Source organism: Trachurus trachurus, assembly GCF_905171665.1.
Source record: "Trachurus trachurus genome assembly, chromosome: 17".
Taxonomy (NCBI): Eukaryota; Metazoa; Chordata; class Actinopteri; order Carangiformes; family Carangidae; genus Trachurus; species Trachurus trachurus.
The window spans coordinates 13,317,210-13,438,897 of record NC_139900.1 but is presented as its reverse complement, the minus strand read 5'-3'; the positions used below and the strand labels follow the sequence as shown (position 1 = coordinate 13,438,897).

The 121,688-nt window shown below is 40.7% G+C and overlaps 5 protein-coding genes across 8 annotated transcripts; 3 read left to right on the top strand and 2 right to left on the bottom strand.

The window, feature by feature from the left end:
- Positions 1 to 5,274: 5,274 nt before the first annotated feature.
- On the top strand, positions 5,275 to 9,477 carry LOC311000333 (retinal homeobox protein Rx2-like; the record flags this gene model as incomplete). Its single annotated transcript, XM_083991015.1, has 3 exons — positions 5,275 to 5,554; positions 8,513 to 8,769; positions 9,040 to 9,477. 3 exons carry the CDS (start codon positions 5,275 to 5,277, stop codon positions 9,475 to 9,477), a joined length of 975 nt encoding a protein of 324 aa, XP_083847141.1.
- Positions 9,478 to 16,015: 6,538 nt separating this feature from the next.
- Positions 16,016 to 45,076, bottom strand: LOC311000546 (dynein axonemal heavy chain 8-like; the record flags this gene model as incomplete). The annotated part of the gene is made up of 88 exons (XM_083991285.1): positions 16,016 to 16,306; positions 16,487 to 16,608; positions 16,830 to 17,019; positions 17,218 to 17,370; positions 17,448 to 17,604; positions 17,699 to 17,859; positions 17,954 to 18,055; positions 18,226 to 18,342; positions 18,450 to 18,605; positions 18,761 to 18,913; positions 19,015 to 19,088; positions 19,192 to 19,394; positions 19,482 to 19,597; positions 19,680 to 19,801; positions 19,895 to 20,085; positions 20,334 to 20,586; positions 21,161 to 21,266; positions 21,481 to 21,663; positions 21,744 to 21,899; positions 21,994 to 22,149; positions 22,226 to 22,397; positions 22,501 to 22,628; positions 22,714 to 22,851; positions 23,419 to 23,634; positions 23,867 to 24,034; positions 24,126 to 24,302; positions 24,709 to 24,812; positions 24,901 to 25,019; positions 25,122 to 25,348; positions 25,544 to 25,708; positions 26,134 to 26,287; positions 26,397 to 26,527; positions 26,616 to 26,738; positions 26,886 to 27,078; positions 27,164 to 27,327; positions 27,473 to 27,582; positions 27,667 to 27,880; positions 28,042 to 28,164; positions 28,278 to 28,412; positions 28,523 to 28,665; positions 28,748 to 28,979; positions 29,052 to 29,192; positions 29,288 to 29,529; positions 29,821 to 30,067; positions 30,165 to 30,326; positions 30,453 to 30,587; positions 30,669 to 30,776; positions 30,869 to 30,955; positions 31,054 to 31,241; positions 31,320 to 31,498; positions 31,590 to 31,762; positions 31,845 to 32,069; positions 32,420 to 32,581; positions 32,805 to 32,909; positions 33,058 to 33,160; positions 33,625 to 33,788; positions 33,886 to 34,039; positions 34,232 to 34,431; positions 34,545 to 34,785; positions 34,917 to 35,054; positions 35,190 to 35,290; positions 35,802 to 35,864; positions 35,976 to 36,089; positions 36,182 to 36,286; positions 36,361 to 36,596; positions 37,019 to 37,145; positions 37,647 to 37,819; positions 37,980 to 38,103; positions 38,592 to 38,698; positions 38,807 to 38,936; positions 39,036 to 39,155; positions 39,240 to 39,356; positions 39,488 to 39,568; positions 39,669 to 39,856; positions 39,979 to 40,114; positions 40,205 to 40,324; positions 40,836 to 41,033; positions 41,112 to 41,258; positions 41,401 to 41,502; positions 41,590 to 41,697; positions 41,847 to 41,960; positions 42,410 to 42,586; positions 42,914 to 43,077; positions 43,188 to 43,374; positions 43,742 to 43,893; positions 44,118 to 44,202; positions 44,805 to 44,936; positions 45,035 to 45,076. The coding sequence occupies 88 exons, from the start codon at positions 45,074 to 45,076 to the stop codon at positions 16,016 to 16,018; spliced, it is 13,302 nt and encodes a 4,433-aa protein (XP_083847411.1).
- A 1,485-nt stretch (positions 45,077 to 46,561) lies between these two features.
- Positions 46,562 to 50,195, top strand: calr3b (calreticulin 3b). The gene is made up of 9 exons (XM_083991842.1): positions 46,562 to 46,784; positions 47,202 to 47,303; positions 47,658 to 47,861; positions 47,951 to 48,045; positions 48,137 to 48,346; positions 48,513 to 48,626; positions 48,726 to 48,869; positions 48,960 to 49,052; positions 49,175 to 50,195. Exons 1-9 carry the CDS (start codon positions 46,697 to 46,699, stop codon positions 49,394 to 49,396), a joined length of 1,272 nt encoding a protein of 423 aa, XP_083847968.1. The 5' UTR covers positions 46,562 to 46,696; the 3' UTR covers positions 49,397 to 50,195.
- An 841-nt stretch (positions 50,196 to 51,036) lies between these two features.
- On the top strand, positions 51,037 to 69,950 carry LOC311000925 (epidermal growth factor receptor substrate 15-like 1). Of its 4 annotated transcripts, XM_083991831.1 has the most exons (24): positions 51,038 to 51,081; positions 51,547 to 51,588; positions 51,699 to 51,788; positions 51,877 to 51,924; positions 52,020 to 52,115; positions 52,236 to 52,298; positions 52,391 to 52,516; positions 52,611 to 52,670; positions 52,802 to 53,068; positions 54,773 to 54,930; positions 56,316 to 56,469; positions 56,650 to 56,712; positions 58,002 to 58,087; positions 58,561 to 58,633; positions 58,845 to 59,006; positions 59,502 to 59,699; positions 61,711 to 61,875; positions 62,327 to 62,429; positions 62,617 to 62,753; positions 63,037 to 63,103; positions 64,557 to 64,642; positions 64,919 to 64,982; positions 66,508 to 66,644; positions 68,013 to 69,950. In XM_083991831.1, exons 1-24 carry the CDS (start codon positions 51,055 to 51,057, stop codon positions 68,157 to 68,159), a joined length of 2,619 nt encoding a protein of 872 aa, XP_083847957.1. In that variant the 5' UTR covers positions 51,038 to 51,054; the 3' UTR covers positions 68,160 to 69,950. The 4 variants fall into 4 exon arrangements, with proteins under 4 accessions (XP_083847960.1, XP_083847957.1, XP_083847959.1 ...); XM_083991834.1 differs by having other exon boundaries at positions 51,037 to 51,081; positions 66,508 to 68,154; XM_083991833.1 differs by lacking the exon at positions 66,508 to 66,644.
- An 861-nt stretch (positions 69,951 to 70,811) lies between these two features.
- Positions 70,812 to 73,339, bottom strand: klf2b (Kruppel like factor 2b). Its single transcript, XM_083991845.1, has 3 exons — positions 72,977 to 73,339; positions 71,766 to 72,681; positions 70,812 to 71,638 (listed from the first exon to the last, which is right to left on the bottom strand). The coding sequence occupies exons 1-3, from the start codon at positions 73,046 to 73,048 to the stop codon at positions 71,463 to 71,465; spliced, it is 1,164 nt and encodes a 387-aa protein (XP_083847971.1). The 5' UTR covers positions 73,049 to 73,339; the 3' UTR covers positions 70,812 to 71,462.
- Between the last annotated feature and the right edge of the window lie 48,349 nt (positions 73,340 to 121,688).

Here is a 121,688-nt window from a genome sequence, read left to right as displayed (position 1 = left end):
TAGACAGATATTTGAGAGTCTCTGAAATGTTTATTAATAGCCTTGTAAATATTTTTCAGTACATTAATGTTGCAGTTATTATTTGAATAATTTTGTGCGACTATGCTGCGTAGTTGTCTTTACAGTTTCAGCTACTGACTACACAAACTGTGTGTGTATTTTTCTGCAGGATTGAATGTGACAAGGATGTAAGATAAATTCAAACTTCAGATATACAGAGCCAGTCTGTGCATCACCTCTCATTTGTTGACGACAGCTAATTATTTCAATCCAGCCATTTAATCCATGCTTTCTAGGGTATTACAGCTGTAAAGTGATGCTATTTAAATCTTAAATTGCTTCTCTAAATTAACTGGTCTAGTGTTTTACCTAGTATTGTTTTAGAATGTATTTTTCTTAATTCATAGTGGAATTATTTGGATATATTAATTTTAAATCTGTTAGATTAATTCTTTTTTGACATTAGCTATGTGTCTAACGTTAAATTGTATTTTAAGTGGAAAGCATTAACCATAGTACGAGGAGGGCCCTAATCTGGATGAATGGAGGGAGGGTTAACTCCTTGCACTACTGTGTCAAACAAAAGATTAAAAGATAAACTACCTGAATGCTCCAAATGTTTTTTTTTTTCTCTGACCCAATGACTGATTACCAAGTTAAATTATGCAATAGTAGGTAACAGTAACTCTATAGTCCACAAAGATGTACTTCACCTACATCATGTTATCTCTGGATACGGTTTACCACAATATCGCACATTTTGAAATGATAGTACCTATAGAGCACATTATAGGACATACTGTTTATTATTTATTTATTCAACATTATGTTGAGTTTTTATACCTGCTGACCCCTGTGTTAAATAAACACCTCTCTTTCCTCTTTCCACCTCTACTGGTCGATTTAAAAATAAACTGTAAAGCATGTTGTTAATAAATGTTCAGCTTGACGTTGACAATATCCATATTCAGCTAACACACCTGGGACGATATACAGTAGGAGTGACAGGACAAGCTTTTCTTTCACGTTTCGGCTTGAGTTGATCACATGACCAGTCTCTCAGCGTTTTACCCTCCCTTTCCATCATCTCTGTGTCATCCCCCTGCTGCTCACCATCCCCCTTTCCCCCTGTAAGCTGACGCAGCGCCTTTAAACATTAGCCGCTTTCTTCCTAATAGGATCTCAGGGGCTTAAATTGTCATCTGATAAAACTAAGGAGCTTGATAGCTACGCTGTACCCTCTTAACCAATTTGTACTCAATTAGGATAATGGGGAAACAAGCAAAGAGGGACAGCTTTAATATATTAATGTGATAAAATGATTATCAATTTCCCTTGTCTACGACCTGAGTGGTATTACTGTAGAAGCAGGTAGCAAAGTCTCATATTAATATTTGCCACTGACGAAGCGCACCAAACAATAAACTGATCTCACAAATATTTGAGTAGATCTAAGAATTTGTTCAATTTGTTCTTTTGTTTGTAACACAGCATTCCCAAATACACGAATCCAACATTTGACCTGTCAAATACACTCATCTGTCACTTCATCAGACACACATTGCTAGAACCGGGTCACACCCATTTGCCTTCAGAACTGCTTTAATTCTAAGTGGTGTAGAGATTCAACAAATTGCTGAAAACAGAGTTGCTGCAGATTTGTTGGCTGCACATCAACGATGCAAATCTTCTGTTCCACCACATCCCAAAGGTCAAAGCTCTACTGGACTGAGATCTGGTGACTGTGGAGGCCGTTTGAGTCCTCGGAACTTATTGTCATGCTCAATCACTCAGGTTGAGATCATTTGGGCTTTGCGACATGGCATGTTATTCTGCTGGAAGGAGCCATGAGAGGATGGTACAGTTCCTAATACCTAATAAAGTGGCTGGTGAGTGTAGATATAGCTAATAACAAATCTTTACAGGGTGAATTTAAAATTAAGTGCCGTATCCAGGCCCCTGCAAACATTGTACAAGCTTGTGCACGATAATTTAAATTCCCAGCTGGAGTCTGAAATGAGTGTGATACATCAAACCTTTCTATTATAAAGTGCATGCTGTCTCTGCACAACTCAATACACTACTGAACCACTCACAATGAATCTTCTCACGTCCACGACTAATTAATGAGACTAATCACCATCCACTAAGTCCATTGGATGTCTAATAGTATCAGCTCACTAAGGCAATTACTGCTCTTTTCAATGTTTTGCCTTTCTGGAAGTGATATTTTGAAATCATGGTGCAACATACTGTATTGGACATGAGAGATAACAAATGAGAACCGGAAACCGTCATTCTAAAAAGTCATTAACATGGCATAAAAAATAAATAAATAAACCTATAAGAAAAAAGGCAACTTTTTTGTACAATATCTTTGCAGAACAGCCTCTAGAAGTAACCTCTCCCTCAGTAACCTCTCCCCCCGCCACCGAAGTCTTCATTTCATGTCTCTAGTGGCAAAGCTTGTTGCTTGCAGGTAAAAGTAATAGGCTTTGCAGTCTCGCTTTTCCTGGAAAACAACCTTGACAACTAAGAAAAGGTGCACAGCCAAAGAGACTTAAACCTGAGCCATTCTACTCAGAGAAAGCATTGGCAACACAATTGTGTGTTGCCATATGGCTTTAAACTTGTTGGTTTAAAATTCCTCAGCTGCTTAGACATGTGCCAGTGAGACAACTTTCAACCAGCCTCAGTTGAAGACGGTGCACTCATGGACAGAAGTCGTAAGCTTTTACCACCCACTACACTGGTGACTGCTTGCACTGTGCAAAACTCTCACTGACCGCTGGTGAAAAGTGAAATAAATAAAATAACAATGTGACAGGAACACGCTACATATCAATACTGGTAGTTTAGACCAGAATTTTCCATCTTGTAAAAAAAAAAATCCTGGTGAAATAGATGATGGCAGAAGATATAAAAAGAAATGCAACACTGTAATAAATCCACGTATGTGTCTAACAATCAGAAATATTTGTCCGAATATAGATGGACATATTTTTAAGTTAAATGATAACATTCAAAATAATATAAAAAGCAGTATGTTGTTATTGTGCCTCAGCTAATGCTTGAGCCTTAACTAAATTGGAAAATATTTCTTCTGAAGACAATTTCCTATCTCGGGTCAGAAAAAATCACTTTCTGTGCCACTTTTCAATGTTGCATTGTGTGTTTGGCACGTAAAGAGCTCCTAAATATATCTTCAGATCGGAGCAGTGAGGTCAGAGGAAATCTCTAGTGAAGTCTTTAGGCTCATTAAGGATGGGATTGATCTCTGCAACACTTACTGTAGCTGCCACAGCTTTGGTTCTGCCAACTGGCCTGGGTGAAACCTGCAGGCTGCAGGATGCCCCCACCCCCAACCCAGATTCCACTCTGAACTATCAGGGGCAGGATTAAAGTTTACAGGTCTAAGAGGCAATATGAATTATCTGTTTATTCATTTGATACCTATAAACAACATCATTTTGAGTCACAGATGCAACTGACACATTTTAAAGGGAGGATAAGGATCAGGATCAGTTTTAGTTGTGTCCACTAATTGCTCATGTTTGAATTAATTAGGTTAAGTAAAAGGTTGTCACTTACTACTTTGCTTGTCTAGACCTCAACTCATTTCTTGTTTATGTTGTTTTTGTTGTTCTTCTGGGTATAAATATGAAAAATGCAGCATGAAATGTGTATTATTACTGTACAGTGGATCTTATAAGCTCTGTACAGCGCATAGAAACCCATTATAATGAGACAAAATTCCCTAAACAGGAACCTATAATAACGTTTCTTATTCTTTTTTCCCCTCTGAACAATGTAATGTAATCAAATAGGCTTTAAACCATAAGTGATTAACTTCTTTGTTTTTATTTTATTATCAAAGTCTGCCATTCCAAAAGCAGCAGTGCTCATAAAGAATTAGGTGCCTACTTGAATTAAACTACTTTATGAATACAAGTCTTTACAGTGTGTAGCCATTCAAATTAAAAGTCCATCTCTGTGTCTTTTCTCCCTTACATTGTCTATAATGAAGGGATTAGCGAAAAGTACAAGCCATTATCTTTCAGACAATAGATTTTTTGAAAGAAAGTTTTGTCAAGGCTTCATTAGCAATGGCCTCCCTCTGTGGTCTGAATTCAGGACACATTTGGAGCAATTACTTGACCAGAAAACAACTGTCAGTCATTCTTAAAGGGGAAGGATTCCAATTAATAAACCTCTTAAACCCTTTGGTTTTACTACCATTCCCCTAAAAGCTTTGGTGTCTTGTGTGGTTAAGGAGAGTTTTGTCAGGAGAGAACAACATTACATGTGCTTGCTGCGCAGGACAGTCGGTCCTTTGCTCACTTGTGTGCAGGGGATTTCAAGGACTTAACGGCGAGTAACAAGTGCCTTCAGTAGATGTTGTTAGTGTCATTCGTCTACTTATGGACTACAGAGACAACATGTGCGCAGCATAATCTGTGGTAGGAGCCTGAGGGAAGGTAAGATTCATTTATGTACTTGTACTACTTGTGCATTCTGTTAAATACATTTTTTACATTTTTGTTGATAAGCAAGTTTCCATAATGAACTTAATACCTAAGTAAATCTTCACATAGAATATACTAAAGTTCAAAATCTATAAGTAACAACTGATAGGAAATGGTTTTGAAAGATTATTTGATTATTTTTTCATAGCACTATTAACGACACATACAGTACTCATGGACCCTACGGATTTCCTTTAGAATTCCTCTTTCTTACTTATATATTTTTTCTTAAATGTATCTGATAGCTGCTTCTGACCTGTTACTCCTGTATGTTGCCAACAAAACGTTTGACTGTGATTATCAATCGTAATAGAAATAATGCTAACTTAGCATTTCCTTCTGAAAGATATTCACATGGACTATTTAAAGTAATTTATCTTGACACAGGTCAACTTGGTTACAAATTATTAGTTTTAACTTCCGCAACTCTCACATGCAAAACAAATAAGATTACTGATGTACTACTTTTGAATGTAATTGCATCTCTGCAGAATTTATGTTGATTTGTCTATTTTCCTCTTTCAGATGAAAATGTGAGCTTGCTCTGCTATTGAGGAAACAATACATCAACCCTCACTGAAGTTATACTTGAAGGATACAGTCTTCACACTTCACATAAATCTGCTCCATTGCATGTGAAGCAGAACAGCTCTGTGCAACAGCTGCTTCACCTTCTTTTTCACTTGGTAGCAAATTGCTTTTTTTGTTTTTCTGACAAGGAAGAGAGAACGTATCCCTAAAAGATCGGATGCATTTGCCAATGGATACCCTGGGAATTGTGGACGATAGTTGCCTGGACAACTATGACATGGCAAAAGGCGCCGGTTCAAGCAGTGGAGGCAGGGTCCACAGTATTGATGTCATACTGGGGTTCACTAAAGACCAGGACCCTTTACTCCATTCAGTAGGAGATGACGACAGCCAGAAAGCCAATGAAGAAAACCCACAGCACTCTGAAAAGCAGGTCCCTTCAGACCCCTATGGACACTTGCCAGAACTGGGCGACGGCTCCCAACACTCCTACCAAGGTGAGTCTTTTTAAAACAGAACTTCTCAAAACTCTCAGAAACTTTTGCTCTGGATGATAATGAGTTCAGGGCTTTGTGTCTCTAACAATGCAACAAGTGGAACTGGAGATGTCCTCAGTTTGTCAAAGTGCCGTACACAATACTCCCACACTGTTTACACAACGTACTGGACCATTGCTCTTTCATAAAAATTCAGTGTTTTAGCAGTCATAATGACTTATTTGGTTGTTTGAAATTAATATTAAGTATGTAAATGTAACTTGTACTTAATCCGAACAAGTCAAGTAGAAAACGAGAAACCTACTGTAGCACTACATTCAAGTGCAATTCAAAAGTTTTACGTGCAAACTTTTGACTGACACTGTATATTTTTGTGCCGACCTCTAGAGATTAAAACATGACATTCACAATACAAGACAGCAGAAATAAACAGCAGCAAAAAGAAGATTGATTAAGTTAGATTCTTTGTCTGCCTGTTCTGATATTGTTTTTATCTACATGAACACAAATAGTACGACATAATTTAGTGGTACCATGTCAAATGGGAGTATGCTATGTGTCCATCATTTTATGCCTTTTCTCTTTTTGTTTGACACATGTGTAGCTACTAATATGAAAATCAGTTAGACCCTATTCATGTGCTTTAGTGCCAGGGCCCAGATATTGTTACTTAATGAGACGCCTGGATGTGAGTCAAGTTTAATGTAATTAGTTACACCTGTGCTCGTGGTGTCCTCTTGATTTGTTTATTGTGAGAAAGGTCCATTCAGCCGAGCTCATGTGTTGTATCTGGTAACTCTGGGAAGTTGACATTTATAAAATACCCTATAATGTATAATAACTCAGATGAGAGTTTTGCTTAACCACAAAACTGGTTGACGCAATTATGGACTTTGGGGAGTCTGTTGGAAAAAAATAAGTTCAAAAGTTGGTGAAATTAGCCTTTTGCCAGCCAATACTTCATACTGTAAATGTGTTATATTTGGGCATTATAAGGGATATTGGAAGGTATATCGAAGTTTCAATGGCTTTTGTTTTACAACTACTTATAACCTAAATATCCTATTAAATCTGTCAGATATTAGGAACTTATTCAGCTGATGTTGGTTTAAGTTATCCAAAACAACAAAGGTATATTCTCTGAAATAACTTATGTACCGATGAAGCACTTTTGGTAAAATTACAATTAAACAGACCTTGCAAAGAGCAACAAGCAGAACAGTGCCGTAGAACAATGGACACTTACAATCCACAACTTCAAACTACAGAAACAACAGTTATTCACCGAACAATAGATGCATCAATTATTTTTATTTATAGGGTACAATTGAGTGAATATAGCCACAGCTATGAGAAACACCTGTCCTGACATGCTTAATAACTGAAAATATCAAAACTTAATAATCAAAGCTGCAACATACACCATGTTAACAGTACAATAACTGCCAATGTACAGTGTTCACAACAGACAGACCCCAGGAAAGATTTCTTTCTTTCTCTTACTACACTTTTGGCAAATAAAATGACAATTTCTCCATTTTCATAGACATGACTGATAACTGCAGATTGAGGGTGTTTACTCCCTGGACATACTAAAGAAAACTAACTCTCACTATATGCCATACATGCCAAGACCATGAAGTGACTTGAAAAGTGATTTCTGACAAATCTCAAAACTTTCACTGTCACAACAATCAAGATTATGTGCAATCTGAAATTCATCATGCTGCATGCTGTTTTTGCTACAAGGTTCACGGTTTGAGCAGGTACGCAGAAATATGGAAAACTTAAAAAGAAAACACGATTCCACTCATTCTGCAGCATATTCATGGTGTAAACTGGACTCTGGAACAATCATATTTTTAAGATCAAAACAAATAACACAAAAGCCTTTGCTGCTTGGCATCCTCATTCAAAACCAATGATCTGCTAACCATACCGCCTTAAGTGATTTGGTACGATTAACGAGCTTTGAGGCATCACACACCTGGCTCACTTGCTCTGCATCAATTTCTTGGAAAATGCTCTCGGCCTGTGCAGAAGCCAACTAAGTCCCTTGTTAGATTAGAGGAGGCGGGCGCTTGGAGCTTTAACTGGTAGCATCTGTTACTATGGGATTATTGCAAGGGAAGAATTCAGTGAAAGATGTGATGTCATTTGTCTCCCCCAAACCCCTGTGGTTCACAGACCCTCAGCAGTAATAGAGGGTCAGCAGTCATTAAGCTGTTTTCTCATGAGGAGAGGATTTCACTTTTTGACTATCAGGGTATATGTTAAGATGAAATGATCAATAACACGAGTAAAAATGTTTTCGCCTTGAAACTGGATAAAATAATGTACATTAGATCAGGAATAATTCAGCTGCAATTCATTTGATAACAAAGAAACAAATAAAAGGTATTCAGTGAAGTATTATCGCTCATAATCAAAATATTGAGGACTTTTTAATGGTTTTAGTGTCATGAGAGTTTACTAAGCTTCTAGCTAAAAAAAGAAACGGTGACAGGACGGAAAGTATTGTGGGCAGATAAGTTGTTTGCTGATAAACTCGAGTCATCAAAACTTTTAATTATATAGTATGAATAAATCAAACCAAGTTGTTATGGGGGAGCCAAAACGGCTTTGTGCCCCTACAGTAAATTGATGTAATCTTTGGCTGAGTGGTTTGTCTGTGGTGTAAAGACTTCTCTAAGATGCTGAACTGCTGCCTCAGCTGTTCCCTTCGTCCTCCAATTCTTGGCTTTAGTCAGTCAACCAAATAAGATTTAGTCAAGATGGCGAATTCAAGGGCTCCTTACTGGTTTGACACCAGTTCCACACCAGATGTTTCTTAGAAATGCTACATTAATTTTGAAATTGTGAAATTACAGATGGTAATGATGCAAGTTTTAGTCATTTAATGAAAGACCTCTTAATTAACATTAAAACTTACAATATGTAATTTCTCCTTCATTTAAGAATCAGACCTTTTCTCTGGTGACAAGTGCGATGGAGAAATGAGTGACCTGCAGAAGGACATGGATGATGCTGAAGGGTCTCCAGATCCCATGAAAGAGGAAGAGCACACTAAAAAGAAACACAGAAGGAATCGCACCACCTTCACCACGTATCAGCTGCATGAGCTAGAGCGAGCTTTTGAGAAGTCCCACTATCCAGATGTCTACAGCCGTGAGGAGTTGGCAATGAAGGTCAACCTACCTGAGGTTCGAGTTCAGGTAAAGACATGTTGACATCTTAATGTCCAACAAAGAAAAAAAATACTTTCTTTATCTATTTCATTGTATCCTTTTCTGCAAAGACAAATCATAAATTAAATGCTTCAAATCTATTATCACTACACATCAGCAGATACGAGAGTTATTTGTGGGACGCATAAAGGCTAAACATTCTTCCAATTCTTTCCAACGTCTGCAACAGTGGCGGACAGCCCAACACTTGTGTGAGTCTTGCCATTGTTTCTCATCGCCTCATTTCTCTCTTTCCAGGTGTGGTTCCAGAACCGAAGGGCCAAGTGGAGACGTCAAGAAAAATTGGACACCAGCACCATGAAGCTCCATGATTCCCCAATGCTCTCCTTCAGTCGTCCCCCAATGCCTCTCAACGCCAGTCCAGTGGGTAACCCGATGCCCCTAGATCCCTGGCTGACCTCGCCCATCTCCAGTGCAACGTCTATGCATACAATCCCCGGGTTCATGGGCTCACCGCAGGGCCTGCAACCTGCGTATCCAAGCCACAGCTTCCTCAACACCCCGCCTGCCATGGTCCAAGGTATGCAGCCCATGGGCCCACCTCCCTACCAGTGCCCTCCCAGCTTCAACGATAAATACCCAATGGAGGACGACAGGAGTTCCAGCATTGCAGCACTCAGGATGAAGGCCAAAGAGCACATTCAGTCGATGGATAAAACCTGGCAGCACATGTGATCTGGTGAGGTGCTGTGAACGGATTTTTGAGCCGCTCCCGTGAATGTTTACAAACTGCTTTTCCACTGTTTGTTTCATGTACCAATGCAAAGGATACATGACACCAAAGGAGGTCTAAGTCTGTTGTTTTTTCACTGATGCTGACAAGCAATTTTCACAACGAACTACTTGTGATTTTTTTTCCCATCTTAAATTCAATTAATTTTGAATCAAGTATGTTTAAGGCCCAAGGATAAATGATCCAATCTCTGGGGTCATTTAGTTTGGATCAGTTCAAATTGTCTGTCTGGGAATATACTCTTTTTGAGTGAGAGGAAATCTTCAACATGAATGTTTTGACAGTAAAAATACATGTCAATGTTACAATTTTGTATATTTCTGGCGAATGTCAGGCAAACTGAAATGTGGTCTAGTCTATGAGAGGCTTTGTAGAGCCATGTGGTTGGTCAGTAGTAGCATTGTTTTTACTTTTTGAGTGATTACCTGGTTGCAAATGTCAACAAATTTATGCAAGTTTTCTGTCTTAATCGAGTGGTGGGCTGACCAAAATATATTTTATTAAAAAAAAAAAAAAAACCTTTCCCAAACTGTGTACCTGGATAAGCCCTCTCTGTTCCCTTAAAGACATAATGAGGTTTACTGTAATGACCACTGCACTGCGCTTTAAGGGTCATTGTGGGTACCTTGTCCTGTAGAATTAGACATTTTTAGTATATTTGGTCTCTTACCCTGGGTGGCATGTACATTTTTGTACTGTATTTTCAGTTGCTATAAAATGTGCAAATATATATATATATTTTTAAAACAAATTTTCCCACCTAAATCTAACTTTGATTTGAGTTCAAAGGCAATATGAGCATTTTTTGTTTTTATTTTATTTAAATCATTAAAATGGCCTTTTGGAGTACATGGAGTCCTGGTGGGGGAGGTTATCAGAAGTCACAGAGTGTAATCTGGCTTGGAAGCTAATTTAAACAGACAAACTCACCTCTTAACACCTAATTACTGCTTTTAAAGCGATTAACCTCGGATTGTCAGCCATAGACAGAATGCCCTCAGATGCCCCTGAAAACCCCTTTTCAAGACCTGATTAACTCCTCTCAAACTTGTCCAGTTGTATTTTTCCTAATTTACAGCTACAGCACTACCTATCAGTGTTATTTTTTATCACCATGATGCACCGTCCTTATCTTCAGTCTTAATGGCAAAGGATGTTTCCCATTGCATTGTTGAGAAATTGTTCACTCAAGCCAAGTGGATTTAGACTGAAAAAGTTAATGAGTGCTGGCAGCCTCTCATACCTCTTGAAATAGCACAGTTTGATGCAATTGTAGGACGATAAATCAAAGGAAATGACGTTTCGCTGACGTTACTCAGACATTAAGTCGTGGTGAACCTGGGAGTGTCTTTTTACACTGCATGTGCATTTGGTGTGTGTGCTATTCAATGGATATATAAGGGTGTTTTGCTAACAAAGTGAGACTTCCAAATCAAGCTTTCTTCTGTGTTACTTCTTCTGCTCTTGAAAGGAATTAAACTTATTGTTTCATGGACTCAAGGAGACAGGAAACTTGCAAAGCACCTTACCTTTGTTTTCCTCTACTCTACAAAATGTTACATTAAATTAGATTTATGAATACCTAAATCACTCAATTTACAGTACTAATCAGTACCAATCAAAAAGTACTGAGGAAATGCTTTGAGAAATCCACTCAAAGTCCACCGTGAATCCCATAATGAAGTGTAACGAGGACTGATCAACGCAATCACTTAAAATGATCACCACTTATCTCTATATCTTGGCCTTTGGAGACAGCAGCATCCACACTCTCAAATGTACAGGTTTTGTTGTTATTTTGTTATAAATCCCTGTTAACAGTGGACTAAAAGGCCAAAGAAATGAAAAGGAACATGTCTTTTTACTAGAAGAAACATTTCTAAATATATGTGGATGTTTATAATTTTTTTTCATCAGTTTTCAATATAATTATACACTAATTTTTAGTTCTTTCAAGTTTTTAAATTGTGACATTCATTTTCCATGTGCAAAACACAGAATAAAGTTACAGTAGCACTACTGTAGAGGCACTTTGACTGTGGATTTTGTTTTTCTTTCCACACATCCATTAGTGAGACACCAACATGACTTAGTGCCGTTAATGAGCACCGGCGTACAATAGGCCATGTAAGCTGTGACAGAGCAAGCTGGTCTGATGGAGGCCTGTTGTGTTCGTCCAGGCCTGTGGAGCTTTGCCAGGCCGTTAGGCAGATGAAGCTCCACTCCATCAGGCCCAACCAGGGGTGTCAGGAGGCCCCGCCTGCTAGGCTGCAGAGGCCACAAGGGCTCAAGCTCTAATTGCCCTCCAGTAGCCTGTGTGGCTTAACTGCTCCAGTTTTTTGGGGGGGGTTGGAGGATTGAATAGTGACATACTAAGACAACCTAAATTTAGGAACTTAATATGCACAAATATCTGAAACATGGGGCAGTTATTTTAAAAGACGTGTCCATCAAATGCCTTTATGCTAGTCTATTGTACGATCGACAGTTTAAAAATAAATAAATAAATACATAAATAAAAAGTTTTGGATGTTGGTGTAGAAAATTAAAACACCAAAACATCAGTTTTATTAGAGTAGTTTCAGAGCCCAGTGGTATGCTCAGATTATCTAAAGGGGAAAAACTTGAAATCATTTAACTACATTTAACTACCTACAAGGGTTGCTTTTTTTTTTTTTTTCGTCGTAGTAAGATAATGCTTCAGTTTACAGCTTCCAGAATACCAAAGCCAACTGCTTGAAGAGACATCACTGCATTAATTGTAAACTGATATTGAGTTGCGTCTTTTTAGAATATATTATTTAAAAGGACAAAACTAAAAACTGCTCCAGTTTTGGCATGTTAGATGGACTGTTGCTGCTCAAATCCTGACAGGCATGTTTGTAATTAATAGTGTAAATGCATTTCAGTTACTGTCTATCTTGTACACATTAAATGTTTCAGACCTGTCTGTGAGAATAATGCTGATGTTTCTGTGAGAGTTTGAGTCTTACAGAATAGTATAGTAGGAAACTTAGTAACTCTGCACTATGAAGTTGCCTTGACAGGACGTAATCATCTTAATATAGTAAAGTTTAAAATTGTTTTTTTTCTGTCTGCCCTGCTACTAATTGCTATGCTTTAGTTTTGCAGGGAACAGTTGATAAATATTCACTACAGTTACATGCTTGAGCAGTTAGTCATAATAGATCAGCAGAAAAGGATGTAGATGAAAAGAGTCTTGACCATGCTATATTTAGTGAATACCCTCTCTCACCACACCTTTGTCAGAAAGACTCAATGTAGCAGCATCCAGAAATTGCAAGAGACGCACCCAGAACTAGTAATTAATTACACACATTATTATGTTATTTTGCTTGGTCAAGCATGACCTTCGCTGGGGCCGAGGCTCTAGTTAACAGGCTGACTAGTGGGATGTGGTCCACGGTGGAAATAATAAGGGAAAAGAGCGGAATTAATTGGGTTTGATTAAGAACACTTTTCAAAGGGACACCATTTTCCCCTTTTGACATAATTGCAGATCACTCAGGGGGTTGGGGGGGCGGGGTGTGATGGCTGGCGCCAGTAGCTTGTCTTTGGCCTGGTGTTTACTTTGTGAAAATGCACATCACTCAGACACCACCCCTACACATGATGTGCATAGTAGCACACATGTTAGTGCCTTAATGCTTTAATTGCATTGACTAAATCTCTCTGTAACATACAGTATAATATTAGAAACTTTACTCACTAATATTGGTCTAATGCTGCTTTTCAGAAACCATGCAGTCCTGGATGCAACTAAAGGGAAGCTACACACAACATTAGGTTTGTTTTTACAAAAGATTATCATCTGGCATGTGTCTTCCTCCTCCCCATTGTATATTTGGAAAAACAGCTTTCCAAAAATGAATGCTGTATGCTTTTAAATTTGGCCATGTTGTTTGCTAAAAAACGTATTTTATTGATAATTAATATGCTATCAGTGCTTTCACCAACGCACATCCAATTTTTCTCCCAGCTTTTAAAATTCCCCTGTCATCAGTTGATAGTTTACACTATGTTTACACTAAGTTACAGACTTCTTCCGCCTTTTTCTGTGGCTATATCGTGTAGTGACTTCCACTATACAGGACCTCCAACTAGAGTTGAGCCGGATACTCGGCTGAAACGAGTATCCGGTACGGATAATGCACTTTTGCCGAGTACGAGTATTAAACGAGTAATACGAGTCAATATCTGTGCTCGGAAAAAAAAAAAAAAAAAGATTGAATGAATATCCTCATTGGATAGTTGACTGTGTCTGCGTTCTGTGATAGGCTACAGCCCCTCCCCTACACACATGCAGGTGAGTTGCTGTGTCCCGCTCTGATCACTCACACAGAACAGCTGACAGCTGTCTGTCTCTCCCTCAGTCACTCAGGTCTTCTCCCTTAACGTTTAGGGTTTCTTCAGCTTCAGGTTTGTTATTACTTCAGTTACTTACTTATGAACCAGTAGAGTTCTGGTAAACGTGGGTTCGTTCAGACGTGGTGCCGACTCGCGTTGCGTCTCTGCCTGTCGGAGATTTTTTTTTTTCACACACACGCTCTCTCTCTCTGTTTCTCCCTCTCTCTACCGGTCGTCATAGTTTTTTTTTTTTTTTTTTTTTTTACCGTCAGCTGGCTCTAACCAGTTTTTTAAACTTCACGCACTGAGTGTCTGACACTTGCTGTATTTCATAAAAAATAGTAGTGGTATAATTACAAATTAAGCTACACTCTCTCCCCCCTCCCCTCTCTCTCTTATGATCAGTGATACAGAATAATGAGTGATACACAGAGAGTAGCTGACACTCAGCTGTCTCTGTCTCTCTCTTACTCACTCACTCACACACACACACACACACACACACACACACACACACACACCTGGTTTGGAAATAAATAAATAAAAAAGAAAAATCACACTGAACATTAAAAAAAATTAAAAGTTAAAAAAAAAAGTTGAGTATGAAAACTCTTACATTTTCCTTCATAATTGCAACCCCATGTGTTGTATTCATTGTTGCAAAACTTGTTCTGTAAATAGTTTGTTTGCTATCGTGATTAAAACCATTGATCTGAAGCTCAATGCTGATGCTGTCCTGTAAATAGTTTTCTAATTAGCAATAACTATAACAATTTCTGATCAACCCATGTCAATTGCATGCTTAAAATAACATACCGGTTAAAGCCTCGCCCATTTCAAGACAACCCGACCCACTTCTGGGTTAAACCCCGCCCACTTCCGGTTTAGGCCCCGCCCACTCCGAGTACAGATACAGATACAGATAATTCATATGGTTAACAGATACAGATACAGATACAGATAATGCTGTACTCGCTCATCCCTACCTCCAACAGCCCTTAAACTCTTATGTTGGCCTTTCTTTCCCCAGTAAAAGTTACCTGTTGCTCTTGATGCTGGGGTGAGAGTGGTGGGCCCAAGTGGCGCGATGGTTGGCTTTACTGGTTTCATCTCTACTGTGATCCTGTACACAAAAAAAAGGTCTGGGCATCATCATCATTTCATAAAGAGCAACAAATTCAAATAGAAGAGTCTTACCTTCTTCCACTCACAGGGAAGTTGAACATGTCACAGTAGATGTCCCTGACAGCCCAGTACTACAGTCGCTGAGTCAGTGCCACCGTTTTCAGTGCAGACATAGAGATGAATGGGTTGCTGTACAACAACAGTTGGAGAAATACGTTATGTTAAATTATATTTCAACGCTCTTGAATATCAAGTGGCGAAATATTTGAGGGGGAGGATTTAGCCACTTACCGCCCACGGTACATCTGACAGCTTGAGTATTTACCCGAGAGGCGCCACATTTGAACCGGAAATTGCAAAGAAGGCACCAACATCGCCAGTCTCGAGCATGGATCTAATACATCCACGGTCTCGAGGCTGGTAGCCGCCAAACCGCTATCAGCTCCTTTGGCATAGCTGGATAACCAGCACCGCATCTCTTGTTTTTACATGACAAACAGAGCAGTGGACTTTGGTAAAACACAACATGCAGGGCAGGCCTTAGGTCATGGGTTCTGGCCCCTTTTCGATCAAAGAAAAAAAAAAAGATCTGATAAATAAGCATATCATCCTCAGGTGATTTTAACAGAATCACTTTCAGTTAAGTATTTGCTAATCACGTTTTATGTAAACTTAGTTTTGTAAAGTTTGTCCGAATGGGTTTATCATGGCTATATAATCCTTGCTAGATAGATAGATAGATAGATAGATAGATAGATACCTTACGCATCCAAGGCTGAGAAATGATTGTGCTACAGCAGCGTTCACATTAATGCAATAGAGAATAAGAAGAATGAAAATGAAACAATATATCCACAAATCTATAGTTCATGATGATAATCAATACTTAGAATAAGTATACCTGCTCTTGACAGCCTTTAAAAACAAAAATTTATTTATTTCTTTTTGATCAATATTATACATCAATTGGAGACATGCAGTCATCTTCTATGCAATGTCACAGAGCAGAGCGACCCCACGCAGGATCCAGTGGTCTGGTGATTCACTGCCACTGGGCAACACCACTGCTGTGATGTAATTCAGGTCTGTGCGCCTTGGTTTCTTGTAGACGGGACATACATACAGTTTAGGATCCACTGGTGCAGTGGAGTTGACGGCAAACATGTGGATGACGGGCAAAGGTATGAAGAGCACTTTAGGTGAAGACTCAGTAAGGCAGGTGTTCTTCCTGTCCCAGCCAGCGCCATCCAGGAACAGACCATAAACATAAACTCCCTCCTGTTGAGATAAACACAATCAGTGACATGTTCATTTGTTTCACATCAGTCACTTTGTCCACACACAGTACTGTTGTAAAAGTAAATGTCCAGCCAGTTTCCTAAATGTTAGTGAAGGCTGAGCATGAGTTTATGCTTTGCTGTTGGCGTGTTGTTAGTGTTCTCGTGCTCTTTGACTCACTGAAGGCGAAGCTGTGATCTCTTCCCTCCCCTGCTTCAGTACTTTATTGTGCAGGGTGACTGTGTCCAGGGCCCAGCCTTTGTTTGCCCTTGTTACTTCTTGTCTCATAGCTGTGAGGAAACCTGTAAACGGCCCCAGGTCAGGACATTACAAGCATAAATTCATCTGAATACAAATCCGCTTCAGCTGATAGTAGCATTTGTTGGACTTAATTTGAGTTCACCTTACAACCAATAACCGGTTGGCATGTTTCACTAAATCAGGGAGAATATGTATTTACATCTCGTATAAATGTTGTATTTATTGGAAAAAGGCAGCTCAGGGTCAGTTATCTGTTTCTCACCTTGTGGGTTGAAGAAGCCGGTCATCCAAAAGGTTTTGGGTCTTCCACCAAACACCCAGCCGTAGAACTGTTTGTTTCTCTCTACCAGCTCAGTGAACCAGAAGCCCAGTGTCGATGACTCCCAAGAGATTTTTCGCCACAGATTTGGCACACGGGCATCGAAAATATTGTCCAGGGCATCGCGCAGGTTCTATAAGTCATGTATAGATAAAACAGTTTCTCTTTAGCACTTCAAAAAATCATATTTGACGCAGTTTAAAAATTAAATCATCATACTTCAGGAATACGATTACTTCACAATAGAAACGTATACATTTAAAGTAAATATGAACTGAAGTTTGAATTTCAGAAAGCAAAGTCCGACAGTGAGATGAGTCTGTAATCTGACCTCGCTCATTATGATGGTGCCATCAATGGCCAGCTTCAAGTCAGTCAGGCTGGTGCGCACCACGCCGATGATCCTTTGCATCCTGTCAACCTCCTGACGTAGGAAGATGTTCATTGGCTTCAGGGCGCCCATCTTCAACAGCCTTTCTCTGACCTATACCCATAAAAATGTTTAGAATTCACTCAGTGCAAGAATCAGTAACAAAAAGACCAATGGTTGCACAAGCTGACCTCATGTGGCACATAATTAGGAGGCAGTTTGTCCAACATGTCTTCTGCCATGCTGTAAACAATGGACTCTCTGGTCTCTCCTGATCCCCCAGCACTTTCCTTGGGTTGAATATTTGTGATTGTGTCGAGCACTTCAGCAGATGTGTTTGTCTGATACCTGGTCAACATTTAACAGAAAGTAAAAATGCAGTGTCAACATGAAACATTATAAGCTCAATATGATCATTAATAGTTTCAGGATGTCTCATTACGTGATATCAGCATTCGGATGCAGCCCCAAAGCTTGAGGTGAATCTACAGTTGGCAAGCTTTCAATGTATTCCATGTACTCGACTACTGTCTTGCACACTGGAATTTTGTAATCCGTGTAGAAGCAAAATGCTGGGTCGAACATCTTTTTACTGAACCACACCTGCAATTAAAAACACAAATGCATTGTAATACATTACCTAAATGATTGATCAGGGAGATATAATAACCGAATAAACACAGAAGTGAGTTATTACACGAGCAAAGCACTTGAGCAGGCGTTTGTCGTAGTCATCTGTAACCCTTCCTCCGTATTGAACCTCAGCTAGCATGTACCGCACAGTTACCCAGGAAACATCCTGTGAGGGAGAAAAGATATTGTGTCTTGTAAGCCCTTATAGGCTGGGCGCCTTAATTGGTGCACGACACGTTAATAAATATAAATTCATTCATTCATTCATTCATACAGTAAGACGAGATAAGCTAAGATCATAAAAAAAGCCTTAAAGCTAGTCAGTTGAATTTTCACCTTCTTGGGACCGCAATCATCCAAGTGTCTCTCAACAAATTCCACACTGGCAGTGAAATCAGCAGAGTTGAACTCATAAGGTATGTTCCAACCCAGGGGGCCAAATTTGCGTCGCTCCTAAAAGAAGTGTCGAAGCAAATTATTATGTGTGCAACCAATACAAGTTATAATCAATTGAAACATAGGCCCTTCTACGTCATCAGTGATTTGCAAATGACCAGTACCTGCACAGCAGTGTGGAGAAAAGCTACACTGTACAGCAAAGGCTTCCACATGGGCAGGTTGCTGACTTCCAGCTGGTTCTGTGAAATTCCTGCAAATGTTCGTTTCAGGCCGGCGCGCACTCCTTGGGGTGGATCATTGGTAAACTTGATAGAGGACTAGAGGAAAAGAGGTGAGGAACATTTGCTTTAAGCTTGTTCATGTACTTGTTTATAAAAGTAACACAGTATTTGTAGAGGTTTGATACATTACAAAAAATAAAGCAATAACTTCTTGACACCTTCCTGTACATAAAGGTTTTGTAAAGTGTCACCTGTAGGAGAGTGATGGAGAATCGGTCGTGTGGCTCCGTGGTGACCCACACTCTGAAAGAATCATGCATGCTTTCTGTGACTGTGATAGTTTCCAGCAGCTCATCCATAAACTCCAAGCCCAAGTGACAATTTTGCAGCAGGACCCAGCCGCCCTACATGCATCCAAGTGCAGAGAACACAGATCAGGTGAAAACTCAGACATCACTTTGTAAACACAAACATACAATGTACGTCATAAATTAAAAATAAGAACCTGTGTCATCGATGTCTGAACAAGCTTCCTTGCATGAACCTCTTGCCCCTGCCCCATGGATATAGCTCTGCACTCTATAGGACACAGCAATGTGTTAAACTCATGACATACGACACAATAATTCCTCAGGTTTAAAATGAGAAGCTAATTCAAGGTTAAGAGGACTGTAAAGCTCACCCAGTTGGAGTCTCTTAGCGAGTGCTTCGATTTGTTCTGTAGGATCTGAGCCCATGGACAGGAAGCAGATTAAAGGGGTGCGAGGGTCACTCTCCTCCCATGTGCTGTGAAGGTTCAGGATGACTGGCTCAGCAAACCTGTCACCCATGGAATCTGCCACGTACTTTCTTGCCTGAGACAAGGTACGGTCCGGGCACCAAGACCTGTCGAATTAAAAGCTTGTAAGATAAATGTAATATCATATTGTGTATTTGAGCAAACATGGAACATGAGCAGCACCAGGATCCAACCTTATTAACAAAAGTTTACTGAAGACATCAAGGGCGTTGTATCCATCTGGAATGACACCTTCCTCTGGGGCATCGAGATTGACCCATGCTTTCCATTGTTTCCCGTTGTGAGACACCTTCCAAATGTGTCAACAGCAACACTTTGTAAAGACACTTTCTGGGAGGATCCAATGTGTAATTCATAGAGCTTATACTCACCTGATTTATGACGTTAGTGAACTGTCCCAATTTGCTTAGTTCCACTAAGTTCAGCCACACCATATCCAAGATCCAACTGAATGGCTTGGTCGGACAGGTCTTCAAGTCAAGAGCTGCGCCACCTGTTTGTTTATTCAATGAAATGATCATGTTTAGGGAGACCAAATAAAAAAACAAGACGATTAAACCTTTCTAAGAAAAGATGGCTATCTTACCTTTTATAAGAATCTGAAATTTATTGTGCTCTATTTTGTTACCCTGCAAGTCAATCTTGAGGGCCAGCAAGAGTGTGAAGATGAACTTGTGGTTTTCATAAAGGCCTCTTACTGTGTATCTGAACACCTCAAAGGTCAGATATTCAATAATGTTTGCTATTCGCTTTTGAGTTTTAGAGGACTTCTCAGACCTGCAAAAAAATATATGAAAGTGACAATTATAAACGGACAACTAACAGAAACAATAAAATAATAAATTATATAAAAATAAATTATATCAGTACATATTAGCTAGTTGCTAAGCAAAGGGAAACTAAGCCATGGTTTGGTGAGATTCAAAATTCGAAGTATAGTGTGGAGTATGTACCGGTAAGTCCATAGTACAAAAGCTGTGAAAACCCAAAAGCTATTAAAACCCCATGTTTAAATAAAACCAGACCTTGTCAGTGACAGGTCGAAGATTTTGAGGAACTGAGCCAGGGAAGTCTGGTACATAATGTTGACCATGCTCATCTCTGTGATGAGGAAGTAGAGGATGCTGCCTCGAGATGCAACAGGACGATATTCTGCTTGAGCCATGTTGATCTTCAGCTCTGCGTCTGCTGCAATGCTGAGCTTTGCACTAACTTCAGCAGCAGTTTGCTTAGTTACACTCAAGATGCCAATCATGGAGTCATCATCAACCAAGGAACCTCAGATCATACAAACAGAAACGTGTTATTATTTTTGACAAATGTGTAAATACATTACTATATGTAACAGCCTGGTTTGGTTCACTGTCCAACATACATCGCAACCCACTTAACAAAATCATAAACATGAGCAGTAAAATAATCGGACTGGCACAGGAACCACTTCACAGCATCTACAGCAGACGGACTAAACAAAAAGGTTTTCAGATAGCTTCAGACACTGCACACACACTACATAATCACTACAGTCTTCTACCCTCAGGCCAGAGATACAGATCCCTTACTTTTAAAACCAAGAGAGCCATGACAAGTTTCATTCCATCATCGATCAGACTATTGAATAGCTGACCTGGCTTGGCTTGGGTGTGTGTGTGTGTGTTTGTGCCTCCTCTCTTTTTAACATTGACTTTGTATTTCTAACTTTTTCTTAACATGTATGTACTTATCTGTTTATTTATCTTGTTTTAAACCTGCACTGACGCTTTTACACAAATGAAGTTCCTAACGGAAAAATAAAGTTCTTTGAATTGAATTGAATTGATATGGCACTGATGTTTACCAGTAACTGTTTTACCTTTTGTGCTGCTGAGTTTGTACAGCAAGTTGTCTTCCAACTCTTGCATCTTCCTCTTATTGGCAGTTACATCTTCAATCAGCTTCAATCTTTCTGCTTCTAGTTCCTGTTAAAATCAGGTAATAAACATAGCATAAATTCATGTGATGCCTACTGAAGCCTGGAGATGCAAACAACAAAAAATGACGATCCATTTAAGAATGGGTGGTAAAATTTCACTTTTAGACAATTTATCCTGGCAAAACATTTTTCACAAATACTGAAAGGAAAAAATAAAAACAAATACATGTGTGTCCAACATGAAAAAAACAGTCACTGACATATTTTTCTTTTAGGATGACACGACCAAGAAGCTGGTTCTCGAGGCCCTTCATGTTCACAGTGAAATCAATGATGGATGTCTTGGCACTGATTTCTGGTGTGTATGCTGGATTAGGCAGTTTGGTCGTTATGTAGAGCTGGAAGCCATCCATCACATTTGCCTCTTTGTCTCCCACTTTTACCTACACAAGTCAAATCCAACAATTAAAGAGAGGACACAGGTGTATCGTACTGTTATATTGTTGATATTACAGCTGCTTACCTTAAAACTGGTCCCTGACTTTATGAAGTTTTTCTCAAGGACATTGTCAAGAGCAGGGTCAAGCTCCTCACTCACATCTTCAATAAGCAAAGGACGTCCCAAGGAAAGACAGTCTTCCAGATGGGTGCGAAAGAACTTGTGGTTAATTGATGTTACCTGGAGAAAGAGATTAGATTATTTCCATACACGTGCTACCAAAACACCCCATTTAAGTGAAAGTGGTACAACTCTGCTGAATTCCACTGTGTACTTGGAGTTGGTTGGCCTTTTCTTTTTCCTTAATCCATGTCTTTCCCTGAGTCTGGGGATCGATGAGGAGAGGATATCTTGTTGCTTTTGTGACAATGATGCCGTTCTGTACGGACAAGTCATCTCCTGGGAGTCCCTGAAGGTTCCACTCACTTATCTACAACAAAAAGAGGAGTGCACTGTCTGCATCACATGAATAACTTCAATAAAAAGTAAGTTTATATTGCACTTACAGTGGGAGGGTCCACCAGGGCAGAAATTAGGTTTTGGTTTTCTGTAAAAGGGATTTGATGGGCCCTGAGCTCTGCCTCCCAGATCTCCTTCAACAACAGGTCACGATAACTCTGGTTGAATGGTCCACAGTAAGACAAGAAGCCAGTCAGCTGGAGCACATCACCCACAAGTCTGCCAAAAAGAAACAAAAAATATATAGATTTCAGAATACATTGAAAATATTAGAACAAAACTCAGAACTGGAAATAATGGTGGTTAATTACAATAAAAACACCTGTTGATCTGTGATTTGAATTCTTTGCTTTGCTCTATCCAACGAATTTTCTCTCCACTGAGTCCATCAATAAGCGCAGACGCAGCCTGCATTTTATTCCTGCACATCTCAGCATCATCTAACAAGTCCTGAAATCATTACATTTTAAGTGAGCCACAATATTAATTTACATTTAAAAAAGGAAATGCAAAACATTTTTGAGCTTCACCACACCTGTTTCTCTTTCATAGCTGCATCACATTTGGCTTTTACTTTGTCAAACTCTGCTTGCTTCTCTGCCAGCGTAGCCTCAGCTTTGCTTAGCTCATTATTAGCCACTCTCAGTCGTCCTTCTTGAATGATTAGGTTAGCCTAGAATCACAAGTTCATAATAAACCACAGCAGAGGGTAAACAAGAAGAATTCTTCGATCATTATTATTTTAATAAAGTTAATACAAGGGACTATAAACTATAAAGGTCATAGCTGATGATAAGAACACAGGCAAAGAGGACACAAGACAGACACGAGCAGGCTGGTGCAGTTAAGTTATTTTAACAGAATAAATGTGGAAGGCCAGACAGGCTTAGGGGCAGGAAGGCAGTTTAACAGACCTCAGGTTGGTAACAAGAATGAATATCCAGAACAAGAAGACACAAAGAGAGACACACTGCAGCTAAGAGGTGAAAAAATGATAAGTGGAAATGAGCGAGGAAGAGGAGGAGAAGTCTGAGGACCTCTGGTGGGTGACAGGGGTATGACAGGAGACAGAGTGGCCAACAAAAACAGGACAAAGACAAGAATCATGACAGAATATATACCATGTGAAAAAGGCTTAAAGCAGAAATGTTTGAACTACTCATAACTAAATTACTATAGTCAACTATGTCTGATCTACTTTGCCAAAACTTTAAGCTGTTATGAATAAGATTGATTTTACCTTGAGTGGCAATACTTCCTTGTTAATGCTAAAGAATATGGCCATAGCGCGGGTCCACTCTAGCAGACCAGCAACGTTACCACAAACTTTCTTGGCATTTTCCATTGTGTAATCAGGCATGTCAAAGTAGGGCTGCAGCAGTTCTACTGTTTCCTCGTTAATTTTGTCCTTTGGGAACTGCTGGAGCAAAGTCATAAAACCTGGGGCACTCATGAGCTAAAGTGTAGAGAGAGAAAATTGTAGAAAAGAGTCAAAGAGTAACTATAGAGTACTTAGACAATGTTGATTATGTTATAATTATTGCTCTTCAGAATATGCATACTAAATAGATATAGATGTGTATCTCTTTTTGTGAGTTTACAAAAGCTCCTTGTACAGTATTTGCAGGTTTAAAACAAGTGGAGCAGAAATGTAAAACCTGAAACGTCATAAAAAAAGGATTTGTTACCTTCAGTGCTTCTCCCCATGATGGAATAAGACAGCGCAGCTCTTGATCCATAGAGATAGAGTCTAACTTCCTTTGGAATAAAAGCAGGCAGCAGTCCATAATCCTCATGATCAGATGTGGAGGTTTGGACAATTTTCTCAGAGTGGCAATGTCAGCAGGCTTGATGGTCTGTATGAATGTTAAGAATGTACCATGAAATATAATCTACATGGTTAAATAACCAAATATTAAAAACAAACAAACAAAAAACAATTCTCACGTTAAGAGCAGCTAAAGCTGCCTCTAAAGCTGGCTTGGCAGCTTCCAGTTTCTCCTCCGCAATAGCTTTTTCTTTTCCAATTCCTTCCACAAGTTTTTGGGCTTTATCCTTCACAACCTGGACTTCATTCTTTACAATAGTAGCAGCTTCCGCACTGACCGTCACCTCTGCCACCACCTGTGTGAATGCAAAAAGAAATGTATTACCAGATGAATAGTATCACATAAATGTACAACCGCGGTTGAGCTTTTATCTAGTCTTTTTGAAATTCATGACCAACATCTGTCATGACTGCCACTACCTTTTACAGTCTTCATGTCCCAATTCTGAGGTAACAGTCTGAGGCAAGTTACACCTAACTATCCACTCATTACCAGAACTGGGAGCTGATGTGATACAAAGTGTCCATAATAGATGGCTTTGACTTCAATGAAATACAATATTCAAATTTTTTCACAGATTTTTGACATGGTTCTACTCACCTGTACTTTAATGTGTAAAAACCTGTTTAAATTTTGTTCTGTGCTGCACTGTACAGTATGGAAAAACTGGATGGAGGATTGGGGTCTGCATTATTATTTACCTTGTCAGCTTTAATTGATGCTACAGCCAGTTCTTTTTCCTTGACCTCAAGATATTTGGATAGTTCAGCCACAGACTCAGCCGCCTCCATCAGTTTGGCCAACCCTGGGGATCAGTGACAACTTTAAAATCTTCTCTCAGAGTACACCTTACAAAGTACCGCATCATAGCCTTGCAGTTAAATTTGTCTTACCAACACTCATGCGTTCTGCAAGTGTGTTGATATAGTCGTGCTTCTCAGCATACAGTGTTTTGTAACCATTTATAAAAGAGAGGTAAGATTTAGGGGTGACATGGATTCTCCTTCGAAACCTGAAAGATAACACAGCAAACAACTTTAAGCTTGTCAAATATTTTGAAATTAAATAACTAAATGTGTAGTCATGTGAACTACAGGGTACATGTGTGTTGTACCGCTCAAAGTAGCTGTCACAGGCTTCAGATACTTTGTCGTGGTATGTTCCCATGGTCATGACCACAGCAGACTTCACAGCAGCAGAGCAAACCATGGGAAACTCTGACAAGAAGTTGTTGGATACAGCCACGAGAGCCTCATTGGGCCAAGGGGTGAACCAGTCCATTGTACAGCCAGAGGTCAACCCTGGGAACTTCAGGGATCTGGAGCGGAACTTTGGTCCAACCTGTTAAGAAGAGCAGAGAAGTGTAGATGAAATTAGAATATAAACAGAGGTAGCTTAGTAAGTGCAATGCAGCAGTTTAAATAACTTTAAATGAATATGGAAATGCAGAGAAATACACAAGGAAACAAAGAATCTGAGTACCCTGTCTTTGGGTTATTGCTTTTGGGTGATGAATATGCAAAAGTTATGACCTACTGGTGAGAAGCAAAGAACTACATGCAGGTTCTTTTTGGATCGGGAGATGAAGTAGTCATAGAGGTTGTCAAAAGTTGGTGGGATACGAGGAAACTCCTTCTTCATCACAGGGATGAGGTTCTGAGTGATCTCTGTGATCTCATCCTTGGCAAACAGATTGGAGACCTGGACACAGTTAAAACACAATCAAGTCGGGGCGGCGTTTAGCTCACTGGGTAGAGCTGCCGCCCCATGTTGAGGCTCAGTCCTCGGTGCAGGCGGCCCCGGTTCCCGCGTCGGACGGCCCTTTCCTGCGTGTCATTCCCCCACTCTCTGCCTCCCCGTTTCCTGTCACTCTCGACTGCACTATCAATTAAAGGCAATAAAAGCCCAAAAAATATACTTAAAAAAAACAAAAAACATAATCAAGTCATCAGAATCAGTAAAAGCCATTTCCATCTTCATTCTGTCTCTAATCTTTGTTTCTGTAAAATAGCAACAATATATTGTTGAAATGAGAATTAATGAGACTAAACTAAAATTTCTAAAGGCAGGGGCAGTTGGTTGTTTTATGTGACCATGGATTTAAGAGTCAAATACATCAAAGGTACCTCTCCAGAAGAAAGAACATTGTTGAGGTACTCCAGAAAGGCTTCATCTTTGATTTCATTGTCAGTAAAGAGAAAGGTGATGCCTTTGCCGTCAGCCCCAGCCGTTTTATACAACAGTTTCATGTCTTCCAGGAAATTACTTATGTTGTAAGTTCTGAGAAAACAAAATGTAAATGTAAGAAACAAGACTCCAGTACATCATTAAGTTTGCATGCAGTGACAGTGTGAGTTTTTATGTCAGTGGCTTTTTTATCTAAGCTCACTTTGTCAGTGTGATCTGGAAGATGCCGTATCCAGCGATGTATGCAGCAAGGCGAGTCAGACTCTGTTTGCCTGATCCTCCCACTCCCACAAGCAGGGCATTTCCATTGTCAGTTCGAATGATGCGTGAGATCTAAAGGAAGGAACATCTCAAATAAATCTGAATTATCTACAGCCTGCACAACAGGATATGTATTAGTCAGGTTAGCTTCTAGACTGACCTTAACAAGATGAGTCATGGCATCGGTGAAGAAAACCAGATCTAGGTTAGCGCCTCTCACAACCTCATTGTGCTGGGTCTGGTACATCAACAGCTTTTCTTGTAAGAAATTAAGACTTGGCACCTGGAGGAACAATAGTTAACTCATATTAGCAGGTAACATCACTCTTGATTTCAATTGTCTGAACACAAGAAAAATATAACTAAAATAGTTAACTCAGATGATGCTGACAGCTTCCTACATCTATCAATAGTATTAATACCAAGTTACCAGTTCATAAATTTTGGGGGCATCAAAACAGGCATCATCATCTTCTTCTCCTGTGGGCTCAGGAGCCTCTCGTAGGAAGTCCACAAAATATGGCTCAGAATGAAGGTCTGCGACAAGACTGGAGTCAATGTGCTCGTCGACCACACGGGTTAAAGCCTTCTCAAACCACTCTCTGTCCTCATAGCAAATAAACCTACAACAAAAGAAATGTCTTATTTAGCTTTTGTGCCACCCTTGGTTCATTCAAAATGGGGATTCACTGTATGAAAGGACTGTACCTGTCAGCTATAACCCTTGTACATTCACTCTTGAAAAGAGCCATGAGAGTGAGGATATCATCACACTCCTCAGCTTTTACATTCAACATCCCTTGCCAGATCCTGGACAAGTCTCTCAAATTGAAGATGTAGTGGAACTTGGATGGTGTTGGCAGCATTTTTGCCTTTAATGTGAAATCATTAAATCATGTTATGACATCATCATTATCAATACACAGTAAGGTGCATGTTTGATGACTATATATTATCCTATTATCCTATATTATACTATCCTTACAATAAAATTCACAATCTCCTCCAAGTGATTACCTTTGTCCACTGCCATACGATCCTCCCTGCAGACACAAGGCACTTCACCATATCTGATATCTCAGGCTTGAAGTCCCTGCAAGCATCAAAATACCCAGATCCAATTACACCTGTAGACAGAGAAGAAGAAAGAGAATTTAGGATTTCATACAACATAAACTATGCTGATAAAAGTATAGTTGGAGGATAACTACCAAAGATTTTATCAATGGAGCTGTTGGATGGCAGGGTGCAGTTGAAGACAGTAAACTGTCTCTTCAGTCTCTGTGGAATGTCATTTCTGCCGCCCCCAGGATGAATCATGGCCGCCAGCATCTGTACATCCACAATAGTGGTGAAGTCTCCTGGTTTGTCCAGATTGTACATGCCAGTCATTTCCATCATCTGACGGACTATCTCATTGGTGATCTATTGTAGAGTCACAGTAGTTACTCAGACAAGTTCATAACTGACTGACACACACACACACACACACACACACACACACACACACACACACACACACACACACACACACACACACACACACACACACACACACACACACACACACACACACACACACACACCTGATCTCCCCATTCATTGACAACTGGCATGTTTATATCATCAACAAAGATGGTCATCCTGCGTCCTCCTGGGGGTCCGTAGGTACTGCCAATTCGTTTTTCAATGTAACTCTCCACTGTTCGCTGTAATTGGCGAAAACAAACAATAAAACAATGCTTTGCCAAACCAAAAGCTATTCTGAACGGCACCAGTCATGTAAAGCACAGGGAACACTACCATACAGTAAATGGTCTACCTGAAACATCATAGGTTCTGTTGCAGATGAGAAGTTCACAGACTTGGACAGGTCTGTCTCAGGATCATAATTTTTCATGTAGCCTTTTATCATCACTGTTTTGGCTGTCCCTTGTTCTCCAATAAGAAGTACGGCCTATACAAAATAAAATATGGATTTTTCTGTTTCTTTCACAAACGTACATCAAAGCAAAAAAAAGTGTTGATGTTTGTAATATAAACATAAAAAAAAAGAAAAAAGATCACCTTGCGTTGTTTGGCAATAACCTCCAGAAGGAAAGAGGTTCTTGTATTATCCACATTTGGCACAAGGATTGAAGAGTAGCTCGGCACATGGTCAGATGGATAAACATACTCCCCCACATGGTCATTCCAATGACACCACTCACCTGAAGTTACCACACATACATTGTTGTGACCATGATAAAATAGTCTTTAACCACTCAGTTAAAAACATAAAAATAACTGTACCATTTGTGTTGACCATGTATTCAAACATAGTTTCTCCTGGCTGTGTTTGAGGCACATCGATAGTGCTTTCATGTGCTCTTATGAAAGCCTCTAGTTTGTCCCTGTCCTCCAACTCTAAAAGGGCTCCTATGCTCCACATCAGACAGAAGACAAAGAGGCGCTCCATGTGTTTGTCACCAGCCAAGCCACCTGTCTCCTTGGTTGGGATGAGGCCTTCCAGCAGATTCACAGACTGACAGGAGATAAGTATTTCATCAGACACGTTTAGAGCCATAATCTAATACATGTTTGTCTCAATACAAACCTGCATGATGTAGTTGCACTCCAAAAGTTCCATTTTTGGTTTAAGGTTTTGCTTCATATACAAATAGGCATCCTCAAATAACTTGTCATATAAAGTCAAAAGGCTTTCTGCCTCCTGTGCATTGCGCTTGTAAGTCCATCCCTACAAAATAAAGCACAAGTTCCACATAGGCTCTTGTTCGTAAAACACTGCAATGCAAAGTACTCTCCTTTGACAATTTAGCAAAGCAGTTGTACCTGAAGTATGGGTCTCCAGCTGAGAGCTGAGGAGCTCATGAAGACCATACCCACACGGGATACAGTAGCGGGGGAAGCATTATCCATGTTGTGTACCTCAAACACCAGCTTGCAGGATGGAGACATGGTGATGCGGTCCCCATTAGCTAAGGTTAGTGTTTTGTTGTCATCCAGCACAGAGTTCAGGTTCTCAATCCATATGGCATCCACAGGGCCATCTAACACAATCCATAGGAACTCCCCTGAAACATACAATATTATTGTAAGATTCAAGATTCGTAGTGATCAAACATAACAAAAACTGCTTTTAACCAGGCAAAACAGACACCCTAATTATATTTTCTTCATGACCAGCCTTAGCTCCCTTTTTAATCTATGTATATTTAAAAAGAAAACAAGGTCTATGTTGATCTTACAATCTATTGTTCAAATAATGTTGAATTCAAATGTGTTTGTGTATGTGTACAAAGGCAATCTGTGCCATATATTGAAAAATATTCGTTTGAATGTGCATTAAACCTTGTGTTACAAACCTTTCTTGGCTTTGAGAGACCTCCTCCACAGAGTCGAAAAAATGCCGTCAGTCCAGTCATTGGTGGCTGCATCAAGACGGCCAAACATCTGTGGTGCGGTGATTGCTTTGGGATTCATGCGCATCTCCCTGTGTGGGGTTCCACATTCAGTCAACGCTCGCATTAAAATGTTGATAACTACGGTCTTTCCAGCTCCACTTGGTCCCAGGGTCATCAGGCCATGGCGCACTCGTGAAGATTCATAAAGCTGGCAGCGACAAATCAGTAAGAGGGATACTTTACTTACATCACTCAAAAATACACAAAATACAACAGGTAGTGAGCATACAAAGCCTTTGAGATACCTGAACCAACTTGAGGTTCCAAGGGGGGTGGTTAACAATACCAGCAAGCTCTACTTGGTGGCCTACAGCGGCTTGAAGTTCTGTGTATGTACTTCCATCAAGCTGGATACCAGGAAACAGGTCATTGATCAAACTAAGAAAGAGGGGCTCATCCTCATCGACCTGAAACAGAAATTCACATGAACAGTGTTTACCACATAGCATAATAAAGTCAGAATTTTTTATATGTTCCCTGATGGTCAACAGTATAAAACAGTAACATGATGGCAACCATACTATGTTACTTACCAGTTTAGAAAGATTCATGTCACGCAACACTCTCATGACAGTACTGGACTCTGTGTCATCGGGGCGTGCTCTTTTACAGGCACCCAGTGTTCTCAATACAGACAGGATGTTCCTCAGGCCGAAGTCATAATGGACCTAACAAATAGCAGTGGTCGTGTGAAGGTACCTCAATTATCATTCAAGGGGAGAATTTAGCACTGGCAAACAGATTCTCACCTGTTTTGTAAGTTGTTCTTCACACAGTTTATAAAGAACAAAAAATTTCTGGGCTAAGATGACATTGTCATTGAATCCACAACTGGCTAATTTGACTCTCATGATGATCTGCAAAAGACAAAAGAGGAGATGCGACAGTATGTTAAGTCAAGAACAAAAGAAAAAAAATCTAATTTCCAGAAAATGTAGACTGGACCCACCTGCCGGTCTGGCACCATCATAGACACTGTCCGGAATTGCACTTTTAAGTTTTCAGGAAGTTCCTGACGACCTGCATATCCAGGGTTCTAGACATGGGAACATGACACCATTCAGAATATATTTAATGTCTTCTTCTGGATTTGAGATATTTCTTATAAAATTGCTGGGCACTTGTATATCCTACCATAGTAATGAAGAGGCCGAACTCTGGATTTAGATCCACACAATCTCCATCGGTAAAGATGAAAGTGGTTTTGTGTTTCTTTCGTGACTGCAGAACAATGTAGATCTGCTGAGCAGCCACAGAAAGCACTGGCAGGTCGATCCTGTTAAACTCATCAAAGCAGCCCCAGGACCCTGACTGCGCAAGGCCTGAAAAATTAACATGTCATGAGATAACTGAGATTGCACACCACACCACTTGATGAATTGTTTCACTGTCGAAGATACCTTTGTATATCCTGCCAAGTCCTCTGAAGTCCATCTGGTCTGAGCAGTTGAACACCACCACATACTTGCCAAGACAACGTCCCATGTCTTTTGTGGTTTCAGTTTTCCCAGTGCCGGCTGGCCCTGCAGGTGCTCCTCCCATGCTCATGCCAAGAGCTTGGGAGAGTGTGATGTAACATCTGCAGGCAGATGGCAGTGAACTCATCTTTAAAATATGTGAAAAGTGAATTCAGTTACTAATTACTGTAACAAAATGAAACATTTTCCTGCCTGTCAGTCAGAGGGGTGATGACCAGACGGTCGGTACAGCCTAGGAATTCATTTTGATAAATGAAGTCCACATTAGTGATTGACACAAGGACCTTATCCAGATCCTCCTTGAAGTAAAATCTGCTCTGTTTCAGCCATTCAAAGTCATTGATAGATCTTATACGCTTTTTGACCTGGGGACAAAGCAGGATATCAATCTGAGTGTGTGACAATCCCAGTCAATGAAGATGCAGAAAGATTTTTCAAAGAACCTACTAGGTCATTAAAGATATCGCTCTGGTGCACATGGATTGTGACAAGCGTCTCATATTTCACTCTGTCAAACTTGCTCAGGTCGTGGGTGGTTTGTTTAATGAGAATGCTGAGTAATTGTAGAAATTTCTTCTTGGTATAGGGCATGACCTCTCTATCGTCTTCAGCATTGTTCAATGCCTCCTCTGAATCTCTTGTCCAAAGCATCTGGATTCCCAGCAAGCCCACCTAAAAAAGGAGCAAAAGGACAAATGTAAAGGTGCATCTAAATAAATTTCCGAAATATAACCTGAAACTTGTGACGGCCCCTCCCTGGATTTAACATAACTAACCACTAACTCTTTAATTCTACATGGTCTGAGAAGTGGTCACATTAAATCATTTTAACAAAAAAATAGATATAGTGTCACAGTTCTGACTTTTTAAACATCATGGTATCAGGCTTAAGCAACAGAAATGATCTAACACAGTAATACTGTGTACAAGTATGGTGCTGACCTGATATCTAGTAGGACATTAGTAACATTTAGTTAGTAATCGAAACCTATTAAATCATTTTTCTAACACTGTCTTCTGACCTGTGCTTGGAACTTGTTGAGGAAAGCCAGAAGATCAAAGTCCTCATCGTTGATCTCTAGATCTGAAGCTTTGATAACAGAGTGTAATGATGCTTGCTGTTGTAACAACAATTTCCCAAGCCAGAGCTCTACTGGTCCCTGTGCCATCACAGGATTGTCCAGCTGAAACCACAAACACACATTCAGTCTCCTTGTGATCAGGTCTGGGAGGGTACAATGTATTCACTCAAGGTCGGTTTTAATGTTAATATACTTTTTTCCCTTCTGCACAATTGTAAAATTCAACACTTTCGTTCAACACATGCACTTTCACATTCTATTAACATTTGGCAAATGTAGAATTACAGTGTATTTACAAACTGCAAATGCAATTAGGATTACATACCGGTAATTTCTCTCCCTCTTGTGAAATTACAGCCATGATCTTGTCATACTCGGTTGCATGAAACTCTACTTCGTTGACATTGTCAAACACTCCAAGGAGATGTGACTGAAAAATATTGTAACTAATATTATTCTTGTTCATTTTTATTGACCATACTGAAGAAATAATAGTTCTTGTGACAGATTAAAAAGTACTTTCAGACAAATTTCAGACATGCTGCTACTTTACATGTAGCGACAATCAATATTCTAACCTGAATCGTGTGAGAATCACTGGCTTGTCCAAGAATTTCCAAAAGGGACGGATCAGACACAAAGAAGAATCGTGGAAACAGAAGCCTCTTTTTCTCAAGATACCTGTTGAATTAGACAGTATCATCTACAGTGCACAGTATCATCTGCAGGAAAATATTTTCTTTTTGGTCCAAAGCATTCAAGATATTTATTAATCTTTAATCTGAATGAAAAAACTAATTAAATACATCTCAACAAAGCACTGGCACAATTTGTGAGAAACCTGAGGGACGTTACATATACTATATACTAAAAAGGGTGGAACTACTTTAAATTTGCTTGAGAAAAAAATGTTGTTTTGCCCTTCATTCATCCAGGTCATCGTTATCTCTGGGCAACAAATTGAATCGATCACCAATCAGACTAGTGAGGACTAGTCAGACCGATGTGTTGCAAACTGATGAAGCCCCTTGGAAAAGAGGAAATCGTCTTCCTAGACAAATCCAGTTGCCTTCGATTCAATTTGTTGCCCAGAGTGATCCTTTATGTTTCTGACATAAAGTAAAAAAACTAAACAAAACTGTTACCCTGCAAGGGATTTTTGACAGAACTCGAGCTGTTTCTGAAGATCTGGTAAAAGCTCTGCTAGAGTTGGATCCCCCACACAACACTCGACCACATTTGGGACTTTTTGGGCTCGTTGCATGATCTTAATCCATGACTTGTCAATATTCTGAAAACGCTTTGCCTCCTAGATAGGGAAATATTTTAGTATCACAATTGTAGTTACGGTACTTATTGATAACTATAAATGGCAAAACATTAAGATGAAAAGCATAATACTGCACCTGTGGCAAATCTTTGGCAATGTCACCCCCAACAAACACAGCCTCCAAATAGATCCACAGGTTTTGTACAATAACCCACTGTTCAATTACATCAGATGATGTTGACAGCTTGGACACCCAATCCTGGATCTCTGCTTTGTAGAAAGCACTGTACCTGAAAAGCCAAAATTATTTCCATAGTATGCCTTATGAATTGTCAGTTATAGTCAAACAAGTCCAGTAGGAACATTTCTGCTGAACATACCCCATCTTTTCTTTTTCTGTGTATTAAATGTTTGTTGATTTCTCCAGTCACTGCTGTATAAAATGGTGAACTTTCTGAAAGTTTAAAATTGAGTTTCTCTACCTGTTGCTCAGCAGAGACCCCAGCACCATAAGACTGTCCTCCAGAGTGGTGAAAATCTCTGCTGTCTCCGCCCCTTTCAGCATCAGTTCTCCTCTGTCCTTGAATGTATTCAAGCTCAAGGTTTGGCCAACCCACACTTCTTTCACTTGTGACAATTTTGCCTCAATATCTTTCTCCTTAACAGCTGATATGGAGATATCCTAAAAATGTAGAATTTCAAGGGTTTATAAATAATGACATATTGCAGCTTGAATTAGCTTGTCTTATGGAATTACGACAGGCTGTAACCAAAGCATCCAAACTGGCAGCAAACCTCAATTTCGTCCTTATACTTCAACAGGGGTGCTTCCATGATGTTTCGAAGCATAAAAGTCTTGGACTCCACCTCAAAATGGTGCCCAGTGAGCTCTGTGATCCGGTCCCAGTGTCTTCTCATCATAGATTTGTTTGCCATCATCTCAAGCAGGGGGCATGACTCACTGAAATCATCAATTGTCTTCTTGAGGTCTAGGAAGGCTTGCCATTCCTTCAGTCCTTTGGGCAGCTTCCGGCATCTAAAATTAGTTTGTTTTGTTTTTTTAAAACAAAAACCCTGGTGTTACAGCAACAGCGAATAAGAAATTGCATTGCAAATTCAATTAGCTGTATCAGTAAAGGGGGATATTGACAGACATATATGGATTACCTGTTCTGAAATTCCAAAAGTTCTGCATTGATCTTCTCAATATCTACATCTGTCCACAGGATGTCATAGTACCTGCTGATCTTAGTCATGACTGAATCATACAGGCTGTAGAGTTTCTGTAGCAGATCAAGCTCTTTTCTGGAGTAACCAGAAGAAATCAAAGGTTTGTTAGTTTGAATACACTACACAGAACACGATAACACTGTAACAGTATAGAAATCATTTTCAAGGCTATGGAAAGATTGGATAAGTCTTTATAAAACATGGCCATACTTTTTCTTCTGTAGACAGTTATATGGTGTAACTGGCAAGCCCAGAAGCTGCTCCCCAGAGTTGTATGTGCTGAAATTTTTCCACAGATGTTCAAATTTACCCTGGGTAAAATAATGGGAAAAAAGCATTTATTTTATTATTTATTTATAGAAGAACCAGTACAAACATACATTTGACCATTTCAATACAAGTAAGGACAAACTAAAGAAAAAAAAGTCAGCGGATATAGATAAATGTTTAGGTAAAAAAACAACAACAACTAATCTACAATAATTTTGATCCTTTTCACAGATATTATTTTTGATATTTGAACTGAGCTACTTGGATAGCACATTCATAATAAACAAGGACAACACGTAGTCCACTTCATAAGAAGAGCATGCTTTTATATGTATTATGTAAAACCTTTTATGATTTTTTTGGTTCGTTTTATGTCAAAAGTGATTTCATTGAAAAACTGAATGTTTGTGAATTTTAATGCATCTTAACCTCAAACTGAAACATCTTTGGTGTACTGTATTGTATGTATGCTGTGTGTATGTTTGAATGCTTTTCATGCATGTAACACTGACCCGTGTACCTTAGGATGATTTTAAACTAACTGACAGCTACCTGAAAAATCTGAAGCCTGCTGCTGGCCTCTTGTGGAGCTATTCCATCAGCCATGGGGCCTCCCTAAAAACAGGAGCATACATAGTATTTAACAGATTTCACTTGACTAATTTGCTTGAAAACTTACACATTCACTATTAAGAAAAAAACAAAACAAAACAACAGATTACTTACTGAATCATATTGCTCCATAAAAGTGGAAACATCATTTTGAAAAGTAGCAACGCACTCCAGAAGGTTTTGTTTGAATTTGGGTTGCCTTCGAACAAGCTCATCTTGCACTGCCCTCTGGGGAAGTCAGAAATTTAAAACGAACATCACAGATGAGTTACAGAATAAACACACTGTAAAAACATTAGACACAATAAGAGACTACTAACAGCTTTAGACTGAAGTTTTGTGAAGAGATGCCTCAGATTGTGCACCCCCTCTTCTTCTCTTTTGGTCACATCTGCTTCGTATTTAATCAGAATGTCAAAGGCTTCCTGCAGAGTGTAACATCATCATTAGATTGTTATTCACATCTATATCTCTGAAAACAAATTGTGCTTTTTAATACCTCGATGGAAATCAATGTCATATCAGTTTGAATTTCAGTATCCCGAAGCTCAGACAGGGCTGCCATGGCACAGCGCACATCTTCCAGATTAGTCACAGTATGGGACAGTTGTGTGAGATACTTGTTAGCATGTATGCTGGTGTCAATCATTTTTTTCTTGTACTCCTCCTTCAGGTATTTGCACAACAGTTTCTTCCAGGCTTTGGTCTCAACTTTCAGGGCCTTCTTTAATGGATCTGTGTACAAGAGACACAAATTTTATTCCTCCGTTCTAACACATGCACACAGTTCTCCAGCCAGACGTTACTTAAAAGTGACTGTCTTTTGAGGTCGAATAGAGGGACAATAAATGTGTTTTGATTCAGTAAAAAAATGTGGCAATGTTAAACAACAGAAAAAGTTCCCACCTCATATCTTGATTTTTAGGCTTAGTGTTAGGTTACATTTATTTATAATTTTTCATATTCTGTCAGATAACTGATTCTATTCCAATGAATCCTAACATCAGCATGTTATCTGACATTGAGTTAGCATTTAGCTCAGAGCACATGCATAAGAGTAACCTCTCACAGCAGTTTCCAATAGTAACAGAACTAACTAGGCTTTTTGTCACATCATTTATTTGGTTGCTGTCTTGAACACAGGATAAATACCTTACCTGTTGATAGCTCGGTAGACATTAAAAAGATGACGGTTTTAATATCATCAGCGTCTTTTTCGATCGAGTTGTAGTGCTCGATTTTAGATTTAATCTGGATCAAGGATGGATGGCTGGCCATGAATTCCTTAAAAAGTTAAAATAATGACGATGCTGTTATTTCAGAAAATCTTACATTTTGAATTCAAAGTACAGGTAATACTCAGAAAATTAGAATATCGTGAAAACGTTCATTCATTTAAGTAATTCAACTTAAAAGGTGAAATTAATATATTATTTAGACTCATAACAGGCATTGCAAGATATTTCAAGCTTTTATTTGTTAGAATTTTGATTATTATGGCTTACAGCTTATGAAAACCCCAAAATCAGAATCTCAAAAAATTTGAATATCGTGAAAAAGTTCAATGTTGTAGCTCAAATTGTCAGCCAATTAATCCAAAACACCTGCAAAGGGTTCCTGAGCCTTTAAAAGCTCTCTGTCTGGTTCAGTACAGTTCGCAATCATGGGGAAGTGAATTAACTTTTTCACGATATTCTAATTTTCTGAGTATTACCTGTATATGCAGTGCAGTAGAGATGTGTCTAAAGTCAAAACAAATGTTGTTGTGTTGACAGGAAAACAAACCTTAACTTTGAGGTTCTTGTCCTCATTCCAGATCACACTGTAGGGACTGAACTGTTTCAGGACATCAGTCACTTGTCCTTTCATAGAGGTGACTGCTGTTTTCAGAATGACCATGACCTTCTTTATGTCCTTGTGCTCCGCTACTCTGTGATAGAAATTCTCTTTCTCTTCACCTACGAGATGGTTGTACACAGGCAAATATTTAAAAAAAATACCCCAAACATTGCTCTTGATGATTTCAACCCCAAATTAATTAACCAAATTCTATTCACACATGAATTTGAATTTGTCTCTGTTTTTTTTGTATATATGTATACACTGACAATGACAAACCTATGTTCTTTGTGAGATTGTTACTGTACTTCTTCTGCCAAATAATGCCCTTGCTAACTTCCAACACCCGGTCGATGAGATGATTTATGGCGTGTTGCATCTCATCTACAGTGGGGCTCATTACCTGGTGACAACAAATTCCAGACATAGGTACTACAATTTCTGTTTCACAAGATTGGTACAGTAAATACTTACTCCTCTGATTATTCTTCCCAACACAATAACTACCAGTGTATGTCATGCAATCAGTCATCAATCAGTGGCAGAAACTTACCACTTTGGGTATGACAAGCTGGACTTCTGATTTTATTAGTGGGACCATCTTCGACTCAGATCTATTTATTGATGTTGATCTGTAACAGATTGTATTATATTTGTTAGATATTGCTCCTTTTTGTACATGCTGCCAAACAACAACACACTTACTTGTGACAAATCCTCCTTTTTAGCATCTCCAGAGAAAACTTGGTCATTTTGACCAGTGCCTCTAACACTCTTGCAGTGAGGTATTCATAGAGCTTCTTAAACTCCTGAAATAAAGATGAGGCATTACTGCATTTGTTGTGAAACTGTGAACAAGATAAGTGTTTTGATGCTGGTAAGCAAACATACCCTCTCGAATTTGATTGATTTATCTCTATCGAGACTTTCAGAATTATTTCCCTGATCCTGATTAGATCTCTTCTGGCTCCCTTCTGAAAATGTCACACCCTTCTGTCCTGTAATTTGTGTTGTATATGTGTCAGCACAAAAACAAAAATTGTACACACACATTATATATTTAGAATTAGGAGCATCTCTTTCAACTGCAATTTAAGAGTACCTACCTTCTGCAGTGGTCTTCTTAGAGCCTTTTGGTTCATAAATGGCACTAAAAACATTACCCAGCTCCTTCACTGCTTCTTTAACGCGACTACATTTATGGTCCAAGGTTTTTGCCAGCTCCACACATCGTTTCTTTAAACGAGAAAAAATAACATTGACACTTCCATAATACATCATGTAATTACTTCATGATTTTGAGGGTAAAAATAAGTTGTTTATACCGATCCATACCTCATTCTTGTCAATCAGGTCATGCATTGATGACGCATGACCTTCTGGGAGTTCAAACAGTTCAGTCTCTGAGATGTCCTTCAGAACATCATCAATGTGTATCTTAGAGATATCAAGCACCTGACAAAAGAAATGTATGTAGTAACTTTTACCACTTGAGTAACGGTATATTTAAAATACTCAATAAGTAAAACTGTAACATACCATCTTTACAAGATGTTTAAGGTCAAATAAAGCAGAGTCAACATTTTGGAAGAACTTGTCCAGGGGGAAGGAGGACCAGGTGAGCCGCACTGATCCATGGCGAAGCACAGATTCCACCTTGCGATTTATCAGTAAAACAAGAATGAAAAATTAGCAACCCTGGAAGCACTGTTGGATAAAGAAATAAATGCACTTCATGAACTTTATGAAGTCCATTTATTATGCCAAAGGATTTCTAAGCTGCTTACATTTTTTATTTTTGAAGCCATCAAGCTGATGAAGTCTGCAGGTATGCTGTCACAAATGGACTCATAGTCTGCCAAGATGGTCTGTAAGAGACAAATTATCATAGAAATAATTTTATATTAAGGTAACCCCTCTGCAAAAGAAAAGAAGAAAAGCATTACTGTATGTTACAGTTTGATTTACCTGTAGTCTGAGGTGATTTGCCTTTATTGTGCTTTCCAGCTTGACCAGGCATAAACCCTGCTTTGGAACCACCAGACCCATCTTCAACAGACACTTAGCCTCCCGAATGACCTCAGTAACTTTAGGATCCAAGTTGACGACTAATTTTCCAGTCGCTGGGTGTCGAACCAGCAGTGTCATATTCAAGACTGATATGAGGTAAAGAAAGGGAAAGTATTTGAAATTAATATTTACACAGTGCTATGCTGGCTCATAACAAGGGATATACCATCTAGGGAAACAACATATCAAGTTAGAGTCAAGAACCAACCGTAGTCTAGTTTTGACACTTCATCCAGCCATGCTGTGTGGAGAACACACTCAAACTCAACGAGTGCTAAAGCAGTTTGGTTGTACATCCTGACCACATCTTGTCCCTCTGGGCTTCCCAGAATGTCGGGGTGTTTCTGTTAAAGACAAAAAATGTATTCACGATTAGAATATATTTTTATGATAATGAGGTATTTCGAATTGGTGTAGGACACACAATGCCTTACATTTAGATATGACATGGGTTCCTCTACTCTTTTGTAGAGGTGCCTGACCCAGCTAATCCGTCCAGCCACAGGAGGCATGTTTCTGGCTAATGGGGGCTGCTTTCTCTGTTTGTCATATAGCTGCGAAGAAAATTCACAAGAGCAAGTCTCTTCTGTTAATCAAAAATGTCCATAATATAATAATAAATGTGTCAAAAAAAGGTCTGCTATATTCATGGAGTCTGGTGCCTGGTACCTCTTTCAAAAACTTTACTTCAGAGGCATAATGGTGAAGAATAAGACCCAAGATGTTGGAAGTTTCTGTCTCCAGACAGGGAATGTTCAGCTTCCGAAAACTACAAATAAAGTAATTTTTGTGACCTGTGTTAGAATTTTCTATTTATCATACCAAATTGTTCACAATGAAAAAAATACTTCACAATATTATACTGACCGCTGTATAAAGCAGAGAGCTTGCCGTGATGAGAAGATGTTAGAGAAGCAGGACCTCATAAATGCCTGCAGCCGGGTCTAAAGAGAGAAAGAGGCAAAATTATAAAATGATTGTGTACATTGTAAACAATAATTGCTTTAGAGAGGGAGATAATATATGTTATCTATACAACTTCCTGCAGCACAACATTTTTCATACCTCAATGTGGCTCACTTGTACCATAAACTCAGCAAAATCATGTTCAAAATCAGTAGTCCTGGGGGCCAACATATCAGATGTCCTCCGTTTCAAATTCATGGACACAGTGTGGAATTGTCGGGCCAGGATTTCAATGCCTTCAATGTTTGATTTTCCAAGAGATTCAAATCTATTGAACACTGTGATTATTTGTTTGACCTACAAAATAAATTTTTATTAGTATTTGGCAAGACCTTCATATCAAAATAGAATTCAAACTTGAATAAAGCTCTGAACCTTTTCGAGTTGCTTGCAGAACCTGTCAAACTTGCAAAAAATCAGCATCTCTGAAACTTCCAAGGGCCTCTTTCCAGGCCTATCCAATGTTCGTTTCTTTGTTTTCTGGAAGCAAGTCTGATACTCCTGATACAAGGAGATACAGTCCTGCCAAAGACAAAAAAGACAAAAATGAATGCAAACGCTAATATGATGATTTTGTGATATATTCAATCCTTAGTAATGATAGCACAGGCATTATCCATATACCCATTATATGAACACTTATCCATTGAGGTGTCAACATCACCTCCATTTTCTTCATGATGTCTGTAGGGTCTTGGTCCCATATTTGACATGCACCACTGTTTGTTATATATGATCTGCATGCTGTAACCATCTGACTTGTGACCTGGAAGATTTTTCAAAGATGTTTCCATGAAAACCACATATTCCAGAGCAACTATGGTTTTTCCTAGACTGAATAATATTCACTTACTTTGATGAACAGTGCAGATATATTTTCTTTTATACTGTAGTATGGTGAAACACTGTGTATCATTTGAATGGCATTGATGATGTTCAGCACACTTTCCATCATATTGACCTGCAATCACACATTTATGTTTGCCCATATTATTGCCTGTTCATAATACTTATATACCTTGCAAAAATGATTGCCATCCATTAGTCTTATAAAGAAAAAATAGTCTAAACAATGGAAATTCATCGCATTGTATTATTGACTATACATACCGGGTCACTGTTGTAAAGAGGCTGACAGATTTTCTCCAGTGTGCTCAGGAATTTCACATTGTCTTTTGCCTCATTGACACGATCTGTTAAACTGACATCGATTGCCCGCCACATCTGCAAAGGTGCATGATTTTAAATTACCAATTTCAGTTCATTCTATAGAGCTCTCTTTTCTCTTTTCCTCATTTAAATTCATCAATCTATAAAAGCCCTGCACAGGTTACTGCACCAGAACCAGATTTTAGTTTTTCAAATGGAAGAAAACTCAAAACATTTGAAAACCTCTAAATGTGATACATTTGGACATTATAACTTTGAATAATTCTGTGATGTCTTAACTTGATACAATTTCTTCAAAAGTTATTAGATGCCAATGATTGTTTTAATGGTACATATTTCTACTATTCAGATTATGATCCATTTCTTCATGCACTTTTCAGTCACCTAGCAATAACCTGTTTTTACACTCTGGATAATTTCCAGTGTTATCATGCATATAATTGTATGTCTTCTAATAACTAACTTAACTGATTAGTTGTAGTTGAACACTTGTGTGTCAGTACCTTCATAACCTTGGAACGGCTGATGTGGAGCACCATTACCACTGCCTTACACTCTGGACCTTTGACATGACTAATGATGGAGTTGAACCTCAAAGACATTCTTTGCCAGTACTGTAGCTCACACAGTGGTCCTGCAAAATCATCTGTTTTCCTCAACTGATCACTTTCCAACAGGACCTGATGATTATAGATACAGATAAAGGTTACAATTTCCTCTAACAGTGCAAGTATTTAATCAATGACTAGGTTCATTTAAATGTAAGTAAAATGCTTATCTGCAGTTTCACTTCATATGTCTTTATAAACTGAGATTGCACCTGAATGACATCCCAATTCATCTTTATCCAAAATATAATAAGGAAGATATTTTCCTCTCCCCGCTTTTGCTCTTGTTGTTAATTCCTACTATTATTTATTTATTCATTTAATCTTCAATCCCTTCCTACAGCCAGTCAGTCTAAAGAGGCTGTTCACTGTATTTGTGTGAGGTGTATGAAAACCAACCTGATTGATTTGCTTGTACCACTGCATCAAAATTTCTTCAAGTTGATGTACCATGTCCATGTTGGCAGCTGCAGCGTTCATATCATCAAGGGAGGTCAATTTAGAGAGGTCAATGTCTGAGACTGTTTTCAGATGAACAATGTTCTCATTGTTCATCTGGAGTTCTGAGGTACGAACAAGAGGAATAATACAAGATCATTAGAACTGGTTGAAGGCTGGTATTTGGCCATGATATCATGCAACAAATATTTCAGCAAGCAAAAAAATGACTTGCCATCCAAGGTGTTAAGACAATGTTTAATGGTGTACTTGAAGTCCTTCTTAAACTTTTCTCCACGTCTTGTCTTATCTAGGACACCCCAGTTTTGTTTTGTATCAAGAGCTGGTAGCACAAAGTTGTAGGCATTTCTTATTCCTTTCAGGAGGCCTTGTCTGGCATCAACCATCGAAAAAGTGATCTCCTGTAATGCATCAAGATAAGATTGCAAAATTGAATTTAAAAAGCAAAAGCTAAAAACTAGCTTAGAACTGGTTAAGCGCTAACCATCAGAGCATCTTCCCGCTCTTCTTGAATGAGAATAATTAATTTGTATAAGTGTTATCTAAATGGGGGGATGGTGCAATTAGCAAATCAGTATCTTTCACAGGTAAATCTTAACTTTCTGGGGCACAAAAAAATTTGAAATGCACATTCAGGCGACTGTGTACGGCTCTTGCAACAATAATTGGGAAAATGTGTCTATCACAGAAAGCAATCAAAGAACTACAGTTACAGAAACACACCACATTATACACACACACACACACACACACACACGACAGTCTTACCTCATGTATGTTTTCTGAAGTAATGGGGCAGTCCACACTATTACGTATGAAAGAGCAGCAAATGCCTGTAAGGCATATCTGAGACAAATCTGCCAAAAACAACCTCAGTATTTTTTCCCCTTTGGTGGTCCCAGGATATGTACGGCCACTCTCTGAAATTCAATCCAAATGATTTTTGATGATATAAGGAACTACAAAGGACCCTCTTAGAAATAATTGCTCTCTTACAGATATCTAACATCACTCCATGGGCAGGAAGTGAAAAACATCTATGGTGTTACATGTGTTCTCCTATTTCTAATACTAGCACGATAACAGTCACATAAAAACAAAGTAAGGCATTGTGGAATTTCAGTGTTTCTACATTAATGCTTACCTATTCCTGGGACTTCTGCCTCTTGATACACAAAAGAAATTGCTTTACGACCTCCTTCGGCAAAGAAATGGTCAAACATAGCCAACTATTGAGCAAGCAAAAAAGAAAAAAAGACATTTTTTAAGATTTTTTTTTTTCTTTGCATGTTTTTGTATTTACATGCATGGCAGACATTCAACCAAAAATCGTCTTGATCATCTTAGGGAGAAATATCGGTACAAACTTCTCAAATTCAAGAATGAAGAGCACCACATGCATCTTGTATTATATCATGAGTCAACACCAGAAATACAGAAAGCAAACTCTGACCAACATCAAACCCCATGTGAAAGGCTGGAAAAGGTCTGACTGGTGTATCTTCCAATGGCTCTACAGTAGCAGATAAAGACACTAATATGATGTTAAAATGTGTATTTGTTGAGATGTTGCTGCTTTTAACAGTATCATACACCCCACAGTCTTGAGCAATTGTTGAGGCATACGTGTCATGATCATTTCCATCTAGGGGGGTAAAGTGAAGAGGTGCAGTAGCCACCGACAGTATTTTCCCCAAATTCAGAAAAATCCTCTGAAAGTCAGTGTTCAGTCAGTGTCAACAGTCCATAATCACAGGGAAAATAAATTACTGCTCTTGTGGGATATTCTGTAAAAAAAAATTAAAAATAAATACAGTCAACATTTACTCACAGATGAATCTAAAATAAAGCCTTCTACTGCTGCAGGCTCCAAGGAAAGCCTCTCAGCCAGGATGTCAGTTATGTACTTGTGTGCTGGGGTGAGGAGCTTTCTTCGCTCTGCTCTGGCCTGCTTGTATTTGATCTGAGAAATACAAGGGTTGTAGTAACTGTATTTGCTCGAGTTGTATACTCAATAAAGTGTATGCTATTGTTTGCTTGTAAGGTATATAATCACTTTACCTGACATCCATGCTTGTTTGTCTTTGTGTCATGTGAATCCATTGTAGCACAAAATCACCTCCAACCTCTGTCCAGGGTATTCTCACTAGATTAAAAAAAAAAAAGAAGGAGATTAAACATAAAGCCAAAAACAGATAACAGTAAAAGTGCTAGTTTTGTTTGTTTTATCAACTGGAATTAGAAAAAGTGAATTTCAATAGGGTTTATATGAAAGATTATTTAGTATTTGTGGGGCATGATATGAAATTCACACCGACAAACTGATGCCTGTTAACGGCAGTTGGCTGTTGAACCACTAAGTTAACCAACGACTTTAAGCTAATTTACCACTGTAACTAATATATACATCTGTGTTGCTAACTGGCACTGCTAAGACTGTGCAAATCTTAATACAAGAGTAAAAGTTGTCGAAATAAAACTTTCTGGTTACTAAAATTAACTTGGTGGATAATGCTAACATTGACTTTGTGATACTTGAAGTAACGTTAGCTTACCGTTACCGTTAGCAAACTCACTAATTTATGCAGTCAGACGGTTACACATTTCTCTGTCCTTACCTAAACTCGGTCACCCGATAAAAATCCGCCCGGTGGTAACATTTTCAGTTTGTTCTGTTGTCTCGGTTGTAAAAAATGAATACATTAATTAATTAATTAATTAATAATGAACAAGGACCAGTCTTTTTTTTCTACCGCTGACAATTAAGTTTCCGTCCAAATCCTGCCGTTATTTTTGAAAAACTGCCTAACGTACAGTCACGAACCACAGCCGTTGGTGCAAGAGATGACGCAGTACTAACTGTTACTTAACTGGTAAACTGTGTTCATCTATCCGGCTCTACCCAACCGATACCAGTTAACCAATAAAGTTGGACAAATATCGTTTAAAATAATTCATAGATTTTTTTTGATGATCATATTGTTAGAAGATTAAAAAGAGACATTGATGCAAAATGCACCTTCTGTTCTGGAAATAGGCCTACTGAACACAGATACATACATATTTATTTGGGCACTGCCCCAACATTGTCCAAAGTCTATTATATGGATTGAAATTTGTTAGTTTGTTGCTAACAATGTTGATAAAGAACGTATGTCCAAATCAGGACTGGTTTTATACAAATGAAATCTATGACCAACATAACCTCGAAATCATAGACTGTAAAAGCTCGAAATACATTATTATTGCATGAAGGTCGACCATATGTTTTTGTAAAACAAACAAACAAAAAAAAGATTCAAACTGTCATAGTTTGCTTATGGCATTTTCCTTACTTTTAAGGTGTTGTTTATGCTGTGTGTAAACCAAACTACATGACTCATAAGATAAACAGCACTTGTACTATGGACTGCTGCTGTCGCCATCTTGTTCTCTCCGTTCCAGGAATCTGGCCCCCTCCACCGGACTGTTGCTATAACTACACGATTACATTAACAACCGATCGTGGATCAGTGACCGGTGAGGACATATGTTTCGTGGTCCACTGTGATTGGTCCAGGCACACCGCGCTGTCGTCCAATGGCAGACAGACATCTGTTCGCTGGAGCAAGTCTAAAATATTCCCTTCTCTTCCTCCTTCTCCGCTAGGTGTTCACACTCACTGGTCAGCTTGGGAAAGTACCAGCAGCAGTAGTAGCAAGTGGGACTCGAAAAGGGGCAAAAATGCAAGCCTTGGGTGTAATTGCGGTGATATTAGCGGTGTACAGCGCACATGCAACGGTTTACTTTCGGGAGGAGTTTCAAGACGGTGGTAAGTTTAGCATGAACATTTCCAACAGTGACTGCTGCTACTAGTGCAGGAGTCCAGTTCATTTCATTGACTGCTCTCCATTACTTTGTCAGAAATGTCGTCGTGTGTGTGTTTTTTCTCCTTGAAAGCTCTGTCTCTTAATAATAAAAAAAAGCATTTTCATCGTTGATAGTGTAAAGTACCATCCTTCTCATCTTAATAACTTTGACTGGGTTGTTAGCCGGCTAACTTTAGCAAGGCCCCAAAGCTAGCAAACGCAAGGCTGTAGCACTTAAGTTTTTTAAATTTAAGTTGCACGTTGATCTATCGGATTTTGACTGTTGCATTTCAAAGAGTAACGGTAATGAATGGGCAGTTTGCATTTTATGGGGGGTGTCGTTAGTCCTCAGTAAATTTACCTGTCGTTTTTCTGTTCAGATGCCTGGAGAAGTAGGTGGGTCAACTCCAAACACAAGTCTGACTATGGAGAGTGGAAACTGACGGCTGGCAATTTCTACGGAGATGCTGAGAAAGACAAAGGTAAAGCGGGGGTCGAGCTCCCATCCCACTTATCGCAAAACAAAAATCACGTGATTTGATCTTAAATATTCACCCAGATATTTTTTGATGTAATTAGGCTATGTCTTATTGTAACGATTGATATGAGCAAATAATATTTTTGAGAGAGTAAAGAGTTGCCACTTGACTCTACACCTTTCTTATTTTGCATTACACGACAATCTTTGTCATCTTCACATTTGTCAGTAGTCTTAAACGGTTATTTAGTCAGTAATTGTCAATGCTGTAGTGTCTGTGTCTCTACTAAGGTTAGCATTAAGAGAACCTATTTTGAGTTTATCTTGCTCAATGCTTCTTTTGTACTTCCTATTTCAGGCCTCCAGACGAGCCAGGATGCTCGTTTCTATGCCTCCTCTGCCCGATTTGAGCCTTTCAGCAATGAGGGCAAGTCCCTGGTCATCCAGTTTACAGTCAAGCATGAGCAAAAGATTGACTGTGGTGGTGGCTATGTGAAGGTCTTCCCCGCTGATTTGGAGCAGACTGCAATGCATGGAGAGTCTTCATACTACATCATGTTTGGTAAGTGGTGTTCACAGTTATGCATCATAGCAAATGCTCACAATGAAAGGAAGAGTCTGTAAAGTATAACATACATTTGTTTCCCCTAGGTCCTGACATCTGTGGCTATAGCACCAAGAAAGTCCATGTCATCTTCAATTACAAGGGAAAGAATCACCTCATTAAGAAAGAGGTTAAGTGCAAGGTAAATAAAACTTTTATACATTTGGAAAAAAAATATTGACATCACCACCTCTGCACTGTTGGCTTAATCGAGACACCTTGGTTTCTTCTAGGATGATGAACTGACCCACCTGTACACACTGATCCTGAATCCAGATCAGACTTATGAGGTGAAAATTGACAACGAGAAGGTAGAATCTGGTAGTCTGGAGGAAGACTGGGACTTCCTGCCTCCTAAGAAAATTAAGGACCCTGAAGCCAAGAAGCCAGAGGACTGGGATGATCGTGCAAAGATTGATGATGCTGATGATACTAAGCCTGAGGTAAATTGTCTCACTGATGTAGATGAGTTCCGCTTTCTGTCCTGGTTTGCATTGACTGTCGTGATCCTCTCACAGCAGTCCTGGGTCTGACAAGTAAAAAAAAAAAAATCATTTACAATTCTTTTATTTCAGCGTTTAGATTTTGATAATTTGTTCCTCTTTTTAGGAGTGGGACAAACCTGAAAACATCCCAGACCCTGATGCTAAAAAGCCTGAAGACTGGGATGAGGATATGGATGGAGAGTGGGAGCCGCCCATGATTCCCAACCCAGAGTATAAGGTAAGCTGAAGTAGGATTTCAATGTCTAGTTATGGTTTGTTGGACCTCTTTTACCCAAGAAATGCCTTTGTAATATGATAACTGTTTTCTCTATTACAGGGAGAATGGAAACCTAAACAGATCGACAACCCCAACTACAAAGGCCCATGGGTGCATCCTGAGATTGACAATCCTGAATACAACGCTGATTCAAACATCTACAAGTTCGACAATGTCGGTGTTCTAGGACTTGATCTTTGGCAGGTGAGAGAGAAAGAGATCCACATTTAATTGTAATGTTGTTGTTGTAGTGATGTTGAACTACACTGTAACATTTGTTACCGTCTATTCCAGGTGAAATCTGGTACCATCTTTGACAACTTCCTGATCACAGATGACGTGAAGGAAGCAGAAGACATTGGAAAGGAGACATGGGGTGTGACAAAGGTATGCCGTGCTGGTACTCTCTCATTAAGCCATATCTTGTCGTATGTACAACACATGAAACCATTGCCAGTTAGATGCTAAAGAGCTAGAGACATGGATTTGTTTTTAATCTTCCCTCACAGGAACCAGAGAGGAAAATGAAGCAAGAGCAAGACGACCTGAAACGAAAAGAGGAGGAGGAGAAGAACAAGGAGCAAGACACTGAGGGTGGTGATGATGATGAAGAAGACGAAGATGGGATTGATGAAGAAGAGGAGGAGGAAGATGAAGATACAAAAGACGAGCTAGAGGAGGCGCTATCAGAAATGGAAGATGAGGAAGTAAAAGAAAAAGATGAGCTTTAAGGAGCCATTAGAAACTCTGTCCTGTATTTTCCAGGGGTATTGTGGCTGCTGTGCATCCTTTCCCTGAGATATGGACACAACTCGACTTGGGGCGGGGGGGAATGTAGTGAAGTGGGGCAGTTGGGTGTTAATGGACATAGTTTCTTTTTAATTTTGGTCTTGATGTTACCCTGTTGCCCCTGAACAGCTCGGTTGATTGTAAGGTTTTCCACCTTCAAAGTCCATTCCTCATTTTGTAATAAGAGAATAAGGAGGCACTGACATCCACTGCTGTCTTGATATTTGCTCGATCTACACATATAATTCATTTGCTGATTCCCTCTTGACATTTCTTCATCTGTTAAAGTATTTTTGGCAGTTTACAAGAACCTGTGATTAAAAAATGTGGTAAATATGATAAAACAGAGATCTGCAGAGACATTCAAATTTCAGCGTTGAGAAACGCACTCGACTGAACACACGGCGCATACGGTAATCTATAAGACTTGCAGTAAAACAATCACAAAGTAATATAGACAGGAAGCAAGACTGATGTAATGTAACTTATTTTGGTTATGTCTTTGGCACTGACTTTTTATTTTCCTTTCCATGCTCTTGAAGGCATAATTGACTGAAATCTATATGAGCAATGAAATTGTTTTTCTACAACATGACAAGACCTGCATTATATCCTGAAAGTCTGGAGAAACAGATGGTGAGCCTCTGGTGTGACACATGACATCACTGAGGGTCACACAGTTCTTTTTATTGGACAGAATGTTATTGATACCAAAGTTTTTATTAAAAGACTATAACCTTATTGTCTGGTGGTATTTTCACTGTATACGCACATTATGGAGAGTTAAAGGATTTAATACAGTAAAACAGTTGGCTCTGGATTTTAAAATGTGTACGTGGGTTATAAACTGCTCAGATTTGTTTAAAAATAATGCCCAATGCTAAAGGTAAAGAGGTCACAAAGTTAGAAAATGATAACGATGAGTTTAACCATTCATAAAACCCGGTCTTGTGTCCTATCCACCCATTTCCTACTCCTGGCACTGCCTCTTTCGAGTGGCTGTGCGCACAACACTGTAGACCTGTGTGGAGCGCTGAGGGCGAAAATGTTCGGACGTGTTTATCAATTTGAATGGCATGAAAAATGTAATGTAGGTTAAAGTAGATTTGACCTGAGGGGAAACTCTTTCACATATATCTTATTCGGTATTTACATTGGACCCAGCAGGACACACACACTTAGGTATCACCTGTGCCTGTGCGTCATAGGGTATTTGGTTTTCTTTTTCCCTGACACGGCACACAGCTAGGCCCACTGTTTTCACAAAGCCACATTTTAATTGGAAGGGGGGCGTCTGATTTCCTCTTGATCGCAATAGCCTATAAAATATTTCTTAGCAAATGTCAATTTTCAATTTCTGTAAGTTTCTTAGCATATTTTGTCTCAAGATTATAATTAGTAAAGTTCATATTTGAACTATTTTAACAGGATTCAAACCCACCCACCCCTGTATTACCACTGTAGCCGTTGTCCCACCCTGTCTCTTCTCTAGTGTTGTGATGGAAACGGTTCTCCCACGGAACCTCTGTCCTCCTCGTTCTATCCGCGCTCACCCTCGTTCGATTAAGGGGCGTTGCGCGCTCCCGAGACACCAGGAAATATGGCGGCGCTCATGAGTACCAGTCAGGTAAGAACAGCCAGTGTCTCAAGGAAAAGTGCCTAATTTTTTTAAATATAGATCATAATCAAGTGACAATGACAGTGGCTGTAAGCTTTCACCGCACCACTGCTTTATAAGCTGCGGTGTATGTGGTCCCGCTGAACCGTATTAGCACCCTGTCGTTGTCAGCTAAGTTAACACGGTTGGCTAGATGTAGTAGTAAGGATAGCAAAGTTACTGTACGTTTTAATGGAAGAAGGAAGCTGCTATTGCCAGGAAGGTGGTGACGTTACTAGCGAAAAAGGGTGCTTAGTAGCTAAATCTGAACATCAATAAATCGTACGTTAGCGTTAAAAGCTGTGTTTACCTACTTTCACCTTTTACAGTCTCCTAATGTTAGAGCCATAACTAGCTTTACAACGGCGTGTGCTAGCTAACACACCCTCCTTCATTATATTTGTTGTATTTCTGCCCTATGTTCTTCTTTTATAGTTATCGAGTGGAAACCCAGCTTATGAAACCTATTACAGACAGGTAAGCTCGTAGTAACTGTTGTGATTTGATTTTTCATACAAAAAAATCAGTTGTGAGTCAAAGCTGTGCCAGCTGTTTCCACTTATCGCCTTGTTATTGGTTCTTCATAGCTCGATCCAACTAACACAGGCAAAGTATCAGCTGGAGATGCTGCTCAGTTCCTTAAGAAGTCAGGCCTCCCAGACATTACATTGGGAAAGGTGGGTCTTAAACATAAATACATACATATACGTGCACACGAATGACATTTAATCAATAGCATCTAAATCTGTTTTATTATATTCTCAGATATGGGATTTGGCAGATTCGGAAAGAAAAGGCTATCTGGATAAGCGGGTAATCTTACATTTCCGTTAAAAGTGGCTGTGATCACTGATGCTGATGTGTGCATTAAATCCTGGGCTTGCCTTGGTTCCTTCCTCTTTTTTCAGGGTTTCTTCATCGCTCTGAGATTGGTGGCTTCAGCACAGGGTGGAAATGACATCAGCCTCAACAACCTCAACCAAAACTTAGCTGCACCCAAATTTGTAAGTGTTGAAATACTTTCTCACTGTCTGTTTTTTCTCATTTTCATGAAAATATGCATGCAAATTTTGTGTCTGTCTGCCCTGTTTATTAGTATCTACTCCTTACCATATTTTTTACAGAGAGACACTAGCAGCCCATTATTAAGTGTTTCAACAGCGCTTGACTCGCAGTGGGCGATAAGGGTAAGTTCATAATGTTTTTATGAAGATTCCTGAAATATACATATAAAATCAAGCTTGTCGTCTAAACTTCAGTGTTTTTTTTTCTTTCCCAGCCTGATGAAAAAGGAAAGTTTGAAGGCATTTTTGAGAGTCTGTGTCCAGTAAAGGGTCTCCTCTCTGGGGATAAAGTCAGGCCAGTTTTGATAAACTCCAAGCTACCTCTGGACGTGTTAGGAAAGGTGAGATGACACGTTGCAATGCTAAACAGATGCCAGTGTTTATTCAAAGCAACCAAATCATGCTCACTTTGTCTTTTATGCACTGTTTTTGTAGATTTGGGACCTAAGTGATGTGGATAAAGATGGACATTTGGACAAAGATGAATTCACAGTGGTAAGTCTACCACAGCCTATATTGGGAAGCAAATGCTTATTGTAATAAAACATAGTCCCTTATAGATTAAAGGTTTTTAAAAGCTGATTTTACCATTGTTTTAAAAATGCAACGATTTCCCTGTTTTCTAGGCCATGCATCTTGTGTATCGAGCCATGGAGCAGGAGCCCATCCCAGCTAGCTTACCGGCTTCACTCATCCCCCCCTCTAAAAGGAAGAAAACAGCTGGCGGGCTGCCAGGCGCTGTGGCTGTGCTGCCTGCTCTGTCAGGGTTTATGGGTGGCCCAGCTCCTCTCAAAGACACCTTACGGAGCACTCCTCCTCTGGGCAGTGCTTCCCCCCTCAGCACCAGTACTGTCAACCTCTCTCCAAAACACTCCTTCAAATCCAGCTCCCCGGTACGTCCATTCATCTCCTCTCCTGTGCTTCTCTTGAACTGCCGTTGTAAGTCTTATGCATTAGAGATGAAGCACTTCAGTTACAATCACAATATTTTAATTAATGAATTACTATATATACAATTATAGAAAGAGTATGAAATGTCACATATCAAACTAAAGTTCAGTGCAAAGATAAACTCCATAACTATAATCTGCTTTTCTGCATTAGACCAACAAATTCTTAATCTCTATGAAATATTGTGTTGATTAGCCTTTAATTACAATTTGCTAATAATTATACAAAAAATCTGTGTTCGTTTATTTTCAAGATATATTTATATTGATATTTCATAAACGGTATTTCTTAGCTCTACTTGTTTCATTACAAAACATATTTTAACCTTACTTTGTACATGTATAAACCTAAATCTGGTGGAAGTTAAAGGGACAACGAGGAGTTTCTATTCGGTTATAAAAAAGTCTCACATTAATGTGGATGAATCTCCGCTACCCACACTTGTTAATGGGCCCATTTTCGATAAATATATCGTTCTGTCTCTATCGTTATTTTGTTATTATTAGTGGTGGCGGAGATGCTGGTCGAGCCGACCAGCGTTTTTTACTTTCGGTTTCGCAACGAGTCATGAGAATAACGCAGCTGAATCGCCGTTTATGGTCGGAACTACGACGGTATGTGAACCTCTTTGAACCTCTGACTTTAATTCTTGATGAATGAAAACATGAGTCCGTCTTGCGCCGGTCAAAAGAATTTTACGGTGCGCGCTGAGGCTCATAAATGTAGTGTGAAAACGCTTCGCTTTTCCAAAACTCCTCGTTGTCCCTTTAAGAAACATACTTCCTAATGCAGTGACTTGTGGACCAAAGTAAACTCTGGATGTCTTAACAACGTTTTGAATGTAGATAGTTTCTTATGAGAAATAAAGAAGGAAAAATTGCACACACTAAATCCTCATGGAAAAATCAATGCATTACTTTTCCCTTGTGTCTCCCAAAAATAAGCGTCACAAGAGCAGGGCCTGGTGGTTCAATGAAACCAGCATTTCATGTCTTCATTGATTCTTTCTGTTGCTAATGGATGGACTCGTTTTGCCACATTGTTGTCAGCATTATGTATCAGCCAATGTGTTTCTTTCTACCTTCTTGTCATAGCTGCAGGGAGCTTTAACTCGTGACATTTGAAAAACAGGTTTTCTTGAGAGGGAAGAGAGGCCAGGTTTCCTGTTCATACTTGTACCATGGTCACCTGATGTAGCTGTCATACACTTGTTCCAATGTCCTCTCTTTTTCAATGAATGTCCTCTTCCCTTTATTTAAAAGCTATTTCAACATCCCCAAGTTGATCATTTCTCTGTAACTTGCCCAAAATAAAAATCTAGACTGTCTACACAACATGTAGAGACTAGAAATATATTTGTGCTACAGTACTCCTTCAATTACAAAAATCAGATTTTATCATTTTTTGTTTTTATCTAACACACCACCATTTCCAGTGTGTGTGTGTGTGTGTGTGATATGTCAGTAACCATTCTGTTTTTGGGTAAACAGTTCATGAATAAACGCGTGTTTCCATTTAGGGCAGGATTTTCGGAAAATGTTTGGCTGCACCTTTTGGTGTTTATAGTGAATGTTTTCTGCGTTTGGCTCCAACAATGCTCAATTTCTTGCTCATTTAACATAGATTTTGTCTTTTGTTCATTCCAGCCGGTGGTGAACTGGGTGGTACCGGTGGCTGACAGGGAGCAATATAATGAAATTTTCAAGCAGACAGACACCGACAATGACGGCCTTGTCTCCGGCACCGAGGTGATAGAGATCTTCATGCAGTCCACTCTCTCCCAGACGATGTTGGCACAGATATGGTGAGACCACAGCTCAGTTCACAACACTTTTCATAAACTGTGAATGTTACCATGTCTGAGAGAGAGAGAGAGAGAGAGAGAGAGAGAGCTAAATGCACTGCAGCTGAAGAAAACACAAACATAAACACCTCCACATAAAAACTAGGACATCAGCGTCTTTGTATTTATCGTGTTGTCTTTATTCGTTGCGTGTTTGTGTAAACTGCGCATAACTTAGTTGGCTCGTTCTTATTTGCATTTTTAAATGTCTGTCTGTCAGTGAAGTGGTGAAGGTTTAGTCTTAATTTGCTTGGTTGTGTTTATTTGCATGTGCTTTCTCAGGTTGCAGAGCATTGTACAGCAGAGCCCTCTCAGCCACTGTAGAATGTGTGACGGCAATAAAAAAGAAAAGGAATGAGTTTAAAGACAATTATCAAGTAATTAATTACCTTCTTTACTTTTATGTAGATTTGAAATTGTGCCTACCTATAAAAAAAAAGATAAGTAAAAACTGAAATTGCAAGTGATGAAAAGATGGTGCAAATATGCTGCAGGTTTTTGAATGTGAAGGTAAAACACAGTGTGATAGTTGAAAACAGAATGGCTTTAAAGATTTTAATACCATGATGTACAAACTCTGCAATCTGTGTATACATATACTACAAAGCAGATGCTACAATGGTGGCCTGACTGTCCTGAACTTTACCTGAACCATGGAAAAACAAAAGTTAGATATATGTGTGTGCAGGTTCTCAGTCATTCAGGTTGGTGGTCATTCAACCATTAGTGGATTTTTAAAGGCCAACTTTGGAGCAGGAAAAAGCTAATACCCAGTTAATCAGCTGATAACCCCACGAGGAGATCTGGTGCAATAAGATGGTGTTAGCCTTACTGTGTGATTGGTGCAAAATTAACAGTTATCAGCCACAATACTTCTGCCAATAACAAATAGTCTATAAAATGTCCTATCACTGCCGATTTATTGTCCAAACCAAATAGTCGGTCTACCTTTAATCCAGGTCTTGGTACTCATTAAATGCTGGAGTTGAAGGCAACTGGACTTCTTTTTAAATAAGAGGTAAAATGTCTTCAAGAGCAGAAAAGAAGTCATTAACTATTTATTCCTGTGGTGAACTTGTCACTACTAGTGCTTTCATTACTGACTAGTGCTGAACTATCCACATTGATTAGAGTCTGTGTTGGCTTAATGCCACAGCACCCTCTTCTGGACAGCTAGAGACATCACATTTTGTCCAGGGCATGGGTCAGATGCAAAACTGAGACAGTGGCACCAGTTAAGAGTTTGATTTTGTTTGTTTTTTTGTCTGCGCATACTGGGTATCTTTATTTCACACATAGCATTCAGTATGTAACATTTTGAGTGAAGTTTAGCGCTCTGTCTGCAGGGGATTGGCTGACACTAAGCAGACAGGCAAGCTGACCCGGGAGCAGTTCTCTTTGGCCATGCATCTGGTGCAGCAGAAAATGACCAAAGGCATCGACCCTCCCTCCACTCTCACACCAGACATGATCCCTCCCTCAGAAAGGACGGCAACATCCGTGAGTCCTGACTTTACCTCAGCTTATATCAATTACTTGTGTTTTCTCAAAGCCAACCTTTTTTCACTTTCAGCTGCATTTTAAGAACAGTGATTTCTGCTCTCTTGCTTTTTAGCTTTACCTTGCAAAACTGTTTTTATGCTTTTTCTTGTTTGAGCTGTTTTCTATCCTCTCTGACAGAGCTATATGGGGCTTATGTCTTCTATGAGACCTGAACCTGCTGCACTAGCTAATATGCGCCGAGTGAGTAATTGAGCTTTGTGTCACAAGGTGGCGCATGTGTTCCATCAAACGTTCTCCATCTCAGTCTGAAGCACCGGGTTTAAACAGAAGCATGTTGGTCTTTAGCCTCTTTATTGTGTATCAAACTTTATTTTATTTTTCCCCCCCAACAAAACGAAACAATGAAAGTCCTAGATTTTAGCTTTTTCTCAACATATTTCTTATTTCTTGGGGTTTTCACAAATGTGTCTTTTTCTAAACTTGTGTTAAGGGCATCACACTGCCACCTGCTGTCATGGTATCAGCAGTGATACTACATGATACATCACTTTATTAATACACAGTCTAGAATAGCCAGTAGTTAAGATGTAATAGTTTGGGCCTGAGCCCTTTATGTTTAAGTAAAAATAATAACATGTTTAATTGTAAAGCCAAAATGTGTTTATTAAGACGGGTTTTTACCGGTGGGATATAGGTTTAAATAAAAAAAAATATTCAAACATCACATCATCATGAACAGGTGTCATTATTCAGTTTTTCATGCAGAACAGATTTTTTTTTTTTGGACACATGAGCAAACCTTTTAGATAAGTGTATAGACTCTGCTCTTTTGTGTTGGTATTAATAAGAAACAGATGTGTTTGAATAGAGTCGGATCAATTAAACAAGAGTGTGCAAAGAAATACTGTACAACAGATGGGCTTTTGTAACTCTTGCACAAGTAGCTTCACAACTCACATAGACTCTTTTACACAGTTTCCTTTTTTTGAGATTGAATCTGAGACTTTAAAAACAACTAAAAGGCAAAGTTTGTGTCTGGCCGGTGCTTTGAGACAGTTTTGGGACGTTGTGATTTTCTGATGAAACTCCGTCGTTGGCATGATCTGTTGAACACTGATGCATAAAATAGATTTCACTGTAGTGTTGCATTCTTTTCCATTGTCTTGTGCACATTTCTCTTCATGCATGTATTGTCAGGATCTCTTGCTCCCTCCCTGGCTGTGCGAGGTGTTTGTCCTTCCTTCCTGTGTCTTTTGTTTTGTTAGACATATCAGTGGGAAGCTCCTCTCTCCCCTTGCATACCTCTCGTGTCCCCATTGATCTCCTTCTCCCTCCTTTATGTCCCACTTTTCCTTATTAAAACATTTTCCCCAATGTCTTTATTGCATCCATTTAATCCGTTTCCCGTCACTCTGTCTTCGTCTCTGTTCTCACCGCCCCCACCACCACCTCCCTCACATCCTCGATCGTACTTTCTCATCCGATGTTACTTTTCTCTCACTCCTCTGTCTCAATGTCTCTGGCCTCAGGACAGCGCCAGCTCCACGGGGTCGGCGGAGCTGACAGGCATCAAAGAGCTGGATGACCTCAGCCAGGAAATAGCTCAGCTGCAGAGGTGAGCACCCTGAGTAACAGGAGGATCGCTTTGTCTCACTTCCTCTGAGAAAAAGGAGAGGTGGCTGCAGTGAGGTGATGGCGAGGATCAGGATCAAAGCTTTTTAAAAACCATTTGTAATAGTTTTATTTAATGATTTTAACCTTTTTATTGTACTCGGATATTTTTATACCAAGAGAGACATGGCAAAGAAAACATTCTGCTATTAGGTCTCTCTTTCTAATTGGAAGTTTCAGGCAGACATTACACAGACCTGGAATACCTCATATTCAGTCTGAAGTTACATTCACCACATCAGGACAATAAGACAAGTGACTAATGAATGGAGTGGTGCTTCTATAGGGTTTTTGCCTTTCATTTCATTCCTGTTGTGTCTTTAAGCTGTGCATTTTGCCAACATTAGCTTCTTAGGGGTAAAAAGCAGAGTTTCTTACTTCCTGCCCTCACTCCTCTTCCATGTGCTTTACCTACAGAGAAAAATTCATCCTGGAGCAAGAGATACGGGAAAAAGAGGACTCCATTAGACATCAAAACAGTGAAGTTCAGGTAAGGCCTCACAGAGATACGTTTGTATGGAACTTGTGCCTAATGACTGACGTGTAAGTGTCTAACTCTCTCTGTGCTTGGAGCATTAAATTTATGGTACAAACCAGCTTCTTGCGCAAGTTATACAATCTGGAGGAGAACTAGAAGAGTTGATACTATAATGCAGTCTGTAAACGTCTCTTGCTAACGCCTGTATGTGTGTGACCTTCAGGACATGCAGAATGACCTGGACAGGGAGAGCAGCAGTCTGCAGGACCTGGAGTCCCAGAAGCAGGATGCACAGGAACGTCTGGAGGAGATGGACCAGCAGCGCTCCAAGCTGGAGGGAATGCTCAATGACGTCAAGCAGAAGTGCCAGGATGAGACACAAACGGTTACAAACTTGACTTACTCACAAGGAATTCTGCTGTATTTTGTATTGAACCGCAGGTGACACAGTGATGATTACACATGCAATTCTTAATAAATTGTGGCGAAATCTTTTTATTAAGCAAATTATCAGTCACACTGTGAGGGCAGATCAAGTTCAAGTTGAATTCATACTTGCTGTGCATTATTATCTTCAAACAGTCACCATTTTAAAATAGTGGGACTGTCTATGTTTTGATGACTTTGTGAAGGATTGCATTGCTGATTCATCTGTGGCCAATTAAGTTGGACATATTTAAAAGTTGATTTAATGAGGACCACCATCTAACTGTACTGTGCTTCTTTTTTTTTTTTTTTAAATAGTGCTGCTTTGATGTGTCCTAACAAGCAAACCAAACCAAACCAGTTATGGCTATAATTTCGAAATGTGCAGCAATTTAACTGTTATGCAATTGATGAACCTACAAATGAAAAACGGCCTTTTCTCTCTCTGCTCCAGATTTCGTCCCTGCAGAGCCAGATCCGCTCTCAGGAGTCAGACCTCCGCAGCCAGGAGGACGAACTGGGCCGCACCAAGGCAGACCTGAGCCGGCTGCAGGACGAGGAGGCCCAGCTGGAGCAGAGCCTGCTCACTGGTCGCGTCCAGCTGGACAGCATCGTCAAGTCCCTCAAAACCACCCAGGAGGAGATCAGCCAGGTCAGTGCAGACACAGAGACACAGGTTACATGAGGATGTTCTGCCACTTTTGACCGTTAACTGATTAACTCAGCACTGTGGAGCATAAATATACAGTTTTTTAGTTCATACGGGAATTCTGCATGTGCACGGTTGATGTTAAGATTTCACTTTTTAGAGCATCCTGTACTCCACTCTATACAGCCCACCTGTGGTGCAGTTTTAGCAAGGCAAAGATGAAGAAACTCCAAGTGGCATATAATGATGCTTTTAGGTTATTTCCTAAAGAGGAACTATTCAGGATTTTTAGCTTAACTATGCTACATTTTTACCTTAATTTAACAGCTTTGGAGTAATCGTGATGGTTTAATAAATGACATGTAACTTGATTCGAGGGAGGATGGAGGCTCTCTGCCTTCCACCTTTCATCTCTTGGCTGAAAAACCCTGGTGTCCCAGCTCTCGTCTTTGTGCACCATGACACAAACGTGCCCTGTAACCCGTAATCTCTTGTTTATGGCAGATAAGGCTACACAAATATACTGTACACGTCGTAACATCTTATATGATAACGTTATGTACCGCTCTCTTGATTGATTTCTCTGCGGCTTCATTGTAAACAAATGCACATGGCTGAGAGGAGAGTTAGCAAAACAGAGGAAAAGCGACCTGACCTGCAGTGCATACCGTATTTCCTCAAATAATAGTCGATATTCAATTAATAGCCGGGTCACGAACAAATAAAGGCTGATCACAAACACAGGCCAGGTCGAAAAAAAAAAAAACTCTGCCGCCTGGAACAAACTGACGAGGATATGATCAGAAACTCTTTAAACTTTTGTGGTCTGTCTGTGAGGACTGACCGGAGTGAAGCCGACCTCATCCTCTGCTCCAGAGAGGGACAGCCTTGCACTGCTGAACGGCAGGTTTCTGCTCCGTGGAGCACAGCGCACATGAAAATGCTCTGATTGACTCTAATGGGAGCGAAGCGCTACGGCGTGCGCAACGGAGACAGAGACCCAGGTCCGACAGCGCAGTGAGGAGAACAGCACGTGAGGAAGATGAAGATGAGCTACAGAACGATGAGCTTGGTCGCTAATGTATAAAAATAAACAGAGGGATTTAGAAATAAAGGCCGGGTCTCCTGGGCAGTTGTGTAAATAAAGGCCCCGGCTACTATTTGAGGAAAAACGGTAGTTCCCCTTTAAACTCCCCAGATGGACCAGGGCAAGGGAAATGTTTGTTATTTATGTGTAGACTAAGGGAGTCAAGAAATGAAATTATAAGGGGTGATGTAAGGTATTTCTCATGCTTTTGGAAATATTGGAGCCAGAGTCTATATGTTTTTAATCTCTGGAGTTAGAGCTCCAGTTTATAGGCTGTCTGTGTTGTTGTTAATGATTGGTTTATATTGTTTTATATGTTTTATATATTTAATTGTTCCTGAAATAAAGCTTATCATCATCATTATCATTATCATCATCATCATCATCATCGTCATACAAATTAAGTTTAAGAAACGAGATAAGGTTGTGCGTTCATGTGCGTGTGTGTGTCTGTGGACTTTAAACTTGTATTTTACGCTGGCGGAGAAGGTTTCGTTCACACGGAAATGTCACATTCGCTTTACATTTACCGCTGTGACCATTGTTCATAAGTATTTACCATGCCTTGAAGTACACTAAAGTGAAACTCTTTTATTGTGGCGGTTAAGGTTATTTTCACCAATCTAACCACTAACCACTACATGTGTGTAGGCTACGTGGCTGAAAACCAGGTACGTTCCTCCGTCTGCAGAGACTATTGAGTAAACTGTTTCTGCCGTTAGCCGTGGGAAATCTACTGTATGACAATTCGAAATTCTGCTGCTCATGTGATAGTGTGGGAATGTTATTTCAGCCTCAAAAGGTTTTTGAAAACGTGGCAAGAAATCAAAGTAGCTTAACCACAAGACCAGTGTTGAACAGCCGAGAAACCTGGTAATACAGAGTGAAGAAAATCTGATGAAACTGTCTTTTTTTATGTGTGTTTAGGCCCGGAGTAAGCTGTCGCTGATCCAGGACAGCCAACAGGAGATGACCAAGACCATTGAGCAGTATAATAGTGCTTTGAGCGACATCAATGGGGGAAACTTCAACAACCTGCCAGACTTGAGCGAAGGGTTTGCTGAGAAGCAGAACGGAGGTTTCAGGAGTTCGGTGAGGAGATGATGAATGAATCTTCTTGAAGACTTTAGCGTCTGGGTTTGTTTCCTGCCCTTTAAAAATACAAACGCAGGACGGAAGAAACTAAGGCACATTTCGGATGTCACCGCTTCATATCTGACAAATATTCCTCTGAAACCTTTGTTTGTTCCCCAGTTTTGTTATTCCCAAAGTTTTTAGTTCTTATAATTTGAGGGCATTTTTGTGGAAAAGGACTTTCAGTCATACTTTACAATTACAGATTAGACATGCTAGATCTGTCCTCTTTGTTTGGAGTCTGTTTACTGACTCTGCATGTTCTCTTTTATTGTTGTCTCGCTGTGTTTTGCTTTGTCACTTAAAATACTCACTACAAGTCCATTGTTTTGCTGTTTCACTGTTGAGACTTCACCAACCCCCCCACATGTTTATTAATTTGTGGGTTTTCCATGTTCTCATTCACCAGGATGACTCGTTCAAGTCGAGGATAGCCATGTTCAACAACAGCACAGCTAAGGAGCCGCCACCGGACCCCTTCCAGACAGAAGACCCCTTCAAGGCCTTCAAAGGTCTGAACGCCTGCACACCTCTTTTTATTATCTATTCCTGTTTTTCAGTAAGCATAAGGATTATTCCAGCTTGTTTTGTTGGGGATTAAATGCAAATGTCAGTCCAGAGTTCATACTGTGGAGAAAAAGAAACCTAAATGAGTTCCTGTCAGAGGTTAGAGATGACTGTCCTGTCTTTTTGTCGTAGATCCGTTCGGTGACCCTTTCAAAGAAAGTGATCCCTTCAAAGGCACCTCATCTGACGATTTCTTCAAGAGGACAGACAAGTCAGACTTGTTTGGATCTTCGGAGCCATTTGGTAGAAAACCCACTCCGCCTGCCAAGGTATCAGACATACCCCCTCTTTTTTAGTTTTTAAGTGAAAACAAAAAGATGTTTCCTGTCCTGCGCTCAGTGACGCGCTGCGGTTGTCACAAAGCTGACACCGCAGAAACGAGCATTGACGTGTCTTCGCCGTTATGGCTACCTGGAAAAGTCAACCAGGAGGAGGACAGAGGGATTCTTGGTGGTTGTGCTGATGTGGTCATTGTGTGTGTTTGTTCAAGATCTTTTCAATAGCTTGCTCACTGTACTTGTGCTTGTGCTCCTTTGTTGTTTTTCTTTGCAGCCGAGTGCCCTCAGCAGCAGCGGTGGTGACCCGTTCGCATCAAACAGCCCCAAGCCAAAGGGTTCAGGTACTTTACTGCAGACTGAACACACAGGGAAAGACTTTCTACTGAGTCTTCCCAGTTGTAATTATAAGGAGTAGGGTGATTTTCAGTTGTTTCTGGAGCTTGTGTCCTTACGGTAAAAATCAAAAGTGCTACAGTTTATCTATCAGTGTCATCTATTTGTATGTACATCTCTGTCTTATGAACAGTGTATCCGTGACATCATACTGTGATGTTGGCCTATATTCAGCATTATGACTGAGGGAAAGAGAGCAACCACATCCTGTTTCTTGGTTAGGGGAGACACAATTGTATTTTGTACTACACACTGTACCATTGAATGTGTAGGCTCAGGCTGTGTGTCATTTTGTTTCAGGTAGGTAGGTAGGTAGATAGGTAGGTAGTGAATATGGCGGCGCCACAGTTGAACGTACTGTGCTATGTCGTATAAAGGCATGAATGCACAGTCATCCCTGTACTAAATATGTACAGATTTTCCATGCAGATTTCCGGGAATGTGACTCTATTAACCGCCATCTGAACATGAGAGAGTGTCCTTGTTGTGAAATTAGTCTCAAAGAGTCATTCTTTGCCATTCTGGGTGACGTGTTAGATTTAGATTATATTTTTGGGGGCATGAGGGGCAAACAATTTTTACTCACTGTGGCTTCAATTTTTCCAGCGGTTTGGGGCTATTTTTAGTCGAGTACCTACGCATTTAACTACTGGCCAACTAAAAATACTCCCCCCTACCCTGGAAAAACAGGAGGCTCGCAGCGGCCAAACATAACAGAAACTCTGTGACTGCTGGTCCTGCTCTACTAGAATACACTGCCACTCCTTTTAACCAGTTCACTCCTGCCTCTGTTCTGTCTTTATATCTGCTGCTATTGAGCTGCTCTGCCTCATTCGCCACAGAGGTTGTTTTAAGTTAGTGGCCGGTGCTCTGCCGTGCTACACACCTTCAGAGGAACACAGAGGCAACTGTAGACCTGAGCCGGGTTACTGTGCGTAAAAGAAAAACACAGCGTACTTCACATGAATGGGGGCTCTTGTGGTGGCACATTTCACAACAAACATATTCTATTACAATGTTTTGTTTTTTCACTGTAACCATCTGCAGTTTGCCTCTTTTTTCATTAAGCGGCATACCACCGAGCTTCAAAACAACCCAGGCACAGTTCTGGTTAACAGTGCGCCAACTGACGCCTTTAATTAGTTGATCAGTTGCATACGTCAGGTTAAACAAAACGTCTGCTTTCCAGGGTTTTTTTTTTTTGCAAAATGTCATGGAAAATTAAACGGTCGCGCCACATTCCCTCCTCTGGAAATCGCACGCAGGCCTTTTCAGAATAAGCCGTAGATGTAGAGATGATTTTGAATGTGTGGTTTGGGGCTGAACTTCATTATAGTTTGTGGCTCTTCCCATAAAAGTATTCAAATGTTCCAAATGCTCTTCAATGTGCTCTTGTCACAGATGTGTTTGGGCGAGCGGACCCTTTTGGTAGCAACTCCTTTGGAAGCAAGGGGGGTGGATTTGCTGACTTTAGTCAGATGTCAAAGGTAAGCTCCTGGGATTCTTGGGAGTTATGAACCAGTTGCACCATAAAGCATCATTTTCCTCTTTAGCTGTAGAAAGCTGTGTTGTTATTTTTACTCTCAACATGACTGATTTCTTATTTTTCCTGCCAATTTAACACATTTATGAAAACAGTCTCTCTGGTCTGAGGCCATAGTATGCTTTAGATTTTGGCTGACATTTCTGTTGGAGTCGTTATTTTGTGTGATAGTCGAGGCGTTTGATTTTTGTTTTTTGTCTTTTCCCTGGTGTATGAACAGAAGTCGGACAACCCTGTGCTGCCGTCAAAGAAAAATGTGCCTAACCGGCCTGCACCTCCCTATGGTAAGCCCTGATTTTACGTGTATATACACAGTAAGTCCGCGTGTGATTGTGCTTGCTGCTTAATGACATCGGTGATTTAGTGATGTGCGTAATCAGCATGCGATGTCGCCTTAAACCGGTTGAAATGAGTACAATTTGTCATCAATCACGCCGAAGTGTCAAACGTTTATTTGACATTTGCTACTTGTGATGAAAATATAAATGCGGGCAACGCATCCCTCTTGTGTGACTCAGTTTTGTCAGGGAGTTTTGAGCCCTGGTGATACGTGAAAAAAAAGAGACTTCCCTATTGAGTTGTGTGGGTGCAGAGAAAGTAATTTCTTCTTTTGAAGTTGCATCAGGAAAGGCTGGTGGCAGAGATACGGTGGTGGTAGTACTAGTAATAGTAATAGTAGTAGTAATAGTAGTAGGGTTTCAAAGTCATGTGGCTCTGTAAGTGTTAGGGGGAAAAAAAGGTTTCTCTTGAATCAACCAATGCGGTGAGATTAAGAACCACCTCAGCCTCTTGGATGCATTTAGCCTCATGTTCATCTTTTTCTTTGTTGTTTATGTGAAGTCCTTCTCTTTCTCTCTCCCACACACACACACACACACACACACACACACACACACACACACACACACACACACACACACACACACACACACACACACACACCACAGGCCATGCCCAGCACATGCCCTTCCGCTGTTACCTTGCACTTACTCTTTTAGCAGAAGCCACAGCGTGAGAAAGTTGGTGTTCCCTTTTGCTTCGCCACACACAGAGGGGTAGAGATGAGTAGCCGCTGTTAAGAAACCGAGCGAGCTCCAGAGATGTGCCGCCTACGTGATGGGGAAGTGAGATCCCTCTCAGAGTTGTACATTGTTTTGAGTGCTTGCATCACAGGGTCAATTGCAAAACTAGTTTTGCTCAAGTAAAAACACTGGTGAAAAGTGTGTCACAGCGATTTTTGTGGCATTTGTGAAGAGGTTTCAAGTATTTTAATAGGGCAGTAATTGGATAAATGAAACTTAATTTGGGTTGAAATGCTCCTGGTATTTTTGATAAGATAAGGGGAATAATTAGTTGGCTCGAAGGCCCTCATTTGCAGATGCAACGTGTTGTGGAACTGGTGCAAATTAAAGAGCTGCACAATCATAACCAGATGAGAATACCGTCAATAAAGGAAGTGTCTTCAAAGCCCCGCAGTAGACAAGGGTGGGTCAGCCTTCTGCAATTCTATTTTCCAAAAAAGCAACGCTGTGCTTGTTAAGCTTCAATGCATCAGTGAGCTTTATACAAAAAGTGCGGTTAACACCTTTTTTAAAACCAATATCACCCGTGGGTGAAAACTCTGAACTTAAAGCTCTTGGCTTCCTGTAAAACATTTAGCAACAGCGTATTTCACAAGTGTCGGGTTATTTTCCCCAGGGGCTAACGGTTGCTAGCCTCCAAAGTCAAGGCCGGCAGAACTGTTTTTTTGTTTTTTTTTGCGTGGATTTGGAAATTAGATCTTTTTATTTGAATGTCTCCCTTCTCCAGTAGGTGCGCTCAGTTCGGCTGCATCAGAGCTGCTCCAGAGCGGCGGCCCCACAGCAGACAGTAAAGACTCTGTTGTTACGACAGAGTCGAGCAAAACATCCAAGGACTGTCCTGTGGGTTTTGCAGATTTTGCCTCTGTAAGTGTAGCGTACTTACAGTTTTTCTCTTGGAACAAGCGCCTTTGTCTGCATAACGCTGATCTCACTCTTCAGACTGCAGAGCTGAAGGCTCACGGTGTCAGCTCTCTGTCACCGAGCCTCATTCTGTTAACTTTCCAACCCCTCACTCAATGACTTCACAAAGCCATCACAGGACGGCTGTTTTTTGTTGTTTTGTTGTTTTTTTTAACTGGCTGTTGACTAACAACTGACAAAAAAAAACATCTGAGGGCTTTGTGTGGAAGGAAAAAATCCGCATTTGCATGAGCGACCCGGACAGTCCTGGTGCGTCTGCCTCTGCGCTGTCACCTGTTGCCGTCGTCCAGTTGGTAAAAGGGGGCTTGCATGCTTGTTGTCGGCTTCAGCCTTTCCAGAGAAGATTCAGCGAGTTCATTAACTTGCCTGGTCAGGTCAGGTCAGGTCAGGTAGCCTCCACGAGGAGCATTTTTCACGTTTCAAACTACGGGCTGACGGCTTATTCTCTGTCATAGCATGAATGGCCTCGAAGCAGAGCACATCAGAGCAAATCTGCCTCTTTGTCCTCCACCCTTCCGCCTCTTTGCCGTCGTGTGTCGTCCGAAAGCTGAACGCGCTCTCACATTGGAGAGATGATGCATGGCAGCTTTTTGTGTCTGGTTTGTATATCGTTTGACATGACACACATTCATTTTTTCCCCCTCTCACTATAGCATGACAGTTGGTAAAGGGATTTGATGCTCTTTTTTTTTTTCCTTTAATTTTTTTTGTTTTATATCGAGCACTGTGTTGTAATCTTTGTTTTTCTGCCAGGATCCGAACATGTCAAGGTAAGACCGTACAAGGGTGTGGTGGTCGATCCCTTTGCATGTGAAAAACCTGTCCGCACCGCACCGCATAATCTTAGTAGGGTGATTCATGAGCACGGTTATTTTCAATGTATATCCTCCTCAGTCACGTTGATCCAAGTGATGAATAGAGGACATATGTGAGCAATGTTTTATGGCACTAGTGAAGCACTGTGTATTGTGCAGGAGTCTTTTGTTTTGTTAAGCTTGTAGCGCTGCTTTCTTGGCTTTTTCTTGTGACGTCCAAGTGAAATCTAAATGTCAGTGTTGTTTAATTTATTTTTTCCTCAATTGACTTTAATATATCAAATCATTTCAACTATGTCTGGACATAGTTTTTGATATTCTGCCTAATTCGAAACACTTGATTTTTTTAAATTTGCATCAGCCGTTCCTTTTATCTCAGCTTTCGTCCAGCAATTCATCTTTTTTTTTTTTCCTTTTTCTTTGTTGCGTGTTGACATTTCAGCCTGCATTTTTTGACTTTTTGTGCACATCTAATGTTTGTTTCCCTGCCCCTCAGTTTGGAAGTGAGAGCCAGCAGCTGGAGTGGGCCAAGCGGGAGAGCGAGCGTGAGGAGCAGGAGCGGCTGAGGAGGCTGCGGCTCCGGGAGCAACAGGACCTGGAGCTCGCCATCGCTCTCAGCCGGGCCGACATGCCCAGCGTCTGACCAGGCATGCCCCCACCACCACACCACCACTTTACAGTCGTCCCCGTTCCGGCCTCGCAGCCCTCCCCGTCCGCAGGCTCATGACAGCAGCACCGACACTGGCCCGACATGACTAGCAAGCCCCTGTTACCAATTTGTGAAAGAGACCAGAGCTTTCTCCCGCCATGACTGGACTCAAGTCAGATGACTCCACATTTAGCAACCAGTTATGGTTCATTGCTCCCAAACTACATGGCAACTATAATCAGGGACAATACGGAGCCACTTGATTTACGCCTGGCTTCACCCTGCAAGAACATAGCGATTTAACGCAACCCAAACCAGCAGGGTACCAGACTACAACCTATATCTAGCTCCATATCTTGTTATGGTTAATCACCCTGCCTTAACCAAAAGCCAGTGTGTTGCAAACAAAAAAAAAAAAAAAGTTAAGGATATTTTACTGTTTTAATTGTATACAGAAGCAATGAATCTGTGGTGTATGAAGTACAAGTAAAATGCACTGTATAAACTGTTTTATATAACCTTTAATAACTGTCAATAGTCAAACTACGCGCGCTGACTTCCCCGTTAGCCCGACTTTAGTCACGTACTGTAAATATTGTTAGATAACGGTTTTATGTGCAAGCCATCTTGAAGGACTGGAGTTTAATTATCGGCATGAAAAATGGCATGATTTTGGTTTTTATTTTTAATGATACAAGTGTTTTCCTGGCATTTAGGATCATGGCACCTGCTATTTATGGCCTTAAAGTACATAGGTTGATGAAATGTTTGAGTATAATCAAACCCTCTGAAGTTTTAGGGATCCCCGATGAGCTTTTTCAGTCCTAACTAAGCTTTGGTTAAACATGATTTAGCCTCTTGTATTTACAGTAATTAAGATGCTAGCGATAATCATTGACGTCTTCCTCTCTCGCGAACAAAGTCCAGTCTACCTGGAGCGCTGCTGCACACCACCCCCTCTCATGTTGGCAGCTTGTCTGTCTGTGTGCACTCCCATACAACTAAAAGCCTCTATAAAAATGGAGAAAAGTGTAAAACTACATTGTTTATACTGGTGCTGTTACACTTGCGCTTCGTCCTCTGTGACTCTTCTAACATTATCACTGATACGCAGTGACATCTGCTTCCAACCTTCTTGCTTTTTTCACAAATCATCGGATTTTCTCCTCCGGGGGTTGGTTTTAATTTTCACTTCATCCATGTCTCATGATCCTGTTGGAGGACACTTTGTGTAAAAGCCTTAAAATATTGCTTCCTTGTAATCATTTAACACTAATCAGGTTTATTCGGCACATAATGTATGCACTGTATATTCCAGGCAGTACTGGACATGTACAGAGTGACAACGCCTTATTTATCTACATATCAGCATTGTAACATTATAATATTGCACAGTATGTATGTGATTATATTAAAACAATCCCTTGGAGTTTTAAGTTGCTCAAAACTTAACCAACTTTTTAATTGAATAAAAGTGATTTTTAACATTCTTTGAACATGGTAGGTTTGGTATTTTAAAATTAAAGAAGGGTGTGGCTCATTGACAAACAAAGCCATGAATCATTTGTTTGATTGCAAAATAATTGTGTCAGTGATAAATGTAGAAACAAGAAAGAGTAAACAGCCTGGGGGAACAGTGTAGTAGTTCTGTTTTAGGGTCTTTATCTCCTTTCGAAGATCAAGTCTCACTATTTACGATGGATTGTTTATATCATCAAGTTCTGCATTAATATTGGAACAAAAAAAGTGAAATGAGAGTGATACATTTGCATCCACCACTGTAGATATTTTTGACCTAGTGCACACTTCCTCTTTTTTGAAATATGAATAATTCAAGCTGAGGTTTTATTCAACACCTCCCATTATTTTATTAGGGCTAAAGCAAAGTGTAACTGCGGACTGGAGTAATGCCACTTTTAATAAAAGGTGAAGTTGTTTCAAACACTTTAAGTTGTCATGATACAAAAGACCAAGCGCACATTTGAAGAAAAATGTTTAATATTTACGGATTTAAGGGAAAAAAAAAACATTGTGTGGTTTTGATGCATCTACTTAATTCTGCCTTTCATGTGGGTGAAACAAATACTCCCCGACACCATGCAGACATATATGCACCGACTCCAATACTTTGAAACTGTAGTGCACAGTGACTGTGTAATTGTAGTATTAAGGCCCTTTGATGTCCTACTATAATTTCTACCCATCAGAAAGGGAGTCTAAGGGCTCCCTGATGAGGGTTTGCTGTGCCCCTCTGTCCAGACGGCTCCTGGCTCACTCTGTAATTATGGAAATGGAGTGTTTGTATTTATAGGCTAAGCCCACAAGTGGCTGCCCTTCTCCGTCTTGCAGCTGCATAACATCACAGTGGAAATCAAGTGCCTATGTTTAAAAAAAAAAGAAAAAAAGTGGGTCTACAATGGCAACATGTATCTGGTGAAGTCGTCTGTTGGTGCGTAGGGTTTATGTGCCTGCACATAGAGGCAGTAAGCACAGGATGAGGTAGTATTGCAGAGTGGGCGGATGCAGATCATTAAACTAAATGTGTGAACAGCAGCAAGTGTCTTGAATGCTCAAGCAAGCGTAAAAACGTTCCCAGGTCAGATGTTCAATTTCATTGTTTTGTTTTTTTAATATTTACAATAAATACACATTTACAGTATAAAATCCATTTACATATTCATATAAATTTAAGTAAAAAATAATGCACAGGACATCAAGCCCTGATAGTGTAGACAGGGGCTGGATCCAAGAGTTTCACGCCAGAGGAGTCAACGACCACTACATACAGGAAAAGGCAATAAAATACAACAGCTCAGGCCACTCAAGACATTGAGGCAGTTTTAAATAAAACATTGTCTTTGCACATGTTAGGCAAACTGTATGTGCATGTCACTCCTGTCAACAAGAACATGTACTATGTTGTGGTCATGTCTTTTCTGTCACAAAGAGTTTTACAGTAGCAGAGTCATAGAAAGGCACTTGTGTTAAACACCGCATTCCAGTTCTGTCAAAGAAGAGTAGTATATACAGGGCCAGCCCCTTCTTGGTCTGCCTGCTCTAAAGCAAACAAAGCTTTTCTAAAGCTTTTTATAGAACCAAAGTAGTACCAGCTACGTTATTAGAAAATAATTACGCTAAAACTTCTTTTTTTTTTTAAATTCAATATTATATATAAAAAAAAAGACTTTGGTCATGTGTAGAACAGTTTAAATAAAAAATACATCAGTTGGTTCACAATGAAAAATAACACAAACCCACTCATTAAGCCCCCAAGTCCTTTTTTTTATGTGGTCTCCTTCACATGTGTCTCTTCATGTGGAGAGCCAGGTGGTCAGACCTGGAGAAGGCACGCTCGCACAGGTGGCACTGGAAAGGCCTGTGTCCGGTGTGTTTGCGGAAATGACGGGTCAGCTCGTCGGACCGGGCGAACTTCCATCCACAGCCCTCCCAGCTGCAGTGGTATGGCTTCTCACCTGTGGACAGAAAACATGGGGATTCATTAGAATGTGCTGAGAGGAGGAGATGGTGGTTTGTTTTTTGAGCACCGTGCGTAATTGCGCACAGAAAGAAATAAGCCTTGAAAGGTGAGCTGTGACTTACCAGTGTGGGTTCGGAGATGTGCCTTCAGGTGTGAGCTCTTGGTGTAGGTTTTGCCGCAGCCAGCGAAGGTGCAGGTGTGCGTGGCTGTGCGCTTCCGCGGCCATGTGCGCCGTCCTCTCTTGGGTTTGGACTCCAGCAGTTCGAGGGGAGAGGAGGGCGGCGTGAGCATCACCCTCTGCGCGCCAGGCTGCAGGCTGAGACTTTCATCGTACAGTGCGAAGGCAGTGTGCGGAGCGTGGTAAGACATCTGCAGCTGTGGAGCCTGAGGGTGGTGGTGGGGGAAAGCTGCCGGCGTGTGGTACTTCTGTGGGAAGTTCATGGGCTGGCACAGCTGCGCCTGGCAGTCCGAAGCTCCCTGGTCGTCGGGGCTGAGAGGCGGTGTCATGTTGCTGGCTGCCCGCGGGGAGATGGCCACTCGGGGCTGCTCGAAGGACATCATGCATGAAACGTTCCCCTCTTGCTTGATTTTGCTGCAGCTCTGAGGCACCATGCCCAAAACGGGGCCGTAACTGTCCATGGATGGCTCCACTTTGATGTTTTCCGGGCGGGGGAAAGGGGCAGTGTTGACATAAAATCTCCCCTGAACGCTGGGAGTGCGCGTAATGCCATAGCTGTTGGTTCCCTCGGAGCGGAGAAGCTCTGTCATGAGGCTGGCGCCGTACGGGGGCGGCGGGGAGCGGTGGTCGTCTGCTGGGTAGGATGGCACCGAGTTTCCAGTTGTGTACATGCTGGACTCAACTGTGCCCATATATTCCGCCCCGCTGTCTGCGCCTGTTGTGTTGGCGAGAATAAAATCCAGATCCAAATAATTACTCAGATCCTCGTCGTCCTTTTTGCTGTGAATGTCCTGGCTGTGTACCATTTCAAGCATCGAGCAGCTGCTGGAGACCAGTTTGTCCATATCTCCTTTCCACCTCTGAAAGAAGACAGATACAATATTAGATTACAGATCGTTACAACTCTGATAAAAGTGAAATACAATCAATCAAAGCTTGTGAAAGTGCAGATGCGAGATCCAGCTGGAGAAACCTCTCTATACTGACTTTTATCCTCTTATGTGAACTTTATTTTAATTTTTTGTACATGTCTTTTACAACATGACTCGAACAGCTTCACTTGATCTCCACACTATCATCTACATCAGCAGGTGAAACTACACTATCTTCATTAAACTCGCACAGATTTTTTTTAAAGCAAGATGATCAACTTACGTTTTCCCAGGTCTTTTCTCTTTGGTTAGAGAATGTCGAAAACGACGGTAGCATCACTCCGGATAAGGCCATTATGTTTTTGTTTCTTTGCTGAAATAACAACTAGTATCTCTTGTCAAAGTCGGGTTGAGTTGAGTTGAGCGGCAGCCGCGCCGGAGTCTGTGCGCCTGTTTCTCACCGTCTCCTCTCTCCGCAGCTGCTGCTGCGCTCCGAGGACATGAACAAGTTTAAAAAGTGGTAGGAGGTCCCCCGACCTTATAACTCTCCAGCCAGAGTTCGCCTGGCCAATTGTGAGAGCTCAGGAAACAACGTAAAGTTTGGTAAATTTAGCTCTTTATAAAGCGGCTCCTTCAGGCGAGCGGGGCTCAGTGCGCTGTGTGACAGAGCGGAGCAGCGCAGAGGAGCCTATAAAGTGCAGGCGCTCCCCCCTCCCCCCTCCCCCCCCACAGTCTGACGCACATGGACCAACCCACCTGGAGCCTGGAAAAAAGTTCCAAATTACAAACACACACACACACTGGCAATATAGCAACTATAGATACTTACGTAATAGGCTGAAAAGAACAAGCCTAATGACAGAGACTCCGGCAACTTAATGTAAAGGCTGTCAGTGCTTCAATTAGTCGTTACTATGGAGATGTGGCTGTTTTGATTAACATAAAAGTACAAGTAGAGAGTCAGAGAAGTGGGTTTAAAACACAGTACTAAGCATTATTATCTTACAAAGTTGTATTATTTGATGATTATTATCTAAGTGCAAGCGAGTTTGTGAATATAGTTTACTCATGGTGCGTGCATCTGATGGCATTTTTATTTACTAGCCTATATATTTTAAAAATGTATCAATATAATGAGAACAGCTCCAAAACCAACTCTTTCATCTATGTGGATTAAAGTGTGTTATGAACGAGCAGATTAAAATGCGTTTCATAATAATGCAGTTGTGAAGATGATCTCTCTCTCTCTCTCTCTCTCTCTCTCTCTCTCTCTCTCTCTCTCTCTCTCTCTCTCTGTGTGTGTGTGTGTGTGTGTGTGTGTGTGTGTGTTGCTGCTGTCTCCACCTGTTTGACGCGTCTCGCTCTCGGGCTCATTATCATTAATGGACGATTTGGTTTTTTTGTTCTTTCCCAGCGGGCTTGTCCAAACAGGCGCCAGGCTCGTCTGAAACGGTTCGCGCGGCGTTTTAACGCTCTAACTACTGGTGATGTAAACATGATTTAAGGGTAACGTCCCATTCAGGTGTAAATGGGGGATGAGGGGGCTCGTATAGTATCGACTGGGGGTCAAATTTACATCTCAACTCGCTTGATGCTGTTGTTTCTGCAGCACTATAGGGATCTGGTTTCTGGCGCGAGGATCCTCTGCACTTTGTGTCACCTAATAAAACTTCCATCAAATATGACACAAATAAAGCATGACACACACTCACACACAGCATAAAACACTGATAATAATAAACTTTCTACAATTAGACATGGGACATCAACCAAAGACAAGTCTGTACCTGTTCCTCATCGATGTCAGTTTTATTATATTTCACAATCAGCAGTGTCAAAAGAGAGAATAGCAAAACCACAATGTAGCCTATAAATATCCCACAGTAAGTATTAAACAATAACTGTCACAAAGTCTCAAACATACAGACTGGCCCCCATCAGTATTATATCATCATATATTACAATAGCCTATATTGATTATTGCCACTGATGCATTCCTCTGTAAACAGCCATTATCATATAAAGGAATAATATCTCTCATGTAATCATACTGTGTAGTGAGCATGTCCTTTCATATGTTCTCACTTTCATTTTTTAGATTTTAAATATTTTTATTAGAGCACTCTGTAATATTGTTACATATTTACATAAAACACATCCAAGTGTATAATGTATATCCATACAGAGATGTGTGTAGTTAGGACATAATGCCTTCTTTTTGTTTTTTAGAACAGATAAACATGTATACAAAGTACAGATGAAGAAAAATAAATGAAAATGAAAACAAAACCTAAATAAATATCCCTCCAACCCACCATACCCAGCCTTACCCTTCCGTCTAATCATATTTCAGATTTTAAAACTGTAATTACCAAATAATGACACACCATAAGTCCCTCTCAGTGTAAGTATAAAGTAGAAATTAGATGTATCCAAATAATATAGTACATACTGTACGAAATGCTTTTAAGTAGTGTTTGTGCTGTTCGTATAGTGGTGCCTATATGAGTGTGACCTCCGACACCCCCGCAACAGGTACAGTCAGAAAAAAAAACAGTCCATGATCATCTGAGTAAACACAGAACGACCGGGCTCAGCACCACATGACAGACACATCACTTCTCATCAAGCTGTCATGTCCACCATCACCAGGAAGCCCTGTGAGTGCAGCTGTGAGGTGTCCACATCCTGATCCCTGATCTGCACAGTGTGTTCAGTGGAAAGTGCGTCACGCGGCAGGAGTCCAGTAAGGCCGCTGCCTCTGACCTCTGCCGTGTGCAGCCGTCCTCTCCTCTCCTCCGCTCTGCTCCGCTACCAGTGAGAGTGAGTGGACTCTCACTTCCCCTGTTACTCAGCTACAGTATAAGCTACATTACAACGCTTTGTAATGCTGCAGAGTTTCAATTTAAGGAACTTAATCCACTGGTGACCTCTTAGTACTTACAGTCATAACTCATAATTTACTTGCAGAAACACTTCTTAACACTCATAAGTGTTTGGAAATATTTCCCACATTTCAGAGGCCGTGTTGGAGGTGTTTTTTTTTTTTTTTTTCTGTCAGTGGCTGTGGACAAATGACTGCTCTTCCACATGAAAAATGTAACTGACTCTACAGAAAGTCTGCCTTGAACTTCAGTTTAAGCTTTTCTCCAAGATTTCAATCTTTGTTTTTGCATGGCAGGATATTTTAAGAACAATTTTTCAGTTTCTCTCTGAGAATAAAATAATCAGCACTACTCACATCTCTTTTACAGACCCATGAAGCTACAGCTGGGAGACCGTTAGCTTCAGTTTTCTCTGCTATACCAGAAGCGATTTCTTTTATTTGTGGTCTTTATAGTACAAGAGAGTAGGCTATGATATGACCTCTGACCTCAGCGCTCTGTCTTTTGGGAGTTACAGTGAGTCACTATTGGAGAGTAAAGGGAAAGAGCTGGAGCTAGCTGGTTAACATACTAACCCCAGTTGAAAAGACGTGATATAAGTTAACAGTTCAGCTCATTTTGACTGTTTTACTATCTGCCACACCAAAACAAGCCTATATCTCAGGATTTCTGACATTAAGCCACAGTTCCTACAATTAATGACTGACCTTACCTTGACCTTTCCCAACTAGATGCCATCTACCAATTAGTGGATGAAGATAATGTTTTTTTTTTTTAGAGGATTGGGAGTAATCATTCCCCTTATTTTGGCAATTACCTGACTCAATCCACTTTATCAGACTATTGTTGCTTTGATGAACTTTCACTCAGGCTTGTCGCAGCTGGTTTATTCATCATTGACACACACTCACAGTCAAATGTCATGATGTAACCGGACCTGGTTAACGGGAGATTTGCAACAGGAGTGTATGAAGACTTTACTAGACAATTGTGCACCTGGTGGATTCAAATGTCAGCCGGAGAGGACTGAAACATTTGCACTTGAGTAGCCTGAAATCATGTGAAACTGCTCACAGCGTGTACACTGCTCGGTGAAGTGCAGCAGAGGGATGAGAGAAGCAAAAAGAAAAAAAAAAGAAAAAGAAAAGAAAGAAAGCTGTAGTTGGCAGGTCTGGTGTTTCCTTGGAGGTAGCTCTCACTAATTCGTATGACGTTTAAGAGACAGGTTTGTATTTCACTCTGATCCGTCACTTCCTGTGGAGAAGTGTACGTACCCGACGAGAGAATTTCATTTGGGCAAATTGGGCGAATGTTCGGGGCCTCACATACGTTGGGTGGGACACTCTTTTGACTGCAGCAGCGCACGTAAAAAACATTTCTCAGTGGAGGCTTCAGTTAAAGAGATCTGTTAGGAGTCCATAAAGAAGTGGGACTTAATTGATCCCTGTGGGGAAATTCTCCTTTTTGCTTGCTCCCCTCCACACTGAGATCAAAGGTCCAAACCAGGACAAACACCTCAGAGCTGGCGAGGCTTCAGTGTCCTCCACGAATTCTTGACCCCGTGTCCTTAAGTCAAATCACAGTCTCCCAACCTGCAGCCTCTTGGATGATCTGCACATTTGACTTTCCCTGCAGAGGAAGAGGAAACTCTGAAATCATGGCAGCCTATTAGACAATTGCAGATGTGCAACGCTTCCAGAGAAGCCTCGAAAAATCTCCTTCCCTGAATTGACATTTACACAACAGTTTATCATTGGGCAATGCGCATGTCATTTCACAATTGTAGTAAGTTTATATGCGAGGCAGACTCTTATTTTGTCACTTGCATTCTTTTATTTTGAGATTTCATGTTTTACAATTCTTTAAACCACAAAAAAATAAAAACCTATGGTGGCCCTGAGAGCTCAACGCAGTGAAACCTGTAAAATAGAGGGAAAGACATCAATTTGACTCTTTACAGAGCTTGACACTCCCACACCGTCCAGACCAAAACACAAAGTGACTTTCTTGGAAGGAAACAATTTCAATTCTGAGAGAAATGACAGAAGCTGCTACATTTAAAACAGTATTATCACTGTGCTTCCCCTTTATACTACACATATGTATTTATAGAAGAAATGTCCACTACATCCATTACTTGTAAATGTTTTGTCTCTATGCAAAGCACACTGAGTTGCCCCTTTGGGATGAAATGCACTATATAAACAAAGATGCCTTGCTTTAATTGCCTTCCACGACCCACAAAGAGCACAGCTTGTTGTTTACAGTTTCACAGTGTACTTTCCCTCCTTATTTTTCATTTGCTTCCAATAATCGCCACATTGCTCATCGCACACATATGTCTCATATTCTCCAGGATGAGGCTCTGTGCTGTCATGATGTAGCAGTTGTTGTTGGGCTGTCACTGACATGAAGGCAGGCATGCATCATGTCTGTGTCAGGTCTGTACGTATTCCGTCACTGCGGTGAGGATTTGGACACATCAGCTCTGTCTCATGTGGCGCTCTCCGCTCGCTTCCATGGAAAAACAGTGTGTAAGTGTGAGAGGTAGCGCCGGGGCCTGCATGGGACGTCCTGACTGAGCGAGAGTCAGTGAGAGTTTGAGAGCGAGTGGGATCCTGCTCTGGGCTTATATAGCCCAGTTATTTTTAACCACCCGCCCCTTGCTTATTACAGCGTTTCCCCCCCGGACAACTCAGGAAGCACGTTTGGCTCCTTTTCCTGCTCACACGCGGCCAGATTCAAACAGAATCAAAGAATGATAGCATTGAGGCTCTCCATCCCCCTGTTGGAAAAGGAAAGGGGGATGGGAGGTGGGGGGTGGTGGGGGTGGGTGTTTAGCAGAAAAGGTTGGCACGCGCCATCTGCGTGACATTCAAAGAGCTGGCTCCAGTCCTACTCCAGTTTCAGACAGAAACTTTCAAACATTGGTTAAAAAACGCAGCAAAGAGAAAACACATTTCTACCTGCTGGGAAGCATTCAGCGACATATCTTTAGCGGATTAACATAACTAAAGAGCAGCTGAGTTTCACTGTTAAAGATAACTGTCACCAAACACAGCTTCCAGTAACCTACAGTATTTACAAGAGTTAATTGCGCTGAACTCATTTGAATAATGTGTTGCATAACACTGGCTGCTTGTTTACATTGTTAAGATGCAAGTAAACCAGTTGATACTGAGAAACACAGGGAGACCACCTCTGATACTGTCAACCTGAAATACATAACTTCATTATCTCTTATTGATGCTTTTTATGGAGAACAATGACTTAAATCATTACAAAAGTGTCATTAAAATTCATCACATTTAACTAAAGAATATGTTTTTAAAAAAAAAGAAGGGTTATTGATTAAGTTGAATCAAATACCGAGAGGTGTATCTAATATCCAGAACAATCAATTGCACCTCTCTAAAACAGTTTCAACAAAAGCTGAACACACAGAGCTTCATGTAGAGAAGATTTATTGCATGAGTGTTGTGTTGCATTAGTTTTAGGCAGGTGTACTTAATAAACTGCCCTGTCAGTTGTAGTGTTGAAAAGTGTTGAAATACCCAAGAATTGAGCGAACGGAGAAAGAAAAAAAACCCTTTTCTCTCTTCTCCCTGTGGGGAAAAGTTTCTCAGTTTGCGCCTTTATCCAGCTAATAAACCTGTTTATCGTCTGTACACACGTTACTGAGGTGAGACTTCTGAAAACAAAGGGTCCACACTGGTTTCATGCCGTGTACCACAGCAGCTCTGCATTAAAACAGCGAGCGTCTGGCTTCCACAGAACCCAAACATGTGTCTCGACAACCAACGCAGCTTTCAGCAAGTGTTATGGAAACCCACCTTTTAAAAATATGCAGCCCACTCCGGCTAACATGGCAGGAATAATGGCTACATGTGGATATAATTGAGCCAGTAGAGCACCGGGGGGATGGGCCCCCAATTTATTAGCTGTTAACACCAGGAATCATACTGGTCCCACTCGTCACACCACACACACATGGCTTCACTGGCTGTGAAAATGTTGTTTTTTTCCTCTCCAAAGTGCAGAGAAAGGTGCTTTTTATTTGATAAATAAGAATAGGCAGGCTCTCAGGGGCTCGAAGTGGGCCACTCTGAAAGCACTGGAAACATTTTCAGACCGACCTCTGGACACATGACAATTCAAAGAGCTGCTCAGGATCAAGGCACATCGTCAAATACAAGTTGTTTTACTATTGGAAATATTTGTCATGCGTGTTTTTCACCTCAGAGGAGTAGTTTGACACATTGGACCAAACTTTTATTCGGTTAAATAGGAAGATTGAGACCACTCTCCTGATGGAGGATAAATATTAAACCATAGCCAGAAACAAAATTCACTTAGCTGAGCATGAAGACTGGAAACAGGAGGAAACAGCCCTGTCAGAAGCTAACAAAATCCATTTTACAGCACCTGTAATACTCACTAATGAACACAATATATCTCATTTGTTGGATTTGTATAAAAAAAAGTAACCATCTGTGGTTTTTACAGGGCATTTTCACGATTTCGAGTTGTGTTGCTCAACTAAACTAAACTAAATCACTCCATATTTTCTATAAAAACATGATTTTGATCATCTGATCTCACTCTGGACAAAAAAGTGAATATATACATTTCTCAAAAACTTCAAACACACGTGTTAAAGCTAATTGCCTTTGCATGTGATTTGAAAAGTAGACATCATTAAGCCTTTTCTTCTCTGTTTGCCAGTGTCAGCATGTCACTCTGAGTGTGATGACACTGTATAAAGTGGAGTCTATTCTGCTGCAATCTGGGGGGGTTGGCCGTGTTTTTTTCCTCCGTGTGGTACGACAGCCTCAGAGCAGTGCACATTTGAACATGCCGGACTAAACTGTGCCAGCTGTTCAAATAGCATAACCCCAGCCTTGACACAGGTTCCCCATTGAAGCCACGCTCTGCTTGATTGAGTGATCCAGCCTGCAGTGCACTTTATAGTGTACACACCTCGAAATGGCGACATTTGTAAAAAGGCTAATAAAAACATTCCTGCAGCAAGGAATGCTCCAGGTATTTCCTCCCCTACACCTGGTTACGATTCCTTGAGTGCACTCGTCTGTTTTCACAGAACCGCGCTCTTTCAGAGAGTGGATATTGATCCTGTACTCCTGAATAGGGGTTGTTTTTTTGCTAAATGGATGACATTGAAAGCACAGGTCTCTTAAAAAGGCCAAAAAGCCTGACGCAATTTCAGCCCAGGCTGTCGGGAGCTTATTGGCGGGTTTGTGTGGGAAATGAGTGTGTGTGAGTATGAGTTTCACCGTGATGGTGAAATTAATGGAACCACGCAGTGAACGCTAGTTATCGTATGTGAGATCCAGTGGGAGGCAGCGGTGACAGGTCATTGGCCGGGTCAAAAGGCTGGAATGAGTTCATAAGCAGGAAAAGGTTACTACACATATTTAAGAAAGGTTTGCTCAATGTCGGGGTCAGGGCCTCAGATGTTTTGATGATGAAGTTGATCTTTACGATTTTCTGAAGAAGCACCCCTCTGTTTTTTTTCGCATCAGTTACAGTTTACTTGTCATCCTCCAGGAATAAAAACAGCTGTCTAACATATTAAAGACATTATATGTATCATATAAGAAGACGAGGAGCTGCTGAGTGAATTCAAGTTGTCTTTTGGGGCATTAAATCTAGATTTGATCAAATATGGTCCCCCCTTGTGTATATCACAACCAACACATCTCCAGCCAGTGTGTGATTGATTTCTTCTGAAACCCAAGATTATTGTGACCAAGAGGGACAAACTGGAATAATTGGTTTTGAAAGAAGAGGGCAGAGAGGATCTGATAAAAGTCACCACCAGCCTGCATCATAGGCATGACTCTGCATTTTCAGAATATCGCTACCAACATTAGATAGACTTTCTTTTTGTTTGTTTATGAAATGTGTTAAATTGCTGGAATACCTTTTTTAATGACACACTATTTATTTATTTTCCCCACCAAATTTATAAATCCTCTCCAAATATGTACAGTGGCAGCTGCCCGGGTCAAGGTAATTACTGAAACCTGCTCCACACACACACACACACACACACACACAGGTGAATTGTGTTCTTCTGTATATGTCTCAAGGCCAGGAAGCTTCACGAGTTTGCCTGTGAGCCGTCCAGCCTTCAGTCAGTCAATAACTCATTGAGCGGTGGCACTCAAGGGGGTCAGACGCGTTCCTCTGCACATTACAGATGCTATCTCCAAAGGAGCACAGGGACATTAACCTGAGTCAAGCTGCTATAAAACACCCCCTCTTTCTCCAGCGGGTGAGGGGCGAGAAAGGTCCTGATAGATGGTATCTGGTGTAATGTGCAGCTCAGTATCAGTTATTCTTGGTTTCTTGTTCTTGCAATGTGAATGAGATTCAGTTGGAGCTGATGTGAAGTGATTTCTGGGTGCAACAGCTAAATCAGAGTCTGTTTGGGACAGTTAGGGCAGTTAAAGGGAGTGTTCAGGTGCCGAGGGTGTATCTGCAAACTGAGTAATTTAGATTTTTGGGCTGGGTTGCATAGAGGCAGAGAAGATAACAACCTGTGGTTGACAACCAAACGAGATCCGGTGTGTTACCGACCATTTGGCACGCGCAGCATTCAGATTTTGATGTGTCCCTCTTTCACTCTGAGGCTGCTGACAGGAATTGGTGTTTGTAGTGTGGTTTTGTCAGCTTACCAGGTGGGTCCGCGATGCACAGAGCGAATCCACACCAATGCAAAAATATTCAGCTCATCATGAGTGAAGTGTGCTACCTCAACGGAGAGAGTGGTTTGCTGAGCCGCATGTCGGTTTCCTCTCCAACTTTCAGCAGTTTCTTTTGTGGCTATGTGTAATTCACTGATGTAACCTGATTTAAAATCTGTACAAAGCCGTTTACAGTTGGAGGATTTCCATCTATTTTAAATATTATTGCAGGAGCAGAACTGAAATTACCCACAACGTGCCCGACGTAAAGTAAGAGACGGCTTCGAAAAACTCCCCCGAGGAATGAAGTGAGTCAAATTACTTCTGAAGCCGCATACCTAATTGATTTATTTACTACACCTGGCTTCAATAAATGGCACCAAAGCGCAGGTTACTGGTCTATTTAACACTTCAACTAAGGTATAATTAACCTACTGTAATGGCTCAGGGGCCTCACCCGACTGGTTAACTTCAAACTCCCCTTTCCCCCACTGCTCTTTAATAACCTGTATCTCTTGAATCATCTGTGCCTGCTCACTCACTTCCTGAATGGGGCCCACCATTGATCAGACAGTAATTTATGAGCTTTCTGTGGGGTGAAAATAGACGAGGGCTGGTTACTATCAAAGCCGAAATGCTGAGGAGTGAAGACAAAACTAAAAGCGTAGTTGACATGTAAGCAGATAACATCATCTGACGAAAGAATGACAGCGATTACAGAACTGTATAAATAATCCACTGGTTCGTCCAGTTCAGGTTTCAATGCATATTTTCATAAGATGTTCAGGCAGGGTCAGGTCTGTTTGTGAATGGCTGAGGTTATTACTACAATGAGGGCCTATTGACGCAACTGCGCCGCGGTGAGTCTCTTATTCATCGACCAACTGTTCCCAAAATATGTGATCATCCTGTGCTGTCATAGTGAATAGTAAGAGCAACAGGCTGTGCATACACACACACACACACACAACCGGCGCTTAGCAACGGCATGCTGTGACGATGTGGGGAAAGCCGACACAGAGCAACACTGACTCCTCGACATCTGACCCTGTGGCCACGTCTCTGAGGCTTCTTCACAGGTCAAAAGTTAAAGTGGCTGCTCCCAACCCTCTCGACCTTGACTGACCGCTTTAAACTCACCTGAGTTTTCCTTAAGCACTTAACAGGCCCGGCTTGTTTGCAGCTCAGCTCAACTGTCAGAACTTGTTCTCACACGGACTCATCACGAGACCTGCTGCCTGTGTTGTCCTTTGACACTAACGGCTCAGGTAATGACTCTCTGGCTCAATTCATGCCCTTCTGTTTTTTGTTTTTTTTTACTCCGACCTGAGCCTCCACAATTGTCAGCGTGCCCGGGCACTTCTCCTCTCCGCAGCAGGACAGGTCATGTACTTCAACCTGCGGTGCAGTGCAGGCTGAGAGGATAAACACACTTGATCCATAAATGCATGTGCTCTCATTTGGAAGGAAAAGCCTGCAGGTCTGGGTGACATTCTCAAATGCAGCTGCTCTAACCTGAGGCACGAACGGTGCACGAGAAAAAAGCCTCGCTAATCTACCTACCTGGCACATTATGCAATTCAGGCATTCTTTTGTTAAAGGGATAGAGATGTTCTTTGGCAAAGCCTCACATGCATGCGAGTAACAACTTTCTAATGACGAGAAACTGCCTCTTTGAGGAACTGCATTCCAGCACAAATTGAATAATGTGCTCGTCTCTCATCTCATGTGTATCAAATGCAATTAAAACAAACAAAAATAATAATAATTTTGAGGAGGTGGTGAAACAGTTTTTTTCAGTTCTGCTTCAGACTTTTTAAAGAAGTAGTAGGCACATAGTAGGTTGCCCATGTATTTTGAGAGTTTGTATTACAGAGGTGTACTCTGGTTTAATGCAGCTGGTAACCACTTCCTGTTTTTTCGAACAGTGAATCTTCTCACAGTTTGGCCATAGTTTCCTGAAGTGTGTGTTTCGTGTGTGTGTTAGCGAGAGCATTTGTGTGTTGTGGGTTAACGCAAAACTGAGGTAGCATGCATGCTTGCAATGAACAATCACAGTTCCTCTCTACCCAGTGTGTTGCACCTTTTGGAGCTGCAAAGGATTACTGTAAACATAAATGCAACAACTAATAGTTTTTAGGTTTGTGTGTGTATGTGTGTGTGCAGCCATGCACATCTTGTGTGTCAGTGCAGCTTCACGTGTGACAGTTGTGGCTGTGTTTATGGAGAGATGGTGCAATGGAATAAAACGAGCAGCGCTTTATTTTGGAGAGACTTGTGTTGAAGCTTCTTTGTTTTTTTTGTGCGATCAGGAAACCGATGTATCCTTCACCGTTCTTTAATCGCACTGCAATCTTCCTGCTCAGCTTAAAGTGTAGATCAAGAGATCAGGGTTCACATTGTCTCTTTATCTCCGTGTCTCTCTCTCTCTCTGCCTTTTGTGCTTTGTCTACGATGGGCTCAGCAGCTCGGACCTCACGCAGGCCCGAGACAGAGACGCCGCATTCTTGCCCGTGCTTGAGGCCCGAGTCAAACGTTGTCTTTCAAATCAGGGATTAACAGGAACACATGTCCACCAGTTGTGTATATAATGTGTGAGTCTGAGTGAGCCAGGGAAACTGCTGGGCCATCGTTCGTTTGTTCAGTTTTTTTTTTTTTTTTTTTTGAGGTTGACTATGCTAAGATTTATACTCATCTGGCACTTTTGGTCCTCGCCCCATTGCGTTGCACAAGCCTGACTGATTCGCTGTTGGACAGGAAACACAGAGAGCGAGGACTCACAAGTTTGTTCTGTTCTCTATGACGAGGGATTAACAATAGATCATGTTTCTAATCCTCAGACGACATGAAGGTGTTACATTTTGGATTGAACTCAGTATCAACTAGTTATTGCTAATCAAGTGTTTGTGAGGAAAAGACGTTGCAAACAAGACACAGCTAATCTAGCAGCTGCAATCACATAGATAGTCACATACACCACAAGTTAGAGAAGTGGGTCTGACTTGTGGGGGAAGAGGTTCCCCGCTGGTTTTATGCACAGAGATAAACAGCCAATTTTGCTGAAAATAGATCTCCTTCATCTCTACTAGACCTAGAATTTGTGCGACCACATTGAAGGTTTTCCACCCAGCCCTGCTGTTACCTGTTAACTGAAGAGCTGAGGGGAAACGTGAGACACACATGAGGCTTGAAGCTCATCCGTGCAGCCCGTAACCCAAGGAAGGCCCCCACAACCAAAGGGGTCCTTCACCAGAAAAAACTGGGTAAGATGTCCTCTCCTTTATCCTGAAATATCCTCATCAGAGGATAAAATGGGGTTATAATGGAAATGTATGGCAGGGTGTGTCGTGTTATGAGAATCCCACAAATTATGGGCTGGTGGGGGAATTGTTCTAATCCAGCAAACCAATGCTGCGGAAACAGAGCTGCCATTTTGGAGAAAGGGAAGGAGCCAGTTATTTCCTGAGTGCAGGCCGAGATCTGATGGATCAGTGCGGCGGTGGTGGTGGGGGGGGAAGCTGTGTGGGCTGGGGGGGTTTGGGACCCCGTGTTTTGAGGGTTTGGAGGTTTTGCATCTGCAAGTGGATTAAAAATACCTGTCAGTGGGATTATAACTCAGAGTCAAAGAGTGTGGAGGTTGTAATTAGGGGTCAGCTCTCATCCCAATATAGCTCAGGACTCATTTCTTCTTGTGATTTTCGCTCCCTCAGCAGGAAAATATGAGGAAGGTCGATCAAAGATAGAATCTCATTTCAGCCATTTGCCTCATCCCTCGGTGTCATTCGCTAAACAATTCAACTGCTGAAGCTTTCATCAGATGTTTCAGACGCAGCCAGCCCAGCCAGCAGCGTCCTGGATCACGTTGTGTTTCTGTGCTGTTCTGCTTTTCTTGGAATGTGCACCGGCTCTTTGATTGTTCTGTTTCCTGTGATTTCAGAGGCCCTTTGTCTCTGTGTGGTAAGTCACTAATCAGAGGGAACTCCGTCATAGCTCCCCGTCGCTATAGGCCGCTCTCTCTCTCCTAATGTCACCCTCTGTGCTATGATATTTTTGGCTGTGCTCTCATGCCTTTCACAGTCCATTGAAGCAGCAAAGAAAAAAAAAATTCTCAAAGTTGGCAAGAACGGTCACCTTTAGGAATGTGCAGAGTAAAAAAAAAAAAAAAAAAAAAAAAGATGTGGCATCAGTGGCAGCTGAGGGGGTAACTGCTCCGTCACAAGGCAGAGCTCCAAAAGTGAAAAAAGTAACAGTAAATCCCTCACAACGGGGCCTTCCTCTCACCTTCATACGCCTGTTAGCTCCTCTATGATTTATGATTTGATATATTACAGGCTACTGGATGCATGGATCATTTTTCTCCGTTCATAAAATGTGCGAGTAGGAATGCAAACGCCAAGACCGGAGAATCATAATGAGGTCAGTTTTTTTTTCACATTCTGGGTTTCCCCCATCTTCTTTTGCTTAGACTGTGGTTTCATGATGTGTTATGGGATCCATGAAACAACAATGAAACCAGATGTGCTTAGTAATGTGTCTATGTAGAGTCTTCACAAGTTTGCAGAAGTTGAGCCGTGAACACACCATGTAGTCAGTGTGAGAACTCGGTGCCGTCTGAGCTTTCTGGAAAGGCTTTTGTTCCCTTTTATACCTCCTCTTAAAATAAGCCCCCTCCCATTGGCTGAGAGCAGCGTGGTCATTGAATCACATCAGGCCAATTAGAGAGTAACACTTCCTTTGCCGTGAAAGATGTTTCCTGTTGATAGTAAACGTGCGGCCTGCTGAGGAGCGGGGAGAGATGGGGGGGTGAGGGGGGGCATGTTGAACCTCTGCCAGTGTTTCCCTGACCTTTGTGCCCTCAGTGGCGGAAAAACTGATGCTGTCGTCGCTGGGCTGAGGTGTGTGTTTTGACTGTGTGTGTGTGTGTGTGTGTGTGTGGTGTGGTGTATAACAGCAGTGGTCAAACCAAGTGCTACTTTCATATTTCACATTTAAAGCTGCTTTATAACTCAAAAACACAACTTTTTACTGCACCACCCTCAGCCACAGTTACTACTTAATTACCGGATGAAGATTTTACATAAAAAAAAACACATTAAGTTTATTATGTAAATTAAAGCGATGGCTCCAAACTAAAAGCAGCAAAAACTCGTCGCTCATTGTTGTGTTTCAGACATACAGAGCTGTTATCGGTTTCACCAGAGAGGATTTCCCCTCTAAACTTTCACATAGCTCCATTTAAACAAATAACTGTCACTGTTTTCTGCAAACAAGTACTTTTGATACTTCAAGTACATGTCACTGCTAAAGATAGAATAAGAGCAGGACTTTTACTTTGAAATAGGATTCATTCTCTTCGTATCCAAACACTTCTTCTTCTTCATTGTTACACACACACACTGTTGCACATTGTTGCACAGTGACACTCACACGCGTCCACATACACACACACACGCTCGCGCGTCCAAACAACATGGATGAACTGTGAATCTGTGAGTCATTTCTGCCGTGTCATGTCTTCCTCGTGTCGCAGGACGGGGCTGACAGCAGATCCTGCTGTTTCTCATGCTGGTGCCAACCCTGAGATCTGAAGTGGTTTTTCTCCCTGTGGGAACGACAGCTTCACTCTGATCAGCTCGGGCAGATCCCGTTCCAAGGTTGTATTTAGAGCAGGCGGCAGATCTGATGTTTAACTCTTTGAGGTGCAGATGTTGTGTTTTCACAGCTCTCTAAACAAACACTAACCACATGGGAATCTAGTTTTTTTTTTTTTTTTTTTACCTCCTTTTTGAGGCCTGTGAGAAAATCTGATGTACAAAGCGTTAAAAACCCCTTGAAGCCTGTATCATCGTGTTATCTCTCGAACCTTCAATGGAAAATGATCTGTCTGCTGACCTCTCACAGGGTTGCAGTGACCAGTCTCACCCCTCACGCCCACCTGTTTCTGCGGCCTGCATAGACTCATGCTTGTTTACCTCTAATGGGACTCTGCTGCAGAGTTAAAACCGAGGGGCCCGATGGTTGCGGCCACAGGTTGGAGGAATGTCTACCGTCTGGACGGGAAAATGTAATCAGCTGAGATCAGCGAATTAGAGGCTGGTTTCTCTTTCTCCATTTGCGCTCTCACTTTCCCTCCATATGCCTCTCACGCATGCAGCCGCTCTCACTTTTTCTCACTCTCCCTCTCTGAGTCGAACATGCGCGTACACACATACACACACACACACACTCACACATGCTCTTTCAGAAGAAAAATGACACCTTTTCTTTCAGCTATTTCCTCTGTTTTTACATACTTGGGCCTGGGGTACAAGAGGCAACCTTGTGTTTTCATGTGACAAAACACACAGAGGTCTGTGTGGATTCGGGAGAAGTGAATAGCCTAATTCATCATTCGGGGTTAGGCCTGTCTAAGCCTCATCTGGGAATATCTCTATCTACACTTTAAAAGTGGGACTGTTGGCGCTGTCTCTTGAGCTTAAAGGAACTACAACTCAGTCTTGTCCTCCGTTTGACTGATGACTTCTCTGGAGAATCAAAATTCCTGAGTCAAAATGTGGTTTTTACCTAAAAGCTGTAAGGCAGCGTTTCTCCTCAAAATCCATCCCATTCAACAGACAAAACAACATTTTATGGCTGCATTCACAAAAACCATAGATTAATGGTGAAGGGAATATCCAGATCATTAATTTATGCACAACTACAAATTCTTTTCTATAAAAAAGTGACTCAGTGTCAGGGTAAATAAAACTTACAGCAGAGCTAAAAGTGATGAAAGAAATGTTGGAGTTGCGTTCACTGTCACTATCCGTGATAGATTTCTTTGTCATTGTGGGAGTCATTGACAAAGGATTTGGGGGAAACGGTGCAAGCATGTGGCAGATGTGAAACATAAAGCAAAAGCTGAGTCTAGCAGTATATATTTTAAGCTACAGTATGTGGGAGACAACATTTCTTAAACATGAGTTCAGCATTATTGTGACTCACGTCACAGCTGAATCTGTCCAGGGTGTGTTTACGGCTCAATGGAGGATGGAAACTGTGTCATTTCGAGGGAATATGAAGCTCCTGGGATGAAATCACCTTACCTTACCATATTTACCTCTCTGCTTCTATATCAGAATGAAATCTATGGACTGTAATACTCTCAAAAAATACCTAAAATGACCTAAAACAAAATAAAATCCCACAGTGCTTCACAAACGTTATGCAGCTGAACAGCTGTCAGTGATGAGGCAAAATATCAGTGATTCATATGCACCCGAAATATCAGTTTACTGCTCACTCCTGAGTGTAGCAGAGGGAGTAGTGACTAAGTGACACAGGGAGGATACTGGACACAGACTTACTGTATATTATTAAACAAACTTGTTACCATCAATAACCACAGGTGTTGCCAAATCAGGACTGACATCTTGACGTTTTGAGTAAAAATAGGAGTAAAAATGTGCATTTATCTTAGCTTAAAGCAGAAGTAAGCGATATTTTTGTGTTAATATAAGTCTTAAATAGTTATATCTTCCGACAGCAATCACTTACATAGAGTGTTTGGACCGAAACACGGGTCTCCCAGTCCCTCTGCTCTGCTCTGAGCCGAGGAGAAAACTTTTCTCGTATCCTACAAGTTTTATCCAATGAGGAGAAAGAACGGCATGAAGGGCTGTGTGTGTGCAGCCCGGTGCAGCCAAGGGATGCGCCTGAATGTGGTGACGTAGGGACGAGGACCAATAGATCCATGACGAGGGCGGGGCTCCATCGGCTGACAAGACGTTATGGTGCATTCAAGGAAACTCGTAACCCGTGACCTGTGAAGTCGTACCAGTTTGATCTGGTACGAGTTCACGGGTCGGAAGTTACGAGTTATAGTGCACTTTCACAGGTAAAACAGGTCGGAAAAACACGAGTGGGTTGCCTGGAACGCTACAAAGTCGTAAGTTGTGACTTGAAGCTGTAATTTACAGTTTCAAAAGCCTGCCTGGAACGCATCATTTGCCAAAACGACCGGATCGCTTACTTCTGCTTTAAGTGTTTCAAGTGCATTTTTGTGTTGTTTAGTCCATTGTTGCTGTTTTTCTTTGAGGTAATGTGGTAGATTATTTTCGGAGTATTCTGTTATATGTAGCCTATTTAAAGCAGAAGTAAGCGATCCGGTCGTTTTGGCTAACTTCTTGTCAGCCGATGGAGTTAGCAGTCCCCGCCCTCGTCCCTACGTCACCACATTCACGCGCATCCCTTGGCTGCACACACAGAGAGGACCGCCCCTTTATGCCGTTCTCTCTCCTCATTGGATAAAGGTTGTAGGATACAAGGAAAGTTTTCTCCTCGGCTTACAGCAGAGCAGAGTGACTGACAGACCAAACACTCTATATAAGTGATTGCTGTCGGAAGATATAACTATTTAAGACTTATATTAACACAAACATTCTGCTTACTTCTGCTTTAAGTGATATTGTATGGGTTATTGAAGTTTCTAATGGTATATTTGTGTTTATTTTCTGTATGTTGTCATTTTTTTTGGTCTATATCCTGTATCAGATGTATTTTCATTAAATTTCATTAAAGCAAAAGCGATCGCATTATGAACTTATCATGGGTTGAAATAAGTGAAATAACTAAAAGACTCACGTAAACAACAAGAAGATTGCAGAAGTGGACGTCGAGTAGATGTATTCAGTTATTTTCAAACACTGACAAACATGCCTGCCCGTCAGTCGTCTCATGTGTCACGCCGTATATATTAACTCTCAACAGAGGCGTTATTTATGATAATTAAGGCTCCTCAGTGGATGTAAAGGCTAACAGGTCAACCACAGGCACGCTCGCCCTGCGCTGCAAGTCCTCGGCTGCTGCCCGTCACGTACACTCACTCTCACACATTCTCACTCGCTCTCACACACATGTTGATAACCACACTTGTAATGTGAACCTTACTGCTGAGGAGAGCAGGCCTATAATTACAGAGCAACGGTGGGAAAGCCATAATCACAAAGACCCAAATATAAATCTGAATCAACAGATGATTCCAGATTGTTTCGTTCCCTCTGTTTACACGGTGGGGAGGGGACGTTTTGATTTACATTTGGAACTGGAAAAACCTATTGTCACTCGCACCAATGTTAACATTTCTCTGATTGAGCCTTTAAGAAGCCTGTAAGTGGTGATATGCAAAAGTACATTTGTGTTTTTGCTTTCACTCAGAAGCCACATCAAAGGTGTTTTTCTGCTTCTCACCAGTTGATAGCAAAGACAGTTTGAGTCTAATCACAACCGCCGTTGTCAAGCATATTGATTTGAATCTTTGGTAAACAGCGAGATACACGTCCGCGTCCGCCTGCTCACACAGATGCCAGTGTGTTTCTGCTACACACACAGAATGATGCATTTCCACTATTTCAGTCCCAGCTGGTGGAAACCGTTAAATGAGCAGAAACTATGACACCTCAGTGGTATGAAAATTAGATGTAATGCACATTTTCTTTCCATTTAAGTGTATGTTATTTTAACTGGAGGTTTGGTCACCTGTTTATAGGCTTGTTGATCATGCATGAGCGGCTTTGACCTGTGTAATGAATGGCTGGCAGGCTGCTGTCTTCATTTGGAACATTTTTCTCTTTAATGACACATTCAGGAATAAAACTCTTAATTAGTTTTTTTTTTTTTAATACAACAGCTTCAGGCTTGGTTTAGCCTCCATGTGAAATCTAGGTTCAACAAACAAATCCACCACTTTATGGCCCTTCTGCATGTGACTCTTCAGAAACGTGGAATTGTTTTGTAAATTACCTCCTTCCTTTGCATATTAGGTATTTCTATCTATCTATCTATCTATCTATCTATCTATCTATCTATCTATCTATCTATCTATCTATCTATCTATCTATCTATCTATCTATCTATCTATCTATCTATCTATCTATCTATCTGAAACAACTCTTGGTCTGTTTTTTGGCATCAAAAACTCAGCTGTTTGTTGCTGTAGCTTTAAAACCCTGCTGTTTAAAACACTGTCGTTGCTCAATGGCAATTGCCTAAGACACCCCATTCCTGGGAAATGAATGTGTGCCCTTGTTCCAATTTTAGTTTTTGCCCGCCACCATGGGCTGCTATTTGGTCTGCCATTTCTCAGGGTTGTGGGCTTCTTTAATGAGCACTTTGATCCCACTCAGGTCTGGCGCTGGTGTTTACGCGACCCTGAAGAAAAAACAAAAAAAAAAAAAAGAGAGAAGAGGAAGAGGAGGAAGAAATGTATCCCATTCTTTGCTAGAGTTGTGTGAGCTGTGGTGTCCAATGTAGCAGCCACTTCAGGACCCTGGGGACCCTCGTCCTCATCCTCAGACCGTCAAGTGACCACAGAGAGGTCACGGCTGAGTGCGCTTTCAAGTCACGCCAGGGTGGATTTTGAGTAGAAAGTACAAAAGCAGATGACAAATGCACACTAGGGGAAGGTCAAGAGGGACAAACAATGAAACTAATATTGAAACATTTCTCGTCAACCTGTCAGATTCCTTCGGGTTATGAGTTCTTGTTGCCGATGTCACTGTCAGACGTTTTTTTTTTTGTGGTATAACATGTGTTCGTGATTATGATTTCCCTTTATCAGTCACATAAATTTCATAACTTAAATACAACAGCTTCTTGGCACTTCACACTAGATATTTTATTTGCAGCGTAGCCTTGACATGGAGCAGCTGTGAGCTTTCTGATGCTCAAATACTTTGTGCATTTGCATGCTTTCACTGTGACCTGTATAAAATCCACATTTCGACAAGTCCTTTCCCCCCTCGAAACTCAACACCACACAATATCCTCAGCCTAACGGTTCATTTATCTAGTATAGAGTCTCATAATGTTATTTTTTCAAAGTGGAAAAATCTGCAGCGAAGCTCTGAAGGGTGGAACTCATTACTGTAAAAAAAAAGAATCAATATGGGGTTCATAAAAATATAAATTAATTGAAATATTTGCTCTCAAATTACATTTTATATTAATTTAACTTGATCTGATAAAGACATGGAAGCTTTGACAGACAGCTCTAATGTCATAACAGCTCAAATCATTTCACTGACCTGCTCAGTTGTCACAGATTCATATTGTGCAGTCAAACATTGCCCAAACTTACACAACTGTATTTTCAACAGCCTAAACTGTGGAGATACTATAGGTTGCAGATGTTTCAGCGCATTTAGCGTCTTTTTTTTTAGCTCTGTTTATGCTAAGCTATGCTACCTAGCTCCAAGCTGTGTCTCTGTACTTAACTTACTGTAAATAGAATAGAAATCTTCTCTCTCAAGGTCTTTATAAGAAACTGAATAAACATATTTCCAAAACCAAAAACAAATAACACTTGCATTACTTTTCTGTTATCAAGTCACTGTAGCAGTTTGTCTTGAAGGCATCACGATTAATCTCTTGTAATGTAAATGCAACAATCTCCAAAGCAGTTGTTAATGCTAATATTGAATAGGTAGCAGTAGCAAAACTTAAATGGACATTTAACATTCCCATCTGGCTCTTTCGGTTTTGTTTTTACTCACAGTTTTTCATCATAGCAAATGTTAGTCTTTCCTAACTTGTCTCTCATTACCTCTTGCTTTTGCCGCCTTGACATTAAAAACAGACAATTCAATAAGTTGCCATGCAGAGATTAAACTGTACAGCCTACACCAGATTTATAAATCAAAAAGGTTGAACTTTGAATGACTCTGGCAGGTTGTGACTTAACTATGATTCACGAGTTGCCCAGGGCGAGCTAAACAGGGTGAGCACAGTTGTGATTTATGTTTAGATCAAATCCCAAATTCGAAAGCAATGCCCAAGCCAAACGCTCCTGAACAGGAAAAAACTGAGAAAAGAAGGAAAGTAAAATATTAAAATGTATTGTTAAGTATTTTGGTTTGACTTTTCACATAAAATTTACAAGCTATTCTCTTTCATTTCAAATCAAGTTTTACCAAATATTCACTGCCCTTCTGATTTGATTCAGGAACATTCACAAACTGAGAATTTACATCAATCCAAAAGGAGTCACATGTAGTCTTCTTCTGTAAGAACTGGACAATTGGTGTTGTGTTTGCTTTTTATTTCCCTGAAGACATCAGCAGGAATTGCCACATTCCACAAAACGATCATACATAATACAATTAAGACTTTGATTGAGAGTACTGAATGTTCCACAGTCATTCATCGTTTGGCACGAAAGCTTGCCCTGTGTCACGTGCTGGGAACACAACAAACAGACTGAGCATCCGCAGTGCCCAGCCTTTCACAAGCTTTAGAAATACCTGAACTGGTTTGCACCATATATATCTGCACTCTTTTGCTTGCAGAACACAGTGCACAAACATGTAATATAGTGTAAAATATCAGATCACTTTATTTCAAGTTTGAGAAGATGTTGGCTGCTGCACTGCTTCGTTCACTGTGAAATATTAATCTCTAAATCCTGTTTGAAAAGGAAGACAGGATATGCAAAGTCTGCCTAACTGCCATAGTGACAGGTGTGTGTGTGTGTGTGTGTTTGCCTTTGCAAACTCCATTTGAAACTATGAGTCAAAAATAAAAAATGTATATGTGTATATACGTTATGGAGGGTGTGTATGTTTTAGAGCTTTGCAAAGTGCATGCATGACTTATTTCCCCACCCCTGGTTGGGCAGCAAAGTCAGACTTGGACATTGTGATGGGAACTGTTTAGAGCCAAAGACAAGATAACTTGCATGTTGATTCAGTGAGTCACGGCATGGTTGTTGCTGTTTGCACTGGGCTATTAATCACAAGAGTATATGGCCATGTGAGCGGGTGGAGGCGCAGGATCCTGCTGCAGGTACACTGTGATCCACTAATCTCCACATGGTGATATAAGGAGAGAGGAGAGAAGGGGGAAAAAACCATGCAAATGAAACCAAAACTCATGCTTTCACATGCCTATTCACGTGCAGGAGATGGATTGGTGCAAAAGAGAGATCAGAGAAATTAACAAGGTGTAATGGCTGTCAGGCTGGATGCATCCCTTTGCCTGGACTTGCCTGTTGTGTGCCCATCCACGTGTTGTGGATACCCATGTGTCAGTGGTTGTGAGTCACGCCAGACATCGCTGTTTGCCCAGGCTGCCGTGACTCATCACATGCCTGCTGCTGGATGGGACTTGGACCGTCGATCTGTTCTCATGCCTTAAGTACAGTATCTGTTTGACTTGGGCTTTCGTTAAGTATTCTTAGGTGCGTTTTTTACATGCTAGCGCGGTCACATCCAGCTCAAAGACACATGACCTCTCCGTGCCTTTTTCATCTGTATCTTGCATGTCACTCAAGACAGCTTTGAATCTTTACGGAGGAATCTGCTGTGTTGTCAAAGCACATGCCAGCGAATTATGCCCCTTTTTTCTTTTCTTTTTTTTTTACCTGCAAGAGAATGTAAGAGTTGGGCATTTTCCACATACTGCAACTCACTTCTACACACACAAAGTTCTTGGCTTTGGAAAAGTGCGTGGGCGACTGTCAAAGTCATGTATTGGTGCCCGACCAAGGGTTACAGCCTGATGGAGACAGCTTTAACCTGCAGTGCTGATACAGAGACATTATAGGTGTCTTATCTCTGCCCCGGGGATCCTAAAGTCAGCTATACACCACTCCAGCAATAGAGTTTTAAAGCAAGAGGGAAAAAAATGGCCATAAACATAAAATGACTGACTGATAGTTGCACTCGGTTGAAGGATGCCCTCTAATTAGTGTGTTTTATGAGCCCAGGATCCACAGTGAAAACATGTTCGTGCTGTGCCGGAGAGCAAACACTGCCTGGGAGGTCAGAGTGGCTGCAGGGAGCTGTGGATTGTCCTCAGACCAAGTTCATAGGGATTGTCTCATGGCAGACCTTTAGGCGCCCGTATCTTCTTTGATAATTACAGTGTGAGTAATGGGACGATTTCGATGTGTAGCAGCGAATCAGCGATAAGTTGTCAGGCATTCCTCCATTATCAGTTCTGTGTAGACACTGATAGGTCTTTTATCACCGTAGTGTTGTCACTTCTTGAGAGTGAATGAATGAATTTGGAGTTAAACACACAAACACCAGGAATTGTCACCTGCACATAATATTTAGTGACGGCCTTTCTTTCATTTACTAAGGCGAGGTGGAAACGGCAAATGCACGTTAATACAACAGTTTATAGAGTCTCACAACAAGCAGGATTGTAAACTTGTGTTGTCTTACTAAACAAGTCAGGCAATAATCAGCCTTTGTGTGTCCGTCTGTGCAGCAAACGTGATCTGACTGAACGCTGCACATGGCATGACATGGCATGACATGGCACCGTGGAGGGAGGGTTGTTACCTGGCTGAGAAGGTGGAGGTGTGTAGCCTGTCACCTGCAGCGCTCATCCAGCCTAGCACCGTGGCTGCTCCTTCATGTCGCATCACTGAGCTTCAAAAATCATCTGCAGTTACACAACTTGATTTCTTGTTTCATAATGTCCATTATATGACGAAGCCAGGCAGTTTTTATTTCGGAAAATGCAGAGTGTGAAGCGTTGAGTTGTTTTGGACTGATGATGAGGAATGGTTTTTCAGAGAACAGATCTTTACTATAGCTACTTTGATAAAAAAGTGCTTGGAAATTATGAAAGAATGAATTATTTTGTATGAATGCCACTTGAAATGTACGTGCTTTGGTTTTGTTTGTATTCTGAAGTGTGCTGGCTCGGAGTATGAAATCTATGTCTTGTAAGCCCTTATAGGCTGGGCACCTAAACTGGTGTATGACACATAAATAAAATAAAATTCAATTGAATTCAATACAGAACGGTGAAGATTAACACTGTCCTGTTTCACAGATTTATTTTTTTGTGCTCTAAAGCTCACAGTAGCTCGCAGTTTTAATGTGGAGCCACAGCAGCTGTAAGTGTTGGGTTTGCGTGAGCGCCAACAAACATAGAAAATACCTCATTTGATAGATATTGACATAACATTTATTCATTCAAATGAAACTTTAAGACATTGCCTCTTTATTGCACAGCTATCCTCAACTGGCTCAAAGCTTCCCCTCTTCTTACGTCCCTTTATCCGTGTCGAGCTGTTTCTACACTTGGCAGCAACTTGTATCTCCGGCAGTGAGAGTTTGGCTGATATAAAAGTTTGTTGGAACGCAAACATGACAAGAAAACATGGCAACAACAACAACACAAACCACAAAACACTAGATCTGGCACAACAGCACTGATAAAACAGGTGAGGTTACATTCAGTCCTTTGTGTTCTGTGTTTGTAGAAGAATGAACGTTGCACTAACGAAGGCTGTCATCCATCTAAATCTTTCTTTAGTTGCTCAGTCATCAATTAAAACTCCTCCTGCCTGAGTCAAAGTGTCCCTAAGCAAAGTGTTCACACACACACACACACACACACACACACACACACACACACACACACACACACACACACACACACACACACACACACACACACACACACACACACACACACACACACACACACACACACACACACACACACACACACATATACTGTATATATATAGAAAAAGCTTCTGATGAGACGAAAAATGCTTTGGACAAGTGTTTCCTCATGAAGCTGCTCCACTGATTAATGAATAAAGTCTTGAGACATTTGCACATGTTACGGCTATTTGAACTTTTGGAGGGATCTGTTTTTCCAGAACAAAATAAGAAAAAAAAAAAAAAAATGCCACTGATTCCTCCGACATCTCAGGAATGAACCCCAACATATCCTGTTTCACCTGCTCCTGAATGAGTGAACCCCCCCCCCCCCCCCCCCCCCCCCCCCCCCCCCCACACACACACACACATCACAGGCCGACCTCTCTCAGCAAAGAAAAGCTCTTTAAATGATTGAAATATTTCAGATGCTCTTCCAGACAAAAGAAGTAAAAACAAGGGAGTTGAGTGAGAGGCAGGAGAGCTCCCTCTGACCCCCTGGTCAACCAGAGAGAGGGGAAGGTTAATCCTGGTTTACACTGACCTCACTCAGCAGCTCCTCAGCGCCGAGGTGATAAACATGAGTAGGAGAAATGTTCTCCTCTCACCTGCGGCCGGCCGGCGGGCGCTGTGCCCCGGGCCTGACCTCGGAGGTGACGACAGACCTGACATGACAACTGTCAAGTCAGTGGGAGACAAGAGAGAGAGAGAGAGAGATCCAAGAAGATGGGGAACAGGTAACAACACAGGTGTAATTGCTATCTGTACAGTTTCTCTTATGTAACCACGGCTTCTATGGTGAAAAGTTCTGATACGTTAGTCACATTTAGCTTTAACTCGTGAGACTGAATCATTTCATCACGTTGAGAATTGCAGTTGCAACGTTAAGCAGTGTAGGAAAATAAATATCAGTAGTTTGACTAATCTAATTTACCTAAATATGGCGAGTAAACAAATACACATGCGAAATATCCATCCTGAGGGAGTCAAGTTCATTTAAGTGTTGATACTTGACATTTACCCTTTTGATAGCAACCAGCTCTTCTTAAGAGACGTAACAACTCAAAGAAATCACGACTTGGGTATCTGCTGATGTTGAATAAAAGGCTAAACATTCTTGAACTTGTGGTAAACAAGCCCCAACCCAAAACAACAACAACATAGAAACGCAAACTCGTTGCTGAGTTTTCAGGCTCCTTGCAGTAGCGCTTTGTTGCTGGAGTAAACATCTTACCTTTAATTACACATCTCACTTACACTTTTGATTTTTGACTGAAACCCGGGCGTCTTTCCAAATATTGGCCAACGTGCGCTTGTTCTGTGCTCACGGCTCATGTTGCTTCATGCTAACACTTGCTCAACAAGAAAACAATGCCAAATTTGCTAGTCATCAAAAAAACCTGACCGATTCCAGGTGTCACACTTAGTGCAAGTTTGGATTTGAATTGGTGTTACGAATCCAACTGGTCGAAACTGGACTGGCAAAAAAAAAAAATCCAGTCATGGCAGAAGAGAAATTAAGAAATTAAATTATTATAATTTAAAGTGTTAAAACAGTTGGAAATTCAGCGTATTGTTTATCAATCTGCGGTTATTCCTCCTTTTTTTCATTTTTTAAATGTAATGGAAATCAGCTAACTTTTCTCCACTCTGGCCCTACCACTGATAATATCTCTGCTATCGTTCAAGGTAAATGCAGAGTTCAAAGGATGTCAGCAAAACTGTTTGCAAAGCACTGGGCGGTGACATTAGTTTTGCAACAATTTGTTTTTTCATTTTCCACTTATCTTTATTTCTATTGATAAGGTGAAGCTGATTCATCAATGTCAAGGTTTTTTTTTCATTGTTAGCAAACTGGATCACTTAATTTTCAATATTTCAGAGTGACTAATGTTAAAACCATATGTTGTGTATATATTTGCCTGATGATAGCGAGGTTTTCTATCTCAGGTGTGCATTTGTGTAACACCTATAAATCAACTTTGGACATGTTTTTTTAGCCACATAGGCCAACACTGAGGAACAGTGTATTTTTTGTCAAGCAGGCTAATAAAACTATAACTACATACCATGTGTATTTACCTGTCCGCTCAGGTCTCATCCTTAACCACACCCTACATGTGTTTGTGTAGTAGCAGCTATAGATTCATGTAACCGGATGACCTGTTCAGGCAGTGCAATAAAAGCAATGTCTGATTATGTATTTTAATAGTTTCTGTCACTCTTAACTTAAGTCATAGTAAATATGCACCAATCAGTAGCATCCTGTGTGTGCATTAGCAAACCTGGATTAAAAAAAGTGAACTTACAGTAAACTTAAACAAGAAAAAAAAACAGTCTGATGTGGTAACGTTTGAAGTGTCATGTAAAATCAGCGGCAGAGTTACTACTTTGCCTCCTGGAGATACACACAACAGAAAAATGTCATACAAAGTGAGCAAACTCCTGCAAGCGATTTGAGAGAGTGTTTTTTTCCCCTGCTTTGTTTACATCTACACGCAATAAAACTGCAATAAAACGATCTACAGAGGAGCTCCTTGAGCGCAATCTGCCAGTAAAACGATACGTGAAACTCTGCAGGTATTTTAATGAGCACATCATAAACGAAACATGCACTTCTGTTCTGACAGAGAGAGAGAAATAAAAGAGCGCTGGCTGCGAGTTGTCTGCTGTCTTTTCCACAAAGCTCTTTTTGTGCTGCATCTGTCTGTTGCTGTGTAATTATCCACCATTTATGAGAAGCATCAGGAGTCATGCAGGTACGTTACGTCATAGGTTTGACACATTAAAGCCCTGCCAGTCTCCTCAGAATACATGTGATTTTTATGTTTCGTTTTATGCAACTTCTGACTCAACCTGCATGTGCAAGAAACGTCAGCTGTCTGTTGGCTTTGCAAAAGAGTCCAGCCTTTCTCCCAGGTTTGTTCACTCAGACTCAGACTCTCAGAGTGAGCTCACAGGGTCTTAAACCTGGCAGTACATCCCCGCTGTGAGACCACAGGCTAAGATGTATTTCCAAAAAAAAAGATCAGTTGTGCTGCGTTTAAGCCAAATCTTGTCTTTAGATGGAAGAAGGGAGTGCGCATTGATGGAGGAAGGTTGCATCAACTCAAAACGCTGAATGTCAGTAGCAAAACTCTGCTTCACTTTGGGGCGTGCTTCCACACACACTCGTATAAACACACACATTCACACACACCATGCACCTGTGCAGGGCTGCACTGAAAAGAGCTGATAGCAGAGTGAAAGAACTTGACATTTGTTTTCCTAATCACCTCTGACACCACCTTTCTATTTGTGCAGAGCGAGAAGTATCACAGAGCTCAACAAAAGCTCCATTTACTCGCTGTCCTTATTTGTCCAAGCGTGTTTCCCTCCAGCTCCCTGAAACCACAAGCTCATTATTTCATCCTCCGTAATGTTAGCTTTTAAATCCACATCAGCACACTCATTTGGTGAGAGATTGTAAATATTTATGCAGCGTGTCACAAAAACACACACTCGCACACATGCACACACACACACACACACACACACACACACACACACACACACACACACACACACACACACACACACACACACACACACACACACACACACACACACACACACACACACACACACACACATGCAAGCACACTTTACCCTCCCGTTTGTTCAGATTTCCTCTTTTTATTTTCAGAGTGAGCTGGAACTGTTTCACTGGTGACTTTGGCCGCACTCATGAGATCTTAATTGGATTATTTAAGGGCAGAAAAGTGCTGAGCTGTTTTGCCTGATTGTTTCTTTCTGTTGTTCACTTCTTTGTTTTCACATGCAAAACGATTCGACCAGCGAATGTGAATAAATAGTGCTTCTGTGGGTTGAGAGAGACTTTGACTTTGAACAATAGCGACTCTTTTCCAAACTTAATGCAAAAATAAAAAAATAAAAAAATAACTGGCAGCTATCATATTTTGTTTGAATGCAAGCTGGAGTAAAAAGGGGGGAAAGTAATCACTGGTGAACAATTTAAGCAATTGTGTTATTTCTTTGCTAATATCAGTCATGTCAGAGGTTATGTAAATGTGATTCTTGAGAAATATTCTCTCTCCGTTTAAGCACTTTGTATTTTATTCCTGACAGACGGCATTGTTCAACTTTTAATGTGAATTAAACTATGTATTTCTTTTCTTCTAGATCGATCGATCGATCTATCTATCTATCTATCTATCTATCTATCTATCTATCTATCTATCTATCTATCTATCTATCTATCTATCTATCTATCTATCTATCTATCTATCCATCCATCCATCCATCCATCCATCCATCCATCCATCCATCCATCCATCCATCCATCCATCCATCCATCCATCCATCCATCCATCCATCCATCCATCCATCCATCCATCCATCCCATCCCATGCCGTCAAACATGTTACATGTTGTTAGCATGTTGACGTGGTAATGAGCGCTGACACGCTAACTTTTCAAAGAGGCTGCTCTCTCTCACTGGTCCAGGTGAAACGATGCCTCTCCAGTGTGTCGACACCTGAGGAACAGACTCCAACCCCGACTGAAACACTGAAACACTGAAACACTGAAACACTGAAACACTGAAACACTCAGCCGTCATCATCAGGGTGAACCAGGGTGAAACCTGATGATGAGTCCAGACGACAGAAAATGTTCTGAAATGCAGAGTAAATCACCAACGCCACTTTTCTTAAAGAACATTTTCTGGCAGACTCTCTTCTCAAATGATTAACCTGACAATTCATCCCCCCCCTTCCTCCCCTCACCCTGCGTCTCAGGTTGCCTGCAGTCAGGTGTGATGGCCCGAGGCCTCCGGTTTAAATCCCCAGCCCAGACGTCTGCACAGCTCTGGTCTGCCTCATTGGGAGCCCTGCACTGATTGCTGCTTTAGCCCCCCCAGCCCCCCCACACACCCCCACCTCATTGTTAATGGGAGCCTTGCATTGTGAGGGGCCCTGTTGTATTATTGTCTTGCTGAGTGCTGGAGAATTGGCTGTGTGGGCACCGGGCTGCCAGCAGCTCCTGTGAGGTCCTGTTGACCTGCTGAATGGAGCCGGCGGAGCGGCCGTCAGGGCACCGACAGCACAGAGGGATGAGGGTGAGCTGCTGCTGCTGCTGCTGCTGCTGCTGCTGCTGGACTCACAAACAGTGGCCACATACAATAGGAATATGTCAGCCTTAACAATCACAATCAACAGTTGTAGCGCACGCATTAAGGTACAAAGTGACTCTGATGAGCACTTCAACTATATTTATAGTTTTATTCTGCTAACAGACCGATATGTTGACAGTTTTTCTCAGTCGCTCTGGTTCATTTCTCAGATCAGAACTGAAAACTTGTTCAATCTTCACATCATTGTGTCACTTGTGCACATCAAAAAAGCAGCTTCTCATTTTTTTGAACAAGTTGCAAATGCTTTGGTACATCCGTGCAAATGATTATGTACAAATCTCTGCTGTTTCCTACATTATCAATTGCTACGTCAAGTATATTTCTATACATTTCCATTAGCCCTTTTTTCTAAATCTGTCCTGAATTGGTAAATTGCTCCCAGGTGAATCTTGACTTTCTCTAACAAAGGGAAATGTCTGAAGCATTAGATCAACCAATGATCAACCAGTTTTCTGAAATAGCCCAAAGGTGCATCTCATGAACCATCACCTGGCAAGTAGCCAGAGCACAACACAATGTTACAATGTCTGACAATGGAAGGACAAGGAATTGGACTACAGCACTGCATGTACAATTTTCCCTAAGGAGATTGTCCTATATCCACATTTCTACTTTTGTTTCTTTCTTTCTGTATCGCAATGACATGCATGGTCTGGCAACAAATTACAGTACAAACAGTAAAAGTTTAAATGTGAATCTTGTCCAGTCTCTTCCAATCAATCTCCCACATACACTAAGATGTAACTTACAATTTATAATAGTTGTCATCAAAACTTTAGCCATAGCCATCAGAACATCCCTCCAGAGTACACTCTTATATTGACAACATGACTAAGCAATTTGACAGATTTTACTTTTGAGAGATGAGCTAAGGATTTTGAGCAAGAGACTGGCTTTTGCAGGTGTTTTCCATGGTGTTTTGCTATTGGTACGAATTGTTTTGAGAAATGCACTTACTGTTTTGCAAATATATCTATGATTTGATGAATGTACCAAAGGGACTGAGAAAAACTGTAAAGGTCACAAAAGTAAAGAATCTCTCAGCTCAGCAAAAACATTTCATCATGTTCCTAATAGAAAACCAGTTTCTTCAGTGTTTGTAACTTGATCCCAGAGAGAGAGAGAGAGAGAGGTCAGTAGGTCAAGAGGCTAAGAAATAAAAAGGCAAGAAAATAAAGAATGAAACTTTATATACGTAGAGAGAGAGGACTTTTTCTTTTCTTAGGTATTTTGTTTGCTGAACTTTGTGCAGTGTTTTTTTCTCCCAGCAGTGATAAAAGCTGCTGTCAGTGACAGCATCCACCAAATATCTGGTACTGTATGTGAAATACATCCACCTGACAGATGCTGTTCAAACAGCAACAAATCCTCAGTGGATAGATCTCTGGCTGATGTGGAGAGTTTGAAAATGTTGCCTATGCTTTGAATGTTTCAGGTGTTTGTGTAATTGTTGACTTGTAAAAAAAAAACCCCCAAAAAAACATACAACAATCCCAAAATCTTGAAATTACACATACATTTAATGCACATACAATAAATACAGTAATTCCATGTTTAGATGCAGTCGGCTGCACGTGCAGGATGAAGGAATGTGCAGTATTTGTTTTCTGGCTCCATGTAGTTCCTGCAGGATGCTGTAATTAAAGCTTCATATCGATATCTGCCTCCTCCTCCTCCTCCTCCTCCTCCTCCTCCTCTCTGTCTGTGCGTCTGTGTTTTGAATTCTCTCTCGCGCTCGTTCCAAAGCCATTGTTTCACTTCACTAATCAGAGACGCAGCTGCTATCAGATCAGGGAACGTTTTAACGTCTGTCAGCAGACTGAGCCGCTGCTGACAAGCTCTCTCTCTCAGCACGCAAGACGAAGCCTAAAGAGCAGCTACGAGAAAGAGGAGAAGAAACTAATGCTGATTTAGTTTCTGTTTTACTTTAATGAGTAATCAGAAGTACAGATCTCAGTAGTCCTACTTTGTTGACATAAATCAGTTAGTTTCACTTTTTTTCTTCAATCAAAACATATCCAGTTTCTCTACAACTACCTCCATTTGATACTCAGTGTATGAAAACCTGGTTTGAAATGACTTTCCGTATACTTCAGAGGGTAATATGTGACTTCTTGTGTTTTTGTGGGAAAATTACATTCCCAAATGTAAAAACAAAAAAACAAAACATATATACAGTAGAGCATTTGGAAACACAAACCTTCGTATGTAATCTTATACTGACGGTCAGGCAGATAAACCCCAGGTTACCTCTTCAGCGGAGTCACAGGAGGGATGGGAGCCGGGCTCGTGTAACGGAAGCTCTCAGTGAATCAGTGGATAATGGCGGTGGATGAGCTGCTGCTATTGTCCCGCTGCATTGTGTTACATGGGAATGAGGACGACAGGAAACCTACCTTTTGTTGAACTCTTATATTTTGTATTATTACACCAGCTCTGGTGCATTCGCATCCACAAAGCCAGATAACACACACACACACACACACACACACACTGACATCCATACACACACATTTTTCCATCATACAGAAACTGAGCCTCACTCTTGACTTCAAAGGCTTCAGTTTGCGCACAAAGCAAATGACAGGAGGCAAATTAGAAGGGGGGACACGGGTGCTTCTTCTGAGGAAGAGGAAGCTCATCGGAAGCACCTTTAATCTTCCACACACCGCCCGACTCAAAATGAACACCCAGAGGAAATGACATCACGCTGCATGGCTTTACTCTTGTGTTTGTGAAGCTGTGCAATATCAAGTTGCAAAAATACAAAAATTCATTGCTCCTCTAGATATTACTGTCCCGAGCGTGACGGGGGTCAGGTTTCATGATGTTCTCAGCCTCTCTACAAACAAACAGCGTCTTGGACATATTATGTTTCTAATCCAAGATGACAATAGGGGAAAGAAACGTCTAATAATGTGATTTATGTTTCAGTGTATTGTTGTCCAGCAAATTCCTAATGAGGCACCAGGGCTTTTGCTTAGTGGGTTTGCAAATATGAGAAGTTTTCCAAAATACTAGTGGTGTGCCAAAAAATCAATTCATATAAGAATTGCAATTCTCAATCGATATAAAATGTCCCAAATCGATTTTAAAAACTAAAAAAATGAAACAAATCTGCTGGCTGTCGGCCTCCATTTCCTTAGAATTTAAAAGGCAGCATGTTTAACTGCACTACGTTTTTAATAAAGAGGTACTTTTCAAAAGTTTCAACAATTCCATCTAAGCATGGATAAATGTTTAAAACTCAATAAATCACGTTTTGAATCGAAAATCAATTTTGAATCGAATCGTAGCCCTAAAAATCAGAATTGAATCTAATCGTTAGATAATAAAAGATTCCCACCCCTACAAAATACAGCTGTTGAGTCACGAAATATAGAAACAGTATAGTTTTGCAGGTGCAGGTGAAGACTCTTGAATGATACACCAAACTGCAATGGTTCAAAAATAAGTAAGTAAGTAATACAGGGTGACACTCACACTTATGTGTTTGCGCTCATGATTAGTGTTTTGAGTTTACAGCACCAGAAGCTGCAGGGCTCATCCCTTCAGCCCTTTTATTCAAAACCATATAGAGAAAAATAAAAAAACAAAACAAAACATGATTCTTAAGTAAATTGAGTTGAAGCGCCACAACAATGTATGCTGTCAATCGTGACCTTTAAAATGAGCCTGTGCTGCTCCAGCAGCCCAGCTTAACTCATCATCTCTTTCATTGTGACAACCCATAATTGCAGACTTTTTAAGCAGCCCTGCAGATGTGTTGCAGATAAGCCTGTCCAGCTTAACACAGTCAAGGCTTCTCCGTGGTTTCCTTTAGGCATGCGGCGTTCCCGTAGGCTGCAGATTTTTTGGAGCGGCGGTGTCTTATTTCAAAGATGCCATGTTATTCAAAACACATTAGAGCGAGATTGACTGATTCATCTTGTAATTACCTATCGAGTAATGATCGGAAGTGAAACCTTCATACTCGAATGACGGTTTCATTCCTTCAAGCTGAAGAAGACGTGGAGACATATAGGAACTTGAAAGGCCACTGGGGGACAACAGTTGCTGAAGTGATTAGTGGTCACAGCTTTTAGTAAAGCAAACTCTTTAATTACAGAAAACACCAATGGAGATAAATACTCCGTCATCTGATAGCATCTCGGGTAAAGTAACCCCCCCCCCTCCTCCTCCTCCTCCTCCTTCCAGCACCAAACACTAAGCGCAGGTCACAAAGCTGTACCCTGAGGACCTGCTGTCTCCAAACTAATCTAGAATGACAATAGAAGCAGCTCTCATTTGTTGTGTAAGAAAAAAAAAACATTGGGGCAATATGAAACAGAGCTGTTTTTCACGTGGGACTTTATAGGTTTAGCAAACATTAGGGTTTGAATAGGTCGGTTGGTTGTGAGACCCTGGGATCTCTGAATACACTCATGTTTACTGGAACAAAACAGTGGGGATTTCAGGAGGAGGATTTCAAAAGGTTTTTTTCTTTCTTTTCTTGGCACATTGGACTGATTTCTTCTCTGAGGCTGATTAACATCCTGCTGAACCCAAAATGAGGAAGAGCTCGCTTTGACTTGACTCATCCAGCAGCAGCTTCCTTTGATTGGCTGCCATGATATAAAACAAGCAGGCAAAGATAAAGAAGGTTATGGAGCCACGGTGAATTAGACATAAGTGACCGATTCTGTGTAAGACTGAAGTGTTAACCGGTCCAGGTGGAGCTCCTCGGGCAGGTCTCTCTCCAAAGCCGGGGCAGCTCACCTTTGGTCTTTAACCTTGAAACGTCGTGATATTCCTGCCTGAGGAACTCAGAGGAATCAACAGCCCAGAAAAAGAAGAGGGAGGAACAAGGACACAATAGTAATCGATAAAACCTGCTGATAAAAAAAACGAAAACAGCACCAGTCAGTGAAGAGATGTTATATGTTCATTTCACGCATTTTGGCATTAGTGTGCAATCCCTGTCTAGAGTTTATAAATGTGGTTTGCCAAATGTTGTTTCTGGTTGGAAACATTGCACGTGTTGAGTCAGATGCGTGATAACACTGTGATTTAAGTCATGTTTCATATTCATTGATGAGACCAGTGACAATCTTTCCCTACGTTTCACGCAGTATCTAAAAATAACAGATTAAACAAAGGGAAATGAATTGCTGCGTATTGTTTTGCAAATGTTGTTGGGAAAACAAATCTAATTGATGTTATTTGACTTGCAAATAATGTTTGCGGTTTTCCGACGCCAACTTCTGAAACTTGTGACGCCTGCCACCCCAAAAGAGTGAAGGTGTATTTGTTTTGTGCTGCAGGCAAAATCTTTATTTTCAATGCAAAATGCGTCAGTATCGAGTCCAATGGAAGTCTTGGCCAAATAAGCCTAATTTATCCCTAAGGCTAGATACAGATGGTGATTAAGATGCTTTAATTTCCATTAACTGACTCTTCAGAGTAAAAGCTACACAAGGCGTCTGTTAGGTAAAGAGAGAAATACTGCGAAAACACATGTGAGGTTTCCTGTAACGGTCTCCTAAAAAAAAAAGTAAAAAGCAGTTAAAGATCACACGATCTTTTGCAGCAAATCATTTAGAAAGTCCATTGTATTACTGCAATATTCTTGTGTCTAATTAACAGTGAGAAGGAATGAATATGAAAATGTACTGAATTGCTGACAGCTTGGTTTCTGAGAATGAGTCACTCCAACCACAAGCGATGGGTGTGCCGCCTGTTGTCCCCCATCAAACTACATTCACCAGAGATAACACAATTTGATGAAGCCAGTATTCTTCGCTTATGGGAAAAGGAAACACAAATATAATATTTGTGTTTTTTACTTTGCTTTTGACTGATTAAAAAAACAAACTCTGGGTGGATTTTTTTTTTAAAGATCAAAATGAAACAAACATTTTTATGAAACATTTAAGAACAGAAATCTATTTTTACATAAATTTTCCGAATATTTTTATTTGCAAGATTAGAGATAAAGCTTGTATGAAAACATATCTTGAATCTGTATCGATAATCAGACACCTATGGGCTCCATTAGATAGATAAAGTTTATTGGGAGGCCATCATCATTTCCGTGCTGTAAAACTTCTTGGCATGGATTCAGTCTCCTCCTGTGGCAGATTAGATTAAACACTGGCACATCACCAGATCCAATAACGTCTATAGCAAAACGTTTTATTTATTCTAAACCCCAGATAAGGCCTCGACTTTTGCAAACAGTCGGCTCTGGTTCATCACGCAGCGTGGAAAACAAAAGCAAAGTGCACCGTAGTAGACTGACTGCAGCCCAGCTAGTCACATGAACTCCACAGATGAAACATGTGCTAATTACCTAACATTGGCACTGTGGTCATCACGGCTGATCCCACCTCAAACAATGAGCTGTCAAGTGAGCGGAGCAGCAGCAAATACATGTCTGCCCTCAGAGGTTGTGATGGACAGCGAAATGTCAGACAGACAAGTTGCAGCTTATTGCAGCAGCCGCAATTATCTTTTCTGCTCCTTTGTAGTGTTTCGCATTAAAATACCTCTTCGATGAACTTAGGATGAGTAATAAATAATAGCACGAGCCATGTGCAGTCTTGTTCTTGTTGCTTCTAGCAATTATTGAAGAGCCGAATTATTCTTTTCAGTTTCTGTTCATATACTTTTAGAAAGTTATGAAAGATTTGCATTATATTTAATATCTCGTTTCGCATTTCTCTTTCAAGGTACAGATGAATTCTGCAGAAGATCTTTAAATCTTTAAATTCAGGTCTTGTCTGTTTTGTTATATTTAGAAACAAATGTAGTGTATGGAGGAGGTTCAACGATATTTTAATGCTCACATATCGTTTTCTATTTTAAAGTTATGTTTTCAAGCTAAATATGTAGATTTCCTTCTATTGTTTACACTCAGGAAATTTGGAGTGGTGCTTCTACATGCTGTACCCAAACCACAAAATGGGAAAGTACATGATTCAAACAAGGTACAAATGTATTTTTTTTTTCAATAATTAACAAATGCGTAATCCCCCCACCCACATTCTTTAATGGGTTAAAACACAGGAAGAGGCTGCTGCTTGTGTTTTACTCTTAGTCACTGGAAATAATGACAAAAAGTGTTGGTGCACGTTCTTCTGTTCTTACAGAAATAATAATGACCCTCCCATCCTTCATTATTATGGTGCCAAATGGCAAAGATACATTATCAGTTACAAGAGGGACGATTAAAAATATTCCTGTTTTAGTCACTACAATCATGTCGAAAAAATGTGACGCAAACGGAGGTTAAAGATGCTATGACTAAGATTTTACTTTCCCCAGAGCACAAAGTGGCCATAATACTTTATATCTTTATAGATTTGATAGAGATGTCAACCAGATCCCTATGACTCACAGATGAATTCACCAGCCTCAGAGTCTCTGGCTTTCAGGACTCACTTTCTGGCCAGTGCTCCATTAAACGCTCCCCTGCAAGAGGCATTTCAAGGAATGGCAATTTAAAAAAAAATGAAATGAAATAAATATAATGGAAGCTCTGTTCTGGGTCATTATTTATAATTTCATGGCACAATCCATTTAATTATTTACATTTTCTTCTGTCCAACTGTGTATTGTGAGTAAGCTGCCTATGTTGCAACGATTCTGACTCAAAAAAAAAGAGGAAGAAGAAAGAAAGATGAATAAATCAGACTTGGCATTACTCTATATTATTACTCCGGTTGTTGTCCCATTTGTGGAAATCTGACTTTTATATGTATGTCTGTTACAGGCCCCTGTAATCTGTGACCTATTATACTGTATATTGTTGAAATTACCCATGACATCAGTTTGCAACATGTCCCTTTAAGTCCTAATTAATGCACAGAATTTCAGCTGTGTTACCCTGAAAACCCTCCCCTTGTACAGTAAACAAATTAGTTTTAACTAGTTACACCTGTTACACTCAGAACACTCTGTGCTCCAAGTCTTTTCTTGGATGAAGCTGGAGCTGGAAACGCTTTCAACTCGATGAAAACGCCTACAGATCATAAAATCCCCAAACTGGACAATGAAGTTCGAGTTGTTAAAATTTTTATAGTGAAATACCCCTGCCTGTTCTCTCAGCCTCTCGTACACACACAAGCAGAAGTCAAACATTTACTGACCCTAAAAATAAATGTTTTTTGCCGATTGTATAATTACATGGCGCAGGGATGTTAGTGTGTAATGTGATGCCTTTTTGTGTGTTTGTGAAGGGAAGGGGTTGCGGAAAGGGGAGGGAGATGGGGCGGGGGAGCTTTGGTACAATATAATTAAAATAGGATGGCCTTCGCAGGGCTCAACTTGTTATTGTCTTTTCAACCTCAAAAAGACGCCATGTAAAAATAGACATGTGGCAGAGGTTTTTCTCCGTCTTCCTCCATATATTTCACCAAAATTCAATGAACGAATAGATGTTTTGAGGTGGCGACACTGATTAACATCCTGATATCTGGTGAAATGATGGCCTCAGCGCTCCTTCAATCAAGCTTTTGTACCACGTTGCATGTATCTCCGCTGTAAACCTGTCAACACAATAAATCCCCACTCTTCAAACAGTCCTTATAAACTTCAGGTAAACCTACAACCGTTGGTGTTCTGAGTTTCACCTCGGTCTGGTCAGTGCTTGCTTTTCTGACTTATGCAATTCCATCCAAGAGGTATTTTATTGAAGTGGTTGCCTATTTGCCCTCACATTAAACACCTGAGGAATGTGTCCCTGGGTTTGCTGAGGTTGTTTTGATGTGCATTCAAAAGCCCATGTGTGCAGAAGGAGCTCATTCACAGCTCGCAGGGACTCAATAGCTTCATTTGTCCTTGAAGGTAAACACTCACAGAGGAGGCCCTCAAATATGGCCTTTTCAAATGCCAAGGCCCCCTTGGCTCTCCATCTTATGCGACAATGAACAAATTCCTATTCAAAAGCACTTACTGTGCGATAGCGTAGAATTGTGGTGCCTTCAACACACCTGAGTAAATGAATGAACCACATCACTGTTGAACAAAACCGGCCTTGAACTGTAAACGTGACATTGACGATGCACTTGCACAGAACAAATGCCACTTGTCAGTACCTACTGAGAAACCTGTTTGACACATTGAAATCTGTCCAAAATAAAGACGTTTGAAAGGGGATTAAAATAATTCAGTCACGTAGCATCATTTGTGTCTGTGTGCTCACATTGTATTTCATCACATTAACCCCACAGCCAGAAACACCTAAATGCCTCTTCAACAGCATCATGATCTAATGTGATGTAATTGGATGCTAATCACTGTGAGAAAGAAACAAAGGTAGACATTGTTATACTTTTTCATAGGGAAGTTGTCAAAGTTTAGGCAACTTTGGTCGGGTTTGCATTTTGTACTTGCCTACAGCAGAATTGGTGACAAGCTTAATGCTAATGTTTCTGGCTAATTGTAGTCAGTCTATTTATTCAAATGTTATCTACTTTAAGTTTGCCTATTTGGTCTGTTTATACGCTGCTTTTGGCTAACTATAAACAATTTAATCTGTTACCTGCTTCTTTCTCGCTAGCTAGCATGACAGATCTTATATCTTGATAAAGGGTTAGGGTTAGGGTTGATTTGAACTATTTTATTTTTTTAAGTAAGACTATAGGCTATGTTATTTTAAATAGTCTGCGACTCAGCTAGCTATTTCAAATGTTTATACTCATTACTTGAAGCTAATATTTTGAATGAAAATTAGCCTACTTTTAGGTGGGATTTCAACTGATAAATCATTGTTTTAACGTATTTAATCTGTTAATCTTCATGCTTTTGGCTAGTTATTACTAAAAATAAATTTGGCCATCCTTTTCGACTGCTAATTATAATACTGTTTATAATCTATTTGAATTTACTACCACCCAATTTTGCTTTTTATACATTCAGCAGCACATTACAGTAGTTCATATTAGCTGACTCAGTTGGTTGATTTTTCCACATTTATTGATCCAGTGAGCTGCAGGACATCAGCACTGTAAGCATATCGCCACCTGCATCAGACACATGCCACCGACTTGCACAGATAATTGGTGGTGATAAAGGTAAAGAGAAAGCGTCTTCCACAGAATAATACTTGGCTGTTAGAAACAATAAAAGCACAACAAAAACAAGCCTTCCAGAAATGAAGTCAAGCGACATTGACCATGTCTCAATCAGATTAGTCCATTAGTCAAAATACACACTTCACCCTGCAGGTTCCCAGCTCGCTGCAATGAGTCATCACTGCCACCGCATCAGGATGCACCGGGTAGTGTGTGTTTTCTTGCAGCATTCCCAGCTGAGGTGTGTGTGTTTGGTTGTCTGTCATGTCTTTCACTCTATGCGTTACTCACAGACAACCCTTGTGAGATCCCAACGGTGTTCACTGTCAACGCCTCAGCAGGAGATACGCAGAATGACTTCGGGTCCAACAACAACTCTGCAGGTTTGAGATGGTGTGTAGGTGTAAGGATGGATTGTTTTGTAGACAGGAGCTTCACATTCCCACAACACAACACCTGTAAAATTCCACTCAGGATTGCAGTGTTGATGCCGCCAAGTGACATCCCACGCAAGCCGACACACTCATACTTTAGATAAAAGAGGTGTACTCTTGCATGACCAAAACCCACAATGCTAGAATATTTACGTTGTGATTGACGGTTTGTTCCACCGGCAGATAACCAGAGCCGGTTGTGTTGTGTTTTTACTCTTATCATGCAACACAAATTGTCTGGAATACAAAGATAGGTCAGACATGCTTTAATTTTCCAATCAAATATCACCATTTCCTATCTTCTTACATCTTAGCATTTGTATATTGTTTTTATCCTGTGTTGTCAGACATGAATTGATTTTTTGGGGGGAACAATGGGACAAGTTGTGACCATTGACATCATATAGCATCATAAAGTCATGGTGAATGTATTCACTGCTGCCGGTTTCCTTTTTACATATCTGACAAACATGGAGAAACAGTTGTGTTGTCTATAGGCCCTTCTTCCTGAAAAATCACATGACTACTGGGAAGATAATCATGATTAACGTTCCTGTTTTGGCATTTTCAAATATTTTATTGTCCAAAGTTACACTTCCTTCGATTAAATCTTCAGACAATCCATCATGCATCAAGAACACATGAACCTTGACAGACTCATATCGATGTTTTATCAATGATTATTAATGATTCAAATGTTCCCTAACTAAACTAAACACGCTGAAGAAATGAAAATGTGATGTGAAGTTTTGCATGTCTCAAACTCTAGTTTTTTTCCACTTATGGCTGGAATAAATTTAGAAGAATAAAACCTGTTTGCAGACAATCTCATGTGCCATCTGATAAGGTGAAATGAACTCAGTGTGTCTTATCGTGCAAAGATCATTCTGGATACAATTTTTTTGTTGGCTGGACTCCAACAGCGTGGGCAGATCCACTTAAGAACATATTCTTTCTTTTTTATTTCTATACAAAACAGCAACTTTTTGAACAAACCTTTGTTGTGGTCATTTCTTCAGACAATGTGGTTGTAACATTGGTGGTTTACACCTTGGAGACTTGGTTGCATTAAACTAGTTTATATATGAATAGGTGACATAGCAGAATGCAAGTAGCCTAACATGACCTGGGATTTGACCTCATCCTGTTTTGTCTGCTTGTTTTCCTGTGAACTTGATAAGCTTCTCCCTGAGGTTTTTCATTGCTCCACTTACCTGCAAAAAACCCCACACACAAACGTCCTAACTTGCACTGTATCAGCATTGTCTGCGTTCACTCCATCCACGTGCAAATCATGTAAATTGCAGGGAAGGGTGGGTATGCATGCTGTAATTTCAATGGAATATGTGTGCTTAAATTAGAGCGCGGCGTGGTTAGGGGGGGCAAATGTACCGAGGCGCTGGGGCCTCTGGCTGGTGATTGGCTGTGTGTTGTGCTAACAGACAGGGCCTTTCCACTGGTCGTGACGGGCGGTTCTGATGTGGCCGACCACGCGGCCCTGATGACGGGGTTGCATGTGTTCCTTGACCCTGACCATAATGGACAACTTTTACCCGCCGGAAGAAAATTACAGCCCCTCAGGAATGTTTCTGTTATTATTTTTCCTTTTTCTTCCTATAAAATAGAAGAGGACATTTCAACGTGTAAGCCATTATAAAACCATAGCAAACCATAGGCAGAGGAAAAGAGACTTTTATGCTGTTGTTGTTTATGTGAGAGGATAATAGATGATTAAGAGGGACTGCAGATGAGTTTATGGGGATGTTCTGCTAAATTAGAAATGGGCAATCAACACATTTGACTAATTTCTTCCTGTGTAACCCGCCTACTACTCCACTAATTCTCTACTGTTGTTGAAACATATCTGTCACTCAGTGTCTCTCAGATGCAGAGGGAGTGGATTGTGCACATAAGTGAGTCAAGAATGCATTCAGTTTTCATTCTTAAAGAAACACAAATGTTTGAAGACTTTCCCACGCGAGCTTCTAACAATATAACTCAAACACTTTAACACAACTCCTGCGGGAGCAGAGCAAGTTAAACTCCCCTGAGTTTTAAATCATCCTCAAAATATATCTCCTGGAGGATTCCTTCAAACCAACCTGTGCACGCTGGTAAAACTAAAAGTGACTCACTAAAGTCGACTCCATATAAACTGAAATTGCTTGATATATTTGGCTTGAGTCATTCGGGTAAATTTAATGGGGTCTGTAAGAAGCTAAATAGAATTACCACATGGGTCAACACTAAAAGTGATGCTGGTTTGGCTGCAGCGGGTCTAGCATCTGTTTAAATGCTATAAGCTCGACACAAATGGAGAACTCTGGCTCACCCTCAGACTCCTATGGAAAGCAGAGCCAAGTAGCATACAAACAGGTGGCAGGGCTGAGCTGTTTCATCCCTGTATGGTGAAACTCCTCATTAGGATTTAGGTCAAGAGACACAAACAGGATTTTTTTTTTAGTCTTTTGGTCCCCGTTGTTTTTTTGAAGTGTGGAGATAAAGATCACTGAGATTAACGCGGCTTGAATTCAGGGAGTGGTAGTAAAGGGTAGTGGGGTACCGTCAATGATCATATCTGCTGTGGAGGATCAAAGGAGAGGGTCTTCAGCCCTGAGGGACGCTGCTGCTCCTCAACTCACCTCGCTTCACCTGTCCTGTCAGGTGTTTATGTGGAAGAGAGGAAAGGGAAAGAGAAAGAAAGAGGTGGAGATGTTCAAGCTATTATGTGTCAGATGAAGAGAGGAAGGAGGAGGAAAGGCAGGTAAAGACCTTCAAACATTTTAGACAGTATGAGGGTAATGAAGGGTCTCCTGCAGGCAGTTCCACATCCACCACCTAAATTAAGTGAACCGTTGTTCAAACAACCTCATTCCCTGTGTGGTATTTCAGCAAATGCCATGAATTTTACTTACCATTTATAGATCCTAATTCCCCCACTTCCATCCTCAGATAGACGCCTGAAAAGACATACCTGTGGTTTAGGTTACAACCAATGAATACAAACCTTATATACGATAGTGACGGCTATTTTTCCAAAGGATAACATATATTTTAATAGCGTTTTCTTACCTTCTTTGGTAAGATACGTTATTACGCTGTTGTAAGCAAAGACCGATCTGAAATATATTTTATATTTCAAGAATATTCCAAAACAATTTGGCAATCAAAACAGTATTTCTTTAATTCATAAGGGCTAAATTCACCTAACCCTTCTCAAAACATTTGCCTGTTTGTCTCTGTCTCTAAAACACGACAAATATACTTTTCAACTTGCTGCTTGTTTGTTACCGAAACTTTGATATTTTGTTCCTGTCATTTCCTGTCACATCTCACACCATCTAGGCAAAAAAAAAGGTATTTGAAAATACTCACTGATAAATAACTGAAGGTGCAAAGCGTGAGATAATTGTAGAAACTGCAGCTTTGCCATCAACTATTTCTTTCCGTTTACAGCATTTTCCATTCAGATTCCTTTCTGTCCACCTAGCAAAATGTGCCCAAATTACTTAACAAAAAGGAATTTAATAAATCATATTATCATTGCATGGTGCACATGTGAACAAGGACAATTAGGGAAACGCACACAGCAACTGTTTTTGTGCAAGAAAGGAGCAAATTTACATTGTCATTTTCACAACATGCATGTTTGCTCATGTTCTCAGAGGTTTTGGAGAACATGAACAAGAAAAGCGTTTGACATGGTCCATGCTCACAACATGTGCTCTGATAAGACAACTAACATCTGCTCCATTACGATTAACATAGCCCCACTTCTCCCATTTTTTCCTCTCGCAACAACTGTTTGAATGTTTAGAAAATAGCTGCGAGCAATATAAACTATAGGTTGTCACATATATAAAATCAGATAATAATACATAATCTAGATTCACATGTAAACTCCCACTTAATCCACAATGATCAGTTAAAGTGAGAGCTTGTGTTTTCTTAGTAGGATTTCCTGTTTAGTTGGCACGTCACATAAGTATGCTATGACTCAGCAATATGTCCTGTTAGGTGAGTAGATCATTTGCATAATCTTTTTTATTTCCTCTTAATTCATTTGGGACACCATCGGCGCCATTACGGTCAAAAGACCCCTCTTGAATTGTTGGTAAAACAATAAGTTGAGTTATAAGTTACAACAAAGCACATCCTATTGTGACAGTGACACATAAACCAAGAATAGCTGTGAAAAACTTCCATGCTGATGAAACGGTAGCAGGGATTTTGCAAATACTTCCTCTTCACACACTTGGAGCCACACAGTCTTTGATTGAGACTTGTAATTTATCGCTTGAGTGCCTTATGATCTCCTGTGGACATGAGGTAAATTGCCCCTCTGTGTAGATGTTGAGATAGTGATCACAGCACAGCCTCAGCTTTGGTGTGTTGACAGATGGCAGCCGAAGCTTCTTCAGACAGAGGGTCAAGAAGTCAATTAACCGTGGTTCAGAAAGGTCAATTTAAAAGAACTTTTCCAATTTAATTTTGGTTTTTTACACATTTAAATTTCTGTCTTATCTTTGCCTTTTAAAATGTATTAGCATGGCCCCTCTTTTCTCTTCCACTTGCAGTGATTTTCTTGTTTTTGTAATAACAAGTGTCACAAATGTTCCTGCTGCTGTCATGAATCAAGATAGTTTGCAAACATGCTAGTGGCTGCCAGTAAGAGCAGTGGTGCTTTGAGCTAAATGCTGATGGTTGCAGGCTAAAATGTTAACCATCGGCTGATATTTATCTGAAATTAAGTTTAATGTGTTCACCAACTGAATTAGCATGCCAACATTTGCTTATTAGCAGTAAATGCAAAGTGTATTTGAGACTGATGGGAATGCTGTTGTTGCAGATTTATTATATTTATATTATCAAGTATTGGACAAATTCAAAGTTTGATCTGATGATTAATCGATATTACCCAAGTTAACTGGATTGATCCTGAAGGAGATGTTGATTTATGAACCAAATGTCACAACAATCCATCGAAACCACAAACCTGAATTCTTTGGTGTCGAAAGAGGAAGAATCAGCAAAGTCAAGAGGACTCATCATCTGAACACCATGTTCATGTTACACAAAGTCTAATATTTGACATTATTGGGGTTGCAATATACTGGTATTGACAGTAAGATATGAAATATTGATATTTGGTTAAAAATACATGATCCCATGATGGAAGGTGTCGAGCCTTGGGGATCTCAGATGATTTTCTTTCTATGAATTGAGTGCAATTGATCTTTTCATACACTTTTGTACATACTCTCACCTCTCGACACTGAGTCAGAGATAAAACTCACAAAGTTAGAGATCCATTTCATTGAGAGTACTTTTATGATTATTGATTTCTATTGGATACTGCAATAATATTGTAATTGTCAATTCTTTCCGCCAAAGCACAGGACTGAACAACCGAGTAAAACTGTCCGACAAACACTTTGTATTGTACCATACGAGTGTGGCTGTGGAGCGTCAGTGGGATTTCTGTCAATCTAACTCAAAAACCATTAATTTTGTCAATTTTTGCAATATGAGTCATTCCTTTTACATCCTCTTCCTAGAGTTTAAAGCACCTACGTTCAAGAATTGTCTGCATGCATGTCTCATATCGCCTGCACAAAAGCTTTGAAGGTATTAATTATCAGTTGTACCAACAGTCTTTTTCCATTGTGAAATGCTGTTACAATTCTTCGAAGGCCATTAATCAGTCACAATGGTTGTAGACAGTAATCTCTATAATTGCTCTGAGGTGGGTGAAGGTTGTCTCCTGTCTGCACACCTCACACCACATTTAGCGTGGGAGGCGGCAGGCAGCAGCCACACCTCCTAATAACCAACAGTTACTACATCAGACTGCGATATGAGGACATGCCGTATTTGCTGAAAGGCTGAAGAAAGAACCTCGGTTAATCTCATTATATCTGAGATTAACTGTGTAATTCTCAATGTGTACATTTATTTTGGGGAGTGCAGACATGTGTAATTTACATCATAAGTGGCTCGTTTTGCAATCTAAGAAGATCTAAGGATGGCTGAGATCTGAAACCCTCTGTGTCTTATGCAGAAGCAGAGTAAGCCAACCACGTGTGCAACCACCCTACCCCAAATCATAAATACGGGGGGAGGTTTTAAAGACCCCATCATTGTACCACTGAAATATATACCCATCAAACAAGCTATTTCTGGTCTCAGCCTCTTGATGTGGTTGACTTTCTATTTTTGCCTCACCCTCGAATTTTAACTGAATGATATTGTATACTCTGACCGTAGTCCTGTTGCAAATTATATGAGGGGAATCATCTGCAGATAGGATGAATCACAGTAGGTTATCGTAACCAGCACAAAGTCGCATGCAGGCACAAGTTGTACTGAGTGCGTCTTCAAACCCCTGTCCCAAGGATGCATCCCAAAGGTTTATTTTTACTCAGTCGTGAATGGTTATGGCAGCAAACCGCCATATGGCTGTAAGATTGAGTGGTCTTGGTGGAAAATGGGGACGGAAATTATAGAGGGAGAGAGCTGGTGTCACACAGGCCTTTCATTCCTCCTCTTCTCCACGAGCTGATTGGGTAAATACACCAGGTCTCTCTGGGACTGGGAAACAGTAACCGTTCATGGGTTCATGAGGATACCGGTCACGAGCATCAGCCGCCTTTACAACAGGAGAGTTTTTTTTTTTTTATTTGAACCTTTAATCCAGAGAGTCGTGAGGCGGGCCTGCTCCTCCTCAGATGAAGAGTACCTCACAACGACATCTGGTTCAGGGTCACAAAGTTTCATGAAACTCCAACAAATCACATTTCCTGCAGTGCACATGAATAAGTGAATATCTTCTCTCAGTTGCCAGAAAAGTCTTAGTGACAGACAGTTGGATGTTGTGTCTAAAAGTTTCTGCAGTTATATATAGGTGACTAAAACGAAGGAGAACACGGTTTAACAGCAGTATTACACTGAAAAAACATGACGTGAAGGCAAATCCACTGTTTTAATGCACGTCTCCGTCTTGTAATCCCTTTGTGTTTGGGAAAAAAGTGCCTCACTGACTTCACCTGCGTGGCCTGAATGCTAATGTCTCATTTCAAAACATTTCATAAGGCTACATTTTTGTGTGACCTAATATTATTTATTAACTGAAACGCACATGTTAGCTGCAACATTTCCACACCTGTGAGAGCGGCTAAGTATTTTTTTTCCACTGGATCATCCGCAGCACAGCTGGAGCAATTTGCCTGCTGAGTGTTTTGATTATGAGTTCCTCAGCAGTCGACGTTGGAGCTGCTCGTTCACTTTCGTCCACCCAAAAGTGTCACTGCGCATCAGGTTTCTGAGTAAATTCAGTGATTTAAAGTTGCTTATGACTGTGCCCTTTGATGTCGAGCATGTTGTACATGGCTTGATAGTCTTGGAGAGTTTGTTGTGGCGCGGGACACGCTGTACTTTGTGCGTGTGTTTACTTTGCTGCTGTCTATCCAGAGCCCTTTTCATAGGGCTTGTATAAACAGCAGCCCGAGCAGATTCAAAATGAGACACAATGTTTAATCCAAAAACCATTTAACCTCAGTAGGCAGGGCCGTCCTCAAACGTGAGCTCATTGATTTGACTGTAATTACTGGTACAGTTTGAATTCAGCCATTGTCAACCATTAAGTGGAGTTGCTGTAAGGGGACAATGAAGCCCCGCTGCAAAACATCTTGCGAGTGACACTGATGTCAAACACATGTTTCCCCCCACAGCCCAACAGAAATAGACAAGCCTATTTAGAGGACTGGTTTGCATGCAGGCTCCAAGGACTGATGTTTGCAGTCTGCGAGCCGCAGCGGGTTTTTACATGATCAGTAATTCAAAAAGTGGTCGGCCAAAGAATTCATCTTGTGCCTCTTTGTTTTGCTGTTGCCATGCACTTGTGCTAAAATATCATTTGGTGCAACTGGCCGGCATTAAGACAGCAGAAAGTATGTCAGACGCCGTCCAAGGCCTATCAAGTGTCCGAGGCAGCGGGAGAAGGGAAAACACAAATGTTTTCAGTAGCAGTGAGCGAAACCAAACGGCGCTCTGGTGAACAATCAAAGTGAATTAGGGGGTTTCTGATGAACGCGTCAGTGTTTATTACAGCTGTTACTATCCAGATAACATCCAGATGTTGACTTGGTGGACTCGTAGCTGGGTAAAATAGTAATTTGACGGATGGCGAGCAGAGGTTCGTCCACTGCATGTGGCACCGCTGAAGGTCTGTAATTGTCATTACCCAGAGTGCAAGGTGTCTTTGTGCTGCCCAGC

Coding starts and splice junctions, on each gene's coding strand:
- calr3b (XM_083991842.1), top strand. CDS start 46,697: ATGCAAGCCTTGGGTGTAATTGCGGTGATATTAGCGGTGTACAGCGCA. Junction 47,862..47,950: donor TTCATACTACATCATGTTTG/GTAAGTGGTGTT, acceptor TGTTTCCCCTAG/GTCCTGACATCTGTGGCTAT. Junction 48,870..48,959: donor TAGGACTTGATCTTTGGCAG/GTGAGAGAGAAA, acceptor CGTCTATTCCAG/GTGAAATCTGGTACCATCTT.
- LOC311000925 (XM_083991834.1), top strand. CDS start 51,055: ATGGCGGCGCTCATGAGTACCAGTCAG. Junction 62,430..62,616: donor CCCCTTCAAGGCCTTCAAAG/GTCTGAACGCCT, acceptor TTTTTGTCGTAG/ATCCGTTCGGTGACCCTTTC. Junction 64,983..66,507: donor CCGGCCTGCACCTCCCTATG/GTAAGCCCTGAT, acceptor TCCCTTCTCCAG/TAGGTGCGCTCAGTTCGGCT.
- klf2b (XM_083991845.1), bottom strand. CDS start 73,048: ATGGCCTTATCCGGAGTGATGCTACCGTCGTTTTCGACATTCTCTAAC. Junction 72,682..72,976: donor GAGAAAAGACCTGGGAAAAC/GTAAGTTGATCA, acceptor GTCTTCTTTCAG/AGGTGGAAAGGAGATATGGA. Junction 71,639..71,765: donor ACATCTCCGAACCCACACTG/GTAAGTCACAGC, acceptor TTCTGTCCACAG/GTGAGAAGCCATACCACTGC.